The sequence below is a fragment of the Epinephelus lanceolatus genome, chromosome 22, assembly GCF_041903045.1.
Source record: "Epinephelus lanceolatus isolate andai-2023 chromosome 22, ASM4190304v1, whole genome shotgun sequence".
NCBI classification, from domain to species: Eukaryota; Metazoa; Chordata; class Actinopteri; order Perciformes; family Serranidae; genus Epinephelus; species Epinephelus lanceolatus.
This window is the reverse complement of record NC_135755.1, coordinates 10094414-10237808: the sequence shown is the minus strand read 5'-3', so window position 1 is coordinate 10237808 and position 143395 is coordinate 10094414. Positions and strand designations below refer to the sequence as shown.

The window sequence follows — 143395 nt, the reverse complement described above, 5'->3', positions numbered from 1 at the left end:
CACATGCTCTAACAGAGTTGATCAGTATTTAATAAAGCAGATATTTCCATGAGCACTCAGTGAGTTTAATAAGTTCATGTCAGATCCTTGTTGTCTTGTTGTGTTCTGTGTACGTTTCTGAGACTTTTCTGAGCAGCACTCTGGACTCTGCGTGTCCACCATTCAGCTGGATTATCATATTCATATTTCAGATGAGAACAGAGGTGAGAAACATAAAGTGTGTTCATAAAGTCATGTATTTCCCTCTGTGTGATGTGACTCTGAGCTGCAGACCAAGAGTCACAATGTCTTCCTTCCACCTCACAGCTGATTTCGATAAAGATGGCGTCTTCATCAGGAGCAGCTCCACAGGAAACATGACCATCCACAGTGTTTCTCCATCTGATGAAGGACTCTACAAATGTAATTGTGTCTCTGGAGCTGGAGGATCAGCAGACAGCTGGCTGACTGTCAGAGGTGAGGGGGGTTTCACTCAAGTTACATTTGTCTTCAGCTCTTCATGCATAAAACCAGTAGTGCAATGTGACGACAAAACAAAGAAGAAATCCTGACGTTTCAAATTTAAAGTCCAGAGGAGAAAATGTGTGTGATTGTTTTTTAAGTTGAGTCTAGTTAACTTTACAGCTTTTATCTTTGAATGAGGAATATTTAAGTCTGTTATCAGTATTTTAGAAAAGTTTTCCTGGTAACTGTGAAATAAAGTTAAAACACTTTGACATAGATGTCTCATAAATAACACTTTGTACAGTGTAGTATTTCTACTCTCACTCAAGTCAAAGAATCTGAGTACTTCTTTCACCACTGCAGAAAACTTGAGAATGTTTCATAAAATGTAACTCTGTTTTTTTAGTCATGAATATTTACTGTTGTAGAGAAATACCCAAGTTTTCAGGGGATTTAAAGTCGAGTCCAAAAAGCTCCAACTGCTGACGAGCACCAGGAAGTCTCTCAGATTCAGTTTCTCTCTGCAGCGCCTCCTGCAGGCCGTGATCCTCCACCTCCTCTGCTGTGTGTCTCCGCTCTGCTGCCCCACCTGGTGGCTGGAGCTCCTTACCTGCTGTCCACCATCTTACTGGGACTCATTTACAGAGACAGAGCGAGAGGTGAGAACAGCTGCACTAACTAAAGGTCAAACTCAGATTGTTGAATTTACAACACATATATATGCATAATTCAATATTTATGTACAGATTTATAATAATTTGGCGATAAGCGCCACCTCCAGCTGTGGGTGGATGGGGCGTGTTCCACTACTGTTTTGTAGCTACTGTCTGCCGTCTGTGGGCTTCATTCTGTTTCAGATTGCCGTCCGTCTGCCGTAACCAAATCCAAACGCCACTAATAAATAAATAAATAAATAAATAAAAAGAAAAAAATAAGGCTGAGCACGGAAGAACCAGAGAGAATTTTATTCTTTTCAGGTGTTGCAGTACGGCTCAGAGGACAACGCCACCATCATCGTTAGGCCCGTTTCCACCGCAGGAACTTCAGGGTAATTTCATGGGGCCGAACTTTTACGGGGGCTAAACAAGTTTCTGCCTCGGAGTCGGTACTCAGAACGGCCCCGAAAGACTCCTGGCTGGGGCTTGGGGATTACTTGGTGCTGATTGGATATATTCAAGGAGGGATGTGACGTCAACAGAAAGCAACAAAATAGCCGGCATTTTTAAAACTCAGCAGACGAGGATTAGCTCGTTCATATAGCTTCCGCCGTCATGTTAAAAAACTCACTAAATGGCCCGTGAAAAAAATGTTTTTCCAGCGGATGTCTTAGTTACAACATGATTGAGCTAGCAAAGCAGTGTTGTGTTGCTATGTGTGGTATTTATTCAGTTTTGGGAAATCACGATGTCTAGAAAGCATCAGTGGCTGCAGCTGACAGGGACAGCTAACAGCAGCAGCAAAGCTAACATCAGGACATCATCTGTTAAAAGCCTCCCGTTGTTGGATACGACACGAAACTACTCCAGTTAGCTCAATCATGTTGTAACTAAGACATCCACTGGAATTTTTTTTTTTTTTCATGGGCCGTTTAGTGAGTTATTACAGACACCGCTAAGGGCTAACAGCTAACAGCGTCCCTGCATTGCCCTGGTAAATGGTCACACAATGATTACGTCACATCCAGAGCCCGTAACTTTACAGGAACCTTCCTCGTACTCCGCTCTCTCAGTGGAGACACGGCGGTTGAGAGAGCCGAGCGAGAGGACGTTCCTGTAGTAGTTCCTGTCCCCCAAATAGTACCAGGAACTTCTTCAGTGGAAACGGGCCTGTTGTCCCTCTCGGAGCCTGGGGGAAACATCAGAGCTCCACCGTCGTCTACAGCATCAGCACAAACTTCTGTTCAAGTGGGAGATGGACGTAGAGGGGACACACACACACACACACACACACACAAAATCCACTACAGAGCTTTATAGCCAACACCATGAAGTTGACGACACCCAGCGGAGAATCCACAGTAACTTCAGAGCTTCAGAGTTGACTGTAGTATTAATGTGTGTGTCAGCTCGTCAACCGTGCACATAGGATGTAAATTAATATGTTGTGCATACAGAGAGGTTTGTCGCAGTGGTGTTTGTCAATCCGTGTTTAGACAAAACATTTACCATCCCTCCTGTATTTCTGTCACACTGACAGTTCGCTGAGTCCGATTTGAAATGTCCAAAATGTCGACTTGTCAGGAAGAAAGTTTTGTTTTTTGAGTTTTGAGGTCAGAGTGGATTTGATGTGTTTTTACAGAGGTGACAAACGGGGGTTTATTTTGTTAAAAAAAAAAAAAAACGTCACTGAAATGTCACTTTGCTTAATCATATCACATAAAATGCTAAACATTTTTAGCCGTTTGAGTGAAACTTACTGATGTTGAAAATGGCCAATTTTGTGTCGCAAGTAAAGCAGATGAAACACAGATGATAAATAACACATGAAGAAATAAAAGCCAACGTAAAACCTGCCTATAATAACTGCACCTTGTTTGTTGTATTGATTCTGTCTGTTTGTGTTTCTGGAGCTTTGCTGTGAAAGAACATGGAGCCAAACTGCCCTGAATAAATACTAAAGATAAATGAATCATATGGAGCCGATGAAAGAAAAAGAAAAAGCATTTCTGTGCCACACAGTTTATATTAAAGGGACAGTTTGGATCTTTTGAAGTGAGGCTGTATGAGACACGTACCCACAGTCAGTGTATTACCTGCAGTAGATGGCGGTCAACACACCCCCAGTTTGGAGAAGCAGGCAGGAGTACCGACATGGAAGCTCAGCAGTGTCCCGCTGTGGACGAGGGCAGCGGCAAAATATATTTTAGCCACCTAGAAATAAAAACAATATGTGTCTAAACTTTAACCACAAATGTGAATAGTTGCATTGCAGGATGATTTAAAATGTGCTCCTAAAATTTCCAGTCAGAGGTGACAGTGCTCCGACTGGAAAAGAAGTTAGTCTGGAGCATCCTGGTTTGAACCCAGGGTGGGGGGGCCCTTCTGTGTGGAGTTTGCATGTTCTTCCTGTGTCAGCATGGGTTTCCTCCAGGTGCTCCAGCTTCCTCCCACAGTCCAAACACATGCAGGTTAACTGGTGACTCTAAAGTGTCCGTATCAACTGTCCGAAAATTGATGGCTGTTCCAAACAGATGTTTTCTGAGCATTCCACAACATTCCCGGTGTTTTGTCGCCCCCATCCCAACTGTGTACTCTACTGAGGAACAGTAAAGTCAAGAGCAAAGGCCACCACTTTCAGGAGCCATGGAGAGTTTGCTCTGAGGAGGCTGCATTAAATGTGGTTGTACATGCACAATGACAATAAAGATATTCTATCTTATTCTACTCTAAGTTAAATACTTTTTATGTTAATGCACCAAAATAATAATAATCTTAATATAATAGCAGAGTCTCAAGTCTCTGTGTTACTCTCAATAAATGAGTCAAAGGGGGGGAGGTGCCAACAGAGAGGAACAACGAAAGTGAAAGTATAAAGTCAGTGGTGTGTTCAGACTCCATTTTAAACTGCGCAGAGCAGTGAGAGGAAGACAGGTCGTGTGAGACACGGTGAGTGTTGATGTTTATTCATTGTTTAGTGTGTTCTAGGGGAGAGTAGGGTCGGTTGGGTCAGTGCCACATCTTCACAGCTTCATCATCACACTTGCTTTTACCACCACCATCATCTGACGCTGTTTTTACAACCAGGCTTTTCCTGTTAAACACGCAGCTACGGATCTGCGCGCTCCGGTGCTTCGGGCGCGCGCTTGTGTCAACTCTTTGAATGTGCGTCACAGTGAAAAGCTGTAGTTTATAGACACACAGAGAGAAAAGGGGGACTCTGCCGAGGGGGTTGTGGCGCAGTTTTGTTGTAGAGTAAGATATTGAGTGTACAGTCAGCTCTCCCTGCTCTTTGTTAGAGTGAGTTTTGGTTTCCGCCCTCAGATCAGATCAGTGCACGGACACTCTCTAAACTTTAGGCTCGTTGGAGATAAACTGCGCCTCGCCTGGAGAGTTTCCAGCAGCCTTCAGTCTGTACAGGAAGTCACAGGAACACTCACATCCTGTCAGATATGATGGTGATTTATTCAAATATAATCAGACTGATATATCAGTTTGTTCTCAGTCTCCAGTTGTTTTAATTCTGATAGATTGATTTATTAAAATGCTTTACAGGCGATCTGTAGTTTATGTTCATGGTTCAACCTCCATTTATATGAATTCTCCTGTAAATCAGCATCATATCAGTTTGACCTGTCCCCTCAACTACACAGGCTGAATAAACTGTGTCTGACTATAAGCTTCATGTTTGATACAAGACAACAGCTTTCATTAAAGATCAGTCAGATACAGTCAGGGCTTCACATCTGTACACATGTTAGTTTAAGAATGACCACCAGTCTGTGTGATGTTAAATACTTCAATAATTCAAACACACTGTGTATGTGTGTTACAGTTCTGTCAGATTTGGGAAGATGGCTGATTTGGAGGCAGACGGGGACAGATCAGAGTCTCCAGTGTCCAGCTGTCAGCTGTCTTTGAAGAGTGACCGGTCCATGGGTAATCCTCTACACTTCAGGAATGAACCTGGACCCTCAGCCACAAAGTAAGAGACTGTTTCTACTGTAAACTGACCTGAAGACAAAACTGCTTTTATGTATTTATTTATTTTTCATTTTCAAAGGCCTTTTTTATTTTTGGGGGGACTTTTATTTCATATTTCCACATTTATTTCCAGCTCTTTTTGTATCCTCCTTATTAAACTGGTCCAATAGTCATTATTCCACTCGCGATGAAGTGATTGGCTGACACTTGAAGTCCCCCGTGCAAATACTGAGCTTGGGAAAACTGCCTTTAGTGTTTGTGCTGCACATACATGGAACACCTTACAGCAAACGCTACAACTTGATGCACTTGTATCTACAGGCCAGTTTAAAACCATGATTACAAACTACTACACTCTTGAATGTCACTGTTTTTAACTGTTGTGTGGATTGATTGTCTGAGCCGTGTGTGTGATCCTCTCGTTTGTATGTGTATATGTGTGTGTATGTGGTGTCTACGTATGTTATATACACACACCCACACCCACTCAGCAGAAAGAACTCCAGATTCTGATTCCTCCGCAGCTCTGTGAGAATCACTGTCATCACGTCACTGAGTAGCGTTAGTTGTATGATACAGCCACAAAGTGCTGATATGCTGCTCAATAGCAGCAGTATTTTGTTTAGGTCCATCCTCAAATATGTACCAAAAACCATAAATGTACCAACATGGCTACTGACTTTGAAACTGCGATGTTAAATGTGTTGAATGAACTGGAATGTATGTTTTCTTTAAAAGCAGAACAAACGGCTGCACTGAAAGCTTTTATTGAAAAAAGGATGTGTTTGCCGTCCTTCCTGCATAGTCACATCGCAGGACACATGCAATGTTTTCTCTTTTTTTTAGAACTTGTAAACTTTTGTTTTTCTTCAGAAAAGCAGCTCTGAGGACTAGTCCACACTGGCACGGGTATTTTTAAAACCAAACTTTTTTGGCCTCCAGTTTTTAAAAAATCTGCGTCCATACGAGTGGTGTAATAAAAATACCTCCGTCCACATGACGCCACAAATTCCACTATCAAGCGATGTAATAAACATGCCAAAGCAGTAGGTGGCGATATAACTCCTAACTGTAAGGCCATTGTAGCCAATCAGAAGGCAGTAAAATGTCATTACGGAAAAACAACAATCTCTGAACCCCCCCCCCCACACACACACACGCACACACATACACACACACTCAGCAGAGGTGTGACTACAACAACATTTCACTCTGGAGAGTGAAATGTTGTTGTAGTCACCTAAAAGCGTCAGCAGATGGCAGGAGCTCCATTTGAAGCAACGTACGCAAACATAAAAGCCACTGAATCCTCCACAACAAGTTCCTACAGATGTTTCACAATAAAAGCCTATTTAGAAAATGGAGGGATTCTCTCAGCCGAGGTTATAAGGGGCTTTTAATTTGATACAATTTCAGGAAGTGTTGAGTTTGAAATGACGGCGTGATGCATTAACTTTATCGAGGCAACGGGAGCGGATTAAAAGTAAATATATAAAATCACAGAAGGATTAATGAATAATGGACCGTTTATAATGTAGTCTGTTTCAAATGAAGCTGGTAGCCTCTGCAGTTGTGGTGAGTAAAAGACACTGTTTTTTAATTTTCTTACTTTAAGTCATCTGGTGAAAATTCTTGTGTTTTTTTAATATCGCAATATATATTGCAAAAAAACCCCCCGCAATGTCAGTTTTTCCAATATCATGCAGCCCTACTATATATATATACAGTACAGGCCAAAAGTTTGGACACACCTTCTCATTCAATGTGTTTTCTTTATTTTCATGACTATTTACATTGTAGATTCTCACTGAAGGCATCAAAACTATGAATGAACACATGTGGAGTTATGTACTTAACAAAAAAAGGTGAAATAACTGAAAACATGTGGTTGGGACCATCAGTTGTGTTGTGCAGAAGTCAGGTTAATACACAGCCGACAGCCCTATTGGACAACTGTTAAAATTCATATTATGGCAAGAGCCAATCAGCTAACTAAAGAAAAACGAGTGGCCATCATTACTTTAAGAAATGAAGGTCAGTCAGTCCGGAAAATTGCAAAAACTTTAAATGTGTCCCCAAGTGGAGTCGCAAAAACCATCAAGCGCTACAACGAAACTGGCACACATGAGGACCGACCCAGGAAAGGAAGACCAAGAGTCACCTCTGCTTCTGAGGATAAGTTCATCCGAGTCACCAGCCTCAGAAATCGCAAGTTATCAGTAGCTCAGATCAGAGACCAGATGAATGCCACACAGAGTTCTAGCAGCAGACCCATCTCTAGAACAACTGTTAAGAGGAGACTGCGCCAATCAGGCCTTCATGGTCAAATAGCTGCTAGGAAACCACTGCTAAGGAGAGGCAACAAGCAGAAGAGATTTGTTTGGGCCAAGAAACACAAGGAATGGACATTAGACCAGTGGAAATCTGTGCTTTGGTCTGATGAGTCCAAATTTGAGATCTTTGGTTCCAACCGCCGTGTCTTTGTGAGACGCAGAAAAGGTGAACGGATGGATTCCACATGCCTGGTTCCCACTGTGAAGCATGGAGGAGGAGGTGTGATGGTGTGGGGGTGTTTTGCTGGTGACACTGTTGGGGATTTATTCAAAATTAAAGGCATACTGAACCAGCATGGCTACCACAGCATCCTGCAGCGACATGCCATCCCATCCGGTTTGCGTTTAGTTGGACGATCATTTATTTTTCAACAGGACAATGACTCCAAACACACCTCCAGGCTGTGTAAGGGCTATTTGACCAAGAAGGAGAGTGATGGAGTGCTGCGGTAGATGACCTGGCCTCCACAGTCACCGGACCTGAACCCAATCGAGATGGTTTGGGGTGAGCTGGACCGCAGAGTGAAGGCAAAGGGGCCAACAAGTGCTAAACACCTCTGGGAACTCCTTCAAGACTGTTGGAAAACCATTTCAGGTGACTACCTCTTGAAGCTCATGGAGAGAATGCCAAGAGTGTGCAAAGCAGTAATCAGAGCAAAGGGTGGCTATTTTGAAGAAACTAGAATATAAAACATGTTTTCAGTTATTTCACCTTTTTTTGTTAAGTACATAACTCCACATGTGTTCATTCATAGTTTTGATGCCTTCAGTGAGAATCTACAATGTAAATAGTCATGAAAATAAAGAAAACGCATTGAATGAGAAGGTGTGTCCAAACTTTTGGCCTGTACTGTATATATGTGTGTGTGTGTGTTTATATATGTGTATATATAAACTTGTTGTAATGTTTCCTCTGGTCTTTACAAGGACTAATAATATGTGTCAAACATTTGTTGTTTCCACAGACAGAGAGCAGAGTCTCCAGTATCCAGCTGTCTGTCTATGAAGAGTGACCGGTCCATGGGTGAGCCTCCAGACTTCAGTAATGAACCTGGACCCTCAGACACAAAGTAAGAGTCTGTTGAAAAGCATGAGGGAGCTTTTTGCCTTTTGAAAGTCGTCTCACAGTGGAGCACAACATTACTCAGGAGGTTTTCATGAAGCTCCACCATGAGATATTTGAAGTGCCTGTGACTGAGTGTGTGAATAAAGCAAATAATTTGCAGCACAGCTTGCAGGACGAGATCTAAATAATGTGTTCATCTCCACAGAGAGAAGAAGAGGAGTCATGTTTCTGTGGAGGAGCAGCCGTCCTGCTGTAGTTTGTGTCAGGACGTCCTGAAGGATCCAGTCTCTACCAGCTGTGGACACTGGTTCTGCAGACAGTGCATCAGCTCATACTGGGACCAGTCTGCTTCATCAGGAGACTCCTCCTGTCCCCAGTGTGGAAAAAGACGCAGAACAAGAGCTGGACTGCAGACAGCCAGTCAGACCAGCACTGTACAAAGTAAGACTGTACATCTGTGTGCTGATGTCATCATGTCTGAAAACAGGATTCTTCTTGGTTTATTTGTGTTGTAAAGTGTAGACATGAAAGATTTTATAAAACTAATGTATAAAACCTTCATTTTTTCATGTTGCTTGTTTTAATGTCGATCAACAATATAATCTTAAGATTTTAGATTTATTTCTTTAGTCTCTCATGTTTCCTTCTCTTTCAGCAGACAGTGGTCTGCAGGAGGTTTTAGATGAACATAAGATCAGTGTGAGGAGGAGATGTGAACGTGTGACTGAAGGAAGTGATGAAACAGGAAGTGGAACCCTCCTCAACAGGATCTACAATGAGCTCTACATCACAGAGGGACAGAGTGAAGAGGTTAATACCCAACATGAGGTGAAGCAGCTTGAGAGAGCTTCTAAGATGAAGACCCTCCATGAAACTCCAATCAAGTGTCAGCACATCTTTAAAGCCTTACCTGAGCAACAGAAACACATCAGAGTGGTTCTGACAAACGGCGTCGCTGGCGTTGGAAAAACCTTCACAGTGCAGAAGTTCACTCTGGACTGGGCCGAGGGTTTGGAAAACCAAGATGTCAGTGTGGTGATTCTGCTTTCGTTCAGGGAGCTGAACTTGATCAGAGATGAGAAGTTGAGTCTTCTCACTCTGCTCCGTATTTTCCATCCAACATTACAGAAGGTCACAGCAGAGGAGCTCGCTGTCTGTAAAGTTCTGTTCATCTTTGACGGCCTGGACGAAAGCAGACTGGCTCTGGATTTCCACAACAATGAGGTTGTGACTGATGTCACACAGAAGTCATCAGTCAACGTGCTGTTGACAAACCTCATGGAGGGGAAGCTGCTTCCCTCGGCTCTGATCTGGATAACTTCCCGACCTGCAGCAGCCAATCAGATCCCTCCTGCATGTGTTGACAGGGTAACAGAAGTACGAGGCTTCACTGACGCCCAGAAGGAGGAGTACTTCAGGAGGAGAGTCAGTGATGAAGAGCGGTTCAGCAGAATCATCTCACACATGAAGACATCCAGGAGCCTCCACATCATGTGTCTAATCCCAGTCTTCTGCTGGATCACTGCTACAGTTCTGGATCACATGTTGACTACAGAGCAGAGAGGAGAGCTGCCCAAGACCCTGACTGACCTGTACTCACACTTCCTGCTGGTTCAGACAAAGAGGAAGAAGCACAAGTATGATGAGGGACATGAGACCAGTCCACAGGAGCTGACGGAGGCTGACAGGGACGTTCTTCTGAAGCTGGGGAGGCTGGCGTTTGAACATCTGGAGAAAGGAGACATCATGTTCTACCAAGAAGACCTGGAGCGCTGTGGTCTTGATGTCACAGAGGCCTCGGTGTACTCAGGAGTTTGTACAGAGATCTTCAAAAAAGAGTCTGTGATCTTCCGGAAAACAGTCTACTGCTTCGTTCATCTGAGCATTCAGGAGTTTCTGGCTGCAGTCTACCTGTTCCACTGTTTCACCAACAGGAACACAAAGGTACTGGAGGACTTCCTGGGGACAGACCAGGATAATTACAGATCCCTGGATGTCTTCTTAGAGAGAGCCATGAAGAAATCCCTCCAAAGTGAAAATGGCCACCTGGATCTGTTTGTCCGCTTCCTTCATGGCCTCTCTCTGGAGTCCAACCAGAGACTGTTAGGAGGCCTTTTGGGTCGGACGGACAACAGTCCAGAAATCATCCAGAGAGCCATCAACAACCTGAAGGAGATGAACACGTACGATATCTCTCCTGACAGAAGCATCAACATCTTCCACTGTCTGCTGGAGATGAACGACCTCTCAGTACATCAGGAGATCCAAGAGTTCCTGAAGTCAGAGAACAGATCAGAGAAGGAACTCTCAGAGATCCAGTGCTCAGCTCTGGCCTACATGCTGCAGATGTCAGAGGAGGTTCTGGATGAGTTGGACGTTGAAAAATACAACACATCATACGAGGGACGACGGAGACTGATTCCAGCTGTGAGGAACTGCAGAAAGGCTCTGTAAGTCCAGATGTGATTAACATCATAAATCATTGTAGATTAGTAGTTTAATTCTTCAAATATACACACTGTGAAATTCTTATTATTCATAAAATGTTAAAATGATGTGTCTGTTGTATTTTGTCACAGATGTTCTTGAGCTGTTTCAAATGCTGTGAGTGCAAAACATGTAGATGTTTCAGTTGGTTGTGTTTATAGCTGTTGAGTTCATCAACACAGTTCTTCTATTTATTTATAATCATTTAATATTTTACAGTTTTTCACCTTTGTGTGATGGAGGTGAACCTGATAAAACTAATGATGGACTTCAGAGGTTGTTGTTGAGGTTTAATCACAGCAGGATTTCATCACAGTATGGCAGTATTTGATGGTTCTGAGTGAAAGCAGTAAAGTTATTACTCCATAAGAAGGTTCTGTAAGGTGTTTTATAGAATCAGACATGCAGATAATACCTGAGTTTATTCACCACTATGCTTAAAAAATTAAAATAAGATCTGTATCATTTGCCAAAGGAGATTTCTGAAGTCCTAAAAACTGCTTTTATCCAGTTGTTGCTATCTCTTTTTTCATGCCTCGGCGCCGGCGACAGTCGTGGCCAGAAGCACCATGTTTTTGGGTTGTCAGTCTGTCCATGACATCTCAAGAACACCTTGAGAGAAATTCTTTGCATTTGGCACAAACGTCCAGTTGGACTTAAAGCCTCAGTGTGTAAAAATGGTGAGTAACAGTGACATCAGCGGTCAAATTCTAGATTGCAGCGCTCACTCGCTCACCCCTCCCATCGGGTAAGTGACGGTGGCCTCGTAGGACAAAAAGCCTTGCACAGACAGCAGAGATGGCATCATCCACAAGTTTTTCGAGTTTTTCAGGAGTATCTAGCGACGAGGTGAATATTTATTTAGGAATCTAAACCATGTTATGATATGTTATAGCTTACCAGTGAGATATAGGTTATCTGTGAGATATATGTTAGGAGTGTTTTATTTCTAATTGTTTTGGTAACACGAGCAAACATTAGCACAGTAATGTTAAAATAACACGTTTTATGTGATAGTCACAGCACAGTGCAGCAAATATAGGTTGGTACGATTATAATATATGCGTTTCCAGAGTGTTCTCCCACAGGACACAGGGAGAGGAGGAAGAGGAAGAGAAGGAGGGAGAGGAGGAAGACCAAGCGGAGGAAGGGGGCGAGGGGGTAGAGGCGGTGCAGGAACGGCCAGGCGAGGAGGTAGTGTCTCGGTAGTCTGTGCCAATGTAGCCCCCGAATCGAGACGGGGCTAGTGCCAATGTAGCTAACAAAACTAGCCGTCTCCACCGTTTTAGATTCACAGTAACTTACACAGCAAGTAACATCACTCGAACTTAGACGAGAGGGAAAAGTAGTTGCAAACATGAAGCCAAAATGATTTTAAAATATCAGATTGAATTACCTGTCTAGCAGAAAGCAGGCAACCTCCGCATCCCTTGTGAAATCCACCTGGAATAAGCAACGCCGACATTCACTCGCGTTTTGTCCCGTCCTCACTTATCTGATCTTTTTCTAGCGTGGTTTCCCTCTTACGGGGCAAAACATATGTGTGGTCCTCCATTTAAAGTGCGACAGAATCATAAAAGTACAAAGCGGGTTCATGCAGAAGCGCAGATCAGATCAGCATAATAAATTAACAGTAATCCGTATGACACAATGAGAGAGAGAGAGAGAGAGAGATGCAGGACAGACGGTAATGACAGTAGCTTACAGCAACATTAATGAAAGTAATAATATATTTATAGTTCTGTCTACTGTGGTACAATATGTTAAAAGTATATATTAATATCTGGCAGCATACATATGTGACAATAATCATATGTGTATAATAACAGTAGAAGTATGACTAATGACTAATGATGGCAGCAGCAGCAGGAGGCATCTGGCAGGACCACGGCAGCAGCACAACCACACACGTCACACTATCCAGGCACCGCTGCGATATGAGTTAATCTGAGAGACAGTGGAGCACAAAGGCTCCGGAGAAGAAGCCGAGTTAGTGACATCCAGAATGGCCGAGTTAGCAAGATGCAGTAATAGAATACGAGAGAGAGAGAGAGAGAAGGTGAGAAGGTGCCCGGTGTAATACAGGGGCTCCTCCGGCAGACTAGGCCTAAGTCAGCCTAACTAGGGGCTGGTACAGGGCAAGCCTGAGCCAGCCCTAACTATAAGCTTTATCAAAGAGGAAAGTCTTAAGTCTAGTCTTAAATGTGGAGACGGTGTCTGCCTCCCGGACCGTAACAGGAAGATGATTCCACAGGAGAGGAGCCTGATAGCTGAAGGCTCTGGGTCCTGATCTACTTTTGGAGACTTTAGGGACCACAAGTAACCCTGCGTTCTCAGAGCGCAGTGTTCTAGTGGGATAATATGGCACTATGAGCTCTCTAAGATATGACGGAGCTTGACCATTTAGAGCTTTATAAGTTAACAGTAGGATTTTAAATTCAATTCTGGATTTTACAGGGAGCCAGTGCAGAGAAGCTAAAACAGGAGAAATATGATCTTGTTTCTTAGTTCCTGTTAGTACACGTGCTGCTGCATTCTGAATTAGCTGGAGAGTTTTTAAGGACTTAATAGAGCTACCTGATAATAGGGAGTTACAGTAATCCAGCCTTGAGGTAACAAAAGCATGGACCAATTTTTCTGCATCTTTTCAGGATAGGCCTAATTTTCGCAATATTACGCAGATGAAAAAATGCAGTCCGTGAGGTTTGTTTTAAATGAGAATTAAAAGACAAATCTTGATCAAATGTTACTCTGAGGTTTCTTACAGTAGTGGTAGAGTCCAGAGCAATGCCATCTAGAGAAACTATGTCATCAGATAAAGAGTCTCTGAGTTGTTTGGGGCCAAGAACAATAACTTCAGTTTTGTCTGAATTTAACATCAGGAAATTGGTGCTCATCCAATTTTTTATGTCTTTAAGGCAGTTATGGAGTTTAGTTAATTGATTAGTTTCTTCTGGCTTCATCGATAAATACAACTGAGTATCATCCGCATAACAATGGAAATTTATAGAGTGATTTCTAATGATGTTGCCTAAAGGAAGCATACATAGAATAAATAGGATTGGTCCGAGCACAGAACCTTGCGGAACTCCAAAACAAACTTTAGTACGTAAGGATGATTCATTATGAACGTCAACAAACTGAAAACGATCAGATAAATAAGATTTAAACCAGCTTCGTGCAGAACCTTTTAGGCCAATTAAGTGATCTAGTCTTCGCAGTATAATTTGATGGTCAATTGTGTCAAACGCCGCACTAAGATCTAATAAAACAAGTACAGAGACGAGTCCTTTGTCTGAAGCAATCAGAAGGTCATTTGTAATTTTAACTAGTGCTGTCTCAGTGCTATGATGCACTCTAAATCCTGACTGAAATTCCTCAAATAAATTATTATCATGGAGAAAATCACACAGCTGGTTTGCGACTACTTTCTCAAGAATCTTTGACATAAAGGGAAGATTAGATATTGGTCTATAGTTGGCTAACACCTCTGGATCCAGGGTGGGCTTTTTTAGGAGAGGTTTAATTACAGCTACCTTAAAAGACTGTGGTACATAGCCTGTTAATAAAGATATATTGATCGTATCTAATATATGAGTGTTAACTAAAGGGAAGACCTCCTTAAGTAGCCTAGTTGGGATGGGGTCTAAGAGACACGTTGATGATTTAGATGAAGAAATCACTGCGGTCAATTCTTGAAGAGAAATCGTGGAGAAGCAATCTAAATATATATTAGGTCTTACAGCTGTGTTTGAGGGCAGATAGGTACTATCTGAGGACAGGAGGTCATGAATTTTGCCTCTAATAGTTAGAATTTTGTCATTAAAAAAGCTCAAAATCATTACTGCTAAGGGCTAAAGGAATACAAGGCTCAATAGAGCTTTGATTCTCAGTCAGCCTGGCTACAGTGCTGAAAAGAAACCTGGGGTTGTTCTTGTTTTCTTCTATTAAAGCTGAGTAATAGTTTGCTCTGGCATTGCGGAGGCCCCTCTTATAAGTTTTGAGACTGTCTGCCCAGATTAAACGAGATTCTTCCAGTTTGGTTAATCGCCAGTTCCTTTCAAACTTTCGCCATATTTATTTTAACCTACGGGTTTGAGAGTTATACCAAGGAGCGAACTTTCTTTGCTTTGTTAACTTCTTTTTAAGAAGAGCTACAGAGTCGAGTGTTGTTCGCAGCGAGCCTGCAGCGCTATCGACAAAATGATCAATTCGGGAGAGGTTAAAGTCGGTACGGGAAACCTCTGTTACTGATGGACATGGTATTGAATTTAACGATGGAGGAATCATTTCCTTAAATTTTGCGACAGCACTATCTGATAAACATCTAGTATAGTAACTGTTGCTGAGTGGTGTGTAATCGAGTAAAAAGAAATCAAAAGTAATCAAATAATGATCCGATAGCGAGGGATTCTGTGGAAAGACTGTTAGGTTATCAATTTCAATTCCATACGTCAGAACTAGATCGAGGGTATGGTTAAAACAGTGAGTGGGTTCATGTACACCCTGACTGAAGCCAATGGAGTCTACTCACTCTACTCTATTCATCTTGACACAACCAGGTTTCTGTGAGACTGAGTAAATCAATATGATTATCTGATATTAATTCGTTTACTAACACTGCTTTAGACGATAGAGACCTGATATTTAACAGTCCGCATTTAATTCTCCTGTTTTGTCTTTCTGTCATAGAAGAGGTTTTAATTTTTAGGAGGTTGTTATGCACAACTCCTCTTTGTTTAATTTTAGATTTAAATAATTTAGGTGGTCGGGGGACAGACACCGTTTGTATAAAACTACGAAAACTATGGTTGGGTAACTGAACTAGAAGCTCAGAGAGGCGTATAGGACTGCATCTCTGAGTCCTGATCTCAACTCTGGGTTGTCAGGGATTTAAATTACTAATACAATTTGCCAGGTTCCTAGAAATGAGAGAAGCTCCATCCAAAGTGGGATGAATGCCGTCTCTCCTAATAAGACCAGGTTTTCCCCAGAAAGTTTGCCAATTATTAACAAAACCCACATCGTTAGCTGGACACCACCTGGACAGCCAGCGATTAAATGATGACATGCGGCTAAACATGTCATCAGTGGTCAGATTTGGGAGAGGTCCAGAGAAAACTACGGAGTCCGACATCGTTTTTGCATATTCACACACCGAGGCAATATTAATTTTAGTGACCTCCGATTGGCGTAACCGGGTGTCATTGCCGCCGACATGAATAACAATCTTACTGAATCTACGTTTAGCTTTAGCCAGCAGTTTTAAATTTGATTCAATATCGCCCGCTCTGGCCCCAGGAATACATTTGACTATGGCCGCTGGTGTTGCTAACTTCACGTTCCTCAGAATAGAGCTGCCAATAACCAGAGTTTTGTCCTCAGCGGGTGTGTCGCTGAGTGGGGAAAAGCAGTTGGAAACGTGAACAGGCTGGTGGTGAGCCGTGGGCTTTGGCTTGGAGCTGTGCTTCTGGCGAACCGTAACCCAGCCTCCCGGCTGAACGGGAGTTAGCGGAGGACAGCTAGCAGAGGCTAAGGCTATGCTATGTGGCTCTGCACCAGCTACAGGGGGCTGGCTAACTACCGCAGCTACTGAATGGTTTTCCATGGTGCGGAGCCGCGCTTCTAATTCACTAAGCCTCGCCTCCAACGCAGCAAATAAGCTACACTTATTACAATTACCACTGTCGCTAAAGGAGGCAGAGGCATAACTGTACATTTGGCACACTGAGGAAGAAAGAGCAGAGGGAGAAGCCATCACTAACTGTAGAGCTAATGTAGCTACCAAGGCTAGTAACGTGCAAACAACAGCTAAGAGATTAGCGAGAAAGTCGTAGAAAGGAGGAGAGCTATAAGTGCTTAAACAGAACCAGTGTGGGTTAAGACTTGAAGTAGACGTTAAAGCAACTAAAGTGAGAAAGCAGAAAGCAGGCTAGTAGAATTCACCAGAGCAGTACAGAGACGCTGTCACAGAAACACCGGAAATGACACAACTTGCTTACCGCAATACATCAGCACGTCAGACCGTCGACCGTCAGACTTGGCAAAAGCCAAGTCTATCTCAAATTACACATTGTAACTTTAAGAATGAACTGATTAGATTTTGGTGGTAAAGGTCAAGATGACTGTGACCTCACAGAATATGTTTTTGGACATAACTCAAGAATTCTTTCACTAATTATGACAAATCTTCACACTAATGTCTAACAGGATAAAATAATGAAATGATGAGATTTTATATCCTAAAGGTCAAAGGTCACCTTCACTGTGACATCATCATGTTCTGCATAAAACACTTCTCTGGTCATTATTTAATGTTATATCTCAGGAACAGAAGGGGAGACATTTGGTCAGAGACTGAGTTGGTGACACTGATCTTGAAACTGTGCTGATTGTATAGATCTTCTGTGCTGTCGGGTTGAAGATGTGTGTGAAGCGTCTGTGTTTTAGAATAAGTAGCTTCTTTGCAGCAACATCCATATTTGAATCATTGTCTACTGTCATGGACACATGTGAGTCTGGACAGACATGGATGTAAACTGTAACTGTAACTTGACTGGTGAAGCATACGACCACGAGGCAGTAATTCTGGTCATGAATCAGCTTTTAATTAGTTTGAATTCTTTGTGTTCTTTTTTTATTCTTAACTATTTTTTAGTCCATCAAAACAGGATATTTCAAACTGTTTTATCATCGAATCCATAAAGTAAATATAAAGTGTCTCTTTGACAATAACAGATTTTGTAATGTATGTGTCATGTCAGATTTACTTGGTGTGGACTCTCAGAGACTCACTGTGAAGTCGTGGCCTCAGCTCTGAAGTCCAACCCCTCCCATCTGAGAGAGCTGGACCTGAGTGGAAACGACCTGGAGGATTCAGGAGTGAAGCAGCTGTGTGCTGGACTGGAGAGTCCAAACTGTAGACTGGAGACTCTGAGGTCAGTTCACTTGCTTATGTAGGTGTTTGTTGGTTTGTTTTTGGATATATATAATACAAATCCTTGACTGAGGTTATAAAGCTTTCAGTGTTTTCAGAAATGTTGTGTCTTTCCAAATGGCTGAACAGTTGGTTATGAAAGGCAGAGAAATGATGATTAAGAACATTTAGACACCATCAAGTTTGAGATTTATCCAAACAGAATTTAAGATTCCTGAGGTTCTGAGGTTTCTTTGTTTTCATGTTAACGTCACATAATCATTTGAAGTCACAGACCTTTAGACTGCAACAATAAGCAAATAAATAGTCTGCACTGGAAACATCTTGGACTTTAAGGACAGGTTGATATTCTTTCACACTCACGCCCATTAGGACTGCACCATTAATAATCTGGATGCATACGTCTATGTGATGTCATTTCTAAATGACAAGCATTGACTGGCTCCTGTTTCCCTATGCATCCATGTGTTGACTGATGTGCTGTGGAACAATCCCAGTTGCTATGAAGTGTTTCCTCTATCAGTGGGATCCCCCACCCCCCTGAAAGAAAGCAAATATTTTATTGATGTTATTGACCTTGTTTATGTGCACTGCTTTGATTTGAGCTCAGTGTGAGAGTCTTTACTGTGTTTTCCTGTCGCTGGGCTGCGTTTCTCTCCCTCCTCCTCCTCGACCCACACAGGTGATGTTACTTGAGTTAACAGCCTCTGGTTACATCACTGTAAGTGGAATAAAATCTTCCAAACATGTCATTTATTATTGTAATCCACCTAAAAGCAAAGACAGACACATGTGGACTCCAAACTAGTGGAGCTGAAGCTGACAGGCTCCGCCCCCTCCAACAAGCATGTGTTGAGGCTCAACTGGTGTCTGTGCAGCAGCCCAGAGTTTTCAAAATGTCTGTGTGTTCACAAGTTTTGTATCTTTTAACTGAATCTCTGTGGTTTGAAGTTTAGTTTCTCTCCTGCGTTGCTGTTTGTACTTTCAGATATCTGCCTTATTTTACCGTTTCATGTTTGCTGTCAGACGGATAAGTTTCATATGAAGTCACTGCAGATGAAAACCCAATATTTTCTGCTTTGGCTGCTTCACAGTAAAAGCTAAACAAAGCTAAAATAACAAAACAACATGGGACTTTAATTGTGAAGATACATATTTTGTGTGACATTTATGACTGTATGCTGAATGATCTCTCGTGGTCGATAGGAAACTGTGGTCTCATTTTGAAACGGAGCATCTACAGATTAATTCCATACAGGATATCTGATGATCCACTGAAGGTGGTCACAATACGAGATGATTTAGTCCTGTGTTGTTGTTGTTGTTTTTTATCTTAGCCGCCATCTTGCCTGTAAGGAAGTCAGGAGGGACAACTCCAGCGGTCGCAGCTGAGCAGCATGTGTTGTCTAGAGTCACAGCTGTAATGCAGTCGCCTGGCAGAGGTCTGCACTCTACTGAGTGCACTTTGTAGTTGATGTCTGTAATCATTCCCTCTGTCCATAATGTCTGTGAAGCAGTCCCTTTATAACCTGACTCCAGTGTTACCAGATGGAGGACAAAATCCACAGTCTTGTTCTGTGTAAAAGTTCAGTTTAAACTAATATGAGGCTTCAGACGTCTGAGTTACAGTCAGTATTTAGTGTTTGACAGTGTTTTTCTTGTTGAGCTGCAGAGGAGGAACAGTAACTCAAAGAGGGAGTTTGGTGCTAAACAGTCTGTAACTTTGGTCCACACCCTCTTGATTTGGATAACTCAGACTGCTGAAGCTTCATATTAGTTTCATCTGAACTTGTGAAGACATTTCTTACAGTGTAGCTGAGTTAAGAAGAGACCACTTCACACTCAGTATGGACAGGAGGAATATTTACTGCCACCAATAACTCTTTTAATGTGCATGTGGCTGTTGAACAAACTTGAACAAATGTGTCCCTCTCCTTTTCATTCCATATACAAATACAGTATGAAGGTCATGTAAGAAATGAATGAATGAACAGTGTTTTAGTCCAACGTGTGTGATTTGATATTGATCCTCTAAATACAGACTTGACTGAGATCAGCAGCATGTTGTTAATCTGTGTTGATATGAATAGGTGAATGAATGTTGTGGTGACATTTGGATGATGTCTTTAGAAGGCTGACATCATGATGATCCACAATAACACAATGACAAAGTCACTCTATTCAGTTTAGGGCAAAGCTCATTGATCAGGACATAGTAATGCTGAGCTACACATTTAACACCTGAACACATCTGATTGTATTATTAATGGTTTTTATATAATTTTATTCTTCATTCAGACTGGAGGAGTGCAGTTTGTCAGAGATCAGCTGTGTTTCACTGGCCTCAGCTCTGAAGTCCAACCCCTCCCATCTGAGAGAGCTGGACCTGAGAGACAACAAGCTGCAGGATTCAGATGTGAAGCAGCTGTGTGATTTTCTGGAGAGTCCAAACTGTAAACTGGAGACTCTGAGGTCAGACACCATTTTTTACTCCTGTGCTGAGATTATTATGATGTGAAAGTTGTGTTGACACTAAACTGCAGACATCAGGCTGATATTATACTGATCCACAATGATGTCTATTTGTCTTGTTCAGTGGTTTAATCCATTGACTGTGACAGAGCAATGTGGAGCTAAAACCTTAAAGTTAAACTCTGCAGGATCTTCCTTAAAAACAGTGTATGGACTCATATAGAAACAATCTCAATCAATCAATCAATCAATCAATCAATCAATTTTATTCATGAAGCCCAATATCCTAAATAACAATTTGCCTCAGAGGGCTTTACAGCATACGACATCCCTCTGTCCTTTGGACTCTCACAGCGGTTAAGGAAAATCTCTCCAAAAATAGTAGAAACTTCAGGAAGAGTAACTGAGGAGGGATCCCTCTTCCAGGACGGACAGACGAGATCAACATGATAAATGAACAGTAATCCGTATGACACAATGAGACATAAAGAGAGACAGAGACAGAGAGAGATGCAGGTCAGACAGTAATGATAATAGCTTACAACAACATTCATTTAAGTAATAATATTACAATAATAATTACAGCTATTGTGGTACAATATGTTGTAGGTATATATATTAAAATATGATAGTATATGTATGTGACAATAATCATATGTGTATAATGACAGTAGAAGTATGACTAATGATAACAGCAGCAGCAGGAGGCATCAGGCAGGACCACGGCAGCAGCACAACCACACACGTCACACTATCCAGGCACCACTGCGATACGAGGTAACCTGCAAGACAGTGGAGCACAAAGGCTCCGGAGGAGAAGCCGAGTTAGTGAGATGCAGTAGAGCCGAGTTAGTGAGATGCATAACAGGACATGAGAGAGAGAGAGAGAGAGAGAGAGAGAGAGAGAGAGAGAGAGAGGGAGGGAGAGAGGGAGAGATTCAAGTTTAAGTTTATTTATATAGCACATTACACATAACAAGGTTGATTCAAAGTGCTTTACACCACATACCAAGGAAAAACATATAAACAAATAAACAAACAAACAAGTAAACACTATATACAGTTAAAAGCTAAAGAAAAGAAATATGTTTTAAGGTTACTCTTGAAAGTGTCTATAGTGGGGGAGAAACGGATAGGGGGAGGAAGAGAATTCCACAGCTTTGGGGCAGCTATTGAGAAGGCCCTGTCCCATAGCACTTTGTCCTTGTTCTGTGGACAGAGAGTAGTTGTTGGTCAGAAGACCTCAGTGCTCTGGCAGTGTGATAAGGGGATAGGAGTTCGGTGATATAAGGGGGGGCGAGACCATTAAATACCTTAAAAACAAACAACAAAATTTTAAAATTAACCCTATCGGTGACAGGCAACCAGTGTAGGGAGGCAAGAATAGGAGTGATGTGATCTGACTTTTTTGACCTTGTTAGTATTCTTGCTGCTGCATTTTGAACTAATTGAAGACGGGATAAGGATGACTGAGGTATACTAAGATATAGTGAGTTGCAGTAATCAAGACGGGATGATATGAAGGCATGGATGACTTTCTCCAGGTCGGCGGAACTGAGAAATGATTTGAATTTGGAGATGGTGCGGAGCTGCATGAAGCTTAATTTTACTACTTGGTTGAATTGTTTATCAAATTTCAATGCTGGGTCGAATATGATTCCAAGATTTTTTGCATGTGATTTGACAGATGGGGCTAATGGACCAAGATAGGGTGAAATACTGTTTGTTAGATGCTGTGGACCAAATAAAATAACCTCAGTTTTATTTTCATTGAGCTGGAGAAAGTTTGTGGACATCCAGGACTTGATATCTGCAAGACAGTTATTGAGGTCTGTGAGTTTGTTATGGTTGTTAGGCTCTAGGGGGAGGTAGATCTGAATATCGTCTGCATAGCAATGGAAAGAAATATTGTGTTTTTGGATAATTTGGCCTAACGGAAGCAAGTAAATGGAGAAGAGGATTGGACCGAGAATGGAACCTTGGGGAACACCACAGAAAATGGGAGCTGAGGAAGAAGATGAGTCACTGATGGAAACACTGAAGGATCTGTTTGATAAGTATGATGAAAACCAGTTTAAGGCAGAACCAGAGACCCCCACCCATTTGTGTAATCTGTTTATGAGAATGGAGTGATCTACTGTGTCAAAAGCTGCGGTGAGGTCCAGGAGCAGGAGGATGGAGCAGTTATCTGAATCAGCAGCTAGAAGAAGGTCATTTGTTATTTTGAGTAGAGCGGTTTCTGTACTGTGAAGAGGTCTGAAGCCGGATTGGAATTTATCAAAAATGCAGTTTTGAGCCAGGTGGGATAACAGTTGATTAAAGACTATTTTTTCAAGAATTTTTGATAGGAAAGGAAGTTTGGAAATTGGTCTATAATTATTAAGGACTGAAGGATCAAGATTCTGTTTTTTTAAAAGAGGCTGAACTACTGCATGTTTGAAAGATTGGGGAACAAGGCTGGTTTCCAGGGAGCTATTGATAATTGAAAGAATACTGGGACCAATGGTGCTGATGACTTCCTTGAGAAATTTAGTTGGAATGATGTCAACAGAACAGGTGGAGGTCTTCATAGAGGAAATGATATGATGAAGTTCTGGTAGAGATATGGGGTACAAGGAATTTAGGACTGGAGTGTTCTTGGAGGAGATGGATAGGCTGTTTACGGGTGGAGTAATACTGGCTCTGATGTCGGTTACTTTTTTTGTAAAGAAATGTAGAAAATCTTCACATTTAGATACTGAAGCTTCTAAACAGGAGGTGGAAATGGAGGAGGAGACAGAGTTCAGTACATTAAAAAGTACCCTTAGATTGTGAAAATTTTTGTTAATGAGGTCAGAAAAATATTGAGCCCTTGCATTTTTGACTGCCTGCTGGTATTTTTTTAACAGATCCTTCAGAATTTGAAATGAGGTGTGTAATTTGTCCTGCTTCCATCTCCGCTCTGCCTTTCTGCGTGCTCTCCTTATTTCTCTAATATTTCTACTGTTAATCCGTGGTGAGACAGAGGGCTTACACTTTTTGGTTTTTACTGGTGCAACAGAGTCGAGGGTGGATGAGACAGTACTATTGAATGATGACAGCAGTTCCTCTGTGCTTACAAGAGATGGTGCAGACTCGATGTTAGTGATGTTGGGGGCTTCTCTATAAGCTTTTGCAAACCTAGTGGCAGTGGAGGAATTTATTATGCGGGAGCGAAGAAAGGCAGGGCGGACAGGAGGAGCATGGGACAGAACAGAATAAAAAATTATAGACTTATGATCGGATAAAAGAAAATCTTCCATTACAAGGTTTGAGATAGTGAGACCAGAGGAGAGAACTAAATCCAGTGTGTGACCTTTAACATGAGTTGGTCCATTTACAGATTGACTGAGATTAAACGATTCAAGCAAATTCATGAAATCACAGGTCATGGCTTCAGAGGGGCAGCAGGTGTGGATATTGAAGTCTCCAACAACGAGAATATTGTCATATTTTGGAGTAATGTGGGAAAGGAGATCAGAGAATTCTGTAATAAAATAAACATTGGGTTTTGGGGGTCTGTACACTAGTAGGCAAACAACAGGAGGGGAACCATCAATTATAAAAGATATGGATTCAAAAGATGAGAAATGGTCTACTGGCATGGTGGAGCACTTAAGGGCATTTTTGTGGATTACAACAACTCCACCACCTCGTGCATGTAACCTAGGTTGATGAAAATGGGAGTAGCCTATAGGAGTTGCTTCAATGAGAGGGGAGTGGTCATCGGGGGTAAGCCATGACTCAGTGATGAAAAAACAGTCCAAGTTTTGTGAAGGAATAAAATCTTGACAGACAAATGATTTGTTTGACAGTGACCTTACATTGAGCAGACCAAATTTGGAGGGATGGGAAGGTGTGGATGGATTTATGAAATGTGCAATAGTAATTAGATTGTCAAAATTTACTGAAATGACTGGTTTAGAGACTGTTATGAGTCTGTTTGTAGTATGGACCGGAATAGGGAGAGGTTGAACAGTAGTATGGTCAAACCACCTGGGGAAGCTGGCGTGGGTCAGAGGAGTGGCAGACTTTGTTGTCAGAGTGGGAGAAGATGGGCAGTCAGGTGGACAGGTGTGTGAAGCAAATTGTCAGACCTGTGCGTATCTCACAGCATGCTGGAATTTGGAGGCAAGTATGCGACTCCCCAGCATGCTCAGGTGAAGACCGTCACGACCAAACAAAGAGGGGCGCTCCCAGAACAGATCAAAGTTGTGAATAAAACCAATATTGTGTGCTGTGCAAGCGGATTGGAGTCAGGTGTGGAGGTAAAGAATCCTGCTAAAACGAACAGCGCCACGACTCAGTGTGGAGAGTGGACCAGAGATAAAAACAGACTTTCCACAGCTGTTAAGAGCTTTAAACAAATCAATAAAATGACTTTTTGTCCGCTCCAACTGCTGATAGGCGGTGTCGTTCGAGCCGCAGTGAACAGTTATTTTTTTAATTGTGTAGGGAGCTGATTCCAGGATGCCAGGGAGCTTTTCCAGGATGTCGGGGGCCGTGGCTCCAGGGAAGCAGTGCGTGACCGCGTTTGCAAACCGGATGCGTCGGACGATTGAATTACCAACGATTAGGGCAGTGGGGGGGAAAGGGGAGAAGGTGCCTGGTTCTCAGTGGCGGCCACAGCAGCTCCAGGTGCGGCAGTCTGAGAGACCAGGTGTGGATGGGCAGACTCAGCAGGGGAGGGTTGTGGTGAGAGAATGTGATCCAGCCCTGGAGACTGGTGCAACAGAGTCGAGGGTGGATGAGACTGCTCCTCTTGTGGCTGAGAGCGGGGGATGCTAGAGCGCCTGTTCACAGCCTCCCTCAGCAACTTGCGGCGAAAGGAGGAAGACTTCACCAGATGTTTGCTTTTCTGCCCTACGGAGGACCGGACGGCTGACCGGTCGGTACCATCAGCAGGGGGGCAGACGGCCGGTGGAGAGGAGGCAGCAGCACCAGACGCAGGCAGCGAGGAGGACAGGTCGCATGGTGGTGCCTTGGCGGGCAGAATCTTTTCGCCACAAACCACATCCGTCCAGAGCGGCGGGTGTGCAGACCGGCTTGGTGTGGAGCTAAGGACGAGGATAGGCTTGGCTCCTATTTTGGTCCACATAGCAGCCGGGGGTGAGAGCACCATCCCAGCAGCCGCTGCAGGTGGAGTGCCTGGTATATTATAGGGGGTCCCCTGGCAGACTAGGCCTAAGTCAGCCTAACTAGGGGCTGGTACAAGGCAAGCCTGAGCCAGCCCTAACTATAAGCTTTATCAAAGAGGAAAGTCTTAAGTCTAGTCTTAAATGTGGAGACGGTGTCCCGGACCGCAACAGGAAGATGATTCCACAGGAGAGATTGACTGATCTACTTTTGGAGACTTTAGGGACCACGAGTAACCCTGCATTCTCAGAGTGCAGTGTTCTGGTGGGATAATATGGCACTATGAGCTCTCTAAGATATGACGGAGCCTGACCATTTAGAGCTTTATAAGTTAACAGTAGAATTTTAAATTCAATTCTGGATTTTACAGGGAGCCAGTGCAGAGAAGCTAAAACAGGAGAAATATGATCTCGTTTCTTAGTTCCTGTTTGTACATGTGCATTCTGAATTAGCTGGAGAGTTTTTAAAGACTTACTAGAGCTACCTGATAATAGGGAGTTACAGTAATCCAGCCTTGAGGTAACAAAAGCATGGACCAATTTTTCTGCATCTTTTCGGGTCAGGATAGGCCTAATTTTCGCAATATTACGCAGATGAAAAAATGCAGTCTGTGAGGTTTGTTTTAAATGAGAATTAAAAGACAAATCTTGATCAAATATTTCTCCAAGGTTTCTTACGGTAGTGGTAGAGGCCAGAGCAATGCCATCTAGAGAAGCTATGTCATCAGATAAAGAGTCTCTGAGTTGTGTGGGGCCAAGAACAATAACTTAACAATAACTAGTTTTGTCTGAATTTAACATCAGGAAATTGGTGCTCATCCAGGTTTTTATGTCTTTAAGGCAATTATGAAGTTTAGTTAATTGATTAGTTTCTTCTGGCTTCATCGATAAATACAACTGTGTATCATCCGCATAACAATGGAAATTTACAGAGTGATTTGTAATGATATTACCTAAAGGAAGCATATAGAGTAAATAGGATTGGTCCGAGCACAGAACCTTGCGGAACTCCAAAACAAACTTTAGTACGTAAGGATGATTCACTATGAACATGAACAAACTGAAAACGATCAGATAAATAAGATTTAAACCAGCTTAGTGCAGAACCTTTTAGGTCAATTAAGTGTTCCAGTCTCTGTAGCAGAATTTGATGGTCAATTGTGTCAAATGCCACACTAAGATCTAATTGTCATGAAACAGAGAGGACCCACACGTAGAATCACAAGGCAGAGGCAGGAATAAGGCAAAAACTGAAATTTTACTGAGTTTTCCCAGTAGAGAAGAGTACAGTCTATTGCATGAGTCAAAACCAAAAATCAAAGTGATCAGGCAGAGGTACAGAGGCATCAGGCAAAAACACAAACCAGGTAAACAGGCACAGGTCATAAATCCATCAGGCAAAATAAGGAAACAGGCAGGATACGAGGCAGGCATGAGCACTAACAATGATCTGGCAAACAACAGGGGGAAACTGACTGGTATAAATACCGAGGGGATAATGAGAAGATAAGGAACAGGTGTATGGTGGCTGAGCAGGCTGGTCACTGATTGGCAGACAGTCAATGCAGGGGGAGAGCAAATGGGTGTGGACAGAGTACTGGCTGGAAAAGCTGGCAGGGCTGACTGGAGGATGAGCAGAGGGGTGTGAGCAGGAGGAGCAGCAGGAGGGTGGGGCTAAGAAGCTCCAGCAGAGTCCATGACACTAATAAAACAAGTACAGTCCTTTGCTTGTCCTTTGTCTGAAGCAATCAGAAGGTCATTTGTAATTTTAACTAGTGCTGTCTCAGTGCTATGATGCACTCTAAATCCTGACTGAAATTCCTCAAATAAATTATTATCATGGAGAAAATCACACAGCTGGTCTGCCACTACTTTCTCAAGGATCTTTGACAGAAAGGGAAGATTAGATATTGGTCTATAGTTGGCTAACACCTCTGGATCCAGGGTGGGCTTTTTTAGGAGAGGTTTAATTACAGCTACCTTAAAAGACTATGGTACATAGCCTGTTAATAAGGATATATTGATCATATCTAATATATGAGTGTGAACTAAAGGGAAGACCTCCTTAAGTAGCCTAGTTGGGATGGGGTCTAAGAGACACGTTGATGATTTAGATGAAGAAATCACTGCGGTCAATTCTTGAAGAGAAATCGTGGAGAAGCAATCTAAATATATATTAGGTCTTACAGCTGTGTTTGAGGGCAGATAGGTACTATCTGAGGACAGGAGGTCATGAATTTTGCCTCTAATAGTTAGAATTTTGTCATTGAAAAGCTCATAAAATCATTACTGCTAAGGGCTAAAGGAATACAAGGCTCAATAGAGCTTTGACTCTCAGCCTGGCTACAGTGCTGAAAAGAAACCTGGGATTGTTCTTGTTTTCTTCTATTAAAGCTGAGTAATAGTTTGCTCTGGCATTGCGGAGGCCCCTCTTAACCGTTTTGAGACTGTCTGCCCACACTAAACGAGAATCTTCCAGTTTGGTTAATCGCCAATTCCTTTCAAATTTTCGCGATATTTGTTTTAACTTAAGAGTTTGAGAGTTATACCAAGGAGTGAACTTTCTTTGCTTTGTTAACTTCTTTTTAAGAGGTGCTACAGAGTTGAGTGTTGTTCGCAGTGAGCCTTGGGCGCTATCGACAAGATGATCAATTCAGGAGAGGTTAAAGTCGGTACGGCAAACCTCTGTTACTGAAGGACATGGTATTAAATTTAACGACGGAGGAATCGTTTCCTTAAATTTTGCGGCAGCACTATCTGACAAACATCACTTTTGCTGAGTCGCGTGTAATCGAGTAAAAAGAAATCAAAAGTAATCAAATAATGATCTGATAGTGAGGGATTCTGTGGAAAGATTTTTAGTTTATCAATTTCAATTCCATATGTCAGAACTAGATCGAGGGTATGGTTAAAACAATGAGTGGGTTCATGTACACCCTGACTGAAGCCAATGGAGTCTAATAATGAGATAAACGCGGTAGCCAGGGAGTCATTATCAGCGTCAACATGAATGTTAAAATCTCAGACAATAATAATTTTATCTGATTTAAGAACTGAACTGGATAAAAACTCTGAGAATTCAGATACAAATTCAGAATACGGGCCAGGAGCACTTTACACTATAACAAATAAAAGTGGCTGCAAGGTTTTCCAGGTCGGATGTAAAAGACTAAGAACAAAGCTTTCAAATGAATTATAATCTAGTTTAGGTTTAGGGTTGATTAACAGACTAGACTTAAAAATGGCTGCAACTCCCCCTCCTCGGCCGCTGCCTCGAGGAATGTGGGTATTATTATGACTGGGAGGAGTGGATTCATTTAGACTAACATATTCATCTTGACACAACCAGGTTTCAGTGAGACTGAGTAGATCAAAATGATTTTCTGATATTAGCTCGTTTACTAACACTGCTTTCGATGATAAAGACCTGGGCCCGTATTCACAAAGATTCTCAGAGTCCTCTCAGAGAGCTCCTAACTTAGCCCAAAAATTCCTAGCAAGGAATCTTAGCTTAAGAGTGATTCGGGAAGTTTCTGAGAGCAACTCTGAGCAAGGAGGGGACAGAAACTTTTATCTTAGTGAGGAGGTGTGGTTGACCCCATTGCTAGGTATGACGCAGTCTTCTAAAAGCTGTGATTGGTTGTTACAAAAAGAAAAAAAAAAGCGCTCCTAGTAATGAATGGACAGTGAAATCAACCGATCATAGAACTTAGACTGTATTAAGAAATGTGTAATCGTGAAAATAATTTTATGTCATGATGATGAAACTCAGCAAAATTAAATTAATTGTTACACAGCTTCAAAATGTTTCAACGTACCTCATTCACATGCCTATTATTATATTGATTTGCTTATTGTTTTGTTTACTCGCCATGCTGGTAATTTTACTACTTAATCTATTTGATATTAATGGTGGATGCAGACTCAGCTGTCAGCAATTACTGTGATTGCTGGCCTCCTTGTAAAAAGCGGTTTGATTTGGCAGAATGACCAAAACAACGCACGAAATGGAGGAAAAAAAGCCTAACTGGACAGAAGAGCAGTGATCTTATTAAATTACTGTTGTTAAATATACGGAGAATATCTCTCCTTCCTCTCTGTCTTTCCGCCATCTTCTCTATTTAAGACACTCTTAGGCTTCTTAAAAGTCTGTATTTTAAGAAGTCTGTAGTCCGTATTCTTTGTGAATATGGGCCCTGATATTTAACAGTCCGCATTTAATTCTCCTGTTTTGTCTTTCTGTCACAGAAGAGGTTTTAATTTTTATGGGGTTGTTATGCACACCTTTTTGTTTAATTTTAGACTTAGATAATTTAGGTGGTCGGGAGACAGACACCGTTTGTATAAAACTATGGGTGGGTAATTGCACTAGAAGCTCAGAGAAACGTATAGGACTGCGACTCTGAGTCCTGATCTCAATTCTGGGTTGTCAGGGTTTTGAATTACTAATAAACTTTGCCAGGTTTCTAGATATGAGAGCAGCACCATCCAAAGTGGGATGAATGCCGTCTCTCCTAATAAGACCAGGTTTTCCCCAGAAAGTTTGCCAATTATTAACAAAACCCACATCGTTAGCTGGACACCACCTGGACAGCCAGCGATTAAATGATGACATGCGGCTAAACATGTCATCAGTGGTCAGATTTTGGGATTTGGGAGAGGTCCAGAGAAAACTACGGAGTCCGACATAGTTTTAGCGTATTCACTCACCAAGGCAATATTAATTTTAGTGACCTCCGATTGGCGTAACCGGGTGTCATTGCCGCCGACGTGAATAACGATCTTACTATATCTACATTTAGCTTTAGCCAGCAGTTTTACTGCAGCCTAATTATGCATGCTGACAGGGCAGTAGTCACCATATACATTGAGGGGGACACGTCCCCCCCCTCATGCCCAAAATGCCCCCCAATATATAACTGAAACTGAAAAACAAATATTATCTTGGAGGACATCATTGCACTTAGTTGACTATTTTTCTATTATCTTAGATGTAAATATTGCATGTTTCTTTCAGATAAAACACATTTTTGACTTGTGAATGAGTCAATGGAATTTCTTGCAATAATGAAAAAATACTGGCAATCATGTCCGCCTGGCACAAACGACATGTTTTGGACAACTGTGAAGTGACAGAATGTCCCAGCATCATGGTTCTTATATTGCCAGATTCCAGAGAGTCTCCCCTCTTCATATATGGCAGAATATGTCAACTTCCAACTTACTATGGTGAGATACATGTAAAAATGTAAGAGTTTAGTTACACAGATTGTTTTTTCTTCATTGATATAAAAATTAATATAAAATACAGGCACATAGAAGGACATGTTATGGTGGCAAATCTGGTTAGCCCAGATTGTACTGAAAAAAAAACAAGATATAGCATGTGTATGTAGCCTTTATAATAACTGTGATATGAGCTCAAAAGTAAAGGCAGTAAAAATACCCCAAAAAGGCCTAGGGCCCATAGGGTTAGACTTATTGTCAATGGAGAAAGCAACTTCAATCCTGAAAGACAATGAAAACCACCAAGTTGCCCCATGGACTGTCATCAGAGAACACTTGAATAATAGAACAATAACCTGGCCTGAATAAATGTGTGCCATATGATTTTTGAGCTGGACCCGAGCTGACTTAAAGGGCCAGTGTGTAATATTTGGCATGGTTTATTGTCAATCTGAATCTGAATCTGAATATTCTACCCATTAATATGTTTATACAAGTGTATAATCGCTGTCAAATAAAATTCGTTTGGTTTTCGTAGCCTTATAATTATGCTTTTATATATATATGTATAGCAAGGGCCTTGCTTTAGAGAGGTCGCCATCTTGCGCCGCCATGTATGTAAGGCAGCCTGAGTGGACAATCCAGCCAACCAGAGAACGCGTTTCGCGTGTATAAATGAACCAACGAAGACAGCGGAAGGAAGGAAGAAAGAGGAGGAAACAGCAGAGAGTGTTAGTAGTTCGTTGATAGAGAGTAGTGAAAAGTTTTTTTAGTTATAAAGTTTGCGAATGGACCACACTTACCACGCAACAGGAGAGAATGAACCCGAACCGTCATCTGCGAGGAAAAGAAGACGCAACTTCACTCCTTGTGATGCACTCTCTGCGGCGCTTTTCCTCCTGATGATACATCTCCCCAACGATGGTAGCAGTAGCACCTAATCCCATTCTGTGCATTCAGCCTCTCTTCTCGCCCGCTCAGCATCAAACACATGGAGTTCCTCATCTGTATGCTCCGGCTCAAACAGGTATGGCTCTGGGTCTGTGTCTGCTACAAGAAACTCTTCCAAATCGCGTTCAAAGTCGTCCATTGCAGCTACTATAGTCCGGAGATATCGCTAGGCTAAATAAACAGCTGAGCTCTGTTTACCGGCTACGCTGTCAGTCAGTGTGCAGGCTGGAGGTTGGTGGAGCAGAGAGGGGAGGGGGGTCCCCACTCGGTATAGTAAACGAGTATGTGTGTAAAGTTATGAAATGTGTCTGTTACGCTAGAAGAGTCAGAGTTTGGGACGGAGTCTTTTACCCCCTGGGGTGTTACCAGAGTTTCTGGAGTGCTCAAATAAACGGGCCTTTTCCCGAACGCTCCTCTGGTCTCCTGCTCGTGAGGGATTCATTACAATATCGTAACATGGCTTAGATTTCTAAATAAACATTCACCTCGTCGCTAGATAGACCTACTCCTGAAAAACTCGTGCGCAAGGCTTTTTGTCCCTACGAGGCCACCATCATTTACCCGACGGGAGGGGTGAGCGAATGAGCCCTGCAATCTAGAATTTGACCACTGATGTCACTGTTTTCAACCCATTTTACACACTGGCCCTTTAAGGAATAACCTTGAGGGACCTAGGCTACCTAGTGTGATGATGTTAGAGTGGCATGATGACAGTTGATGATGGTTGCAGATTAGTGGTTATTGGAGTGATGCCCCGTCACCATCACCTCCCCCCCAACCCCCAACCCCCCACCCCTTACTTTTTCTTGTCTTTATTTGTATGTTAGATATCATTGAGTTTATATAGTGACTTTGTTGTTGTAAACTGTTGCTGACTGACTGTTGGAGACTGTTGCTGCCATAGACTGTATAAAACTATATCCTGTGTATTTTCATAAACCCTTGACCTTAAAGGTAAATGCAGGAAGTGTGTGTGTGTGTGTGTGTGTGTGTGTGTGTATTAGAGTGTGTTATTAGTTACTGTTAATGTCACTTGTTATGCTTCTGTGCATTGACAGCTCTTCTTTATTCTGTTTCTGCATTATGTGATGTTCCTCTGTCACATATGTGATATATCTGTATTTTCTTTTAAATTTCAAATGTGACACCAAGAACATCACTAAATTTACTTAAGTAATTTGCACCTGTTTCGAAATTTGTCATCACCAATAGCTAAAACAAAAAAGTTTGCAATAGGTTGCCTGCTGCTGAAAATGTCTGGCCCATCAACATTTTCTGGTTTAAAATCCGGCCCAGTTGAATTTGTAATTGAACAGCCCTGCTTTAAACACTTGATTTCAACTTAAATTTACCCTCATGATTCTTTAAATAAGTGATTTGTGTTTGGCTGCACAACATGAGTTAGTGATGATGGAGCCACTGGTGGAGCTGGCAGAGTTTAAGAGGTGAAGTCACTACATCTTTATTGAAGTAGCAGCACGTTGTCAATGATATTTGTGAGAGCTGTTTTTCACTTTTTGTATTTTCCAGTCTTTAACCTGCATCCTGTTGGGATCAGCACAATAACACAATGACAGAGTCACTCTACTCAGTTTAGGGCAAAGCTCATTGATCAGTACATAGTAATGTTGAGCTACACATTTAACACCTGAACACATCTGATTGTATTATTAATGATTTTTATCTACATCATTTATTCTTCATTCAGACTGTGGGGCTGCAGTTTGTCAGAGACCAGCTGTGTTTCACTGGCCTCAGCTCTGAAGTCCAACCCCTCCCATCTGAGAGAGCTGGAGCTGAGCTACAACAAGCTGCAGGATTCAGGAGTGAAGCAGCTGTGTGATTTTCTGGAGAGTCCACACTGTAAACTGGAGACTCTGAGGTCAGACACCATTTTTTACTCCTGTGCTGAGTTTATTATGATGTGAAAGTTGTGTTGACGCTAAACTGCAGACATCAGGCTGATATTATATTGATCCACAACAGGGGCGATCCTAGGATCAGAGGTTTAGGGGTGCTGAGCACCCAGAGAGCTGCCCGGCCAGGCAAGATGAATTTCACTGTTTTGTACATTTTAACGCAATTTCATTCCCATATTTGTGAAAGAAAAGCACAACACTTTTTGGGAAAGTCTGTGACTAAACCATCAAATCTGATAAAGGTTATTTAAATGCTGAGCCACAGCAAAAGAGGAATGGATTGGAATCATGAAATAAACATAACGTAACCATAATTTCTGGGGGAAGACAACTCATTTTGATACAGCAGCTCCTCAACATACACATAAACAGTATGTATGTTTCTGGAGTAAACCAGCCCCCTATAGTGAATACCAAAAATGCCAAAAATGGACCTTGGGCTTATTTTTTGGACTTTTATTTGAAATGAAATGCAAATTGGGGGGGAGGGGGGGGGGGCTGTATTTTTGTTGTTAAAATATTACATTTCAACCAAGTACTGTATGGTTTTGACACTTTTCTAGCTTGTTAAAAAAAGGACATACAGTAAAAAAAAAAAAAAAAAAAAAATTTAGGGGTGTTGGATGGAGCAATCAGATGGAGCAATCAGTTTCTACCCTCTGGGAATAAGCAGGTCATAGTTTCTGGAGGAAAAATTTTATTGGTTCCCAAATTGCCAGAAATTGTTCGCATTTTCAGAATCAGAATCAGCTTTATTGGCCAAGTACGTGTGTACATACAGGTAATTTGACTCCGGTAGACTTGCTCTCAAAGTACCAGAATTGACAAAAGTCCACAATTCTAGGCAAGATTAATCAGTTTCTCCAGAGGAAACACAGCTGATATCTGCAATAACCACATGCCAACCGTGGGGAGCTGTGGAGCAGACCATCGCAGCCAGATGTACTTTTTAGCCGAGTTTAAAGAATTGTTAGCAGAGATTTAACATCCTTATCAAAGAAATTGTCTGAAATATGGTGCAACAAGTAGAATGAAGGAGTAATTGACAACCATTTGACCGTAACCTCCTGAACTACAGAATGAACCCTTTCCAAAAAATTTAGAGACACTGATTTGACAAGACCACATGAAAAAATATACCTTGTGTGTTTTACCTTTAAAACAAAGGTTTGAGCTTTTGGGGAAGATTTCCTGGAGGCAGACAGTTGTATAATAAATCCCATGAAACAAATTAAAATTTTGTTCATGTATCGAAAAAGAAGTGCATTTCAGAAAGATCCTCTTTCAGATTTTAGTCCAGTCAGCAGAGCTAAATGTTACCCCCAGGTCACGCTCACACAACAGCTTCAGGGAATCATACACAGATGAGTCAGAGTGAAACAACAGAGTATAAAACTTTGAAATTACACCCTTGGGAGACCTGGCTGAAACCAATATATCTTCTTACTCAGACAGTTTGAAACGAATCATATTCTTCCTTGAAAGAGATTCTGTAGAATAACGAATTTGGAGATACAATTTCAATCATTCAGTTTTATTTAAAAAGCCCAATATCACAAGTCACAATTCGCCTCACAGGGCTTTACAGCATACGACATCCCTCTGTCCTTAGGACCCTCACAGCGGATAAGGAAAAACTCCCCCCAAAAAAAACCTCACAAAGAGCAACTGAGGAGGGATCCCTTTTCTAAGATGGACAGACGTGCAGTAGATGTTGTACAGAACAGTGCAGCATAATAAATTAACAGTAATACGTATGACACATCATGAACATGATAAAGTCACTGTGGGGAATATTAAAATCTGTTCTAATTTGCTTGATTTTATACAACTTCAGAGAATCCTAAATCAGCAGGCCCACAAAATCGAGTCGGCCATTGGACGACCACCCCGTCAAACCAATGCTCCTGATCTGCACCAGGACATCAGGGTTAAACGTTAGGGGAGACTCAACAGAAATGACAGACGGGATATCTAAGTGTTTTCTCACATCCTTCCACACCAATAATGTGTTGTAAATAATTATGTTGTGATCAAGGGAATTTATTTGGTCAATATTATTGATAAAAGGTAGGGATTTAAGTCTTCTGGGATAACATGCTAGAGACTCAAGACTAAGCCATAAAGCTTCTTGCCTATACGTAAACCAGTCTGACATCATTTTGAGCTGAGCCGACCAATAGCATAATTGTAAGTTAGGGAGAGATTAAATTTTCCCTCATGATTCTTTAAATAAGTGATTTGTGTTTGGCTGCACAACATGAGTTGAAGTATTGACGTAGCAGCACGTTGTCAGTGATATTTATGAGAGCTGTTTTTCACTTTTTGTATTTTCCAGTCTTTAACCTGCATCCTGTTGGGATCAGCCCAATAACACAATGACAAAGTCACTCTACTCAGTTTAGGGCAAAGCTCATTGATCAGGACATAGTAATGTTAAGCTACACATTTAACACCTGAACACATCTGATTGTATTATTAATGATTTTTATCTACATCATTTATTCTTCATTCAGACTGGAGAGCTGCAGTTTGTCAGAGATCAGCTGTGTTTCACTGGCCTCAGCTCTGAAGTCCAACCCCTCCCATCTGAGAGAGCTGGACCTGAGTGACAACAACCTGCAGGATTCAGATGTGAAGCTGCTGTGTGATCTGAAGGAGAGTCCACACTGTAAACTGGAGACTCTGAGGTCAGTAGAGGGTTGGAGTGGGTCCATGCTGGTTTCAGCAGTATTATATTAAACACAGTTAGTATCAGAGCAAAGATCCAGTACTTCCTGTAAACCTCAGACCTTCTCAGTGGCTCAAAGAGGGGAATGGTGACAGTCTTCAGAAGAGGACAGAGAGACAGACAGAGAGAACAGTCAGCCAATCAGATCAGAGAGAGGCTTGTTGAGATCATGTGTTTAAGTTGATGTGAAGACGACTGTTGTTGTGTTCATGTCTACAGGAAGTGAAGCGGGATTACAGCTGACAGCATCACAACATGTATAGAGACAGCTGTCCTTCATCAAACTGTCACACCATCAAATCTGACCTTGATAACAGGGGACCTGTTATGCTTTCCTGTGTGTGTGTGTGTGTGTGTGTGTGTGTTTTATATAGCCTATATTGTTACAATGAAGGATGTTGGTATTAAATGTGGCCAAAATTTCCGATAATGAGGTAAATGTATGTAAAAGTAATCCCTGTGAAGAAAAACCTCAGACTTCAGACTGTTCTGAATACCCTGTGTTCAATGACTTTTTCTACTGAAGCCAAGATTTCTTTATAAGGCATACAACGATGAGGCGGTAATTCTAGTTTGAACATTAAAGCATGTAAACAGGTTCTAGTAGAAACCCAGAATCCAAATATGAAGCTGTTAATGAGCATAATATGTCCTCTTTAAAGTGTTTGTTGTCTTGATCTTTGTCACAGCTCTGAGATCAGTCTGACTGAAGCCTACAAATCACTGGCTCTGATTGTATAGAACCATCATTACATTTAGTAACCATGTGTTCTTTATACAGAGCAGAACCTCTGCTGAAGTCCAGTAATCACAGCTGATGTGTTGCTGCCATGCAGCCATGATGCATTCAGGACTCTCAGCAGTTTATTTACACTGTGTACTTGAGGGAAATCTGCAGAGTAAACCGACTTGATGCCCAAAGTCTCTGCTGCATCACTGACTGACAGCTGGTTTATAACTTCTCTTGTCTTCTTCTCTCATCAGATGGAGGTCAACTCTACTATATCAGTAGAGAGGATCAGCTGTGTCCTAATGATCCAGAGACGTTGAAGCAGCATCAGTTTGTGTGTCTGTGTGAGTCATTGTGTGTCTGTGTGAGTCTGTGTGAGTCTGTGTGTATCTATGTATATATTGTATAATAGTGAGGCGATTCAAATAAATACACATTTCCTAGTCCTGAAGAAGCGGCTAGCACTATCTCTGGATGGTGGAGTGTGAGGTGAGCCCTCATGTTCGTAGTATTCCCACAGTATTTTATTCTCATATGACTGCTCATAAATCATGTGTGTCATATCCAAGTCCTCCTTTCCTTCTGTGTTTAAAAAATCCAAAATAAGTCCAGATGTCTGATTTAAACACAGACGTCACGCTCCTTATTTCTGATTAACTTCCTGCCAAATGCTGCTGACTGAGACCACTGCTGACCTCACCGGGAAAAACCAACATCATCATCTAGTGGAGCGAAAAAGCAACTGACTTTATTATTCTAGCACCAAAAGTTGTATTAAGCTTCTGTGCAGATAGATTTGGTTCATTAGAGACTGCTGTGTTTCACAATATATCTTTAAACGTTACAGTTACAGCAGAAAATGACGACAGAAATCAACAAGTCTGCTGATGTCACAACAGCAATCACTCCCGAGTAAATAACTGGAAATATTTAACAACTGCAGAGATCTGTTTGCACGATGTCGCGGTGATTCGGCCTGTATGGGTACATTTTCTGTTCCAGATCTGAGAACACTACAACAGAATAAAGATCATTTGGGTGTAAAACAAAGGAAACAAATCAAATCAGGCTCCCAGTCATTAGCAGTTTCTCAATACTCAAGTTCAGCAGTTCAGACTTGTGGACTTGGCAAGTCCACGCGAGAGTCCAGACTTCCCCAGAACGGGAGGACGGGAGTACAGTCATTTCTGCTTTTGGAACAGCAGCAAACTTGATGATGTCACCACCTCCGCTCACCTTGGCTGTTGTACTGTGTTGTATACATGCATTTACAATAAAACAATATAAACACAGCCCAGCCCTGCGTTTTTTCATTGTCACTGTAAGAAATTAATATGTATATGTTTTTAAGGTTTCAACATATTTAACTGACACACAAAAACATATAAATAGCCAAAATATTTTCATAAAATGTCTCATAAAACCTTTTCCCTGCAGCTGACCTCTGATCATAATCAAAAGCCAGCTGCAGGGGGAAAAGTTTGTGGAGAGTTGGTGGTTATTGTGATCGTGAGCATTGGCGGGTTGGAAATCAAAAATCAATAACTGACATGGATCGGAGAAGGCGTCTTGGTGCAGTTATTGCAGCAGGATTTCTGTACCTGCAGGCTGAAGAGGAGGCTGCCCAGCTGAGGAGGCAGATCCCAGAAAGACAGCGGAGGATGAGGATGAGACGTGCTATGCTTGCATGTCTCTATTGTTTGATATGTTTGTCCAGTTGTGGACAAAGTACCCAGGAAAAGTAGTAATATCACAACAAAGAACAAAAACTCAGTCACAAGTCAAAGTGCTGCAAATCTGACTTGAGTAAAAGTATCTGGGTATTGTCAGCAAAATGTAGGACTACTTCAAATGAAAAGTTCAAAGTACTCATGATGCAGAGTGACCCAATTTCAAGTGTTGTAATCATCATACACATGAATATGTATTGAATATTAATTGATCCATTTACACATAGGCTACATGTAAGCAGCATTTAAATGTTGTCATGGTAGAACTAATTTTAACACCTGTCACTGGTTTACTAGTCTAATCTATAACAACGCACATCAACTTGTAAATATGAAACTTACAACATATAAAACAAACTATCTGAAAAGTAACTATAGCTATCAAATAAATGTAGCTTGAGTAGAATGTACAGTATTTCCCTCTAAGTATAAAGTAGCACAAAATGGAAATACCCAAAGTACATCAAATTTGTAATTAAGTACAGTAGCTACTTGAGTAAATATACTTAGTTACTGTCCATCACTGCATTTGTCTCATCATTATGCTTTGTGTCTACATTTTTATGGAGACTTGGTACACCTAGAAAAAACAAAAGCAGTTTAACCACTACAGAGATATCAGGGATGAATTTAAAAGGACTACCCAAGAGAGGCTGCTCTCGGTGGGGCAGCCTGAGTGCTCATACACACATGTTTATTATCTATGAGCGCTGACACCGCTGTCATCTAAATTTAAGGAAAAGATTACTCCGTCGTTAAATTCAATACCAAGTCCCTCAGTAACAGAGGTTTCCTGTACCGACTTTGATCATTTTGTCGATAGCGCCGTAGGCTCACTGCGAACAACACTTGACTCTGTAGCTCCTCTTAAAAAGAAGTTAAAAAAGCAAAGAAAGTTCGCTCCTTGGTATAACTCTCAAACCCATAAGTTAAAACAAATATTGCGAAAATTTGAAAGGAATTGGCGATTGACCAAACTGGAAGAATCTTGTTTAATCTGGGCAGACAGTCTCAAAACTTATAAGAGGGGCCTCCGCAATGCCAGAGCAAACTATTACTCAGCATTAATAGAAGAAAACAAGAACAACCCCAGGTTTCTTTTCAGCACTGTAGCCAGGCTGACTGAGAGTCAAAGCTCTATTGAGCCTTGTATTCCTTTAGCCCTTAGCAGTAATGATTTTATGAGCTTTTTTAACGACAAAATTCTAACTATTAGAGGCAAAATTCATGACCTCCTGTCCTCAGATAGTACCTATCTGTCCTCAAACACAGCTGTAAGACCTAATATATATTTAGATTGCTTCTCCCCAATTTCTCGTCAAGAATTGACAGCAGTGATTTCTTCATCTAAATCATCAACGTGTCTCTTAGACCCCATCCCAACTAGGCTACTTAAGGAGGTCTTTCCTTTAGTTAACACTCATATTAGATATGATCAATATATCCTTATTAACAGGCTATGTACCACAGTCTTTTAAGGTAGCTGTAATTAAACCTCTACTAAAAAAGCCCACCCTGGATCCAGAGGTGTTAGCCAACTATAGACCAATATCTAATCTTCCCTTTCTGTCAAAGATCCTTGAGAAAGTAGTGGCAGACCAGCTGTGTGATTTTCTCCATGATAATAATTTATTTGAGGAATTTCAGTCAGGATTTAGAGTGCATCATAGCACTGAGACAGCACTAGTTAAAATTACAAATGACCTTCTGATTGCTTCAGACAAAGGACTTGTCTCTGTACTTGTTTTATTAGATCTTAGTGCGGCGTTTGACACAATTGACCATCAAATTCTACTGCAGAGACTGGATCACTTAATTGGCCTAAAAGGTTCTGCACTAAGCTGGTTTAAATCTTATTTATCTGATCATTTTCAGTTTGTTGACGTTCATAATGAATCATCCTTACGTACCAAAGTTTGTTTTGGAGTTCCGCAAGGTTCTGTGCTCGGACCAATCCTATTTACTCTATATATGCTTCCTTTAGGTAACATCATTAGAAATCACTCTATAAATTTCCATTGTTATGCGGATGATACTCAGTTGTATTTATCGATGAAGCCAGAAGAAAGTAATCAATTAACTAAACTCCATAACTGCCTTAAAGACATAAAAACTTGGATGAGCACCAATTTCCTGATGTTAAATTCAGACAAAACTGAAGTTATTGTTCTTGGCCCCAAACAACTCAGAGACTCTTTATCTGATGACAGTTTCTCTAGATGGCATTGCTCTGGCCTCTAGCACTACTGTAAGAAACCTCGGAGTAATATTTGATCAAGATTTGTCTTTTAATTCTCATTTAAAACAAACCTGACGGACTGCATTTTTTCATCTGCGTAATATTGCAAAAATTAGGCCTATCCTGACCCGAAAAGATGCAGAAAAATTGGTCCACACTTTTGTTACCTCAAGGCTGGATTACTGCAACTCTCTATTATCAGGTAGCTCTAGTAAGTCCTTAAAAACTCTCCAGCTAATTCAGAATGCAGCAGCACGTGTACTAACAGGAACTAAGAAACAAGATCATATTTCTCCTGTTTTAGCTTCTCTGCACTGGCTCCCTGTAAAATCCAGAATTGAATTTAAAATCCTACTGTTAACTTATAAAGCTCTAAATGGTCAGGCTCCGTCATATCTTAGAGAGCTCATAGTGCCATATTATCCCACCAGAACACTGCGCTCTGAGAACGCAGGGTTACTCGTGGTCCCTAAAGTCTCCAAAAGTAGATCAGGAGCTAGAGCCTTCAGCTATCAGGCTCCTCTCCTGTGGAATCATCTTCCTGTTACGGTCCGGGAGGCAGACACCGTCTCCACATTTAAGACTAGACTTAAGACTTTCCTCTTTGATAAAGCTTATAGTTAGGGCTGGCTCAGGCTTGCCCTGTACCAGCCTCTAGTTAGGCTGACTTAGGCCTAGTCTGCCGGAGGACCCCCCTATAATACACCGGGCACCTTCTCTCCTTCTCTCTCTCTCTCTCGTATTCTATTACTGCATCTTGCTAACTCGGCCATTCTGGATGTCACTAACTTGGCTTCTTCTCCGGAGCCTTTGTGCTCCACTGTCTCTCAGATTAACTCATATCGCAGCGGTGCCTGGACAGCGTGACATGTGTGGTTGTGCTGCTGCCGTGGTCCTGCCAGATGCCTCCTGCTGCTGCTGCCAACATTAGTCATTAGTCATACTTCTACTGTTATTATACACATATGACTATTGTCACACATGTATACTGCCAGATATTAATACATACTTTCAACATATTGTACCACAGTAGACAGAACTATAACTATAATATTATTACTTTCAATAATGTTGTTGTAAGCTACTGTCATTACTCTCTCTGTCTCTGTCTCTCTCTCTCTCTCTCTCTCTGTCTCATTGTGTCATACGGATTACTGTTAATTTATTATGCTGATCTGTTCTGTACGACATCTATTGCACGTCTGTCCGTCCTGGAAGAGGGATCCCTCCTCAGTTGCTCTTCCTGAGGTTTCTACCGTTTTTTTTCCCCGTTAAAGGGTTTTTTGGGGGGAGTTTTTCCTTATCTGCTGCGAGGGTCATAAGGACAGAGGGATGTCGTATGCTGTAAAGCCCTGTGAGGCAAATTGTGATTTGTGATATTGGGCTTTATAATTAAAATTGATTGATTGATTGATTGATTGATAGAGGACCTCACATTCAAGTGGGCTCTATATTAATACATCGACCACGGGTTTGAAGTTTAAACTACGCATGAAAACACTACGTTCGGTTCGGTATCGGTAATTACGACTTACAATTGTGCGCCTTTCCCTCACTCGCCATTTCCGATGATTGTTGCTAAATGCATGCTGGGATACCTGGCTGTCTTATGTCCACACAAGTCTGCTCCGATGTATCCCGCGGTAAAAGGGGCATGGCGAGAACACATCCAGTACTTGGGCTGTGACTGATGACGTGTCACAAGTCCACAAGAACACAAGTCCGCACAAGAGCGCATATTGAGAAACGGCTCAAGTCTTGTTTGCTCCACCCGAGTGTTCCCCACCACACCCTTGTTGTCAGCCAATCCCCATTCCCCTCCTTCTGCCGGTGTCCACCTACTCCAGCTGTGTCTCGCTCTTGTGATTAGTTTTCTGTGTATATGTACCTGTGTGTTTCACTTTGTTCCTCGTCAGTTCATCTGTGTTCATCCCCGTGTTCATGGTGTCGTTCCCTGCACCGTTTCCTGCTTCTGGTCTCTTGTGTTCTGTTTTGGGTTTCTTTCCTGAGTTCGTCCCTGTGTTCATCATGTTATCCTGGTTGGTTTTCACTTTAGTTTTTGGTTCCTCTTTCTTTTGGACTTTTAATCACCCTTTTTTTTCTAGTTTCCTGTTTAACCCTTCGATCTGTCTGCTGCTCTGCATTTGGGTCCTTCCTGAGCTGATATATGACAACCAGATGCTTGAGACAGAGCCATGATCTGTTTGGAGACCAATAACAGGTTAAACAAATGCACACATTTAGATATAAAACATCAGTCAGCATCACGTGAGGTGTGCTTTTAATCTGGTGGAAGGATTTTTCAGTCAAAGCTGAAACAACAAAGACGTGATGGATTATAGTGTGACTCCAACGGAACTGACACCAAAGTCTGGCTCATCTTACGCTGTCACTGACATCATGACCTTTGCTTCTTTTGTATTTTCCTTGCTTGGTGCATGTCTACAAACTGTATGATAGTCCTGCCACTGTGAGGTGAACAGAGAATGTTCCTTGATAAACCGGCTGGACCACAAATCTTTATTTTGAAAGACAAGCTGCGAGCCACGACTGCTCCCTGGGCGTGTGTGTGTGTGTCTCGAGGTGCCAAAAGGAGGAAAACCTGAAAGTCCAAAGTCAGTGTGTTCAGACTCCATTTTAAGGTCGACAGAGCAGTCAGAGGAATACAGGTCGTCTGAGACACGGTGAGTGTTGATACTATAAAAATACTGATTACTGTCATTATTGATTAATCAGCTGATTTTTATTCTGATTCATTGTTTAGTCTGTTATAGTGGAGAGCGGGGTCGGACAGTGCCGCCTATTTAGCAAGGTAGAAAGAAACTGTGTCATCCACCATGAGCTGAGGTGTTTAAATTTAGACCTTTTTTTTTTTTTTTTTCAATGTACATTTTTTCAGCCAGTGTCCCACCTGTCCTGGTGAGTCAGAAATTTTGGAAAAAGCACTTCTTGTAGATTTAACTAAACTGTGCCTTTCACGTTTGGGTTGGGCTCTAAAAAACCTGATTGTTAGCAGACGCCTGTATCTGTTCAGAGATCAAATTATTTTCATCACTATTATTTTTATTTTGTGGTTATTTAGTGTCAGTACAAAAGTGTCCCAACTGACCCGGCTCTCTCTTACTATATGTCATAGAAATACCCACCCAATATGTAATCATGTCCTATAAATAAGAAGTTACTGACTTCATCACACTGTGTATGTGTGTTACAGTTCTCTCAGATTTGAGAAGATGGCTGATTTAGAGGCAGACGGGGACAGATCAGAGTCTCCAGTGTCCAGCTGTCAGCTGTCTTTGAAGAGTGACGACAGTAAAGGTCTTCCTCTAGTCTTTAGTAATGAACCTGGACCCTCAGACACAAAGTAAGAGTCTGTTGAAAAACATGAGGGAGCTTTTTGCCTTTTGAAAGTCGTCTCACAGTGGAGCACAACATTACTCAGGAGGTTTTCATGAAGCTCCACCATGAGATATTTGAAGTGCCTGTGACTGAGTGTGTGAATAAAGCAAATAATTTGCAGCACAGTTTGCAGGACGAGATCTAAATAATGTGTTCATCTCCACAGAGGGAAGAAGAGGAGTCATGTTTCTGTGGAGGAGCAGCCGTCCTGCTGTAGTTTGTGTCAGGACGTCCTGAAGGATCCAGTCTCTACCAGCTGTGGACACTGGTTCTGCAGACAGTGCATCAGCTCATACTGGGACCAGTCTGCTTCATCAGGAGACTCCTCCTGTCCCCAGTGTGGAGACAGATCCAGAACAAGAGCTGGACTGCAGACAGCCAGTCAGACCAGCACTGTACAAAGTAAGACTGTACATCTGTCTGCTGATGTCATCATGTCTGAAAACAGGATTCTTCTTGGTTTATTTGTGTTGTAAAGTGTAGACATGAAAGATTTTATAAAACTAATGTATAAAACCTTCATTTTTTCATGTTGCTTGTTTTAATGTCAATCAACAATATAATCTTAAGATTTTAGATTTATTTCTTTAGTCTCTCATGTTTCCTTCTCTTTCAGCAGACAGTGGTCTGCAGGAGGTTTTAGATGAACATAAGATCAGTGTGAGGAGGAGATGTGAACGTGTGACTGAAGGAAGTGATGAAACAGGAAGTGGAACCCTCCTCAACAGGATCTACACTGAGCTCTACATCACAGAGGGACAGAGTGAAGAGGTTAATACCCAACATGAGGTGAAGCAGCTTGAGAGAGCTTCTAAGATGAAGACCCTCCATGAAACTCCAATCAAGTGTCAGCACATCTTTAAAGCCTTACCTGACCAACAGAAACACATCAGAGTGGTTCTGACCAACGGCGTCGCTGGCGTTGGAAAAACCTTCACAGTGCAGAAATTCGCTCTGGACTGGGCCGAGGGTTTGGAAAACCAAGATGTCAGTGTGGTGATTCTGCTTTCGTTCAGGGAGCTGAACTTGATCAGAGATGAGAAGTTGAGTCTTCTCACTCTGCTCCGTGTTTTCCATCCAACATTACAGAAGGTCACAGCAGAGGAGCTCACTGTCTGTAAAGTTCTGTTCATCTTTGACGGCCTGGATGAAAGCAGACTGTCTCTGGATTTCCACAACAATGAGGTTGTGACTGATGTCACGCAGAAGTCATCAGTCAACGTGCTGTTGACAAACCTCATTGAGGGGAAGCTGCTTCCCTTGGCTCTCGTCTGGATAACTTCCCGACCTGCAGCAGCCAATCAGATCCCTCCTGCATGTGTTGACAGGGTAACAGAAGTACGAGGCTTCACTGACGCCCAGAAGGAGGAGTACTTTAGGAGGAGAGTCAGTGATGAAGAGCGGTCCAGACGAATCATCTCACACATGAAGACATCCAGGAGCCTCCACATCATGTGTCTAATCCCAGTCTTTTGCTGGATCACTGCTACAGTTCTGGATCACATGTTGACTACAGAGCAGAGAGGAGAGCTGCCCAAGACCCTGACTGACATGTACTCACACTTCCTGCTGGTTCAGACAAAGAGGAAGAAGCACAAGTATGATGAGGGACATGAGACCAGTCCACAGGAGCTGACGGAGGCTGACAGGGACGTTCTTCTGAAGCTGGGGAGGCTGGCGTTTGAACATCTGGAGAAAGGAGACATCATGTTCTACCAAGAAGACCTGGAGCGCTGTGGTCTTGATGTCACAGAGGCCTCGGTGTACTCAGGAGTTTGTACAGAGATCTTCAAAAGAGAGTCTGTGATCTTCCAGAAAACAGTCTACTGCTTCGTTCATCTGAGCGTTCAGGAGTTTCTGGCTGCAGTCTACCTGTTCCACTGTTTCACCAACAGGAACACAAAGGTACTGGAGGACTTCCTGGGGACAGACCAGGATAATTACAGATCCCTGGATGTCTTCTTACAGAGAGCCATGAAGAAATCTCTCCAAAGTAAAAATGGTCACCTGGATCTGTTTGTCCGCTTCCTTCATGGCCTCTCTCTGGAGTCCAACCAGAGACTGTTAGGAGGCCTTTTGGGTCGGACAGACAACAGTCCAGGAATCATCCAGAGAGCCATCAACAACCTGAAGGAGATGAACATGAACAAGATCTCTCCTGACAGAAGCATCAACATCTTCCACTGTCTGCTGGAGATGAATAACCTCTCAGTACATCAGGAGATCCAAAAGTTCCTGAAGTCAGAGAACAGATCAGAGAAGGAACTCTCAGAGATCCACTGCTCAGCTCTGGCCTACATGCTGCAGATGTCAGAGGAGGTTCTGGATGAGTTGGACGTGAAGAAATACAAGACAACAAGGGAGGGACAACGGAGACTGATTCTAGCTGTGAGGAACTGCAGAAAGGCTCTGTAAGCTAACACAGTTCTTCTATGTATTTATAATCATTTAATATTTTACTGTTTGTCACCTTTGTGTGATGGAGGTGAACCTGATAAAACAAATGATGGACTTCAGAGGTTGTTGTTGAGGTTTAATCACAGCAGCATTTCATCACAGTATGGCAGTATTTGATGGTTCTGAGTGAAAGCAGTAAAGTTATTACTCCATAAGAAGGTTCTGTAAGGTGTTTTATAGAATCAGACATGCAGATAATACCTGAGTTTATTCACCACTATGCTTAAAAAGTTAAAATAAGATCTGTATCATTTGCCAAAGGAGATTTCTGAAGTCCTAAAAACTGCTTTTATCCAGTTGTTGCTATCTCTTTTTTCATGCCTCGGCGCCGGCGACAGTCGTGGCCAGAGGCATCATGTTTTTGGGTTGTCAGTCTGTCCACGACATCTCAAGAACACCTTGAGAGAAATTCTTTACATTTGGCACAAACGTCCAGTTGGACTTAAGAATGAACTGATTAGATTTTGGTGGTCAAAGGTCAAGATCACTGTGACCTCACAGAATATGTTTTTGGCCATAACTCAAGAATTCATTCACTAATTATGACAAAACTTCACACTAATGTCTAACAGGATAAAATAATGAAGTGATGAGATTTTATACCCTAAAGGTCAAAGGTCACCTTCACTGTGACATCATCATGTTTTGTGGAAACATGTTTCTGGTCATTATTTAATGTCATATCTCAGGAACAGAAGGGGAGACATTTGGTCAGAGACTGAGTTGGTGACACTGATCTTGAAACTGTGCTGATTGTATAGATCTTCTGTGCTGTCGGGTTGAAGATGTGTGTGAAGCGTCTGTGTTTTAGAATAATTTGCTTCCTTGCAGCAACATTCATATTTGAGTCATTGTCTACTGTCATGGACACATGTGAGTCTGGACAGACGTGGATGTAAACTGTAAGTGTAACTTGACTGGTGAAGCATACGACCACGAGGCAGTAATTCTGGTCATGAATCAGCTTTTAATTAGTTTGAATTCTTTGTGTTCTTTTTTTATTCTTAACTATTTTCAGTCCATCAAAACAGGATATTTCAAACTGTTTTATCATCAAATCCATAAAGTAAATATAAAGTGTCTCTTTGACAATAACAGATTTTGTAATATATGTGTCATGTCAGATTTACTAGGTGTGGACTCTCGGAGACTCACTGTGAAGTCGTGGCCTCGGCTCTGAAGTCCAACCCCTCCCATCTGAGAGAGGTGGACCTGAGTCACAACCAGTACCTGCAGGATTCAGGAGTGAAGCGGCTGTGTGCTGGACTGGAGAGTCCAAACTGTAGACTGGAGACTCTGAGGTCAGTTCACTTGCTTATGTAGGTGTTTGTTTGTTTGTTTTTGGATATATATAATATAAATCCTTGCTCCTGTTTCCCTATGCATCCATGTGTTGACTGATGTGCTGTAGAACAATCCCAGTTGCTATCAAGTGTTTCCTCTATCAGTGGGATCCCCCATCCCTCTGAAAGAAAGCAAATATTTTATTGATGTTATTTACCTTGTTTATGTGCACTGCTTTGATTTGAGCTCAGTGTGAGAGTCTTTACTGTGTTTTCCTGTCGCTGGGCTGCGTTTCTCTCCCTCCTCCTCCTCGACCCACACAGGTGACGTTACTTAACAGCCTCTGGTTACATCACTGTAAGTGGAATAAAATCTTCCAAACGTGTCATTTATTATTGTAATCCACCTAAAAGCAAAGATAGACACATGTGGACTCCAAACTAGTGGAGCTGAAGCTGACAGGCTCCGCCCCCTCCAACAAGCATGTGTTGAGGCTCAACTGGTGTGTGTGCAGCAGCCCAGAGTTTTCAAAGTGTCTGTGTGTTCATGACTCATTATCTATTGCCCAAACCTTCAACCAGTATTTCTCAACTGTCTGTTCCTCACTACTACCTGTATCCTATCTGTCTAAGTGCACTTCTAGCAATATTTCAGCATGTTCCAGTTCTTTTTCATTTAGGAAAATCTCTCCATTAGAGGTCCAGAACACCATCAGTGAATTGAAAATGAACAGTAGCATAGGACTTGATGGTCTAGAGAACAGGTTCATCAAACTAGCTTTACATGTTATAATATATCCACTTGCTGATTTATTCAACCTTTCACTGTCCACCTGTGAGTTACCAGCTGTCTGGAAATGGGCTCGCGTCACTCCACTTCATAAAGGTGGCGATATACTTGACACCAATAATTACAGGCTAATTTCAATCATTTGTTCCATCGCTAAAGTATTTGAAAAGTTAATTTATAATCAACTCTCCCATTATCTCACTATCAATAATATATTATCACCATTCCAGTCTGGCTTCAGGTCTAATTACTCAACAACAACTGCCCTCCTAAAGTTTACGAATGATGTGTTCTCTGCTGCAGATAATGGTGAGCTCACTGGTGCGATATTCATTGATTTAACTAAAGCCTTTGATTTTGTTGATCGTTATTTGCTGTTAGACAAACTTTATTATCTAATATAGGCCTTTTTCTTAATGCAATTCAGTGGTTTAGCTCATACCTTCACAACAGAAAACAGTGTGTTGTCTTGAATGGATTTCAGTCGGATCTGCTTATTCAGCAACGTGGTGTTCCCCAGGGGTCAACTCTCAGCCCACTGTTATTTTCTATATATGTAAATGATCTACCATCAAGTTTTGCTACATGCCGTGTTCAACTTTATGCCAATGACACCATCATATATACATCCCGGCCTGACATACCACAGATTCAATCCTCTCTTCAATCTGATTTCACCTCAGTACAGGAATGGTTATTTTGTAATAAACTTCTTCTCAATAAATCAAAATCCTACATCATGATATTTGGTACCAAGCAAAAATTGAAATCCAAACCTGGCTGTTGTGTTATAAACTGCAATGATGGCTAATCATTGCATAAAGTTGACAGTTTTAAATATCTCGGTGTATGGCTAGATTCTGAACTTACTTTTAATCTTCATATAAATCATGTTCTACGGAGAGTCAACTTTGGTATTAATATGTTATATCGCTCCCGTAACTGTTTTACATTCAATGTCCGCAAGAAACTTGCCACTCAACTGACACTTCCAATCATGGATTATTGTGATGTCGTATATCAAAATGCTCACAAATCTGATCTTGCTTCACTTAACACAACCTATAATAGACTCTGCAGATTTGTCCTAGGTTGCTCTTACTTCACCCATCACTGCACAATGTATAATAGACTCGACTGGCCATCATTGAATGTGAGAAGACATATGCACTGGTTACATCTTATATAAAAATGTATTTATTTTAATTATCCACCTTATTTACAGCAGTTTCTTATACCGTATACATCAAATTATCATATCAGACATTCTACCCATCTCTGTTTTTCTGTTCCTAGAGTCAATAAATCATTCGGCACAAGATCATTTATGTTTAAAGCGCCAACAGATTGGAATAATTTACCAGCTAACATCAGATCTATTTCATCGTTTGTTATTTACAAGAGTCATTTGTCTTCTCATTTTAAGGTGGCCTGTTCTTGTTTTCAGTGAAACTGTGTGACCTCTCTGATTTGGTGATTTAATCATATACATTATTTGCTGTTGTTTCAGTGTTGGCCATTGTGGCCTTCTTATGGTTGTATTGTCCTAATGTTGTCATGATGTTAACTGTGGTTTGTCTTCTGTTTTGTTTTTGTTTTTGGTTTTTTTTTGTTGTATTGTTTGTTTTTGTCTATTGGTTTCTGTTTTTGTGTATTGTTGAGTCCATGTTTGTTATATGTCTGGACCCCCTCGAAAACGAGATGATGCATCTCAAGGGGTTTATCCAAATAAATAAGTTTCTTGTTGAGCTGCAGAGGAGGAACAGTAACTCAAAGAGGGAGTTTGGTGCTAAACAGTCTGTAACTTTGGTCCACACCCTCTTGATTTGGATAACTCAGACTGCTGAAGCTTCATATTAGTTTCATCTGAACTTATGAAGACATTTCTTACAGTGTAGCTGAGTTAAGAAGAGACCACTTCACACTCAGTATGGACAGGAGGAATATTTACTGCCACCAATAACTCTTTTAATGTGCATGTGGCTGTTGAACAAACTTGAACAAATGTGTCCCTCTCCTTTTTATTCCATATACAAATACAGTATGAAGGTCATGTAAGAAATGAATGAATGAATGAACAGTGTTTTAGTCCGACATGTCTGATTTGATATTGATCCTCTAAATACAGACTTGACTGAGATCAGCAGCATGTTGTTAATCTGTGTTGATATGAATAGGTGAATGAATGTTGTGGTGACATTTGGATGATGTCTGTAGAAGGCTGACATCATGATGATCCACAAAAACACAATGACAAAGTCACTCTACTCAGTTTAGGGCAAAGCTCATTGATCAGGACATAGTAATGTTAAGCTACACATTTAACACCTGAACACATCTGATTGTTTTATTAATGATTTTTATCCACATCATTTATTCTTCATTCAGACTGAGGGGCTGCTGGTTGGCAGAGGTCGACTGTGTTTCACTGGCCTCAGCTCTGAAGTCCAACCCCTCCCATCTGAGAGAGCTGGACCTGAGTGACAACAAGCTGCAGGATTCAGGAGTGAAGCAGCTGTGTGCTGGACTGGGGAGTCCACACTGTAAACTGGAGACTCTGAGGTCAGACACCATTTTTTACTCCTGTGCTGAGATTATTATGATGTGAAAGTTGTGTTGACACTAAACTACAGATATGAGAGGCCTGTTGTTCGAAACCTAGATAAGGGATTAAGCTGGGATATGTTGGTTATCCCGGCTTAATTTAGCATTGATTCAGTTGTTCGAAAGCAGAGGCACATATGTTGCCATGGAGATTTATTCTGTGCACTTAGCCTGGTCCCGACCAGGCTAAACAACCAGGCTTAGTTTAGCCTGGTGCCTTATCTGTCCAGTCAGCTGTCACTGCAATCCGAAATCAATGTGTTTTACCGTCATTTCATGTCCTTACGTACAAATTTGCCTCATTTTTGAACAAAATACATTAAGCCTACAATAATAAAAAAAAAACATTTAACAAAACATTTTGCTTGTCATAGCCCAAACATACTTTGATATGCACATATCCTTACCAATAAAAGGATTAATTGTTGGAATAACCATACAAGTAGGTGTATTTGGCATTAACACAATTAGTGGTTATTAGGTTTCATAACTGTATGACCTTCCCAAATTATATTCCCAGTTAACTGGACCAATAACTCCAGTATACTTTACATCAATGAATGAAAACATGAAGATGAAACGACAATATTCTTTGACTTCATTTTATTTAATCAACAATACCAAAATCAGTCAGTGTCTGCTTTGAGCTGTGGAGAGAAAGAGAGAAATAATATTGATTAATACATTGCATCACAGTCAATGTATTCCAAGTCCAGTTTCCTTAAGGTCTTTCTTTTAATTTGTCTGTCAAGCTCCATGTCCTGCAGCTTTCTCTTTTCACACTGGAGCTTGACATCTGCCAGTGCTATCTGCTTCCTCAGATGACTTGCTTTTATCTTAAGCGATTTATACTTTTTATAAAAACAAAACATGAAAATACAATCCTGATATAAACAGCTATTTAATGAAACTGCAAAAAGCAGCTATTTTAACAAAACACCTTATAAAGACAGCTATTTTAACAAAAAAAAACCCTTATTAAGGCAACTGTTTAACTAAAAACATGCTATAAAAAAGTATGACAAATAATGTGATCAGTCACTGTCTGATTGGAGCTGGGGAGAGAAAGAGAGAAATAACACTGATTAATACATTGCGTCATGCTTACAATGTGCATTAAAATCACTTAACTCTTTCTCTAGTTTCTTAATTTCTAAGTCCAGTTTCCTTAAGGTTTTTCTTTTAATTTGTCAATTTGTCTTACACTGCAAGACAATCCAAAGTCAGACAGTCCACATAACACCACTGGTTGATTAATGAATGAATAAAACGATTGATTCCATGTACAGTATACTGGAATAATGTACCTTGTATGAAGAGGGCGGTCCGCAATTGTTTGCCACGCACTCTCTCTGCTTTATTATCGCTGCAGTGTTTCCTTTCTTCATGATTATATGTTTTACCTCTTCATAAGTGTCCATGATGAGACGCTGCTCATTGGGTGAGAAGTAAGCCGCACGTGCCCTCTCCATTGCTGCATCGGTGAATCTGTGGTCGACCTCGGGGTCTATTTAAGAAAGCCGTGGACGCGCACTCACCTGAATAAGTTACACCTGGCTTAACAAAGCCGCGCCTCCTCAGCCTGGCTTGGCGTTCGAACAACCAATTAAGCCAGGATGGACTTAGGGGAATTTTTCCAGCCTCGCTTTCTCACTTATCCTGGATTGGTTAATCTACTTTCGAACAACAGGCCCCAGGCTGATCAGGGGTGGAAGTAACGAATTACAAATACTCACGTTATTGTAATTAAGTAGATTTTTTTGGGTACTTGTACTTTTATGAGTATTTTTTTCAAGTGTGTAATTTTACTCATACTTGAGTACAATTTACACCATGTAATCTGCTTCGCTACTTTTAAAATCATAAGTCGCTACTGAGTACGCCCACAATTTGAATTAATATTCAAACCTTTCATCTGCATCTTTGTAGCCAATAGGGCTGTCTGATCGCGACCACGCCAATTAATCTATGACGTAAGGAAAGGACAACTCCACTGCAGCAGACACAGGTGCTCCAAATTCAGGCTAACGTTTAGCATGGAAAACAGGGCACAAGCAAGGGGTCCCTTGTTCTCTTACTTCAAGATACCTGAATGAAAATGTTTTCGTATGATAAGCGTTACCCCTTTACAGACACATCCACTTCACTCTAATCCCTTGCAGTTTTGTGCAAAACCCACGCGGTTATTTTGCGTTCCGTATTTATGTCATTTCACCTATTCTGTTTTATTATTCCTGCATACTGGGGTCCTTAAACAGTATGACAGTTGGATAAATTGGGGCTGACTGGAAAGGTGTGACTCTTGTGGAGTCAGTGAGCCCCATGTATTCATGTGTGCACCATGTGTTTACACTCTTGCCTCATAATAGGCATATCATTGCAGTAATTTCACTGTATAAGGTGAGCTGTTTTTGATATTTTATACAGGTGAATCGAATCGAATGCCTGCTATTGAAAACGCAATAAAACATCCATTGGTTAAAAGTAATTAATACTCTGAGTAGTTTTTGAGAAGAGTACTTTGTACTTTTACTTAAGTATTGTTTAAACACCAGTTCTTTTACTTGTAATTGAGTACAATTTAAGCAATGTAACAGTACTTGTACTTGAGTACAAATTTCCAGTACTCTTTCCACCTCTGAGGCTGATTATACTGATCCACAGTGAAGTCTATTTGTCTTGTTCAGTGGTTTAATCCATTGACTGTGGCAGAGCAATGTGGAGCAACTGAGGAGGGATCCCTCTTCCAGGACGGACAGACGTGTAATAGATGTCGTACAGAACAGATCAACATGATAAATGAACAGTAATCCATATGACACAATGAGACATAAAGAGAGACAGAGACAGAGAGAGATGCAGGACAGGCAGTAATGATAATAGCTTACAACAATATTCATTTAAGTAATAACATTACAATAATAATTACAGCTATTGTGATACAATATGTTGTAGGTATATATTAATGTATGACAGTATATGTATGTGACAATAATCATATGTGTACAATAACAGTAGAAGTATGACTAATGATAACAGCAGCAGCAGGAGGCATCAGGCAGGACCACGGCAGCAGCACAACCACACACGTCACACCATCCAGGCACCGCTGTGATACGAGGTAACCTGCAAGACAGTGGAGCACAAAGGCTCCGGAGGAGAAGCCGAGTTAGTGACATGCAGTAGAGCCGAGTTAGTGAGATGCATAACAGGACATGAGTGTTAGCAAAGGAAAGAGAGAGAGAGAGAGAGGAGGAAGGTGCTCGGTGATCAGCAGGCCCACAAAATCAAGTCAGCCATTGGACAACCACCCCCTCAAACCAATACTCCTGATCTGCACCAGGACATCAGGGTTAAACGTTAGGGGAGACTCAACAGAAATGACAGACGGGATATCTAAGTGTTTTCTCACATCCTTCCACACCAGTAATGTGTTGTAAATGATTATGTTCTGATCAAGAGAATTTATTTGGTCTATATTATTGATAAAAGGTAGGGATTTAAGTCTTCTGGGATAACATGCTGGAGACTCAAGACTAAGCCACAAAGCTTCTTGCCTATACGTAAAGCAGTCTGACATCATTTTGAGCTGAGCCGACCAATAGTATAATTGTAAGTTAGGGAGAGATAAACCTCCTAATTCCTTCGGTTTAGTAAGTTTGGAGAACTTAACCCTTTGGTGTTTGTTGTTCCAAACATAATGAGAAATACCAGAATTCAGTGACTTAAAAAACGCCGGCATCAGATAACATGGAAGATTTTGGAATAAGTAGTTTAATCAGGGAAGGATGTTCATTTTAATGACATTGATCTGTCAGAGGAACGATGTCAGCAAGGAGGTCCATGTCTTCAAATCCATCTTAATTTTTTGAGTTAATGGAGAGTAATTTGTCTCAAATAAGTTATTCAAATCAAGAGTGATGAAAACACCCAGATATCTGTGACCCTCATCCGTTATTTGACATTGTTGTCATCCGTTAGTTGACAACAAGTACGCTTGTTACTATAAATAAGTGCAATAAAACCTTCAGCAGTAAAAAGCCAGTGCTTTATCAATACACTTGTTCAGCATGTAGAAAGCCATATTTCAATCTGCTCTGTCCCTCATTCACCGCCGCTATGGTTTACAATCATGGTTTACACAAGCACAGTTGAATTTGTAATTGAACAGCCCTGCTTTAAACACTTGATTTCAACTTAAATTTACCCTGATGATTCTTTAAATAAGTGATTTGTGTTTGGCTGCACAACATGAGTTAGTGATGATGGAGCCACTGGTGGAGCTGGCAGAGTTTAAGAGGTGAAGTCACTACATCTTTATTGAAGTAGCAGCACGTTGTCAATGATATTTATGAGAGCTGTTTTTCACTTTTTGTATTTTCCAGTCTTTAACCTGCATCCTGTTGGGATCAGCACAATAACACAATGACAAAGTCACTCTACTCAGTTTAGGGCAAAGTTCATTGATCAGGACATAGTAATGTTGAGCTACACATTTAACACCTGAACACATCTGATTGTTTTATTAATGATTTTTATCTACATCATTTATTCTTCATTCAGACTGAGGGGCTGCAGTTTGTCAAAGATCAGCTGTGTTTCACTGGCCTCAGCTCTGAAGTCCAACCCCTCCCATCTGAGAGAGTTGGACCTGAGCTACAACAAGCTGCAGGATTCAGATGTGAAGCTGCTGTGTCATCTGAAGGAGAGTCCACACTGTAAACTGGAGACTCTGAGGTCAGTAGAGGGTTGGAGTGGGTCCATGCTGGTTTCAGCAGTATTATATTAAACACAGTTAGTATCAGAGCAAAGACCCAGTACTTCCTGTAAACCTCAGACCTTCTCAGTGGCTCAAAGAGGGGAATGGTGACAGTCTTCAGGAGAGGACAGAGAGACAGACAGAGAGAACAGTCAGCCAATCAGATCAGAGAGAAGCTTGTTGAGATCATGTGTTTAAGTTGATGTGAAGACGACTGTTGTTGTGTTCATGTCTACGGGAAGTGAAGATGGATTACAGCTGTGTGTGTGTGTGTGTGTGTGTGTGTGTGTGTGTGTGTGTGTGCGCGTGTTATATAGCCTATAGTGTTACAATGAAGGATGTTGGTATTTGTTCTTCATTCAGTCATTTGTTCTAACAGACTCAGTAAATCCATCATTAAAGTGAATCCCTCTGTTTGTGCAACCATGATGCGTTCAGGACTCTCAGCAGTTTATTTACACTGTGTACTTGAGTGAAATCTGCAGAGTAAACAGACTTGATGCCCAAAGTCTCTGCAGGTCTGTGAGCTTCCAGCTCAGTGTGTTCACTCCAACACGTTAACATGAGAGCTGGAAGGAAGCCGACTACGCTACACAGCCGCTCCACTCTGCTCTGAACAGGAAGTCCCTACTGGTCTTTATACTGGATGTGCTGCATCACTGACTGACAGCTGGTTTATAACTTCTCTTGTCGTCTTCTCTCATCAGATGGAGGCTATGAGAGGATCAGCGGTGTCCTGAGGATCCAGAGACGTTTAAGCAGCAGCATCAGTGTGTGTGTGTGTGTGTGTTGTTGTAGTTACTTTCAGTCACCAGTAGATGGAGATAATTTTATGCCCCTTAAACATTAACTGACATTTCAGTCCAAAAGGAAGAACTTCATATTGTTTGGTTTCATTCCACAAACACATTTTCCAGGCCTGGGTCTCTTTTAGCATCTTGCAGTCATTTAAGTGTCTTTGTAGCCACGTTGTGTCTCTTTGCAGGTGAAGGCCAGGAGAGCCCCTGACACTGTCCAATAGATGATGGTATATGTATAAATAATGGATATATAGTTAAAAATAAAGTGAATTTTGATACGTTTGCTCCAGTGTTTGGTTACTGTGAAGTGCAGATTGTCAGCTTTGTGTCTCAAAACATTACTTACAGGCTATTGTTCTTTCTTCTTTTATGCTTGTTGTAATCCCTCTTTGACCTTGCTTGGCTTATGGACATTATGTCTAAAAATAGACAATATCATGAGGCTGTATGTAGTTTGACTTCCTTTTTTTTATTACGAGCAGCCTTTTATTTCCCATCCCCGGCCTCCGTGTTTGCTGGAAATGAATGTTTTGGTCTGGTGACAGAGCAACCATTTGATTTCTGGCTCAGTTAGGATGATTTCAGGATATGGCCTACTGTGCAGGATTTTCCTAAAAACAGTAGACTCATACAGATGTAATCCCTTAGTCATACTCATCACTTTTGATGCATAGGAAATGTGGGATGGTGTATGTCCCCGGAGCGACTGCTCTCTGTCTGTATTTTCTGTGTATTTTCTGGGTATGGGATGTTGATGGAGGTGTAACCCCACAGTGTTTTGGTGAAGTTAGGGCTCCATAAAAAGGTAGTGATCAGATACTTGCACACACCAACACACACACACACACACACACACACACGTTCTCAGTTTCCTTTCTGAAACTTGAATGCATCATCTTACAGCGGACAAACCACATGCTACCACCCCCTGTAAAACTTCTGAATGAAATGGTGTCCGTCTTCCTCGGGCTGCTTTGTGAACCATGACACCAGTTTCAGACACTGAATTTATTGTTTTTCCCATCACTGTATCGATGTCGAAGAATTTTGTTTAGATGTTTTTGCATTTTTGCTTGTGTCTTTGTAATTGCTTCATGTCTCTTTGTACCCATATTGTGTCTCTTTGTGGTTATTCTGAGTCTGTTTGTTGTTACTTTACATGTCTTTGTAGTCATTTTGTGTCTCTTTGTTGGCATTTTGTGTCTCTTTGTAACAACATTGTGTCTCTTTGTAGCCACATTGTGTCTCTTTGTAGCCACGTTGTGTCTCTTTGTTAGCATTTTGTGTCTCTTTGTAGCCATGTTGTGTCTCCTTGTTAGCATTTTGTGTCTCTTTGTAGCCACGTTGTGTCTCTTTGTTGGCATTTTGCGTCTTTGTAGCCACATTGTGTCTCTTTGTTGGCATTTTGTGTCTCTTTGTAGCCACGTTGTGTCTCTTTGTTGGCATTTTGCATCTTTGTAGCCACATTGTGTCTCTTTGTAGCCACGTTGTGTCTCTTTGTTGGCATTTTGCGTCTTTGTAGCCACGTTGTGTCTCTTTGTAGCCACGTTGTGTCTCTTTGTTGGCATTTTGTGTCTCTTTGTAGCCACGTTGTGTCTCTTTGTTGGCATTTTGCGTCTTTGTAGCCACATTGTGTCTCTTTACATTGTGCCTCTTTGTTGGCATTTTGTGTCTCTTTGTAGCCATTTGTGTCTCTTTGTGGCCATGTTGTGTCTCTTTGTTGACATTTTGTGTCTCTTTGTAGCCATTTGTGTCTCTTTGTTGGCATTTTGTGTCTCTTTGTAGCCATTTGTGTCTCTTTGTAGCCACGTTGTGTCTCTTTGTTGGCATTTTGCATCTTTGTAGCCACATTGTGTCTATTTACATTGTGTCTCTTTGTAGCCATTTTGTGTCTCTTTGTTGGCATTTTGTGTCTCTTTGTTGACATTGTGTGTCTCTTTGTAGTCATGTGTGACTTTGTCATCATTTTTAGTCTCTTTGTGGCCATGTTGTGTCTCTTTTGTCATCATTTTTAGTCTCTTTGTAGCCATGTTGTGTCTCTTTTGTCATCATTTTTTGTGTCCTTGTGGTATTTTTTTGTGTCTTTGTAGTCATGTTGTGTCACTTTGTAGTCATTTGTAGTTTCTTTGTGGTCATTTTGTGTGTAGTCATTTTTGAAATCTTTCTTAATGGACATTATTAATCTTGTTGTAGCCATTTTTTTGTTGTTTTGTTGCCATATTGTGTTTTTTTGGGCCTTCCTAGTTTTTTTGTGGATTGTCTCTTTGTAATTGTTTTAGGCCTCTTTGTCTTCATGCTGTCTCTCTTTGTAGTCACATTGTGTCTCTTTGTAGTCATTTTGTGTCTCTTTGTAGCCACGTTGTGTCTCTTTCTAGTCATTTTGTGTCTCTTTGTAGCCATGTTGTGTCTCTTTCTAGTCATTTTGTGTCTCTTTGTGGTCACTCTGAGTCAGTTTGTTGTTACTTTATGTCTTTGTAGTTGCTTTATTTCTCTTTGTAGTCATTTTGTGTCTCTTTGTAATTGCTTTAGGCCTCTTTGTATTCATGCTGTGTCTCTTTGTAGTCACGTGTCTCTTTGTGGTCATTTTGTGTCTCTTTGTAGCCACGTTGTGTCTCTTTGTGGTCACTCTGAGTCTGTTTGTTCTTACTTTACATGTCTTTGTAGTTAGTCTCTTTGTAGCCATGTTGTGTCTCTTTTGTCATCATTTTTTTGTCCTTGTGGTATTTTTTGTGTCTTTGTTGTCATGTGTCTCTTTGTAGTCATTTTTAGTTTCTTTGTGGTCATTTTGTGTGTAATCATTTTTGTAATCTTTTAGTAGTCATGTTGTGTGTCTTTGTCCTCATTTTTATTCTCTTAATGGACATTATTAATCTCCTTGTAGCCATTTTGTGTCTCTTTGTAGCCATTTTTTTTGTTGTTTTGTTGCCATATTGTGTTTTTTTTGGTTCTTCTTATTTTCTTTGTGGATTTTTTGTCTCTTTGTCGTCATTTTTAATCTCTTTGTAATTGCTTTATGCCTCTTTGTATTCATGCTGTGTCTCTTTGTAGTCATGTTGTGTGTCTTTGTCCTCATTTTTATTCTCTTAATGGATATTATTAATCTTGTTGTAGCCATTTTTTTGTTGTTGTTTTGTTGCCATATTGTGTTTTTTTGGTTCTTATTGTCTTTGTGGATTTTTTTGTCTCTTTGTAGTCATTTTTAATCTCTTCGTAATTTCTTTATGCCTCTTTGTATTCATGCTGTGTCTCTTTGTAGCCATGTTGTGTCTCTTTGTAGTCGCGTTGTGTCTCTTTGTAGTCATTTTGTGTCTCTTCGTAATTTCTTTATGCCTCTTTGTATTCATGCTGTGTCTCTTTGTAGCCATGTTGTGTCTCTTTGTAGTCGCGTTGTGTCTCTTTGTAGTCATGTTGTGTGTCTTTGTCCTCATTTTTATTCTCTTAATGGATATTATTAATCTCATTGTAGCCATTTTTTGTTGTTGTTTTGTTGCCATATTGTGTTTTTTTGGTTCTTATTGTCTTTGTGGATTTTTTTTGTCTCTTTGTAGTCATTTTTAATCTCTTCGTAATTTCTTTATGCCTCTTTGTATTCATGCTGTGTCTCTTTGTAGCCATGTTGTGTCTCTTTGTAGTCGCGTTGTGTCTCTTTGTAGTCATTTTGTGTCTCTTTGTAGCCATTTTTTTGTTGTTGTTTTGTTGCCATATTGTGTTTTTTGTGGTCCTTCTTAGTTTCTTCGTGGATGTTTTGTCACTTTGTAGACATTTTTTATCTCTTTGTAATCGCTTTATGTCTCTTTGTATTCATGCTGTGTCTCTTTGTAGTCATTTTGAGTCTCTTCCTGGTGCGTTCATGTCCATTTGAGTATCATTTTGCAGGTGAAGGCCAGGAGAGCCCCTAACACTGTCCAGTAGACGGTGGTATTTGTATAAATAATGGGTATATATTTAAAAATAAAGTGAATTTTGACACGTTTGCGCCAGTGTTTGGTTACTGTGAAGTGCAGATTGTCAGCTTTGTGTCTCAAAACATTTCTTACAGGCTATTGTTCTTTCTTCTTTTATGCTTGTTGTAATCCCTCTTTGACCTTGCTTGGCTTATGGACATTATGTCTCAAAATATTAATAATATGATGAAAGTCTGACTTCCTTTTTTTTTATTACGAGCAGCTTCTTATTTTGCATGTTACTGAGCCAGCCTCCATGTTAGCTGGAAATGAAAGTTTTGGTGTTTGGAAATGTCCCAACTGTTCAATTTTAGCTGAGTAATAATGATTTCAAGATATAGCCCTACTCTGCATGATTTTCCTTCAGACTCACACAGAGGTGTTCCCTCTCAGTCATCACGTATGACTCACTATAAGTGTGTGGGAGTGTATTTTACTGCAGAGAGTCTGCTCTCTGCCTGGATTTTTTCATTTTCTGTGCTCAGGACATTAATGGGCGTGTACCCCCACCGTACTCAGGTGATGCCAGGGCTTGATAAAAAGGTAGTGACCATATGTCAGACTGAAATCAGCAGGTCTCCAAACAGGAGAGTGAATCTGGGGTTGGCTTGTACTTTCACTTTCGGTTACCACAAACAATAACCCCCCCCAAAACTCACACAAACGCAGACGCACACAGACACGCACACCCCCTTGGGTTCCGCCCTTATAGTCAGATGGTATTCATAGTCTACCCTACCTCGTCCAGTTGTCTTGAACACGTCGTGTCCTCCTGTAAAACTTCAGAATGAGCTGTTGATCATCAGTCTGCCTCGGGCTGCTCCTTGAGCCATGAAACCACTGTCGGACACTGAATTACTAGCTTTCCAAACCGCTTATAGATTTACAAGAGCTCTGTGTCGGTGTTTTTGCGTCTTTGCCATGCCTGGACGTCTTTTCCTGGTCGCCGCCATGCTGTCTTGTTGCGCGGGTAAGGTTACAAGTTTGTATCTGTAGTTTATGAATTATTAATTCTACCTTGCTACGGATTATAAATGCCTGTGTTAGATACAAACGCAAGTCTCCGTTTAGTGTAACTGAATAATGGCGTCGTTTGGGGATAAATGAGTTTTTCCTCCTCCTCTCCTGTATTATCCACTCATTTCTTCTCCTCCGCTCCTCATTCTCTTCTCCCCTTTATTTTAGTCAGTAATTCCTGAAATGCCCCTCTAAATATAATGTTAACAATCTTAAACGATTCCAGAGAGCAGACGCTTGCAGCTACTGCTTTTTACGCACCGCAGATCCAAACTATGTGCCATTTTTGTTTGAATTAGTCATCGCAGACGCGATATGGGAGACACTGGGAGACATACATTTTATTTCAGTTTGAGTTTTGGCGTAAAAAGACACTTGATAGTGGGAAAGCAATTCGGCGTCTGTCAGAGACGGTGTGATTTTTACGCCTGACTAGTTTTCTTGTTGTTCCGCTTAATCAGAGGTGGGTAGTAACTAGTTACATTTACTCAGTTACATTTACTTGAGTAACTTTTTGGATAAAATGTACTTTTTCACTTTTTCATTTTAATGCAAAATACTTTTTACTTTTACTTGAGTTATATTGTTTTAAAGCAACAATACTCTTACTTGAGTACAATATTTGGCTACTCTACCCACCTGAGTACATGATTACATATATATATGTACAGTATATATAAGAATATATTTGTGTTTCTTGTGCCTTGATTTATGTTTATGTTTGTAAAGATTTAATTTATTTTTGTTTTAGTTAAAGGGGTATCATTTAAAATACATGAATTTGCAGATTATTATTTTTGATTGATTGATTACATTAATGTTCTTATTTTACAAATAAATCAGACGTTACTCAACAGTTACTCAGTACTTGAGCAGTTTTTTCACCAAATATTCTTTTACTCTTACTCAAGTAATTATTTGGATGACTACTTTTTACTTTTACTTGAGTAATATTGTTCTAAGTATCAGTATTCTTACTTGAGTACAATATTTGGCTACTCTACCCACCTCTGCGCTTAATGTTGGGTTATTGCCTAAATTAGTCTGGCTGCACCACAGAGAAATATCACGCTGTTACAAGTAAAAATCCTACATTTTAATATTTACTGAAGTAAAAAGGTAAAAAAAACCAAAGTATTGGCACCAAAAAGGGGAGACTGGGGACTGTTGCAACACTTTTTGCATTCCTGTCCGTCACTCTGAGACTATTTGGACAACATCAACCAAAGTTTCATGTTTTAAACCTTCATCTGCCTGATACTTACTGAAACATGATCACTCAGAAGAAGACGGAAGGAGATGTTGCAACTGACCTCAATTGTGGGAACAGTTGCAACAGTGAAAAGTACATTTCACTTATTAACTTCTGCTTTTTTGAGGGCTGCCCCCCCCCCAGCCCGTTTTGCCTACGTACCTGCCACGTGTCTTATGATTAGTATGTGGGACAGTCCATTTCTGTGAGGGTGGTGTGCCCGTAATTTTGAACTCTGGTGGCTGAGGAGAGCAATTGGCACGTGACCTGTAACCTCTCACGAGAAGTTTTAATCATTCACGTTTGCTGATCAATGTTCTTTCTTACCGTCATTGTCTCTGTTTTCAGTCTTTGTCCATTGTGTCCAGTTTTAAAATTTAGGAGAAGAGATGATACGTCATGTTTGTAGTCGACTAATGAAGATGAGTTTACATATCACCTTGGGTTCGTCCTTCACCTTCTCATTTATAAGTGTGTAGGCCTATCGTCCGTGGGACAGATGTAAAGTTCTGGGTAGCCCTGCACTAACATGATCGAACTCCAAGGTTCTTGCAGCAGGTTTGATACTGTCCGATAGGGGAGCACCCAAAGGTGGAATTAGTTTTGTCACGCGCTGGCGTCCAATGACAACAATTTCTGTTTTGTGTGAGTTCAGCTGAAGAAACTTTTTTTGACAACCTTCTTTTTTAACATCAGTAAGGCAGTCATTAAGTGAATGCTTTATATTCAAATGACTGACGGATATTTATCAAAAGTCTCATTTTGTAAATGTTTTGTGAAAGCACTGATACTAAACCCTACAATATTGTCGCAGTATTGATGTGTAGGTGGTCAAATATTTTCTCCAAATTGCCCAACTCTAAATTAGAGTTAATACAATTTAAGCCTGTTGGAATCATGAACATCTGAACCAAATGTCATTGCAATCATCCAGTAGTTGCTGTGATATTTCACTCAAAATGTCAACCTTGAGAAGAAAGGTCAGAGGATCATCTGTTGTTTCATTTCAGTCTGGACCAAATTTGTGAACTGATTTACTGACGTCCCTAAGAAAAAAACATTAAAAAACAAAAGTTACACAATCTTGGAGATGTGAAAAGGTCAACTGACGCACATTTGGATCATTTACAGAAATCTAAACAACAAAGAGGAATTGAAAGTTTGCCCTCAGACATGACACGACATGACGCAGCAAAACATTTACTCCAGCAGCCAAACTGTAATGAGACTGTGCAGTATGTCCTGAGTTTTAAGATTTACTGCCAAGGGAAAGATTAGACCTATATTAAATGAATTTTTTTGGCCACTTGGGAGCAGAACAGACAAGCTGCAAACATTAACACTTACACATCAGGCTTTTTAGCTGCTAAATACAGTTCATCAGTTAGATGCTAACTTTGTTTGTATGTCTCTGCACCAGTGTTAGCATGGCTGGAGGCATTATGGGTTCATGTAGTCTCTCCATCCCATTCTTGTGAATGCGATATCTCAATAACATTTTTAAGGGATTTTCTTCAAATTTGGCACAAACGTCCGCTTGGACTCAACGACGATCTGATTAGAATTTGGTGGTCAAAGGTCACTGTGACCTTGCGTCCATCTAATTGTTGTGAATGCAATATCTCAAGAATGCTTGGAGGAATTTTCTTCAAATTTGGCACAAACATCCACTTGGACTCAGCTCAGCTCAGAATTTGGTGGTGACAGGTCAAAGCTTACTGTGACCTTGTGTCTATCTAATTCTTGTGAATGCGGTATAACTCAAGAGGGCCCCTAGGGAATTTCCTTAAGTTTGGCACAGAAAAAAAGATAATAACACGCACATCCCAAATAAATCATAAACTTCTAACATCCTGTTGGGTAGGGAGGGTAGAGAGCGAGTTAGACTGGGCCGTCTCCAAAAAACTCCTTCAGTCTCAAGTTATGGAAGAATTTTTGCATGTCAACCATCGTGTGGAATTCATTACATTGTGTTGTGGGCACAAATGAAAGGCCTTTGTTGAGAGCGGATATGCATGTGTGTGAAATGGGCTTACTGGAGAGGTTGTGAACGATTATTTCTTCTGCCTCTGGCGGGTCAGGTATGGTTCTCTTGGTGGGAGATTTTTTGCCGCACCTGCATTTCTTCTTGTGTGGGATCCGTTGTTGGTTTCTAAAAAAACATGTGACCCATCCGAGGTGAAGTCGGAGTCCAGCGAAGACGAGCTATGTGAAGCAAAGTCGCTCCGCTGCCTTCACGTTTTTCTAATATATCACAAACTAAATGTCTGACCTCTACAAGACCCAAAAGAACAGACAATGGAGTCATATGTGCCATTCAGTACTCACCTGTATCCAAAGACATTGAAAAGACTATTAAAAAACACTGGCACATAGTGGAAACGGACCCTATGCTCAAGAACTGTCTTTCAAAACCCCCTCGAATAGTACACAAACAACCCCCATATATATATATATATATATATATATATATATATATATATATATATATATATATATATATATATATATATATATATATATATACATATATATATATCTTGGATAATATGCCTCTATTTGTTATGCAAGTATGGACCTTTTGGGCTATTTTGTATTCACTGGTTTTGTACTATATGATGTGTACTTTAATATTTATGTAGGGTGACGTTTTTACATATATGTGTACTCTAGATATGTGTGTACTTAAGGTCACTCTTCATGTTTATGCTGGACTACTGTATTTATATTAATACATCTTTGTCTGTATTTTTTCATTTTTTTAAATGTCTGGTTTGCACACAGCTGTGATTCATCTCACTGATTACGGTGGATATTTAAAGATGGCGTTTCTGTTTGTATCCTATTACAAGTCTGAGGAAGAGCCTGCGTTGCTCGAAACGTCACTTGACTGAAAATTAAATGGGAGCTCTGCGCTCAGCTCTGAGCTCTGTGCGGAATATTTTTTCCTTTTTTAAGTTTGGCACAAACATCCACTTGGACTCAGCAATGAACTGATTAGAATTTGGTGGTTAGAGGTCAAGGTCACAGTGACCTTGTGTCCGTCTCATTCTTGTGAATACTATATCTTAAGAGGGTCTTGAGGGAATTTACTTAAATTTGGCTCAAACATCCACTTGGACTCAGCGATGAACTGATTAGAACTTGGTGGTAGAGGGTCAAAGGTCACTGTGACCTTGCGCCCGTCTCATTCTTGTGAATGCAATTTTCTTCAAATTTAGCACAAATGTCACTGTGATCGCACAAAATATGTTTTTGGCCCAAATTCAAGAGTTTGTATGCTAATTATGACAAAATTTCACACAATTGTCTAATAGGACAAAATGATAAAGTAATGGCATTTTAGATCCATAAGGTCAAAGGTCACTGTGACATCATAATGCTCTGCAAAGACGCTCTTTTGGCCAAAATTCAACATCATTACTCAGGAACAGAAGGGGAGATATTACTTTACACTAATCTTGGTGTTAAAATGTGCATTTGCGAGGTGTCATGTATTGATACAATATCGCTATATATGCTGTATTCATTTTTTCCCCCACCCTTAGTAAGTCTAGCATTTGTTGTGTTTTTTCATGCCGTTTGTTGCTGAATTTAACCGACACCATGTTTTTTGTTTTTAATTCCTAGGAGACGTCCAGAAGGTGAGTGCACCAGTGAAGATCCTGACCTTTACTGGCCAAACGGTCATCCTGCCCTGCCACATCAATGTCAGTAATGGTGACTTCCCAACAGTGGAGTGGTTCCACATAAGTGCGGATCAAAAGATCGCCCTCGTGTACCGGCAGGGCTGTGAGACCTTTGCGGAGAAGGACCCGGCCTTCCACTTCAGGACAAACCTCTTCATGAATGAGCTGAAAAATGGGAACATCTCGTTGAGGCTTTCCAACGTGCAGCTCTCTGATGCAGGAACATTCATATGCAAGATGATCTGGAGTGCGCCCCAGGAGATCGTTAGAATAGAGCTTGTTGTTGGTATGTCTAAAACCTTTATTTATGTAGGAAAAGCTGTGGTGGTGCATTACAGTCTCCTCAAAGATTTCGGAAAATTTACTGACTCAGTTTCTTGCCCAGAGTTAGATGAGAAGATACCACTCTATTCTCACATAGCCAGACCTACAGTATCTCAGGCAGGAGAAAGGTCTGGCTGACTACATCATTATCCTATAAGGTTAATTTGATCAAATATAAAACTTTAAATATCTCTCTCTCACAAAGACCAGACAATACTGCTCCCTGATGTCTTGTCCATGTTGATAATGAATCTGATTTTGACAGAAATGGTGGATGCATAATTCATAGCACACTTTGTGTAATTCTTGTTTGTTTGTTTTTTTTGTAGCTGCAGTTTCGGAGCCAAAACTCTCAATGGTTTTAGATGCAGGTGATGACGTGACTCTGCAGTGTGAGGCGAGCTGCTTGTCCCCGCAGCCTGAGATAACATTTGTTGATGCTCAGGGACAGAGCATCATTGCTGAAGACCCACAGATTGATGAAGATTCCAGAACGCGGTGTTTCACAGCTACAAGGAGAGCGACTGTGCGGACTGCCAACAGGTTCAGTTTCAGTTTAATGCTCAGATTTATGCTACAATTTCAGCTGCTGCCTTTTGCCAGTAGAAAACTCTACATGTGTTGGTTAAAATCCAAACTAAAGTCTTTCATTACAGGGTCACCTGCAGAGTTCACCTGCCTGAAATAAACGAGACGAGGCACAAAGAGATTCATGTACCAGGTACGCTGGAGCCTTAACAATCCACTTGCATCTGAAACCTAAATTTACATTTAAAGGGATAGCCCAGATTTTTTGAAGTGGGGTTGTATGAGGTACTTAGGAGTGTGGTACTGACAGTAAATATCAGTACGCCCCCAGTTTGGAGAAGCAGGCAGGAGGACACGGAGGCTAAGCAACTGCTGTGGATGGGTGTCAGCAACAAACCCTGAAACAAATCAACATCAGTTTAAATGTAGGCTATATTTAGAATATTTTCTCCACTTTACCTTTCAGTCAGACAGCCTGTTCCAACGAGGAAACTGTTAACGGCTTCAGTTCCTCATCTATACTCTCGTTAGACTCCATTGACAAATAGTCCACTGCTTCAACTTTAAAAATTAAGGTAACAATTTGCATGTATCTTTTTAAGTAGTTCCAACTCTGGCATTATTAAGAGAGTCTTATATAGCCTGACAAACTCAGTTAGGTCAGTACAACCAACATGCTTTGCTTTGACCTTGAAAAACCAACCTTGTAGTTATCCAAAAGTCGTGTTGATATTTAGTGGTCAAACTATTATATTTAAGATATTCACATTTATATTGGCGGTACGGTGGTGCAGTGGTTAGCATTGTCATGTCACAGCCAAATGGTTCCTGGTTTGAATTCAGGGTGGGGGGTTCGAGTTTGCATGTTCTCCCTGTGTCAGTGTGGGTTTCCTCCAGCTACTCCAGCTTCCTCCCACAGTCCAAAGACATGCAGGTTAATTGGTGACTCTAAATTGTCCGTAGGTGTGAATGTGAGTGTGAATGGTTGTCTGTCTCTGAGTCAGTCCTGTGATAGTCTGGTGACCCGGGTTGTCTATCTGTCCCAATTGCGTGAGAGTGATATGTCAGGAATGCCTTGAGGGAATTTCTTCAAATTTGGCACAAACATCCACTCTGAGTCAAAGTTGAACTGATTAGAATTTGGTGGTCAAAGGTCAAGGTCACTGTGACCCTGTCTGTTGCATCCTTGTGAATGTGATGTCTCAACAACACCTTGAGGGAATTTCCTTAAATTTGGCACAAACGTCCACTTGGATTTAAAGATGAACTGATGAATTTTGGTCTGTGACCACCAAAATTATAAGATATGTCAGGAATGCCTTGAGGCAATTTCTTTAAATTTGGCACAAACATCCACTCTGAGTCAGAGATGAACTGATTAGAATTTGGTGGTCAAAGGTCAAGGTCACTGTGACCTAATCTGTTGAATTATTGTGAATGCAATATCTCAAGAACACCTTGAAGGAATTTTCTCAAATTTGGCACAAACGTCTGCTTGGACTCAACAATGAACTGATTAGAATTTGATGCAGCTCTACATCTGAAGCAATGTCGACTGTTATGGCTCCATACGAGTCTGGACAGACATGGATATAAAGTGCAACTTGTCGAGGCATACAATTGCAAAGTGATATTTCCAGTTTTTCCTGTCATAGTTGGGTGGTTGCTTTCCCCAGTAGGGCTCAAAAGGGTGACGTAGCAGAAGTGGAAAAAAAGCAAACAGGCAGCACCACACAGAGGTGGGACACAGTGAGGCTTGTAAAGTTTACATACCTCTGAAATGACGACGGCCTTCTCTTTAAGGCGTAAAATTCGGAGGTCCTGCACCCACCCAAAGTTTGCTTGCCCATGAGTCCTTAAAGATTTGGCATTCCTAAATTCGTCATCGGTATAATAGCTTATCCCGCTGACGAGATAGAGGACAAGCTCAGCTTCAGTCAACGGCGGCAGGGCTTTTAAATCCCGAGTCCAGTCTCCATGCTCATACGGATCCACTCCACCTATTTTCTGGATTTTGTCAAGGTACCGAGCCTTTGGAACAGGGTCCAGCTTGTCTTGGTACCATCTGACACACTTTTCCTTTGCCCGGTCCATTTAAATCTCTCGCTTCACGTCTCTCTCCCGGCGCAACGCAATGTAAACAAAACAATTTGCCCGTAAAAATGGCGCTGGTTACACACAATGCATTGCGAAGTCATGTGCCCTTTTGAGCCCGATACAATACCTTTTCTCCAATTTTGGCGCCATTTACCAAAAGGTAATGCCTCATCAGATAAGACAGAAAAATAAAACTAAGATGCATTTATTATTTATTTAATGACTTGTACATTAAGTGTGACTGTTGATAGTTAAAATTAATGGCACTAAAAAAGCAGTACCTAATAATCTGACTTTTCAAATTATTTAGGTGGTCGCTTTGTGAAGTATATAGTATATCTAAAATATTATTTCTGTGTAATCTTGATTATCATTTCAGATGGCTGCTTCAAGAGAACAGAGAGAGAGGGCACCTCCTGCACTGCATTAATTATCATCGCTGTTCTACTAACCACAGTTGTAACTGGATCAATCTCATGTGCATTAACTTCCCTCCTGTGGAAGAAATATGGCGACTCTGGTAAGTCAATAACACTTTTTGGTTAGGAGGAGATGGAAGCTAATTTTTCTGTCTGCAGCTGCTACATCCCAAACTCACCGGCAGCTTCCCCAGCTGGATATCTCCAAGACACAGATGTATGTGAAATACTTACGACTACTACCACATCAACTGATTGTTGTGATTCCATTAGATTGAATCAAATTCACCCCAAAATTTTGCCATGTTAGCTCCTGGTGATTAACCAGCTGCAGCTGATTGACAAGAAAAGCCTTGACAGTATAGAGAAGTGGTGATACAGAGCTTTAATTGTAAAATAAACAACACAGGAAGTATTGAGTTTAATTCAAACAGCATTTGTAGATTGATACAGCGTACCAGCAAATTTCTGTTATTATTATTATTATTATTATTATATCTGAGAATTTATAGTAACAATAGTAATAAAACCTAAGAGGTCAGTAATGAAGTGCTAAAGAGACCTTTTTCTTTTGACAGTGGGGAGAAGGAAAATGCGGTTATCACAATCATCACAACAGAGTTCAACACGCAGCAATGCAGATGGTCACAACACAAGAAACCAGGCTGATCCCACTGGAAATGCCACCACTGAGCATCTGAGAAGAATCAGTGAACTGGAGTCGTCTCTTCGTGACAAAGAGGAAATCATCCGCCAACTAACTGAAGAACTCAAGGACCTTAGATCTAAGCGGGGTCCTGTTGTGTGCCAGCATGACCAACCTACGATTGACAAAAATCCTTCCAAATCCTCACCAGACGTCTCAAAACCCACTAACCTACTCCCAGACCAGTTTCCCCACAACAACAATCCAAAACCAGCAGCCTTAATCAGTAGCGAAAATCCAAAATCTGTGAATTTACCCCAGAACAAAGATTCAAAACCTGGCGTCGCAATGCGAATTCCAGCATCCGGCCTACCGATCCAAAGAGGCAGTCACAGACACAGCAGTCCTGCCCTTTTGACACATGGCAGTGCTACGTTGCCAAGTGCTTCTTCAGCCTTGCCTTCAGAGGAAACGCATGTTGTCCGTTCGATGAGTATGTCTGAGTCTCGGCCTCGTCAAAACAGTTCCAAGATCCAGCGAAGATACACCACCTCAGCCATGTCTTATAACCGCTTTAAGGTTCTGGCAAATTTGCCAGAAGATGATTCAGAGCCGTTGCTGTGAATGAGAACAAAGAAAAACTGTGATCCGTTGTTTTTGCAAGCGTAAAAAGACCTGCTAGTGTGTATAGACGGGTGTAGACATTTAAAACAAACAGTCTCTGCACACTTAAAGTGATTGAGGTTTCTGGTCTTCAAACCTTGTGTGATCCTAGATTGAGATCTAAGTTTCAAGTTCCACATCAACGACATAATGAAACTAGAAAAGCACTCAGAGTGCAGACCTCCGCCAAGTAGGTGATATTCCCCCCCCGCATCAGATTTTGCAGCCTGCATCACAATTAGGTTATTTGCATCACTATCATTATTCGGTTATATATGCCTTCACCATGGAGACACTGTGGTGTATTTATTTCGTTTTTATTTTGTACCAACACAGAATATAATGTTTTTTTGTATTTTTCACTTTCTTTTTTTCCAACACAGAACGTTAATTTCAACTTTGGAATTACAACAATATTTAGCAGAACAAGACGTGCTTTCCGGCCACCAGATGGCGCTATTTTCATCGTCTTTTTAGAAATTGGAATTGCTGCTGAGGCTGTCAGACGATAGACTTTTTTATTATTTTATCCACTTTGCTTCCTTGTCCCATTATCCACCTTTCCTTAAAATTTCATCAAAATCTGTTCATAACTTTTTGAGTTATTTTGCAGACAAACAGACCAACACCAGCGAAAACATAACCTCCTTGTCAAAGGTAAAGATTATTTTTCTACCTGAGAAACAGCTTAAGTACGACCATTTATAAATCAGAAAGATGCTAATTCATGCCTTTATTTCAATCTGACTCGATTACTGTGATGCACCTTTTACTGGGCTTCCAAAAAAAATACTGAGGGACTTCAGCTCATTCAAACCTCTGCAGCTGGCTATGAACCAGAACCAAGAGGAGAGAGCACATCAGTCTAGGTTAAGCTGCTCTGCACAGACTTCCTGTAACATTTATAAGTCTGTCATTCAGAGTCCTTAATGAGCTAGGACCGAGCTACATTGCTAACTTCCTTGTTAACTATTTGCCTTCAAGAACACTGCGATGATCCAACCAAACTGCCAGTGTAAATGTTGGGATTGCATGTTTCTGCAAACCAACGATACTTTTACATTACATTAGCCTTCTTTACATTTTCACAATTCTGTGGTTAACGTGATTATGTTTAGGCATAAAGACCACTTGGTGCTGATAGGAAAAGATCACGTTGTGGCTTGAAACACCCACATTTGGTCACATTAACGCCACTGGAAATGCGGTGACAACTTGCCAAAAAAGCCCATGTTTGGCGGTGCAATCACAAATGTCGCTGGAAATGCACAGGGGTTAAAGTTCTCCGGCACAGCGCTGGATTTCTGCTGTGGTGATGCTTCTGTCTGGCACGGGCAGAAGTGCTCTGCAGTGTGAGCATTTCACTCGCATTTGCCCCTAAAAATATATATATATATGTGTGTGTGCGAACCGGGAAAATGATTTAGGCGCCCAGTGTGCGAGTAAACACAACCTACTGTTTACCATAATAGGCATCGGACGTTTTTTCATCGATAAACGATCAAATAAATGTATTTTAAAACTCCCTCCTTACACAGCACAAGTGATAGCCAATCAACACTGACGCCTGTGCATGCTTTCACATCATGTCACATTGAGACACAGAGCACAGACGGAGCGGGAGAGGCTCTGGTAAGCCATCAGTAATTTTGAAGGTAAGGTAACAGAAACCAGACGGAAACGAAAGCTACAATAAAAATCCAATATGCTGAAGTCACCACCACAACATTATATGATCCATTTCAATGATGACCAGAGGCAAAATTTCAATGTAACTGCCTGTTTAATTCACATCAAGCATGATACAATTTTGCAAACAGCCTAAATGATTTAGCTTCTAAAAATAAGTAGCACCAAGGCAAAAAAGAGATGTAGGAGCTATAAGTCAAAACATCTGGTAACCACTGAAAGTTTAATCTTGCGGCAGTGCCTTGCTAAAAAACACCCATGTCTAGTAGCACAAAAGTGCAACGATGGCTCACCAAAAACACCTTCATTTGGTGGCACAAACACACAGAAAATGCAACCCTGGCCCACCAAAAAAAAAGAGGCCCCAAATGCTACTGGAAATGTAGCAATGATGCTTACACAACAACCACGTTCAGTGACATAGTCATAGCTGGAAAAGCAGCAGTGGACCAATAGAAAACACCCACATCCAGTGGCACAAACGGAACTGGAAACACAGTGACATTTGATGGCACAAATGTTCGGTGTCACAAACACTAAAAAACACACATGAACGCAGCTGGAAAAGCAGCAACAACCTGTAAAAAAAACAAAATGGGGAAAAAAAAAAAAATCCAGATTGTTGTTCATGGGTCTCAAACTGTGGTCTGCAGCATGGCATCATGTCATCTGGTTTTGGTGACGCACCAACCCCTCCACCTCCCAATGACAAAGCCAGCACATGAAAATGGAATTAGAACTACGTCACTTTGGAAACACTGACATGAAATTTATTAAACATACCAATAAATAGTTAAGTATTTTTTAAAGTCGACTAAAAACTTACCTCTTCACTTTGGCCTTAGATCAGATGTGACTTTCCTGAAACAGGCCAGAAACTTTGCTTCGCACTTATTTTAAAATATTTTATTTGTGTTCTATTGTTTTCACTTTTTGATATTATTGTTGTTACTGTGTGTGTGTGTGTGTGTGTGTGTGTGTTACGTTGCATGTAAAACCTTTATTTCAAAAATCCTGTTAACCTTTCATACATGTGTTACAGTACTTAGGATGTGATGTGATGTGATGGGTGGGTTGTTTACAGAGGTTCCTTCTGTTATTTTAGGTTGCTTTGTAGTTTTAAATAGTATTAGTAGTTTGTCTGGATAAGCTTTAATACTTTCACTATAATATATATATCTATATCTTTGCACATTGTTGAAGCTTTTGTATATCCTCTACAAAATAAAAATTGTGTCCTCCCTGGTGGATGACCCATGACATTGCCTTCTTTTAATTTTCTTGTGTTGGTTCATAACACATATTTCATACGTGACTATCTCACGACCCCTAGAGGGCATTTTCATCCAAACTGTAACACAAGATGTCCACCTCTGAATTTAGAAGCCTGAGTTGAAAATGAAACCTCCTCTGGAATCTATAATATTTCTAGTCATTAAAGAAATTAAATATTGCATGATATAATAATACAGGATTAAAAAATACTGAAAGGAACTGACAGCAGACCCAAGTCGTTGCTGTCTGCCTGTTGTTGCTTTGTCTCTTTGTAGTCATTCTGAATCTCTGTCTCTCCCAGTAGAGTTGCTTTGCGTCTTTTGTAGTTACTTTGCATCTCCTTGAACTAATTTTGTGTCTCTTTCTGGTTTTATGGTCCTCTTTGTATTTGCTTTCAACTCTTTGTTGTGTCTCTTTTTGGTCATTTTAAATCTCTTTGTGGTCATTTTGTGGCCCTTGTGGTCATTTTAAATTTCTGTCAGGTCATTTTGTGCCTCCTTGAGGTCATTTTGTGGCCCTTTGTGGCCATTTTGTGCCTCTTTGTGGTCATTTTGTCTCTCTTTATGGTCATTTTGTGCCTCTTTGTGGTTAATGTGTGTCCCTGTGTGGTCATTTTAAATTTCTTTGTGGTCATTTTGTGTCCCTTTGTGGTCATTTTGTGTCCCTTGTGGTCATTTTGTGTCCCTTTGTGGTCATTTTGTGTCCCTTTGTGGTCATTTTAAATTTCTGTGGGGTCATTTTGTGTCTCGTTGTGGTCATTTTGTGTCCCTTTGTGGTCATTTTGTGTCCCTTGTAGTCATTTTGTGTCCCTTGTGGTCATTTTAAATTTCTTTGAGGTCATTTTGTGTCTCTTTGTGGTCATTTTAAATTTTTTTGAGGTCATTTTGTGTCTCTTTGTGGTTATTTTAAATTTCTTTGGGGTCATTTTTTGTCTGTGGCTCCTTGTTGTGTTTTTGCATCTCTTTGTAGTCGATCTGTTTAAACAAGAACGCTCTCAGAGAGCTCCTAACTTAGCCAAAAAGTTTCCAGCTAGGATCCTAGCTTAGGAGTGCTTTAGGAAAGATCTCAGAACAACTCTGAGTGAGGAAGGGACTGAAACTTTTACCTTAGTGAGGTGATGTAATTGGTTTCCCTTTTGTCAGCCTGCAAGATGGTGACACCCAGTGGAAACAAAATAAACTGTGTCACACTGCAACACTGAAAGTTTTGGAACTTGGTGTGATCGCTCTGCTGATGGGAGAGGCAGGCCCAAGTCATCACTGCTGAGCTGTTGCATTTTTCCAGTTGTCAAATGACGCTTTGTGAATAACTTTTATCTTTAGCAGGATCTAAGAGTCTAGGCCTGTCTCAACCTTCCATCAGCAGAGTGATCACACTAGCACTGACAACACTTTCACAGTCAGCACTGCAGTTCATCTCATTTCCACTGGGTGTCCTCACCTTGCAGGCTCAGAAGTGCGTGTCTGTGACAACCAATCACATCTATTAAAAGAATGCATCATACCTAGCAACAGTGTCCGCCACACCTCCTCACTAAGGTAAAAGTTTATGTCTCTTCCTTGCTCAGAGTTGCTCTGAGAATTTTTCTAAATCACTCCTAAGCTAAAGTGTTGCGCACATTTATTCCTGACCTCCCTTACATTTTTCCAAATGTAGGAAATCAATGGCAACCAGTTTGAATGGGTACGTAGTAATGAAGTTGGTGAGGGGAGCTCTAGTTGGCTGGTTGGGGTGTTTGTTGTAACTATGCGCTCGTGTTATGTAATGCTCAACATCCCTCTACATGTGAGGCCAATAAAAGCGGTCTCGGATGAGGGTCAGTACTCTCTCTACTTTCAGGTGGCCCATTTCTTGATGCAGTGCCTTATAAACCATAGGCAGGAGTAGCGTTGACTGGCTGGCGGTCTTCCTGTAGCTCAACTCAGCTCACATCCCAGCAACATTAGCTGCTTCCTCTGCAAGCGGCTTTGCAACCTGCCTCCACGCCAGCTCCTCCTTTTCATGCTGTGTCTGACTTATCAATGTCATTTCTGTTTGTCTTTGATGCTGCTCTCCCTGCATTGGGATTTCCATGTAGGCGCATGGAAGGGCAGAGAGGTGTGCTCTCTCAGCTTTATGCTTTCCATGTAGGTACGTAGAAGAGGCTTTCTGCATAGGCCTGAGGAAAGGCAGAGGGGCCCCAGAACAGAGCCATACCGCCAAATATAATACTGCAAATGGAAATAAAGTTTTCTTTGACTAAAGTGTTCCTGACTGAACTGGATTATTTTTATTAGGGTTATACCCTTTGAACAACCAGGCCCTGGGTTGTTGCCTGCTGCCTCTAAAACTGAAGTGTCTGGTGTGTCTCTGACATCAAAATCACTGACAAAGCGGTGGTATTTGACAAGTTGGGAGTGCGTACGGGCTGTTTTTTCATATACGATCACATTCTATGCATATGGATTCCTGTATTGTAATTATGCTGCTTATTTAGTGCACACATCTTTTGCACGTCTGTCTGTCCTGAGAGAGGGAGCCCTCTTCAGATGCTCGTTTTGAGGTTTCCTCCAGTTTATTCCCTGTTAAAGACTTGTTTTAGGGGGGTTTTTTCTTATCTGCTGCGAGGGTGTAGGGACAGAGGGTGTCTCATGCCGTACAGGTTGTGAAGCCCGCTGAGGCAAATTGGAATTTGTGATATTGGGCTATATAATAAAAATATACTTGACTTAACTTGACAGTTACGTTTCTCAATATAACACAATTATGGCTACAAGCTAGTCGTACGTATGTCGTTTCTAAAAGACAGTGTCAGTTGCATTGCCAGTGCCGTAGAAGAACCTTCACCTCTGTCTGTCTGTGCAGCATGTTTCACTTGTCTTAAAAACAATTCTCTGAATTCATGTTGGATCGGAGTTCTAAGCATATACTTTCATTTCTCTTAAATAGAAATGCTACGGTTCAGATTTTCTGTGCCGCCCTGCAGCTGCAGTGGAGTCTTCCACTTTTGATGGTTATTCTGAGAAGGATTATTAGTCTTAACTGTGAAATGCAAGGTCATAGTTTCCACTTGAAATGGGGAAATGGGGGAACATGCCCCAGACACTCTTTAAAATCTGATTTTTATCCCATTCACTTTATTGTGTTTGTTGATTTTCCCACCAAAGGCTCTCGAATCATTCTAACTATGTAGCTGCTCAAATCCCCAGGTATTACGAGAGGAAAATGTCGAAACGCTCAGTCATGACTGTGCGCTCAAAGCAGTGAGCGTAACGATCAGCCAGTGCTGTGAAGATTTTTTCACCTCAAAAAAGGAACAAGAAATTTCTGTGAAAGCTGCTTATCAGAAATTCATAAGACAGAGACATATTTAGTCCTCCCTGAAGAAAAGGCGGCTCTTTAAGGGATCATGTTTGTTGAGCTGGTTTCAGTTTTAGTAAATCAGAAATTTTAAAGTTACTTAAAGGTCCAGTGTGTAGGATTTAGGGGTATAGACTGGCAATATGGAATATAATATAAAAAGTTTGTTGTCTTCAGCGTATAAGCACCTGAAATTAAGAATCGTGTTTTCCTTACCTTAGAATGAGCTGTTTATATCTACTCAGGGAGCAGGTACACAGCCATGTTTCTACAGTAGCCCAAAATGGACAAACCAAACACTGGCTCCAGATGGGGCCGTTTGCATTTTTGTGATTTTGCAATTTCACTTCGGCCTCTGTAGTTAGACGTCCATTAGAAAAACACTGCTTTACTCAAACGGCAGTATACTTTACTATCTATATAACCTCTTCATCTGCACTGACACCTCTCCTGTGGCCTCTACTCTGTGCAGATTTTTCTAGACTTTGTCCAAACTCAACTTTTAAAGCTGATTGTCCACTTTATTTTATGTCCAGTGCTGCCATGGCTGTTTATAATGCCATTAGCTCAAATGTTTCAGTTTTCTTGTTCTGTCATTTTCATGTTTTTTTGTGTTATTGTTGTTTGTGTTGTTTTTATTTAACACATCTTTAAGTGTCTTTGAAAGTGCTTCATTAAAGGTCAGTCACACTCGGTGCTAATGAGTGTACTCTAGGTCAGGCTAGAAAAGGGCTATTTAAGAGTAAACATATTAATGATGATATGAACACTCCCACTTTCCTGCAGAAAATAAAAATCAGACTTCCTCCTCAGACGCAGTTGATATTTGAGGAAGACAGTTGTGTGTCCACTGCAGTGTGAACTGAAGGACGTCAACTCAGCTGATATTCAGGACACCTGAGGGCGGTAAGCTTTTTCTTTGATTTCCTTCCTGCTGTTTATGCTTTATTTTATTCTTTATATTTATAATTTTAGTGAATATTTGAAGAAATACTAAACAACACAGCTGACAAGTTTATGATTTTGCACTTCTAACAAGCTTCTTTAAACATGCTGATGTAATTCTCTGCTAACCCAGTGAATTAAGCTGTATTAATAAGCGTATCCTAAATGCAAATTTTAACAGACAAAAATAAAATCTGTTTTTACAAAATCTTATGTGAATGTAATGTAAAATATTTGGACACATACGAAGTACTTTGATACTACAATACTGTTAAAAGGCAGATAGATGTTAGCGTGTCAAGATTGAGCACTAGATCAAAACAAATCAAGTAATTTGGAAAAGGAAATAAAAACTTTAATATACACTCTTAAACAGAATGCACTGGTTTAACTTTAAATAGTAAAGGTAACTATTTGCATACATCTTTTTCAGTATTTCCAACTCTGGCAGTATTGACTCAGTCCTATGAGTCTGTTATAATCTGACAAACTCAATTTAAGTACAACCAACACGTTTTGCTTTGGCCTCAAAAAGCTTAATTAATCGGGGCGTTGGTGGCTTAGTGGTAGAGCAGGCGCCCCATGTACAAGGCTGTTGCCGCAGCGGCCCGGGTTCGACTCCAGCCTGTGGCCCTTTGCTGCATGTCACTCCCTCTCTCTCTCTCTTTCACACATGTCTGTCCTGTCCATTAAAGGCTAAAAATGCCCAAAAAAAAAATTCTAAAAAAAAAAAAAAAAGCTTAATTAATTTGGAGCAAATTCATGTTTATCCAAAAGCTGTGGTGATATTTTATGGTCAAACTATTTCATTTAAGATGTTTTAACTTATTTTAATTCAATCCCACTCCAAAATGTCAAAAATGTTTTTGGTTTGGATCAACTTCTTTAAGTAATTGTCAACTGTTTAAAACACTTTCATGTAAAAAATATATTTTTGTGTCGAAAAAGGTATTTATTTTAGGTGTTGTCCACTTAACCCTGTCCGTTGGTATTTGGTTTGTTAAACAGAGAATGTGTTCATGGCTTCTTTATTAATTTCTACCTTGACACGGAGAATTTATACATAGTGTGAACAACCCTGTTTTAAAGTCTGGGATCTCTCCATCTGATGAAAAAGCTCCCTGGTAGAGTGGAGAAAAAGTCTTCAACATAAATATTTGACTTGACATGCAACTGTCAACCTTTGACTGTGTTGCAAACAGAACAAAATCAACTGTAGTTGTACGTGCAGCCTAACTTAACTGTATTGCTGATCATTTGTTTTGTTCTCTCCTCCCAGTGATACAGTGTTGGACAGAGACATTACTGAAGATGTGTTGCCTCCTGCCCCTCGCTGCTCTCCTCCTCCTTTCCATCGTTCCTTCAGTAACTGAAGTGGTGCACTCGATGTCAGACTGTGCAGAGTTTCTCCTGGAGCAAACTCCACCAGATGTGCCAGGAGTCTTGGAGGGAGGGATAATCCTGGACCAGAACAGATACAAAGTCATTTGCCAGACTCTGACTAACGTGAGAACATTTGTGACGGTTTACGACACGCAGAATAGGATTCCAGTGTTTTCTGCTAACAAGTACAGAGGAGAAGACGGGGGTAAGAGACCCGATACTCCTTGGAAAATAGAACCACAGGTACTGCTTTTATATAAACAGCTGACATACAGTATATTGTTCTGCCACTGCATGTTCCATAGTTGCAAAACAACATATGTAGCCTACTACTGTAAATCTAGTTATGCTGCAAAAATCACACTGCCCACAGCATCTCCTGTAATCTCCTCAGATGCTCCTCGTGAGGTTTCTACCATTTTTATGCCCCTGCGTCAGTGATAGCCGTAGCCGGAGGCATTATGTTTTTGTGTTGTTCATCTGTTGGTCCGTCCCATTCTTGTGAAATGCCTTGAGGGTATCCTTCAAATATGGCACAAATGTCCACTGGGACTCATCAATCAACTGATTAGATTTTGGTGGTCAAAGGTCAAGGTTACTGTGACCTGGGTGGTCTCATTCTTGTGTACATGTTATCTTGAGAAGGGCCTTTAAGAATATCCTAAACTTTGGCACAAATGTCTACTTGAACTTAAGAATGAACTGATTAGATATTGGTGATTAAAGTTCAAGATTACTGTGACCTGGTTTGTTTCATTTGTGTGGGCACGTTATCTCACGAAGGGCCCGGAGAGAATATCCTAAAATTTGGCACAAATATCTGCTTGAACTTTAGGATAAACTGATTAAATTTTGTGGTTGAAAATCAAGGATATTGGCACCTGGTCCATCTCATTCTCGTGAAGGCGATGTCTCAAGAACACCTTGAGGGAATTTCCTCAAAATTGGCACAAACGTCCACTTGGACACAACAATGAACTGATTTTGGGGGTCAAAGGTCAAGGTCACAATGAACTTGCGTCTTTAATCTACTTTACAACTACCCTGACTGCATCAGTAACTTACTGTTTCATTTGTTACAGCTTGAAAACATACGCCGCAACAAGAACATGGTCAGAGTATCCAGAAACAAGATCTACAACAAGCAGGCCGGGGATATTGATTACAGAAACAACGGAGTGTACGACAGAGGACATTTATTTCCATGCTCTTATGGAGCAACTGAAAATAACAAGAACGCAACCTTTACCCTGACCAACATTGTTCCACAAGAAAAGTCATTCAACCAAGGAAGCTGGCAGAGAATGGAGAGCTGCATCAAATGTGTTCTGGATAAATACTGCATCAACAACAATAATATTACAGAAGGCTTTCTGGTAATTGGAGCACAGCCTGGCAACAACAAGCTAAAGGACAGGGTTAATATTCCTTCCATGCTGTGGTCAGCATTCTGCTGCTACAGTCATAGTGAGAATAAATGGCTAGCAAGTGCGCACTGGGGTGAAAACATCAAAGATAGCTCTAAATATCTGCAGACTAAGACCTTGGCAGAGCTCTATAATAAACTGAGTACACCTAGCTCAGTATTTGAAGTGTTTCCTGGAAAACAATGTCCTCTCCACACAACTGTCACTCAGTTTTACCCAAAACTTAACAAAGATTGCCATTGCCCACCACTTATTTCAACTACTTCTGCCTCCCCCACAACCACTGCTACCTCTCCAGTTTTAACATCTGCGCCTCTCACTACTACATCTGCCCCACCTAGTACCACAGCTGACCTACTGTCTACCACATTTACTTCTCTCAGTACCACATCTGTCCCACCTTCTACCACTCCAAGTACATCTGGCCCTCCCACTACCACCTCCAATCCTTTTACTACCACATCTGTCCCTCCCAGTACCACATCTGTCCCACCTTCTACCACTCCAAGTACATCTGGCCCTCCCAGTACCACATCTGACCCTTTTACTACCACATCAGACATGGACGGCGTGGACAGGGGAGTCCTTTTATGTAAGTAACATGTAGGTTTTATGTGTTTTGTTTGTTGTTTTTATTTAATTTCCTGTGGCTAGTTTTTATTCTTTCTGACATATATATTTTTTCTCCCAGCGGCCTGTAAGACATACTATGAGACTGTCCGGAGGAACTTCAGGTACACTAAACCAGACCTTGCTGACCAGGCAGCAGCCATTAAGAATTCAGCCCACAGCAGACAGAGAAGGAAGAGGGTAAGATTTATAAGAATTTTACTATATTGTCATTGCACAGAGGACTTGTGTGTGTATGTGTGTGACACATACACACACAAGTCCATTTGAGGGACCAGTCCAAAAAATGTATATGGGTCAATGACAAATAAAGCTTCTTAACAGGTATTTTTAAAAAGTCTTTTCAAAATTGATGAAATGCATTTTATGTATAAAATTATTTTGCACATAAACATTAACACATAAACATTTAAATACAGAAAAATAATCATACAAATATGTAAATAAATGCATTAATCAAAAACTGGATAGAAGCAACTGGATTAGGCTGCAATGCAATAGACTGATAGGGTTGACTGTAATGTAACTGAAAATATATTCAAACTGAACAGGTTTTATAGTATATGGCATATATAGTCATATATGCCATGAATTGATTTAATTGTTTTAAAAGGAAATATTGCACTCAGACACAAAAATATGCATGTCATGTCATTGACCCATATATCAGCAGAAATGTCTATTGTTATTGTGTCTACAGAGCAGTACTAATAGCACTACTTGTGTTTACAGCTGCTTGAAGCGAGAAGGAGTGTCTTGGCCACCACAGAGGAAGTGGACTTCTGGAGGGGCATCACCATAGACATGATGTCTGATGAAGAGGATCACTCCGTTGACGGGGAAGTTGGATGGATTGTCAGGCTTCCATCCTTCAGGAGCCACAAGCTCTCCGACCTATGTGGAAGACTTCAGGAGAGACTGGAGATGAACCCCAAATATGTGGCAACACACCACAAAAGACTTCATATTGACTTCAGATAGACTGGCACCGACCCAATATGACTCCGATGCAGCAAAGCGACATTTGATGAGGCCTGAAGCATAGCCCTCGACCTGCGGGCCGAACGCTCCTCTGCTGTTGTCAACATGGGCCCAGTGTGTGACCCAGACCAGGGAACCACTGGTTGTTGAAAGTGTTGAGACTGAGTGTTTTCTGTTTTTTTGTCATGTTTTTTTAATAAACCATTAATTTTTTTCAACATGTTCCTGGCAAATGTGTTTTTTCTCAGTTAATATTGGTTGCAGTGTAGTTTTCAGCAACATCATTATTAGCCTGCTATTATTACTATTATAATTATTTATATAATACAAATATAGTGTGTGTGTGTGTGTGTGTGTGTATATAATTAATAAATAAATAAATAAATAAATAAATAAATAAATAAATATATATATATATTTATTTATTAGTATTATAATTAGTATAACTATTATTATTATTATTATTATGGTAGTAGTATTAAATGGGAGGGGCATACAACACATGTATTATAATGACCCACATGTGTCCAGTAGCAACAGATTTACTGTCCAATCACAAGTGATCTTTCCTTTCAAATGTCTGTGGTGTCATCCAATGGGTGTCTGTGTAAGGCCAGCCAGGCCAGACAGCAGTAACATTCAAATGCTAATTACAGCCATTCATGAAGGTGTGACCCCCACATCCTCATCATTCCCCCCACCCCCGGTGTTCCTTTCCGGCAGTTTAAGGCACAGGCAAACTTCTCTGTAAACTGGTGTGAATTGCCGGGAATCATGGAACTCGGCAGGAGTTTACAGGGTCGATAATCTGTTTTTTCATGCAGTGACTTTCTACCACATCCACTCCTCTTACCACATCTGCCCTTCATACTACTACATCATTCACAATATCTACCACATCTGTCTCTTCCAGTACTACGCCTGCTCCTCTTACAACCACATCTGCTGTTTTTACTACTACAGCTGGCACTCCTACATCTGACCCTTTCACTACTACATCTGGCCTTCCTAGTACCACATCTGGCCCTCCCAGTACCTCATCTGCTTTTCATAGTACCTCATCTGGCTTCTTTACTACCACACCAGGAACTTCTACATCTGTTCCCCATACTACCACATCTGGCCCACTTTTTACCACATCCACCCCTCTTACAACCACATCTGGCCCTCCAAGTACCACATCTGCCCTTCATACTTCCACATCACTCCCAGTATCTACCACATCTGTCCCTCTCAGTACTACGTCTGCCCCTCTTACAACCACATCTGGCCTTTTTACTACGACAGCTGGCACTCCTACATCTGGCCCTACCAGTACCACATCTGCTCCTCATACTACCACATCTGGCCCTCCAAGTACCTCATCTGACCCTCATACTACCACATCAGTCCCAATTTCTACCACATCTGGCTTTCCGAGTACCACATCTGACCCACTTTCTACCACATCTGACCCACTTTCTACCACATCTGACCCTTATACTACCACATCTGCCCCTTATACTACCACATCTGCCCCTTCCAGTACCACATCCACCCCTCTTACAACCACATCTGGCCCTCCAAGTACCACATCTGCCCTTCATACTACCACATCACTCCCAACATCTACCACATCTGCCCCTCCCAGTACTACGTCTGGCCTTTTTACTACTACAGCTGGCACTCCTACATCTGACCCTTTCACTACCACATCTGACCCTCATACTACCACATCACTCCCAACATCTACCACATCTGCCCCTCCCAGTACTACGTCTGGCCTTTTTACTACTACAGCTGGCACTCCTACATCTGACCCTTTCACTACCACATCTGACCCTCATACTATCACATCAGTCCCAATTTCTACCACATCTGACCCACCTTCTACCACATCTGCCCCTTCCAGTACCACATCCACCCCTCTTACAACCACATCTGGCCCTCCAAGTACCACATCTGCCCTTCATACTACCACATCACTCCCAACATCTACCACATCTGTCCCTCTCAGTACTACGCCTGCCCCTCGTACAACCACATCTGGCCTTTTTACTACGACAGCTGGCACTCCTACATCTGGCCCTCCCAGTACCACATCTGCTCCTCATACTACAACATCAGTCCCAATTTCTACCACATCTGTCTTTCCGAGTACCACATCTGACCCACTTTCTACCACATCTGACCCTTATACTACCACATCTGCCCCTTATACTACCACATCTGGCCCACTTTCTACCACATCTGCCCCTTATACTACCACATCTGGCCCACTTTCTACCACATCTGCCCCTTATACTACCACATCTGCCCCTTATACTACCACATCTGGCCCACTTTCTACCACATCTGACCCACTTTCTACCACATCTGCCCCTTATACTACCACATCTGGCCCACTTTCTACCACATCCACCCCTCTTACAACCACATCTGGCCCTCCAAGTACCACATCTGCCCTTCATACTACCACATCACTCCCAATATCTACCACATCTGTCTATCCCAGTACTACGTCTGCCCCTCTTACAACCACATCTGGCCTTTTTACTACTACAGCTGGCACTCCTACATCTGGCCCTCCCAGTACCACATCTGCTCCTCATACTACCACATCTAGCCTCTTTACTACCACACCAGGAACCTCTACATCAGCCCCTGTTACCACCACATCTTCCCCTCCCAGTACAACATCTGTCCCTCCCACAACTACAACTGGCCACGTTACTACGACAACCAGTACTCCCTCAACTACTGCTGATACCACTTTGGGCACCACTGTACCTACAACTACAGAAACACCAACAACTTCTATTGTACTAACAACCACTCTCCCCATGACCACAACATCTGTTGTAGCAACTACCCCTACCACTTATCCAACCACAACTTTTCCCACAACTACTGCACCCCAAACTACTTCCATTCCAACTACAGTTCCTACAACAACCACTAAAACTACAACTGCTACAACAACTACTTCCACCACTAGTACCACTACCACAACTACAAAGAAGAAACATGAGGATGAAAACAAAAACAGAGTGGAGCAGGGAGGAAATGAAGGAGGAGCAGCAGCAGCAGCAGGAGGTGTAGTACCATCATTAGCTATCACAGGCAGTGGCTTGTCTCTCGGGGGTCTAGGAGCTGGTTTAACAGGATTATTTACTGGACTTGGAAATGCATTTTCAGGAACAGTGGCAGGGACATTTTTGGCAACTCTGGGAAATTTGGTTACAAATGTCTCCAACATCAATCTACTTTCTTCTGACATTGCTTCTGTAACTACTCACTGTAACACTCCTCATTTAAACAATGAGCATCCTGTTGCCACTTCTGTTCCTAAAATTACCAAAACTCTTAAGTCTGTGATAACTCCTGCAATTCCATCTGAGGTTACTGCTACTGTTCCAGCCGTTACTGTTTCTGCTGCTGCGACCAACTACCCAGGTCCTCCAGACAGTATGTCTGTTGAACCAACAAGTCCTCACAAAACTACTACCATTCCAAGAAAGGCCATTACTATTCATCCAGCAACTACTACCCAACAATCATCTGCCATTGCCAAGCTTCCAACAAGTAAAATGCCCCAAACAACATCCATATATGCACCCTCTGCTGTCGCTGTTACATCAACCCCTTCTGTCAGTGCAGCCACAGCTACGACTCAGACAGCTATTATTTCTAAGGAAAGCACATCTACTAAACCTTCCTCAGCTACTGCTGCAGTTTCTTCTACGCCGCAAACAGCCACCACCACTCTCAGTAACATCTCTGTCACTTCAGACTCAACTGATCCTCAACTTACACTAGCACCAAGTACTACTGACCTTGCAACAATGACAACTGAGCCATTAATTTCTCCAACATCTCAGAGTAGTTTGTCTGTTTCTTCAAGCAGCAAGGTTACCACTTTTCCTTTCACAGATTCTCTGAATCGAACGAGCACAGCTGCTTTTCAAACCACGAATGCTTCTCACCCGACATTCAGTGTTTCTCAGTCACCCTCCACCACTTCAGTAGCTCGTCTCATCATCTCCACTCACAGTCAACCATCCCCTTCAGCTCCTTTTCAAACCTCAGTTCCTCCAGCTATGTTTAAGCCCCCTCTTCCGCCTTCTAATTCCTCCATTCTGTGTCCTCCTTTTACACAATTCGCTATTTCTCAGTATTACCAGAATGTCCTTGCCTACTACCAAGTGTTACACCAGTACCACAGTAACAACTAGCAAGTGTTTTACGCTGAAGTATTTATACTTGGCATTAAATCTCAATCATGCAGTGATGGTAGGCTACTAACGCTTGGATTAAAATGTGTTATCTCCTCTTATAAAATGAATCTAAGCATGAATATAATTCCAAATAATAAGAGAAAACACTCCTGAGATTATCTTGCACTTCAATGTCATCTCTTTGGTAATGAAAATAGTTATGTGCACAGCAAATATTCATCATACTGTTTAAACTCTTGAGTAGAGTCTGAGTTTTACCTTCCAAAACCTTTCTTTTGAAGATGTTATATGCTGATTTTTTTAAAATATATTTTATGGTACATGCTTTGTAGCTTTGTAGTAACTAGCTCCAGCTAGTTGACATGATTAATTTGATGATTTAACATTTATTTGCCTCTTTAATGTGTTTTTAATGCATTTATTTGCCTTATGTACTGCATTTTTAATTGTCTCTGTGTTGGAAAGATGCTTTGCAAATAAACTCTCCTTACCTCCACCTAAATGCACAGTATTTTTCAATATTACAATGGAAAAACTGCACAAACACAGATCACAAAACACTTTCTGGGTCCCAGCCACTAATGGTGCCCATGGACGCCAGCAAAAATAATCATGTTCATCCTAAATTTAGGCAATGATAACCAAATTTTATTTTGAAACAAAACAATCAAGTATGGTGTGCCTCAGGGGTGGGTCCTGGGACCAGTTTTATTCCCCTTGGGCACATCATTTAGAGACATGGTTTCTCTTCATTTTTATGCTGATGATGCACAAATAAACCTGATCGTTAGATCCACACGTTATTCAACAAATTCTGCCTTTTGCTGGTCCCCTATCAGATAATATCAATCCTGTTGCAAGTATATTGACAGTAATTCAAGTTTTGGGCAACACGTCACAAAGCTTGTGCAATCATGTTTATATCATCTTAGAAATATTTCAAAAATGCGATCCATTTTTACTTTTAAAGACATTTTTACACACCTTCATCTCTTCACACCTGTATCACTGGAACAGGCTCTTTTCTTGCCTGAATAATCTATTAATGGACTCCAGACTGTTCAGAAGTCAGCTGCCAAGAGGCGTGATCACATGACTCCAGTTTCAGCCTCTTTACACTGGCTCCCAGTATGTTTTAGAATAGATTTGAAGATTTTACTGATTACTTTAAAGACTCTTCATGGTTTCTCTCCCAGCTATATCTCAGGCTTCTTAGTACCGTACACGCCAGGACGTACTTTGAGGTCTAAAGGCAGAGATCATTTGTCTGTTCCAGAGGCTGAAAACTAAAGGGGACAGAATGTTTGCTGTCAGGGCCCCAACGCTCTGGAACAGCCAGCCAGAGAAAATCAGTTCGGCCAAGTCAGTGATCTCCTTTAAGTCCCTTTTAAAACTTACTTTTATCGGAGAGCCTTTCCTTATTTTGCCTGAGTTTTAAGTTCATTTAGACTGTTTTTTATTTCCTCAGTTTTATATTCGTAAGTCGCTTAATGAATAAAGGTTATTATTATTATTATTATTATTATTATTATTATTGTTATTATTATTATCATCATCATCTTATTTTAAAAAAAACATTGCACAGTACTTATTTTTGCTTTAGTAACGTGTTTTTTGTCTGGTATGCAACTGTTGCAAAAAATACAATGGCCTGAGAAATTTGCCAATCTTAATGAACTATTAGCTGATGAGTGAACTTCTTTGCTTTGCCAGGACCTGCACATAAATCAGGATGCCAGAAAAGACAGAGCTGGAAAGGGCTTTAAACCCACTTCATAATATAATGACCAGCTTCTTCAGTCAGTTCAGGAAACTGCTCACAGCCAGGCTAAAGAGGCAAACGATAGCCAGAAGGCTAATGTTACAGCTAACATTACTAGCCAGGAGGTAGCTAGCGTCAGTGAGGGAGCCACCAGGCCCATCATCACTTGTGAGAAATTTGAGGAGCGGGCGCCAGTTTACTGTTCTTTACATCACTGTGAGGTTACATTATGCCAGTTTTTAGACAAATGTCATTAAAAAGTTATGGTTGATTATGTTTTGTTAATTGTATGAATAATTTGTCCCTTTATGTGTTACATATTTTGGCAAATCATTTGCAGTACCTCATTACAATAACATAATAATAATAAACTTTATTTATATTGCACTTTTCAAAGCAAAGTTACAAAGTGCTTTGGTGAAGATTCTCAGTCATCCAGGTCATGGTAATGCTATATCTTAGGCAACTGGACTTGCTTGCGTTTCTTGAAGACGTTTCGCCTCTCATTGAAGAAGCATCTTGCTTTGGTTGAGCTGGGATGAAAACACTTCAGGATAGTAATGAGGCAAGTAAAATCGGACAATCAAAATAATCAAAAAATGAATTGGAATATAATTGCCAGCAACAATATAATTAAAAATATTAATGAAACAACAATAATAATGAAACATGTATGTTTGAAATAAGAAAAATATGATATAAATAAGGAAATAAGACGTTGTTAAAAATGGTGTCACTGATTCTGTAAGTCTCAGGTCTTCAGTCAGATCAGGGTCAGACAGTTGTGTCTGTGAAATGAAAGTGCTTTAGATCAAAATGTCCACCAGGTGGGGTGATGGTCTCCCTTTTGCAGACAACTCTTAACGTCTGTCCAGATGCTGTGGAAGCTCAGAGCGCTGTGAACGGATTCGTCTAACAGAGTCTGCTGCCTGTGTTTGCCCTGTTAAATCATCACCTCTTTACAATAAGTAAACCCCACTGTAGGGGCATTTTACAGAAATATACTTTTAAAGAGCACATTTAATTTTCTGGTTTTTGATTATTTATTTATTTTTTTCAATTAAGAAATTAATACTTTCTCAATGTTCTGTTTATTTGTGAAGAATACAATACAGTAGTAAAGCTTTATTTATTTTGATCCCCATTAGTCCCTACCAAGGTGGCAGCTACTCATCCTGGGGTCCACACAAGCAAACATGACATCATAGTGTAAAACAAATACATATTTAAAAATCGACAGCAAAAAGAAAAAAAATACAACAAGAAAACAGGAAAACTACAAAACAATAATCAAAAACAAACAAAACCAATAGATTAACCACAGTAGAACTACAAATGGCACTAATTACAACAAAGACAACAAGTATCCTCACTAGGGCTGGGTATCGGTACTCAATACCTTTTAGATATCGACCGAAATAATCCAATACCAAGTAGTATCAAAACTGCTCCATTCAAATGAGTACTTCATTCGATCCTTTTTGTACACAGATATAGAAAAATTCTGTGATGATTTTCAAGTCAGGGAGCACGTTGTGAGTTGTGTTGTGTCGAGATGCATCCAAAACAGTCCAAAGTATGGCTCAACTACATGCCGGAGGCTTCTGACAAAGGCAAGTGCTTAAAATGTGGAAAAATTATTTTGGGAAAAAACAGGTGACACATGTAGCATAGCATGATGAAAAAGCATCTAATCAAACAAGGAGAGAACTTGAGGGTGGATAGCTGCACTGTGTTCAAGCTGCGTCTCGAGAGCATACACCGTCCAGTACACAAGCACAGCGATCGACTACATCAGGTAGCCTAATGGTTAGCTACTAACATTACTCATCTAGGTATCGAATGCAGTACTCATTTGGTATTGGTATCACTTTAAGTGTACTGGTATTGGTACTGGTATCGTAATTTTTCAAACGATACCCAGCCCTAATCCTCACTGTATCGAAACTGTCAGACAAATATAAATAACACTAAAAATAATAAGAACTAGTCCATACCCATTGGTAGCTTTGTCACCTTCTACCTATGCCAATCCTCAATGCCTATGTGCAGTTTCACATAGCTTGACCACGTCAGTGAGTAGAAAAACGTGGGACAGACAGAATGACTGACTGACAGAATGACACACTGACAGTTTCCGTGATTATGTACAGCATACCATACCATGACTTAGTCATACCAAAAATTAGAAGAAGAAACCAACATTGGTCCACAGGGGGAGCCACAGCGATCGGTCGCATTTTAGCCATTTTGAAGCATTTTTCTGTTGTTATAGCGCCACCCAGTTGCCAATTAGAGTTACATTTCTCCAGTCACCTTGAGGCGTCCTGTTCTACATATCTGCCATCTGCCATCTCTGCACTCAGTTACCTCCCCCAATAACCTTGTATGAACAATCTATCAATCTAGCAAGTTTAGTAAAAATCCATATGGCGGTTAGGCCTAGATAAGAAATTAGCTCTCTAGCGCCCCCATTTTGTTTGATGGGATCAATAATGGAGGGGTCCCCTCAGATTATGTGTGGTCATATGCCTACAAGGTCTAGGTCCAGTTGTTTTGCTGCACACCTGAGTGTGATTGCTGTGTTCACACCTGCCCAAACAAACCGCACTTAGGAGGCAAATGAACTTGAATTTGCTTGAACCGAACCAAACAGGGCAGGTGTGAAAGCACCGTAAAAGTGGACTTTTAAAATACACCTAAACATTTTAGTCCGACTGAAATTGTACTAAATCGAATTTCTCAAATCCAGACTAACACACTCAGATAATCTGATTAGGAGTCAAATTCCTCCTGCATGTATTCAGTCAAGCAAACCCAAAGTGGTTGACCTGGAAGTCTAATAGCATTAAATCGTAACAGAAGACGAAGCCAGTAACAACACTGTGAAATCTACATCTAGAGCTGTGCATTTTTGGACAGACGAGGAGACACAGTTCATCCTGTGTCAGCTGGAAGAGTTAAATATTTTGACAGACATGGATGGGAGTAAAACACAGAATGGCTGGTGACCTGTTCAAAAACGAGTTTGAACAGCTGGACGACATTCGATTGTTTGGTCTGTGTCCTAAGAATTCAACTGGAGAAAGGTCCTGTAGGAGCCAAAATTATGTTAACAAACTGTAACCTCTTTCTGGTCTCTGAGTTGACCCCATCTAGTGGCTGTGGATGGATGGGGATAAAGCAAGGGGAGGCTGCCTCGAGGGTGTGACATCCTCAAGGCCTGATGCAGAGACTGACCTTGCTTCAGTTTTTATAGAGTCCTTAGTTTATCTTTGAATCCTTATTTAGACTTAAATTTACATCTTCTGAGCATTGAAGCACTGAAGTTTTTGGATGCGTCGAGTCAGACATATCTTTGCTCAGCCACCACAGTGGTTATAGGACCAAGAATAACCACTACAGTCCAACAAGCTGAAAGAGGGAGCAGAGCTGGACTTCGGTCCATAAATCAATTCCCCTCCTGTGCTTGTATACTGGGACAAGGACAGTAGACCAATTAAATGGCCAAATTGAGCTGTAACTGTAACTCAGTTTACCTCAGTCATGTTAACCGGCCAGTGGAGGCCGCAACTTTTCTGCCACCCAGCTTTGTTCCCCTTGGTTGTACAATGTACTAATACACCAGGAGCATTTCAGGATTGGAGCATTTTGCGTGCCTGCTTTTGTGGACATGCAGATTTTCTTGATTTGATTATTTTCCTTATTATTTGGGCTTCTACACTGAGTAAGTGAGTAGCTATCAGTCTGGGCAACCACTTGGTTGCCTGATGGAGATCTGTGCTCCACTGACACACCAATCACAGCATGCACTGAGCAAGAAGTGAGACACGGGACAGGTTAACGCTGTTATGTTGAAGACAAACACTCTTAGTCACATGTACAGGCAGCCTGTGTTCAGACTGTGGGAGGACACTGGATGCATTTTGGAGACCGTGCAGAGTAACTCTCTGACATTTTATGAGATGAGAATAAAAACCTTCCTGATGAGGGTAAAGGGAAAGAATGTGGCTCTCTACAAGTGTGTTGTAGTGTATTGTATTGTATTGGTGTTTACTACCCACATGGGCCCCACATGCAAATGTGTCCTGGGATGAGAGAACACTGGAGAAACACATGAGGATAGATTACATTTACCTTGCATTTAATTTTTGACTAATAATTATCAAGTAAATAAACAAAAGGGAGAAAAATATTGATATAAAAATAACTTTTCTGCAGTCATTAAAACTCAAGCTCAAACACACTAAGCGCTAACAAGACAATACACAAATATTAAACAATGAAATATCGAATTAAAAGGTTGATACTGTGCCCTTAAGACACCCCCCCCCCTCTTTCCTCTTTCCGTCAGCTTGATCTGTGAGACTCAAACCAAAGGAAGCGATTCTGCAGCCCTCATGGAACATGACCAGACCACACTGTGTTTTTAACTTAAACCTTCTCTTGTACAAAGTGCACCTCTCATCCTGACTCAAGATCACATCCCAAACTGTGCCGATCATGGACTGAATAACTTCCAGTAGCTCGCACCGTCCTCAGGTGAGTTTGTTTGCTGCACCACACACAACTTATTGAAGAAAATAACAGTTTATGCTCAACTATAATTATTACCAGTGTTTATAATTTAATTTTCGCTGTTAGAGGGCAAGAAAAATAAATATAGATTAATTACAGTATCATAATGTTACGAGACGACGACATAGCACGGCTATTCCCCCCTGTAGGCGGAGTTTCAGTAAGGTCATTAGGGAAATATGTCGAGACAACATCCCGCACAGCTGTATTGAAGTTAGTCGTCAGTCTGTCTGAGTTACGGTCACACACTTTTAAATGGACATGGAGGAGCTCAGTAACAGTGTTTCACTGTCGCCTATAATCCTCACTCTCATCGTCCTTTGCCTGCTTTGTGGATTCACACCTGTTAAAGGTAAGCTCTCCTATCAGCCGTTGGCATCGTTTTGTTACCATAACAACGACTACAAACTACTATTCTAACTAACTAACTAACTATACTAATCTCCTGAGTGTACGCATCTAAACAGCTGCATATGACAATGAACTTTGCTTTTGTCATGTTCTAATCTGACATATGTAGCTATGTGTAGTTTTTCTTTGTGACAGTGCTCAGACTTGATCTGCTGAATTAATCTTGATCATTGATTAGGAAATCATCCATATGCTCTAATACTGTCTACAACAGGTCAATAAACTGAAGTAATAACAAAATAATACATACATATGCACTGCACTGCAGTTTGCATTAGATACTGGAAGAGAAACTCTAAAAGACTGACATTGCATATCATACAGTCCAGTACCCATCTTTCTTCTACTGGATCCCCCCAGGGATGTGTTCTTTCTCCTCTTTTATTTTGTTTATACACAAATGAATGTCAGAGTGATCACTCATGAAGATTCGTCTCTAGGTATGCGGATGAGTATTTGTAAGCCTTCTTAATGGATCAGAATATGATCATGACTTAGTGCTGGAAGAATTTGTTTTGTTTTTTTTGGTGTGGCCACTCCTTCCTCCACATTAATGTGTGTAAGACCAGTGAGATGTTTATTGATTTTCAGAGGAGACCCTGTCACCTGCTCCTTGTTGGATCAAGGGGGAGCTGGTGGCAGCAATGCAGCAGTACAAGTGCGACCATGTAGAGACGGAAATGACGTCATATAAACAATATAAGTCATCACGTTATAAAGTGAAATGTTTCATCATATAACACAATAAATAGTATAATGTTATTATATGAAGCGTCCGTCGCGGGAAAATAATATAACTTTAGTTCATGAAGAGATCAGACAGAGCCCTCTCCTCTCCTCTTATATGCTTTACTCACAAGTGTGTGAATTGACCTGGATATGAAGCGTCTGTAGCGCCAAATAATATAACAAAGAGCTAAGACAAAAAAAGAAAAATAAATCAGCAGCAGCGGTCATATTTCAGCAGCGGAGCACCACCTGCTAGTTGCATATAGGGGAACTCTGATTTGTTCTGTTTTGGAATACACAGTATTCTTCCAAATTAGTGTTAGTGTATTTTAATACTCAGAATTTCGCTTTGACAAGCTCTCTCTTTCTTGACCATACACCTGTTTGTATCCCTGAGAATAATGCCCAACAACATTGCTCAAAAAGTTGCTGTGTGTGTCATCAGTCTAACAGCTGTGTTGGTGAGTCAAAATGAGTGAGGGCTGCACAACATTAGACAAAACTGACAATGCGACAACGATTTTGTATACTGCGATATGTATTGCAATATACAGTGTATTGCAAAAACTTGAATAGCTCTATTTGGAAAGAAGTGATCATTTGGGATTTGGAAAGGCTGTATTTGCATGAAATATACATTTTACAATCAAACTGTCCTGGAAACTGAGAACTTCACAACCTTAAGTATTAACCAGCAAAATAAGCAGGCATATTGCCTTTGACTAATGTTATATTGATGATATGATGAACTTATAGTGCGAGTCTCACAATGTGACTATTGCACAAGAGCACATTGCGATGGTGATGCTCTAATGATATTGTGCAGCCCTAAATTGAATTGAATTCTATGGTTCATCATAGAAAAATAACCAGTTTTGGATTGGATTTATGACCTCTGGACCATTTTTGCACTGCATGGGAGTGACCCCCATCAAGTTGTTGGAAGTAACTAAGTAACTTCTACTTTAAGTACATTTGAAACTAACTACTTTTTACTTTTACTTGAGTAAATTTTTAGATGGGTAGCTTTACTTGTATACTTAAGTAGAATTTCATCAAAGTAAGGATACTTTTACTTGAGTAGAATTTTTCAGTACTTTTTCCACCTCTGGTATTAAAATCCCCTACTTATATAAATAATAGCATGATGATATAGAACAATTAAATAGCTTAGACTGTTTGATTAATGAATAGTCTTGGACACAGGGAGGGTCAGGCAGAGGATCAAACTCTGGGGTCATATTCACAAACATTCTGAGAACACTCTCAGAGCTCCTGACTTAGCCTAAAAACCTGTAGTGAGGAGTCCTAGCTTAGGAGTGATTTAGGAAAGTACTCTTAGAAAGGAAGGGACAGAAACTTTTGTCTTAGTGAGGAAGTGTGGTTGATCACATTGAACACAAATGTCCCTGCACAATCTAATCTGTAGCATTTCATTTACTCACTGTCTAATAACTAACTGATGAAAATAAGTGGTTTCAAGACAAATTGTGCATTTCTGAAGCTTGCTGTGTGGAACCACTGTTGAACACTTATTGTCTCTGGAAGCTGGGCATGAATAATTTATCCTCTGTTTCTCAGGTGAATCTGAGGTGATTGGTTAACTTCCACCAATCGTGGCTGCTCCAGGTGATGGCGTCGTTCTCCTCGTATGTCAAGAGGTCAGCGCTGCTCCACAGATGGTGAGTTAAGTCTTTCTAACAAGTATGACGAGTTAATGTTAATGTTAATGTTTGAGTTAGCGCTTCAATTCTGAGAAATAAAAAGCTTTTTTTGTTAGTTTTGGTTGGCTCAAAGCCATGCTGCCTGTGATCCTCCAAGTTTGTCTTGTAGGTAGAAGTGGCGCATTGAGCTACTATTTTGTCTGTTGTGGAAATGCTTCATTCTACTTTGGCCACAACCTGAATCCAGCACAACACTTTGTGAAGCCAGTTCACTCCCAGTCTCAATAAACATATGAACCAATGCCTCCTCATGACAGATTTGACCACACTGACAAAGATTAAAACTAGACGTGTCCAGTGTATTATTTTAGATTTGTAAGTACACAATATTCTTTCAGTTAGTTCTTTTTTCTAAAGGCTAGTTTTTATTTTTATTTCAGTTGACTGAAATGTTTTCTTACACTCTGTTCTAGTTTTTAGTCTAGTTTCCATTATGATAACCTTGGCCGTTAGGCATGATGTCATTCTGCAGTTTCATTTAGCCGCTCGTTAGCATCTGCCCTTTTTAAGACACGTAAAAGCTTCAAAATTCACGAGGGTGGTTTTTACTGACCCAATTTATGTCGTACAGCAAAACCTGAAAATTTCTCAAGCTTGTGTTAACCACAGACCTTATTTCAGGCATCTAACCCAATAAACATTGACTTCAAGACGAGGGCACCAGAAGTGCTAAAATGCTGACTCACTTCTGTTTTTTTGGACTCATTCCTGCTGCACTTTATAACTAAGAAGTTAAAGATAATGTACACTCACTGAATAAAGATTAGGAAAATAAAATGCGCATTTCTTGATAGACATGCTATCAAAACCTTGATTTAATGATGTACATTAAACGTCCTGATATACGTTATACATACATGATGTATGGAAACTGCCCAAGTGTTATACCTACATTCTAAGTTTTATTTTGAAAAAGACCAAATGCATGTACTGAGCAGAAACTGTACGTTTACTGTGAAAATGAAAGCGTTTTTTGAAAAGTCACAATGTGTGTAACAAGTGTAAATTGATACGCTGTAACAACCTGACACAGGAGAGAATCTAGCGTGTCATATTTGCCGTTTAGGTCCACTGACAAAGTTTCAGTATTTGATGCTGAGATGAGAACGTGTTGCAACAAGAAGCTGTGTCTCACAAACTGCAGTAATAAACCCAGTCGAGATGGAACACTGAATGCTTTACCTCCATGTCCAAAGAATGCTGTTAAAATCCAAAAATACCAACGTCCCATATGGCTTAATTGGAAAATGCAACATTTGGAAAAAGGTCTAATTCAGAATATCCAAACAGAATATGCTGTTTACATGTTTACATCAAAGTCCAAATATTCTCATACTGGGAATAATAGTGGAATATTAGTGTGCATGTAAACTGACCTATTGTTTCTGACACATAATCAAGGCTTGGTGCTGTCTTGTCTCTCTCACCCCTGTATTGATCATGATGAATCACATTCCTCTTCAGCTCTGTCTCCTCTCGCAGGGAGAAGATGATGTACAGGATCCTGCTGCTCATCAACCTGACCTCCTGTGTCTGTGGTTAGTTTACACCTTCTGTTATTACTCAGAAAAAGAAAAGACAAAATACACTTTAAAGCACGTTTTCCTTGTTATTTCTTTGACATTATAAAATATGTCAGTGAGAACATCTGTAAACTATTGAAGGTCCAGTGTGTTGGATTACCAAATCCAGATTACCAGTACTTTCAGTGGGATGCTGGGTGCGCCAAAATTCACACAAAATAGAACATCCTTAATTAATTATATTATGTTTGACATAAACAGCTATTTTGTAGAATATTTAATTAGCCATAAATTCATCATTTTATCCACAACCATGTGTACCTCACCTACACTGTCATGGGATGGATGCAATAATTCAAGTTGAAAATATTAAAACATTTATCAAATATTGAGGAGAACAACAGGTAGAACAGCAAGCGTGGGGTAATAGTAAGTGTTTTTATTTCAAAATTGGAAAAAAGCGTTACACACTTTCTGCACTGTTTGTCTTGATGCCTTTACGCCACTGGGCCTGACTTGTAACTGAGAAAGAATCTAAAAAATGACCAGCAGATGGCAGCAAACATCAAGAACATATGCATAGATTTGAGTTTTTAATGATTGAACTTTTATCGACTGTGATCACCTTTAACATTTTTAATTCATAACCTTTTTCTAAATTAATGTCTTGACTTTACCACACAGCTCACAGTTTATTATATATTTCATGTCTTTATGACTTTGATGAATACAAAACTCATGTCCTAAATATATATCTTGCATTTATGATGCACTTGGGCAATGCATCATGAACAAACTTACGAAATAAGTTTATGAAAATATATCATAACGTAAATATACTACTTAATACATATTGTAAAAATAGTGGTGTAAAAAAGCAATTTATCATTCTCTTAACTCTGTTTATCCTTTCTAATTTTTCGTGTTTGACTGCTCTGTCTCCTCAACAGGAACATTTGTAGTCAGTGTGACGCAGACCTCCTATCAGGCAGAGGAGAACCACAACATCACACTGGAGTGGATGTTCACCACCAAACCTGGCAGCTCCCTCCACTCCCTTTATATCTACTGTGAACTGTTAACTGATCTCAGATCATCAGGTCTGTTTCATCTACATGAAGGTGTTGAGGTCCTAACAGATGAACAGTTTACAGGACGAGTCCAGTGTGACAAAGACGTCCTCAGAGAGGGACGACTCAGACTTCATGTGTCCAGACTCAGGACTGATGACTCAGGACTGTACATGTGTGAAGTGGACACACGTTATGGCAGCAGCACTGCTACATGTTGGCTCACTGTCACTGGTAAGTTGATTCAGTAGAATTCAGTAAATGAAACTATACAAAGAGTCTAAGAATCTTAGTTTAGCATTTTAGCACGCTAATAAGCACTAAATAGAAACTTTGCCTGAGCTGAATTACCCAGTTTTCAGGCATTTGGTCATAAACCAAAGAAATCAATAATTATTTTGACCTGATGATGGCACAGAAAGAAAAGTCAAAGGATCAACAGAGTTAAAGGATAACAGAGGCCTGATTTCAAGTATTCCTCCAAACACTTTCTTCAGTCACTCAACAGAAGCATTGTGGATCTTTTGGGAGAATTTCTGCACACATTTTGTAGCAAGCAAAATTGCAAATGTTTTGGAATTTTAAATCTGCTTCTAAAGTATTGACAGAAAATCATGCTGCTTTGCAGAGGAAATCTAAATCCTGCAAGAGAATCTTTTGGCTTTGTACAAGGATTCATTTGAAGTCAGTTAGACTCATAATAACCACCGAGGTATGAGCATTTCAGTTTCAGTTTCCTCCTTTTCCTCTACTCATATAAAACCAGGGACAACAGCAACATTTAACAAAGGTAACATTATAAAATTTGGCTCCATTACAGCTCACAAGGTTCACTGACAAAACCAACTGTCTCATACTAAACACGTTTTTTTGCTAACGTTATTAGCACCAGCCTATGGCATTTTACATTGTATAAATTAGCCTAGCGGCTAGCAGGGATTTCCCCTGCTCATATAAAGCCAGGATAAATCACACACAAGACTTAAATTAAAGTAAATAAAAGCTTTGTTTCCACTGAGGGAAATGGTTTCAGCTTACAGAAATAGACAGGACATCTGCGTTGCTGTGATGTGTAGTTACATTTCTGGGGAGGTGCAGATGGCGCTGATTCGACACATAAGTATAATCCATGTAATTACATGTGCGTTTCTGTAAACATTTCCACTCCTTCCATGACAAACTAAAGTGGAAGCTGTTGAAGAAGCAGGTTAAGTCGTCCCCTGCCTTTCAAACCATTTACAAATCAAATGTTTAGTCACTGTCTTAGCAATATGCTTCCACCACTATTGTTTTAAGATAGAAATCTAATACAGCGTCTTTTGTACTGAAGCTGCTGGTGTTGAATGTACTTCAAATATGACCATAGTCAATATTTATTGTTATTTCAGAGAGCTGTATTCTGTATTCTTTTGGTTACAATGCTAAGAAGGAAGGTGAGGAGTTTCTATGTAGAAAGGACGATCATGAAATTATTCTATTCTTCTTTTATCGAGTCCGTTCCTTCCTTTAACATCATCTGTTGGTTTGGTAATCTGAGCCTTAAAATCAAGAACAGGTTGGAAAAAGTGGTCAAGCTGTGTTGTAAGATCACTGGTGTTACTTTAAATGACCTCCAGCATCTGTATGAAGAGAGGGTCACCTCTGAAGCTCGGTCTGTTGTCTCAGACTCTCAACACCCCCTCCATGTTGAGTTTTGGATGCTTCCATCAGGGCAGAGGTTCTGCCTCCCTAAATGCAGCACTAAGCGTTACAGATCCTCCTTTGTCCCGTATGTTATTGCTGATCTTAACAAGCATGTCCATGATTAACCCCTGACGGTGTGTCATACTGGATTCTGTATCCTTACATCATACTGTCTGATTTGTTGTACTCATGACTACTGTCTCTATCTCAAAGTGCCCCTCAGTAAGTTTACCTTACCTTGACCTATATACAGCACTACATAGCATGTGATGGAGAAGTTTCAGCTTCTGTTCCTCTTTATTGTTTATGTGGCCTGTGGTGTCTGGAACAAAATCACACGACTGTATCATCATGTATTTAATGTAAAGTCAGTTTGATGTATCAGCATTTTGTCTTCTCTATACAATACAAAAAAATTATACATATATATGTATAAGGTCAGAAGCTTAAATATTTTAAAGTTCAGTTATTTTATATTTGTCAACAATAAGAAACTACTGTCGTCTCCTTTAAATGTAGAGCTGTAAGTCACTGCGAAACTTCTGTTTTTCCAGAGCCAAAGTCAGCTCAGACAACAGAAAGACCACTGCAACCCATCAGTCTACAAACGTCTGATCCAACGGAAGACAAAGACGTTAAAAGTGAGAAGTGAGAGTTCTCAGCATCAACATGTTGTTTTTAAATTTCTTTACTGTTGTTTTTCAGTCAGGCTTCATGTTTAAAGTTATAAGATTTTCAAAATGTCTCTAATGGTGTGTATTTTTTCAGCAATAGCCAGTCAAATTCTGTATTTGTAGTAGTTTTTGTTGTTAGTGGCGGGGTCCACCATTCCTGCACTGGACTCAAATTGTACTCATACACAGCTGGCTCACAGGGAACGATGTCTGCATGTGATCCAATGTGATTTTACCTCATTGATACTTTATTTCCTACTGCTGCTGCTTCACATTAAAAGAGTTCAACTGGTGAAACATGAGGTGGCTTTTATTGTGAAGCAGTCACAGGAAACTTAATATATCTGTCTTTAAGTTTAGCACCGGCAGCGATCACTGATAATCTACAACACAAGACAGTCGTTTCTGGCATTTTGTGTTTCAGGGCTGAAATCTGATGGGTTATAACTAAAGCTTTAGAGTTTGTCAGACCTGACACTGAGTCACATTCATGTTGTGTGTTTGTTGTTTTCTAACATCAGCTCTTATCATCTCTTTTTGTTTGCTCCTGTCAGGTGGGCTGTCCAGTCGGAGCAGAGTGATCCTAATTGTGCTTTTCTGCATCTTGCTGGCGATCATAGTTGTGGAGTCACAGGATATTTGATACACAAGTATCGAAAACGGGAGGTACGTCAGAGCCTTTCATTTTTGAGTTTATGTGTTTCAATGATGCTAACATGCTGACAGCTGACTAATTATTAATTTTCTTTGCTCTCCAGCGTATGAAAGGACCTGTAGTCTAAGTGGTTTACATTGGTGGTTCATAGAGATGAGAACACTACCCACCTACCTCGCCTGGATTTTCCCCTGTTAATTTGAGGAGTCAGACCCGTCCAGCCACAGCTGGACACAGTGGACCTGCAGCAGGGAGGCTTTTATAGTATGAAGGGAAGCAATCTACTACTAGAAAATCCTGTATGTTTCTCTGATTTGGGCTCAAAGTTTCACCCCTGTGCTGATGACAGAAACAGCAGTAGCTCAGTTGGGTTGGGAACTGGAAAGTCGCTGGTTATAGTTGCTGTCTGGACCGAATATGGAGCATGGACTGGTAGTGGAAATTCAATGGAACTTTTAACTTTACAGGCAATCATAAACGCCATGAGAAGATGAAGGGTGTGGGCACATCCACATTCACAGGAATGGTGGGATGGTGTTGTTCCTGGCTTCGATGACGACATGTTCATATGGAACTTTCGGGTGTCGCGGGAGTCCATCAGTTACATCTGCTGTCGTCTAGGCCCTGTCCTGCACCACGAACTACCGTCTGCCCATGCCTGTGAATAAACGGATTGCCATCACCCTGTGGAGACTGGCCACCAACAATGAGTACAGGAGTGTGAGTCACCTTTTTGGCGTTGGTATTTCTACAGTTTGCCGTTGTGTGCAGGACTTCTGTTAAGCAGTCATAAAGGTGCTGCTTCCTGACCATATCAAGACCCCTGATACCAGAAAATTGATGGAGATGGCTACATATTTTGACAACAGGTGGAGGGCACCTCAATGCGTTGGAGCAATAGACGGCAGCCATATCCCTATATTAGCACCTGAATTGTTCCCACACATCTTTTTATAATAGAAAGGGATGGCACTCCATTATACTACAGGGTGTTGTTGATGGCAAGGGTCTGTTCTGGGATGTGTGTGTAGGCTTTCCTGGTAGTGTACATGATGCACGCGTGCTGAGACAGTCCCATTTCTGGGAAATTGTGGGAGATGGACAGCTTTTCACACAACACACTGTCAATATTGCTGGACGTGACATAGGACACTACATAATTGGAGACCCTGCATACCCACTGAAATGCTGGCTGATGAAGCCATATTTGGATACCGGCCGACTGACCCAGGAAAAACACAACTACAATGCATATTTTTCTTTGCCACTCCATATGCATCCAGCTCTATATTTAGTTAGTTATTGTGTACTGTTTTTTGATGTTGAGAGAGAAGTGGCATTTATGTTAGCAAAGTTCTTTATTGACAGAATGTCCCTTTTACACTGCCTTTGTTTCAGAATAATTGAAAATAAAAACTGACAGCAAAGGTCTGATAAAAAAAAGTGATTGCAATTGTTTAATTTTGTCCTTGATTCGGGTTGCTGACACCCTCTATGGCAGAGACCATCCTCTGCACCAGCTCCAGCAGAGTAGTGGTGCTCTGCTCCTTGTGTGTCATCATCCTCTCCTCTCTCGCCTCGGCCCTCTCATGTGATTCAACCAGGTATGCAAGAAGAGCATCCTGGTTGTCATCTCTCCTTTTTCCTGGGTAACAGAAAACACGTATTAAGTAATACTGAAATCATTTTCCCAGGTGGCACCTGAGGTCAGGAGGACAGGACACATACCAGCCATGATGACATAATAATATTATTCTGACTAAGCCCAAGCTCGTCTACTCGTTTAAGCATCAATATGTACCTGAACTATATGTTAGTTTAAATGTAACCAGGGGTGATTTACATTGAAATACAAAGCAATCTTCATAAATCATCATCATCATCATCATCATCATCATCATCATCATCATGGGGTCTATCCCCAAATACTTACTTCCTCTTTTCTTTGCTTGCCTCTGGTCAGGGATTTCTCTCTCCTCAGAAGCAGCACTTGTGGTATCATGTCTGCTGGTGGAGGGGGCTCACTGGTGGTGGTGGTGGTGGTGGTGTCGGATAATTCTGAAGGTGATATTAAATCAGATGAGTCGTCAGGCTTGATTATAGCCTACGGTTTCCCAAAATACACATTATATGCAGAAGACGGAGCACATGTTGTAAGATTTTAAGATGTCAACACAAGCTTACAGAAATGTAGCCCACCTAGTGTATTAATTCATTAATCTGCTCTTTTTGTAGATGCTACTGCCACTGCTGTTTCGTTCTTGGTGATTTTGGTTTGTTCTTGTTGATTTTGGTTCGTTCTTGGTGATTTTGGTTTGTTCTTGGTGATTTTGGTTAATTCTTGGTGATTTTATTTCGTTCTTGGTGATTTTGGTTCGTTCTTGGTGTTTTTTGTTCATTCTTGTTGATTTTATTTCGTTCTTGGTGATTTTGGTTCGTTCTTGGTGATTGTGGTTCGTTCTTGGTGATTTTTGTTCATTCTTGGTGATTTTATTTCGTTCTTGGTGATTTTGGTTTGTTCTTGTTGATTTTGGTTCGTTCTTGTTGATTTTGGTTCGTTCTTGGTGATTGTGGTTTGTTCTTGTTGATTTTGGTTCGTTCTTGGTGATTGTGGTTTGTTCTTGGTGATTTTGGTTCATTCTTGGTGATTGTGGTTTGTTCTTGGTGATTTTGGTTTGTTCTTGTTGATTTTGGTTCGTTCTTGTTGATTTTGGTTCGTTCTTGGTGATTGTGGTTTGTTCTTGTTGATTTTGGTTCGTTCTTGGTGATTGTGGTTTGTTCTTGGTGATTTTGGTTTGTTCTTGTTGATTTTGGTTCGTTCTTGGTGATTTTGGTTTGTTCTTGTTGATTTTGGTTCGTTCTTGGTGATTGTGGTTCGTTCTTGGTGATTGTGGTTCGTTCTTGGTGATTGTGGTTTGTTCTTGGTGATTTTGGTTCGTTCCTGTTGATTTTGGTTCGTTCTTGGTGATTTTGGTTTGTTCTTGTTGATTTTGGTTCATTCTTGTTGATTTTGGTTCGTTCTTGGTGATTGTGGTTTGTTCTTGGTGATTTTGGTTTGTTCTTGTTGATTTTGGTTCGTTCTTGTTGATTTTTCTGAGAAGGCAGGGTTACTCGTGGTCCCTAAAGTCTCCAAAAGTAGATCAGGAGTCAGGGGCTGGCTCAGGCTTGCCCTGTACCAGCCCCTAGTTAGGCTGACTTAGGCCTAGTCTGCCGGAGGACCCCCCTATAATACACCGGGCACCTTCTCTCCTTCTCTCTCTCTCTCTCGTATTCTATTACTGCATCTTGCTAACTCGGCCATTCTGGATGTCACTAACTTGGCTTCTTCTCCGGAGCCTTTGTGCTCCACTGTCTCTCAGATTAACTCATATCGCAGCGGTGCCTGGACAGCGTGACGTGTGGGGTTGTGCTGCTGCCGTGGTCCTGCCAGATGTGTCCTGCTGCTGCTGCCATCATTAGTCATTAGTCATACTTCTACTGTTATTATACACATATGACTATTGTCACACATGTATACTGTCAGATATTAATACATACTTTCAACATATTGTACCACAGTAGCCAGAACTATAACTATAATATTATTACTTTCAATAATGTTGTTGTAAGCTACTGTCATTACCTGCATCTCTCTCTCTCTCTTTCTCTCTCTCTCTCTCTCTCTCTCTCTCTCTGTCTCATTGTGTCATGTGGATTACTGTTAATTTATTATGCTGATCTGTTCTGTACGACATCTATTGCACGTCTGTCCGTCCTGGAAGAGGGAACCCTCCTCAGTTGCTCTTCCTGAGGTTTCTACCATTTTTTTCCCCGTTAAAGGTTTTTTTTGGGGAGTTTTTCCTTATCTGCTGCGAGGGTCATAAGGACAGAGGGATGTCGTATGCTGTAAAGCCCTGTGAGGCAAATTGTGATTTGTGATATTGGGCTTTATAAATAAAATTGATTGATTGATTGAATTGATTTGGTTCGTTCTTGTTGATTTTGGTTTGTTCTTGGTGATTTTGGTTTGTTCTTGTTGATTCTGGTTTGTTTTTGGTGATTTGGGTTCGTTCTTGTTTTTTTTGGTTCGTTCTTGTTGATTTTGGTTTGTTCTTGTTGATTTTGGTTCATTCTTGGTGGATTTGGTTCATTCTTGTTGATTGTGGTTCGTTCTTGTTGGTTTTGGTTTGTTCTTGTTGATTTTGGTTAGTTCTTGGTGGATTTGGTTTGTTCTTGTTTTTTTTGGTTCGTTCTTGTTGATTTTGGTTTGTTCTTGGTGATTTTGGTTCGTTCTTGTTGTTTTTGGTTCGCTCTTGGTGATTTTGGTTTGTTCTTGTTGATTTTGGTTCGTTCTTGGTGGATTTGGTTTGTTCTTGTTGTTTTTGGTTCGTTCTTGTTGATTTTGGTTTGTTCTTGGTCATTTTGGTTCATTCTTGGTGAGTTTTGTTTGTTCATTTTGTTTCTTTTTGTCCGGGTTATGCTGCTAAAGCCCTGAGCTTAATTTAGAAACTTTGCCAGATTAATGTGAAACTCTTGTTTCCCCCAAGAGGTTAATGATAATGATAATGATAATGATGTGTAGAGCACAGCTGCATAGGTGAGTATTCTATCCCACTCCGATTTCTCATCCCTTCTTTACGGCCTGCGGTCTGTGCCGGCCATCTTTTAGCACTTCATTGTTTTAATGTAGTTTTCTGCTTTCCAGCCGTAATGCAGTTAAAAAATGATCCTGTTTTGGTAATCCTTTTTCTTTCTTCCATGGATCACGTAATCCAGCTCCCTTTTGTCCCGGTTGTTCAAAAAAGAACTGGATAGGATCACTTTGATCCACGCACAGACTTTTAAGGATTACCAAATCAGGATTACCATTACTGCAGAGTGCTCCAAAATTCACACAAAATAAAAGATCCTTAATTATAGACTATTTAATTAGCCAAAAATTCATTATTTTATCCATAACCATGTTTACCTCACCTACATTGTCATGGTACAGATGTTGTTCGTGTGTGTTTCTGCTCATGTGTCCAGACTCAGGACTAATGACTCGGGCCTGTATGTATGTGAGGTGTCAACAAATTATGGTGATAGCACTGCTACATGTCGGCTCACTGTCACTGGTAAGTTGATTCAGTAGAATTCAGTAAATTAAACTATACAAAGAGTCTAAGGATCTTAGTTTAGCATTTTAGCACGCTAATAAGCACTAAACAGAAACTTTGCCTGAGCTGAATTACCCAGTTTTGCAGGCATTTGGTCATAAACAAAAAATATATATATTATGAACTGAAAGGAAAGTCAGAGGATGAGGCCTGATTTCAAATATCCCTCCAAACACTTTCTTCAGTCACTCAACAGAAGCATTGTGGTTCTTTTGGGAGAATTTCTGCACACAGTTTGTAGCAAGCAAAACTTCATATCTTTAATATGCACATTGCAGCTTTGGTGAAGTAAAAAATTATGGCGTTGCACTTTTATGATGTCTGCCAGTGATGCCAAATAGGATTATACTGAGGCTATCTTTTGATGGAAAAGTCTCAATCTGCTGTGGTTAATTTGTTTTACTGAAAAGTTTCCACTTCAGGAAGTCTTTGACTCTTTATCTTTTACCACAACTGCTGAAACAGTGAGCCTACAACCAGGGAGTCGGGAGAGGATCGGCCTCTTGGCAGCAGCTCTACTGCTTGTCTGTGTTGGACTTGCCTTAAGATGCCCCACGGGGGACCCAAACCAAACCAACCATTTCATCAGGATAAGAAGAGTTGCTGTTGACCTCGTTAAAATTCTGGGAGAGGACGTGGTGGTAGTGGATAAAAACAACCACTCTAAAGTTGACATTGACAACAGACCTCCTGAGGAAACTGTCATGTAACAATACAGTCTTTTTGCTGCAATGTGCAGGAGCAGTGGCGTCAGAGCCAGAAACCAAAGCAAACTGAACCAACTGACCAGACCAGCACTAATGTGTTTAACTCCTTAACCGTTGAGCCAGTCATCACAAAACTAGGGCACCTCCACATCAGTACCTGAATCACAACCTGAAGTTTTATTCAAATCGACCACTAGGGGGCACTTCAAACACAAAAACAGACACAGATGTGTCCACAATTCAGTTTGCATCATCTAGGATCATGTCTCAGTCGATGCACAAAGTTTGGAAATGATTGCTGAAAGAGGCACATATATATATCTATTTGTAGATAGAAAGTTTTACCTTCCAACGCTCTTCTTTTGTAGCTGTTATGTAATGAGGTTTTTTTTTAAATTATTTTTAATTTTATGATCCCTTGTAAAGATTCAGCTAGTGGACATGGTTAATTTGATGATTGAATTAATTCTATTTGCCTCTTCAGTGTGGTTTTTGTTTTTGCCTTATGTACTGCATTTTTTATTTTGTCTCTGTGTCAGAAAGATGCTATGCAAAAAAACTTGCCTTGCCTGCAACTACACGCACAGTATTTTTCAAAATTACAAGAGAAAAATGCACAAAACCGGCACATAAACACAGTTTAAAGCCAGTGAAGTTAATACATGACCCCTATCAAGGTGTCAACGTGTACCATCAGGCTTTGTATTCAGAGAGCACTGTCACGTTCTTGTCTTTTATGTGGTGGGGCTACCGCTTGGTTTATATTTGGATCAGAGATTAAAAGTTATGATATGATAAACATGACATGCCCTCCCTGCGAGTGTCATGGAAGGGCTGGAGCCAATCACAGCATGTGCTGAGCAAGAAGTGAGACAGCCTCAGGACGGGTTTACGCATGTTATGTTGAGGATAAACACTCTTAGTCACGTACAGGCAGACTGTGTTCAGACTGTAGGAGGAAACTGGATGCAGAATAAGTCTCAGTAGCATCTGCTACTAAAAAAAGCCCCAGAAAACAGCTGACTATTGATCAGATGAGAATGAAAACCTCCCTGATGATGGTAAAGGGAAAAAATTAGGCTCTCTACAAGGATGCTACTACTGTATTTCCTTGGTGTTGATGCCAGGAGAGTCACAAGATACTATGGATGAGAACTTGTATTTCTGGTTGTTTCCCATCTGGCATCCATGTGTCTCACATGAGAGATGAGTCAGGCACTTTTTACGTCATTATCAGGTAAGAATTGTTTTGATGGTTTGCAAGACATTTCGGTTAAAACTGGCTAAATTTGGTTGAAAAGACAAAGTTCTTTAGAAGTCTAGTTAAAGGAAAGGGTCAACATTTTGGTTAATGCATTTATTAGGGTTTTTTTTTTTTGCTTATATTTGGATGAGGTTTGCAATTTAATGTCTGTACATCTTTGGATAGAGGCAAACAACTGTTTTTGCTCTGTTTCCTGTATTTACGCTAAGCTACATTTGCAGCTTTTGGCTGTGACTTTATGTTCAAGAGGCAACAGATAGCATATTTTCCTAAATATATCATTATGAAAATAATGTGGGTTGCACAGGGTAGTGGCCACAGTAAAATCAGAGTATCAGCATGTACATAGGTTACTTAGTGGCTTTGCAATAAGCTTCTGCCACCGGTGCCGACATTTCGCGGCAAAAACCTGCTTTACGGCAGGAAACACGTCATGTATTGCAAAATTGGTCGGTCAGCCAATCAGGGACTGGAGCGTGTCCTTATGAGGAGTTGGGCATGAGATAATTGAGTCACGAGCACAATGGCAGCTAAAAAGAATTCATTCACGTTCCCTCCAGCTGCTCCCAGGTCCATGTCGGAACGAGACCCAGACCTTCGTCCTGATAAGGGATAGAACCTGACCTACCACCCTACAGACGTTATGTAACTTACTAAAACAAGCTACATCCATAGAAGTACGCTAGCTAGCAATAACGATAGCTTGCTACTGTTAGCTAACTAGTAGCTAAGTTACTTGTGTGACTGACCGAAGTAATTACTACTCAGACTTATAATAACGCTAACTTATAACTTAGGGCAGCATATAACAGACTTATAATAGCTTTTGAAAACCAAAATGTGAGAAATTTGAACTTAACTCTTGAGTGGACATTGTCAAGCAGCGATCTTTGATCCCCACGGTCAATTTGGTCATTGCGACAGTGCGATGCAACACCACTAGGTGGCGCCAAGCTAAATAAAACAAATCCTATCCGTTACCTGTTTCGCAAACAATCTCGTCACATATAGACGTTTGGTCAAGGTACCCTGGGTGTGTTGGTTGTTGACATTCTGGGATGCCGTGTCAAGTTCTGCCTGTGACATGCATTGTCTTCTTTCAAAATACACTTCTGTTTTCATAGGAAATGTAAAGTTTTCATAGTTTCTTTCAAAATAAAAGCACTACGTTAGTACAACACCGCAAATTGACGTTTGTTTTCTTCCAACAACAAAAACATGACGTTAGGTTTCAGAAAAAAGAAAAGGGTTTGGACACGAACACAACATTCCTGGGTGAAAGCCTGTGTTTGTTGGACCCATCCACCCACCTACCCTATGCAGACTTTTGCAGCCTTAACTTTTGTTCTTGCCCCTTCGCGTTTCCCTGACTGCCAAGTGCCTTTAAATTATAATGGAGACCGGCCATGTATCATGCCGATGTGGAAGGACGGCTTTTTTCGTCAGTGTCTGACGCCACAAGACACTGCCCAAGTGCTGCATTTTGACAACTTTGGGGTGAGACCGCCTTGTTTTTAGGTGTTGAAATTAAGAGTTTTAGACGTTATTACACACTTGTGACTATCAAAAGTCCTCCCAATGTCTCCATATGCGGACTATTAACTGTTCCAAGACAATTCTTAGCTGTTTTTTATACTTAACAGGTACGACTTATCTCAAACAGAGAAATCAAAAATGCATACCAAACAAAAGCTTGGGTGTCAGAAGGTTAAATCTTTCTGTTGTTTCATTGACATGTCAAACACATGTTAATGTGAAGCAGATCTGAACTATCCAATAAAATACAGTTATGTAAATGCATTTAAAAAAGAATGATATGTGATCAAAATCAGTAGTAGTAAGTAGTAAGGTTCTTCTCATTAGGTATCAAAGTCCACGTATGAGCAGGCTGACGTATGTGTAAGGTCATAGTGGGAAAATAACAGGCAGGCAATGAGGAAGTGGAGTAAATCATTATTGAAAGGAATGAAGGCATACCTGTTTAAAGAGCCTATTCATAGTAAGATAATAAATAATAGATACTGTGCAGTTCTAAAAATAGGATTACAAATAAGACAGGTGAAACCGTACACCCATGCTTCGAGACTACTTCCTGAGCAAATCACAGCGGAGTTTCAAGATAATTTACATCTGCTGACAGATGAACAGAAAAACTCCCTCTGTCGTGTTTCAGTTTTTATTCTTGTCCAGCCAGTTGAATTCACAAAAATTCTAAATTCAACTTTTTGCCTTAATTTTGCGAGAGAAAGAAACAGGGTGAACGCAAGGCTGAAACAAAGGCAGAGCTTTCAATTTCGTTGTACAACTAGATCCCACCTCCAACTCCTCAGATGCGAGTGAAGCTTGGTCAGTGGCCCTCAGCGATACTGAAGAACCGAGACACCCTTTAGTGGCGTTATGAGACGCTCTGGGTGGTGGCATTTCCCGACACTCTGAGCAGCTGTTGTAGATCACGAGTCAAGTCTGCATAAAATGATTAGGAGGGGAGGTTGAGGAAACTCCAGAGGCAGCAACAGTTTCAGTTTACAAGCAATACAAGAACCAGGGAATATCAGTGATAATTCAAAAGCTATTGAATAAGCGATTGCTTATTTGAGAATGTAGGACTCCACTGCTTGTTTGGTTGTTACTGTTAAGCTTTACCTCAGTGAGTTTGGGACTTTCTGTAAGTTGGTTTGTGTACATGGAAAGCTGCCTGCTGCATTGGTTGCAATGGCAACGGTGCATATGAAAATGGCTTTAATTCTATTTCTACCTCACAAATGATGTATGCCTGGTGACATGTGTAAGGTGTGTTATGTGACCACATTATGTTACTAAAAAACTTACTTTTTAAAGCCAAACCAAAACCTAACCACATACTTTTGTTGCTTAAAGTACACCTAAAAACAAAGCGGAAAACGAGCAGAAATTGACACACCTTCCCTAAGCACCCAAAACTGACGCTGGAGGGGTACCTCAGCCCATTCTCCTTCCTAACTCTTCATATACTGCTGTTTTGTCAGTGGACGATTGTGTTAGACATAGACCCACAGAGGCACTCCTTGTGGCGGATGATAAGCATCCGACAACAGCAGTTTCTACAACCCGGTCTCGAGTATTGGCGCTTGGGCAGTGACTTTCGGCATCAGACACTGATGACAAAAGCCATCCTTTTACGGTGAAATGATTCACAGCAGGGCAGTGTCAGAGGGACACGCAGCGGGACAACAACCTAAGTTAAGGGAGCGGGAGTCTGAACAGGTTGGGTGGAAGTGGCGGTGGATGGATCCGGCTTTCACCCGGGAGCTAAACCATGATGTTATTTTACGAATCTAAGCAGAGTTTTGTTGCCTAACTCTAAAGAAATTTACCTAGAAATTAAATGTTTTACCAACGTTGTAAGTGTATTGAGAGTGTAACGAGACGAAACCTTCCCTGAGTGTCCAAAACTGATGCTGAAGGGGTACCTCAGCCCATTCTGACTCTCAACTCATCAGTGATGACAGCATCAGCCACTGATGCACAGTGGCACCTTTCACGGTGATATAATTTGCACTGGGTGCAGGTTTAGACACAGCAGGCAACAGCCTGACTCATCGAATACCGCCGTTTTGTTGGTAGACGATTGCATCAGACATTGACACATGGGGGGATTTTTTGTAATGGTATGATACGCACCAGGCGGGAACTACTGTGATATAAAGAGCAATAAAGTCCATCTAGGGAGTGTGGGAGGGGTGGTGGACAGGTCAAACAAACTCTGAACCTCACCTGCTTGCTTGCTGTTCATCTCTTGTGTGAATTTGAAGCCAAACCATGATGTTAATTTATAAATCTAACCAGAGTTTTGTTGTCTAAACCTAAGGAAATTAACTTAAAATAAAGTGTTTTACCTACATTGTTAGCGTATCGAAAGTGTCACAAGAGGAAGCTGTACTTTTTCTGTGAAAACTGAAGTTTATTTTGAAGAGACACACTGCATGTAAGGAGCAGAAGTTGACACGCCTTCCCTGAGCGTCCAAAACTGACGCTGGAGGGGGACCTAGAGCGTCACAGTTTGTCATGTGACGATTTGAGAGTGAGAATGTGTTGTATTTTCAAAGGTTTTAAACATGTCTGTGTGTATTTATGCAAATGTTTGTCTACGTTTGCGTAAGTGCATAGACTGTATTTCTGACTGTATTAAGTTGATCAGGTGTAGTTTATTAGTACAATTGTTAAAAAATGGGACAGACTAATACAAAACAAAACCTGTGGAGGTGAGACAGAGTAGACAAATAAAAATAAAGTATAAAAGGAAAGCAATGTTGGGAAAAAGAAGACTGTAATCCATCGTATTTTCTACAAACATGCACTGAATATTTCTTCAGTTTCATACATGAAAATAATAATAATATTTATATTTACTGAGTGCTTTTCATGTTACTTAAAGACACTTTACATTAGTTATAAACGATCATAAAATAGAATACAGTAAAATACACATAATAGCATTCAGACATGAGTTCCAGAGGGAGGGGGCAGCTATGGAGAAGGCTCTGTCACCCCCGGTGTGGTGCTCTGCCCTGAGTGGTGGAGTCAGGAGGTCGGCATCAGAGGAGCGGAGGCTGCAGGAAGTAGTGTGGCGGTGGAGCAGGTCAGTGAGGTGGGACGGGGCCTGGTTATGGAGGGCTTTGTGAGTGAGGAGAAGGACTTTGACTTGGATGTGATGTAGGACAGGGAGCCAGTGGAGGATCAGGAGGACAGGGGTGATGTGATCAGGCAGCAGAGCTCTGGATGTACTTGTTTATAGTTTATTTAGGACTTAGGATAATGTATCATAAAGATGCTGTTACAGTCAATTCTAGATGTGATGAAGGCGTGGATGAGGGTTTCAGCAGTAGAGGTGGAGCGATGCGCGGAGACGAGCTTTGATTTTTAGGTGGAAGAAGGCAGTACTGGTGATTTGATTGACATGCTTTTCGAAGGAGAGGTTGTTGGAAGTGTGGGTAGGGATGCATTTCAACACTGTTTCCTCTCAGGTGGGTCCTATTTTGATTGTTGAGTAGAGGGTTGCATCTGTTTCTGAGGAGGACACACACATGGAAACTACTGAACTATCAGCAAGCAAGGTACAGTACTGTATGTGGTGGGGTGGACAGTTCTTATACAAAGAATAAAAAGCAAGCACTGGATTGGGGCTAACTTTAACTGCTTTAGATAGGACTTATCTTTTGTTTACTGTACTTCAGTGATGACTCATTGTGTCACATGTTACACAAAAGTAGGTGGGAGGGCGTGATCTCTGTTCACATACAAAGCATTCACACATGGCCTGGTTGGGTATTTCACAACAGTGAACAACACAGCGAGAGATGACTCATCAGTCTGAGTACAGTGTTGGCTCAAGAGTCACATAATAGTAAAAGTGAAACCTGACATGTTTCCTGTCTTTTGTCTGTAGTTCAGAGTCTCAGTTGCTGGTGGTTATTTTAGCACAGTGGTCTATATAAACAATGTGTGTGTATCTATGTGTGTGTGTGTGTGTGTGTGTGTGTGTGTTACCTCTGTCCCTCTTTGGTTGACCTTCCTTTGTGATGGTGACATCAGTGTACGACACATCATCAGGGTCGATTTGACCTGCAACACAACACTCCTCACTGTTACACCCATGCTGAGTTTAGACATTTAAGTTCTCATTGTTTAAGGCAAATTAAAATAAACCAGAAAAGGGAAATGAAAACACTGTAGGGAAGATATTTAGCTTGATGTTTGGGGCTTTTGGATGACAGTATGAAGATAAACAAAGAAATGCAAACATTGAAATAGAGCTGTAGTAGCATGAAGAAGTTTGGGTCAAAATTTCGTTAACTGTAAATAGTGGTCAGGCCAGGGCCAGGGCTACCATGTTTAGCAGGCGGACACTAGGACCCAGGCAATTGGGAAGTCAAGTGGAGCTGTTATGAGGCTCATGGAGCACAGGTGTGTGAGCCTCACTCCTCTGCACATGCTTGCCTGGTGAGCTGAACAAACCTTGTGTTTTAAATAGAATTAATTTGTTGTAAAGTTAATGCACGGTTGCAAATTGGGTATTGGTTTTGATGTAAATATTGAATGTGTTGTATTCTTTTATTGCAAAAAAATGACAGAATTATAACAGTCCAGGAGTGGTGGTAGTGGCAGTGGAAAGGTATGAGTGTCTTATTTATATATTTATATTTTCAAATGATAAATTTTGGGCGGGGCAACACAATGGTTTGAGTTGAAGTTGTGAGAAAGAATAGTATCAGTAACATTGTTAACACAGTAGATAGATAGATAGATAGATAGATAGATACTTTATTGATCCCGAAGGAAATCCACTTGCAGCTGCTCCATGACACACACATTCCAATAAAAATAATACTTAAAATATAAAATAAAGGAAAGATAAAATACAAGAATAACTAGATAAGTACTCAGAGTGCAGACCTCCACCAAGTAGGTGATATTCCCTCCCCCTCTGCATCAGATTTTGCAGCCTGCATCACAATTAGATTATTTGCATCACTATCATTATTCGGTTATATATGCCTTCACCATGGAGACACTGTGGTGTATTTATTTCGTTTTTATTTTGTACCAACACAGAATATAATATGTCTTTTTGTATTTTTCACTTTCTTTTTTTCCAACATAGAACATTAATTTCAACTTTAGAATTACAACAATATTTAGCAGAACAAGACGTGCTTTCCGGCCACCAGAATTTTCACCATCTTTTTAGAAATTGGAATTGCTGCTGAGGCTGTCAGACGATAGACTTTTTTATTATTTTATCCACTTTGCTTCAACTGATCACCACCAAAATTATATCATCTGTTCCTTGTCCCATTATCCACCTTTCCTGAAAATGTCATCAAAATCTGTTCATAACTTTTTGAGTTATTTTGCAGACAAACAGACCAACACCGGCGAAAACATAACCTCCTTGGCGGAGGTAATAAAAGTGTAGGCATAAAATACATTATGTGTTGTAAAGTGGCAGAAGTGGCTTAAAGTGGCTAAAAATGAGTCTACTGGGATACGAAGTTAGTTAGTGCAGGTGCTGTTGTACAGTCTGACTGCTCTGGGGACAAAGGACTTAAGGCCAATTTCCACCAGATGCGTGTTGGTTGCGTCTCCGCTCCGGCACGGCAGCAGAGCCGATAGGATTCCATTCTTGTCAATGTGTGTGTTTCCACCGGCTGTGGCTGTGCTGCGTTCCAGCTCCGTCTCAGCTCCGGCACTCCGGAGCACTCCGCAACAGATACGCAGGACTTCTATTTTTGCCGGACGCCGGAGCACAACGCAGCAATTCAGCACAGAGCAGATCGTGCGGGGCAGGAAGTCGTGCACAGAAACACAATAAAACATCCGGTTAATTTTCAAAATAAAGTACATAGTGTTCACGGCGGATCATATTTCCCTGCACTACACCTTAAAAACGTCATAATGGACAGAGGCAGGCCTGAAGTCAACAGGTCAGAGGTTTTCAGACATCATTTCACCCCGTGAACACCATGGACGAGGAGATGTTAATCATGGAGGTGCACCCAGATGTCTTTCGGCGGAGCTGCACCGCACAGCAAACGCAGCCGGTGGGTATTGACGGATGGCGGAGCACCCAGCGGATAACCAGCGCTGCTGTTCTGCAACGGACACGCATCCAGTGGAAATCTGACATTTATTCTGTCCGTGGAGCAGTTCAGTGAGCGCAGTCTGCCACTGAACGTGCTCCTTTGAGAGCTGATGGCAGTGTGCAGAGGGTGGCTGTCATTGTCCGCAATAGCCAGCAGTCTGTCCATGGTTCTCCTCTCTGCCACTGCCACCACAGACTCCTGTTCCATGCCCACCACAGAGCTGGTATGCCTGATGAGTTTGTCCAGTCTCAGGCTGACCCTCAAACATCTGCAGTAGCTTCCTGCAGATGTTAAAGGAAGCCAGCCCTTTCCTGTAGAGGTGGTCTGTGTTTACAGACCAATCCAATTTGCTGTCCAGCTGCAGGCCAAGGTACTTGTAGGAGCTGACTACCTCCACCTCCGCCCCCTCGATGGAAACTGGCTTCAGGTGGGGACTTGTCCTCCTGTAGTCAACTACCATTCCTTGGTTTTGGCGGTGTTAATCTGCAGCTGGTTCAGTCGACACCATTTCACGAAGTCCTCCACAGTGTTCCTGTACTCCTCCTCAGTGCCTCCCCTGATACACCCCACAATGGCAGTGTCATCCGAAACCTTCTGCATATGACATGTGTCCGAGTTGTACTGGAAGTCGGCAGTGTACAGGGTGAAGAGGAGGGGGGAGAGTACAGTCCCCTGCGGTGCTCCTTTACTGCTGGTCACAGTCCCCAATCCCAAATGGATCCCTTACAGCCTCATTGACTCAAGCCCTTACAGACCAAGGACCAATTCCATTTCTTCCCCTTAGCCCTTGTCTTGGCCTTCCCATTGGTTTTTTTCACGTTCACGTGAGGGGAAGTGGTGTCCCAATTCTCCGTCAGGTTAGCTCTTAACCTAATTGGTCCTAGGTCTGTAAAGGCTTAGGGCTTGAGTCAACAAGTCTGTAAGGGATCCATTTGGGATTGGGGGAGTGTCTGATGTGCAGCCTCTCAGCCTGACAAACTGCGGCCTGTCAGTGAGGTAGTCTGTGATCCAAGACATGATGGAGGGGTCAACACACATTGTGGACAGTTTTTCCTGCAGGAGAAGGGGTTGGATTGTTTTGAATGCGCTGGAAAAGTCGAAGAAGAGGATCCTCAGTGAGCCATTTCCTTTGTCCAGGAAGGACTACGCTCTGTGGAGGAGAAACAAGACAGTGTCCTCGACCCCGGTATTGGAACGAGGCATGTTGTTTGCATCTGTCTGGAAAACGCGAGGTCAGGCGCTGGGTGCTACTCTTGCGCCTTTTTTGTGCCAGCTCTCAAGAGCAAAGCAGCAGGTTGTGCCCGAGGTTGCAACCTTTACCTGAAACCCTGAGTGCAGAGCTGATCTTCCCCTAGGAGCTGTTTATAAGTGTGTAGGCCTGTCGTCTGTGGGACAGATGTAAAGCTCTGGGTAGCCCTGCACTAACATGATCAACTTTTCCGTATTTATCAGACTGAATATTTACAGAAGAAGGGAAAGATAAGATAAAATGAAAGCACCCGGCGCTCATGCTTTTCTCTCAACCTGTTGACTTTTGTTTCAGTTTTCTAAAATGAAATGATTTATCCACCAACGTCTTAAAGTTGTCAACCAGACTTGTGAACTAGTCAGTCTTTCCGATCAACAAAGAAGCAATGTGTGACACCAGAAACCAGAAGTGCATAATTCCACCTCCCACTGATGTCAGGAACACAAAACCTTTTTGTCGCTCTTCTAAGCATAAAAGAAATATTTCATGGCCCTTTATGTAGTGTGCGCATTCCGCTGTTAACATCACAGTCAGGCCTGCGTAGGTGGTGACGTTCACAGTTGTGCCTGTTTTGTCTGTTCATTTTTAGAAACAATTCATTCACTGAAGCTCTGGAATTTAAAAAGCAACTCAAGCTTTTAATAATAAAAGACGTGAAAGATGCCGTCAGTAATCTTCAAACCTTTGTCTTTATCTCTGTCCAAGCTGCTGTGTAAATATTCTAATTCCGTACCTTCGTAACTTGAATATTTGTCCACTTTAAGGTTCGGTCTGCTCCCCTCTTTGACACAGGTAACCCTGAAACACTGGTGTATAAAATGTCATTTTGTTTACGTGAAAACAGGCTGACCTTTGTGGCTCCTCCAGAGGCACAGCAGCATCACAGAGACAAGCAAGAGGCAGACGCCCACCACAGGAAGTAGAATGCGCACCAGAGGGGACTGAAAAGATTCAGGACGCCCAGCTTAAACACAACAGATGAGAAAAAACACAGTTTGACCTTGATGCAAAAAAACGCATTGATCATGTTTGTCAATCTTCTCATCTAACTCCTGATATTCAGCTTATTTTAAGGGCTATAACAACATGGCTGGAGCTCGTCTCACCTGTGACAACCAGCCGGCTGTCTGGTGATTCTCCAGCTCCAGAGATGCCACACTTGTAGAGACCTTCATCAGACTTTGAAACACTGTTGATGGTCATGTTTCCTGTTGAGCTGCTGCCAATGAGGAGGCCATCTTTATAAAATCCAGCCGTCATATTGGAGGAGGAGGTTGTCTTATTTATGCAGCGTAGAGTCACAGCTTGTCTCTCCTGTACAGGGAGGACAGGACCCTCCAGGATCACAGAGCCACCTGAGCGACACAGCAGCAGAAAGGTCAGGAAAAAGTTTAGAGGTCATTTTCTGGTGAAGTCTGGTGAACTAGACATGCTGGGTGTGTAACTGAGGGTTTGCATGTTGGATATTTAGCTGTTGGTAGTTTCATAAAGCTACAGAAGTCTCAAAATAATGAGCCAGTAAACTTTCTCTTCATTTCAAGATAGGCCTACTACGTCATTATTTTTGACATTCTACGTCACTGTTTTGATTTATTAAGTCATTATTTTTAAATACTGACTTATTATTTACGGATAAAAAAAAATTGTTTTGATATGTGCCTTCTATGTCTTTATTTTGAGATACTAAGTCATTATTTTCATATATACTAACTTATTATTTCAAGAAAAGTCATCATTTTGAGATAGGCTTACTGTGTCATTATATTTTGAAAGACTAACAGTATAATATATATATATATATATATATATATATATATATTTAAAACTCTTATTTTCTATTATGTCATTTTGGGGGAGTTTCTCCTTATTTTGAGATACTTAGGCCCAATCCCAATCCCTGGCATGTTATCGTAATGTGACCCAGCCAACATTTGTATGTGGGGCCCATATGAGTAGTAAATGAGCTGAAAAATGGGCCCTTTATGGGGCTGTCCAAGGGTTCCATAATGGCCCCATGCCAGCTGCCCAAAAGGGTGGTTTTACCCAAGTGGGACCAGGATAAGATGCCCATTACGGGCCCATACCTACTTGGTACCCAGGTAGCTGTAGCATAACCCATGTGGGGCCCACTTGAGTAAACCCACCTATATTGGTATTGGAACAGGCCCTAAGTCATTAATCTGAGAGTTTCTCATTATTTTAATGTTTTAAGATATAAAGTCATGATTTTAGACAGTTTCTTGTAATTTTGAGATACTAAGTCATTATTTTGAGATAGGCAAACATTTTGTTTTTATTTTGAGATACCAACTCATTGTTTTAAACTTAAATTGTTTTTAACTTAATATTTCAAGAAAACTAAGCCATTATTTTGAGAAAGCTTCTCAGTATTTTGAGATACTAAGTCATTACATTGAGTTTCTTGGGTTTCAACTCATTGTTTTAAAAGTAATAACTTAATATTTTAAGAAAAATAAGTCGTCATTTTGATAAAGGCTTACTATGTCATTATTTAGGCTATAAACTCATTATTTTGAAAGACTAACTTAATATATATATATATTTTTTTTTTAAAAAAAGTCTTTTATTTTATATGGACCTACTATGTAATTTTTTGGAAGTTTCTCCTTATTTTGAGATACTAACTAATTATTTTGAGAAAATTTCTTATTAGTTTGAGATACTAAGTCACATTGTTACATTGAGAGTTACATTGAGAGTTTCTTGTTTTTTTACTAAGTCATTATTTTGAAAAAGTTTCTTGTTATTTTGAGATACTAAGTCATTACATTGAGTTTCTTGTTTTTTTAGATACTAAGACATTATTCTGAGAAAGTTCCTCAGTATTTTGAGATATTAGGTCATTATTTTAAGAGAGTTTCTTCTAATTTAAGATACTATCTCATGTTTTTGGATACTGAGTTTTATTATTTTTAATACATTTTTCATTATTTTAAGTCTGTAACTCAATATTTCAAGATATAGGTCATTATTTTGAAATACTAAGTTCAACAAAGTTTCTCATTCTAATGACAAACAGGGATCTTTTTCTAACACAAGACGAAGTTTGTATTTCGTCTTCTACTGGTGGAAATGGGTGTCCATATAAACCCACCAGTCACAGTGATGTTGACGACATTGCTGCACTCTCCAGCTCCGGACTCACACCAGTACACTCCATTGTCCAATATGTAAACGTCATCAATGAAGCACTGGGATCCATTTCTTCTTCCCCACGTTATGGAACACTCTTCGTTTGTATGCCTGGATGTGTTTCTCTTAACTCTCCAGTCAGAGGAGTTTCCAGGCTCCTCACAGCTCAGGCTAACAGGCTCATTCAGAAAGAAATGGGATCTGTCAGGAACGACTCTCAGAGAAGCTGAACGTAACATAGAGATGGTGACAAAATGAGATTTGCATTGTAAATGTGTTCACAGTGCAACTAACAGAAGTCTGTCTCACAGAGGCGAACAATAAACCAAAGCGCGGCCTGTCACCTTGACTGCATTTTGTTGCTTCCTTGTTTCATACCGGATGTGATTTGAAAAATAACTGAGTGAATTTAAGCTCCTCTCTGCAGCTTATTGGCAAAATAGCTGGAGAATGGTTGCATCTATTGTGGGGGTTGATTAGAAGCTGTAAATTAATTGTGTTGAGTTTATTTGCGATTGATGATGCCAAAGGGCTGTTTGCCACCTATCTATAATAGATACCCAAAGTTGACACCATGTGCCACCTCACAGCTTTGCAACTGCGCCATGTAGCATACAGTAGATGTAGTCAAAGCTTCACATATCACCCACATATGAAAATAGGTAGTGTCATCCTGACATCACAAACGGGGCTTTATATTTTAAAATAAGAATGCAAAATAGATTTAGTAAAACCTTGCAAATCAAAAACAGACCCCAATATTACAGATGCCAACACGCACACATGTCACATATTTGTCTCGTAATAATGCACATAAACATTATATAGTACTCACCGATAATGGTGCACAGTGCTGTGATCTCCATGCTGCTTGGCTGTTGGTCGACTGACAGACTGAGTGGCAGCCTGAGGGGCTGAGACACATCCTTGAGCTGACCACAAATGTCACATGTTTTACTTTCTTTAACCTGGTGACCTACAATTTGTTTTTTAAATAGCAAATGTGAAGGGATGTGAAGGGATGTGAAGGGGATGCATTGCACAACATTTGAAGTCAGTTTGACTCATAATAACCACTGAGTTATGAGCACTTGCGTTTTCCAGTTGCTGGTGCATCCCCCTCACTACTTGAAACATCCACTCAAGATTTATACTTGTGTGTCAGCTCTATGCAGAGCCCACACACATGGCCTGTGGTATTGTAAACATTTATACCTGTGCGGTGGTGTGTCTGTGTCACTCTGCAGGTACACCTCCAAAACACTAGTAGGCAGCAGAGTTCCTGTGAAAAACACACATTAAACACAAATTAAACACAAATTAAACACACATTAAACACAAATTAAACACACATTAAACACACATTAAACACAAATTAAACACACAAACACAAATTAAACACACATTAAACACAAATTAAACACACATTAAACACACATTAAACAGAAATTAAACACACATTAAACACAAATTAAACACACTTTAAACAGAAATTAAACACACATTAAACACACATTAAACACAAATTAAACACACATTAAACACAAATTTAACACAAATTAAACACACATTAAACACACATTAAACACAAATTAAACACACATTAAACACACATCAGGACTTCCAGGAAAGTTGAAGTTGTGGTGTTTGTAATTTGGGCTATATCCTAGGTTAATGTGGCCATTGTCAGTTTACGAAATTCCAATATCCATTGTGGAGAGAACTGAAAGGTCGGTTAGCTCCTATATTAGGAAGTGGTTGGGTACTCCTAGGTACCTAAGTAGTGTTACATTGTATGGAAAAGGGATACTTCAGCTGCCAGTATCTCAGGCAAACCGGTATGGAATACAGCAGGTCTCAAAGATAAAAGAAAGCTGGTTGTGGAACAGATACGCAGACAGGAGGAGATAGTAAGGGGTGCAAAGGTAGTGACCCAGGCTAAACAGGGACAGTGGTTGAATTGGGAAAGTGTAGAGAAGAGGAAGCTTAGTTGGAGGGACCTGTGGAGTATGGAGGAGAATCGTATTAGATTCCTGGTAGGGGCTACATACGATGTGTTACCAACCCCCCAGAACCTAAAGCTGTGGGTAAATGAGGACCCATCATGCCCATTGTGTTCACGTACTGCAACCTTAAAGCATATTTTGTCAGGCTGTAAAGTTAGCTTGTCACAAGGCCGATATACATGGCGACATAACCAGGTGTTGAAATGTTTAGCTGCAGGCATCGAAGGGAAACGAAGACAGGTGAATTCAGAAGGTGTTAAGGATAGGAGTTTAGTAATTCAGTTTGTCCGTGAGGGGGAGAAACACAGAAGAGATAAGTTAGTGAGGAGGCAAGGGTGTGGCCGCCTAGAAGGTGCTCGTGATTGGGAAATGCAAGTAGATTTAGGGGGAAAGCTTGTTGTTCCCCAGGAAATAGTTTGTACCAGGCAGAGGCCTGACTTAGTGTTGTGGTCAGTGAGTCAAAGGATAGTTTATTTCATTGAGCTGACAGTTCCTTGGGAAGACTCAGTGGAAGAAGCCTATGAAAGAAAAAAGCTTAGATATGCAGACTTAGGAGCAGAAGCTGAGCAGCGAGGATGGAAGACTAGGATTTGTCCAGTGGAAGTGGGGTGTAGGGGATTCATAGCAAGATCAGCTGTCTCGCTCCTGGGGGAACTTGGAGTGCGGGGACAGAGTTTGAGGAAGACAGTGAAGGAAATGTCAGATGAAGCAATTAGGTGTAGCCAATGGATCTGGAAGTGTAGAAATAATGTCAGCTGGGGGCCAGCAGGGGGAACTACTAAGCAGGGTACATAACTCCTTGAGATCAGGTGGAGAGATCCACTTCCTGTCAGGGGGAAGTCCAGGAAGAGGAAGGTTATTTAAGTGTGGGTGTGGTCTATTTGAATCCCTTTTGTTTGAGGCCATGCGGCAAGGTGAGTGTGTTTGCTGATCCTGTAAGTTTATTTATCTCCTTTAACTTTAGCTTATATTGTAGTTATGCTATGTAGCATGTGAAATAGAGTATGGTGAATGTGCTAGGAAATGTAGTATCAGCATTGCTTCTACCTGGAGCTCGCATGTACGGAGCCTGGTTTGGTTGAAGGTGGCAGTGCTGTTTGGGCTGAGAAAGCCATGTGTAAGTAAGGTAAAGGAGGTTATTGGGTTGGTAGGGGAGCAGTGAGAGCTGGCATTAAGGGAGTGTCTCTGGGATGCCAGAGATCACTGTCTAGCCTCCTGGAGGTGTCGTGGGACCAACTAGACGAAACACTGGTGAAAGGAGGTTCCCACCCGATGACCCCAAAGACATGTTAGTTATCACTGCTCACTGGTCTGTATAGTTAAGCCTTGCCATAACAGCTTATCATAGGGCTTAGGAGGTTATTCACTGAGTGCTGATCCTTTCTCTAGAGCACAAACTTCTTGTGTTTATTTGAATTCATTAAACATGGCTTAATAGAGACAGCTTCAAACACAAGTACACAAATCAGCTTCACTATAACTCGCAGCATTCACAGACAAACTTTATCTTAAACTTTAACTTTATCTGGACACATTTTCCCCACAAATATAACATGCTAATGTTATTAGTACAAGCCTATGGCATTTTACATTGTATAAATTAGCCTAGTGGCTATCAGACTTTTCCTCTTCTCATATGAAGCCAGGGACAACAGCAACATTGAAAAAAGGTAATGTCACATAATTTGGCTCCATTACAACTCAACAGGTTCACTGACAAAACAACTGTCTTATACTAAACACGTTTTCCAAACAAATACAACATGCTAACGTTATTAGCACAAGCCTATGGCATTTTACATTGTATAAATTAACCTAGCAACTGGCACAGATTTCCTCTGCTCATATGAAGACAGGATAAATCACACACACAACTTAAAATGCTATTTTTGTGGAGGCTTTATTGTCTTCACAATTTATTGTTTCTTATCTGTGAAATTAAAGTAAATAAAAGTTTTGTTTCCACTGAGGGAAATGGTTTCAGCTTACAAACATAGACAAGAGGTCTGTGTGGCCACAATGTGTAGTTACATTTCTGGGGAGGTGCACGTCAGGCTACAGCGTAGGCTCTATGTCGGTGCAGACAGCATTGTTGCGACGCAGAAGTATGACTTCCTAAGCCCTAAGCAGAGGACTTTTATTTTGATGAAATATGAAATTAAAGACATTTCAGCACGTTCTCATCCCAAGACTTTCATGGCTACATATTACATGCTATCCTTCTGCGTTTGCCGTTGACATTCCGTGACCAACGCCGAGATGTCAACAACAGCTCATGGTTGGGTTTAGAAAAAACAGCATTGTTTTGTCATTGGAAACAAACACCAGGCCCTTGGGTAAAAGTCCGGGGTTGTTGGTTTGGTTTGTCTGTTCTGGGCTACTATAAAAACAATTAAAGTTTAGAAAAATCATATTACTTTATATTTAATTTTTCTTTATATTGAATCTTTATAATTAATATTTCTTTATATTGAATCTTTATATTTAATGTTTCTTTATATTGAATCTTTATATTTAATGTTTAAGCCACAAATTCAATTAATTCAAACTATTGTGTTTGGAAAATAGGCCTACCATAATATAAGGTTTATTCTTTTATTTAAATTTATTATTTAAAAGATATATTTTGTATTGTTGTTTATAGGGACTTGCGCTGAGCTTTCTGAGTCATCACCAAAACTCAGATTAGAATTTTGAGGAGTCATAACATCTTGTGATCATCATGTGAGAGAAAGGTGAAGAAGCACGTGAGGGTACTAATTAAATCCACCTTCTGATTTGGATCATTTCATGAAAAGCGAATGTAATTTTTGACTCTTATAATTACCAAGTAGGTAAATAAAGAAAATAATAACTTGTTTGCAGTCATTTAAACTCTTAAAAACAAGACAATACACAAATATTAAACAATTAAATATCGAATTAAAAGGTTGATACTGTGCCCTTAAGACACCCCCCCCCCCTTTTTCTCTTTCCGTCAGCTTGATCTGTGAGACTCAAACCAAAGGAAGCGATTCTGCAGCCCTCATGGAACATGACCAGACCACACTGTGTTTTTAACTTAAACCTTCTCTTGTACAAAGTGCACCTCTCATCCTGACTCAAGATCACATCCCAAACTGTGCCGATCATGGACTGAATAACTTCCAGTAGCTCGCACCGTCCTCACGTCAGTTTGTTTGCTGCACCACACACAACTTATTGAAGAAAAAACAGTTTATGCTCAACTATAATTATTACCAGTGTTTATAATTTAATTTTCGCTGTTAGAGGGCAAGAAAAATAAATATAGATTAATTACAGTATCATAATGTCACGAGATGACGACTTATCACGGGTATTCCCCCCTGTAGGCGGAGTTTCAGTAAGGTCATTAGGGAAATATGTCGAGACTAGACGAAACATCCCGCACAGCTGTATTGAAGTTAGTCATCAGTCTGTCTGAGTTACGGTCACACACTTTTAAATGGACATGGAGGAGCTCAGTAACAGTGTTTCACTGTCGCCTATAATCCTCACTCTCATCGTCCTTTGCCTGCTGTGTGGATTCACACCTGTTAAAGGTAAGCTCTCCTATTCGCCGTTGGCATTGTTTTGTTACCATAACAACGACTACAAACTACTATTCTAACTAACTATACTAATCTCCTGAGTGTACGCATCTAAACAGCTGCATATGACAATGAACTTTGCTTTTATAATCTGACATATGTAGTTATGTTTAGTTTTTCTTTGTAACAGTGATCAGACTTGATCTGCTGAATTAATCATGATCATTGATTAGGAAATCATCCATATGCTTTTCTAGTAGGCTACATACTGTCTACAACACATCAATAAACCAAAGGGTCCTGAGGACAGAGGGATGTCGTATGCTGTAAAGCCCTCTGAGGCAAAATGTGATTTGTGATATTGGGCTTTATGAATAAAATTGATTGATTGATTGATTGATTGATTGATAAACTGATGTCATACAAATTACAAATTTCTGTATGTATATATATATATACAGTACAGGCCAAAAGTTTGGACACACCTTCTCATTCAATGCGTTTTCTTTATTTTCATGACTATTTACATTGTAGATTCTCACTGAAGGCATCAAAACTATGAATGAACACATGTGGAGTTATGTACTTAACAAAAAAAGGTGAAATAACTGAAAACATGTTTTATATTTTAGTTTCTTCAAAATAGCCACCCCTTTGCTCTGATTACTGCTTTGCACACTCTTGGCATTCTCTCCATGAGCTTCAAGAGGTAGTCACCTGAAATGGTTTTCCAACAGTCTTGAAGGAGTTCCCAGAGGTGTTTAGCACTTGTTGGCCCCTTTGCCTTCACTCTGCGGTCCAGCTCACCCCAAACCATCTCGATTGGGTTCAGGTCCGGTGACTGTGGAGGCCAGGTCATCTGCCGCAGCACTCCATCACTCTCCTTCTTGGTCAAATAGCCCTTACACAGCCTGGAGGTGTGTTTGGGGTCATTGTCCTGTTGAAAAATAAATGATCGTCCAACTAAACGCAAACCGGATGGGATGGCATGTCGCTGCAGGATGCTGTGGTAGCCATGCTGGTTCAGTGTGCCTTCAATTTTGAATAAATCCCCAACAGTGTCACCAGCAAAACACCCCCACACCATCACACCTCCTCCTCCATGCTTCACAGTGGGAACCAGGCATGTGGAATCCATCCGTTCACCTTTTCTGCGTCTCACAAAGACACGGCGGTTGGAACCAAAGATCTCAAATTTTGACTCATCAGACCAAAGCACAGATTTCCACTGGTCTAATGTCCATTCCTTGTGTTTCTTGGCCCAAACAAATCTCTTCTGCTTGTTGCCTCTCCTTAGCAGTGGTTTCCTAGCAGCTATTTGACCATGAAGGCCTGATGCGCGCAGTCTCCTCTTAACAGTTGTTCTAGAGATGGGTCTGCTGCTAGAACTCTGTGTGGCATTCATCTGGTCTCTGATCTGAGCTGCTGTTAACTTGCCATTTCTGAGGCTGGTGACTCGGATGAACTTATCCTCAGAAGCAGAGGTGACTCTTGGTCTTCCTTTCCTGGGTCGGTCCTCATGTGTGCCAGTTTCGTTGTAGCGCTTGATGGTTTTTGCGACTCCACTTGGGGACACATTTAAAGTTTTTGCAATTTTCCGGACTGACTGACCTTCATTTCTTAAAGTAATGATGGCCACTTGTTTTTCTTTAGTTAGCTGATTGGTTCTTGCCATAATATGAATTTTAACAGTTGTCCAATAGGGCTGTCGGCTGTGTATTAACCTGACTTCTGCACAACACAACTGATGGTCCCAACCCCATTGATAAAGCAAGAAATTCCACTAATTAACCCTGATAAGGCACACCTGTGAAGTGGAAACCATTTCAGGTGACTACCTCTTGAAGCTCATGGAGAGAATGCCAAGAGTGTGCAAAGCAGTAATCAGAGCAAAGGGTGGCTATTTTGAAGAAACTAGAATATAAAACATGTTTTCAGTTATTTCACCTTTTTTTGTTAAGTACATAACTCCACATGTGTTCATTCATAGTTTTGATGCCTTCAGTGAGAATCTACAATGTAAATAGTCATGAAAATAAAGAAAACGCAATGAATGAGAAGGTGTGTCCAAACTTTTGGCCTGTACTGTATATGTGTGTGTGTGTGTGTGTGTGTGTGTGTTCTATATATGTGTGTGTGTGTGTGTGTGTTCTGTTATAATATGTAGTCCAGTAGGCTACGACACATTTAACTATGAGCTCAGCAGTAAAAACATATGGTTTAACACCAAGGTGCTAATAAGGCACACCTCGTTTTAATGGGTTCAGTGCTTTTTCTATTTTATACCATTTTTTTTAAATAAACTCCATCGGTTTTCAGTGAAAAGTCTATTTTCTTATTTCTCCTTATAAGGCCCACGTGGACAAACCATTCTACATTGATGTGGGGTCTCTGGGTCCAGCGATGTGAAAGCTATTAAAGAAAATAGACTTTTTTTTCACTGAAAACCAAATTAATTTTTTTGAAATTCCTTTAAAACAGGAGTGAGTGTTTGGGTGTGTGTGGGCAGCTGGGGGTATTACACCTTTCTACTGTATGTTGCTCACTGTTTTCTGCCTATGAGAGGGAGGTGGAAATCACTGTTGAACCCAAAATGAATATGGGAATATCTACTGAATATCCAACGCCAAACTAACTTCACCTCGGTTAATTTAACTAACATCTCTCTGACAGTGTCAAAGCAGACTTTGTGGCACTGCTGGTTTGCATTAGATACTGGAAGAGAAACTCGACATTTGCATATCATACAGTCCAGTACCCATCTATCTTCTACTGGATCCCCCCAGGGATGTGTTCTTTCTCAAATACACAAATGAATGTCAGAGTGATCACTCATCAAGATTCGTCTCTAGGTATGAGGATGAGTATTTGTAAGCCTTCTTCATGGATCAGAATATGATCATGACTCAGTGCTGGAAGAATTTGTTTTGTTTTTTTGGTGTGGCCACTCTTTCCTCCACATTAATGTGTCTAAGACCAGTGAGATGTTTATTGATTTTCAGAGGAGGCCCTGTCGTCCTGCTCTTTGCTGGATAAAGGGGGAGCCGGTGGCAGCAGTACAAGTATCTGGGCATCATCTTAGGCCCTGTTTCCACTGAGCAGTGCGGTTCAGTTCAGTTTGTCACGTTTTTTTTTCTGTTTCCACTGTGAAAACTTTTGATTGGGGGGCGTCGGTGGCTTAGTGGTAGAGTAGGCGCTCCATGTACAAGGCTGTTGCCGCAGCGGCCTGGGTTCGAGTCCAGCCTGTGGCCCTTTGCTGCATGTCATCCCCTCTCTTTCTCCCTCTTTCACACTTAACCGTCCTGTCCATTAAAGGCAAAAAATATCTTTAAAAAAAAACAAAAAAAAACTTGTGGATGGTACCAAAGGAACTGTTCTGTACCGTCCCCATTTTTGGTCCCCCCTCGGTTGGGGTACCTAGCACACAGATCTGGTACTAAAAGGTGGAGCTGTGAACACTGCAGTCTGATTGGTCAGTAGAGAGTGGTTTTTACTTTTAGTAATGAGTGGATCTTCAAGTATTTATAGGTATTAATTATGACCGGGGTATGTGAACTCTATATATTCTTATCCTCACTCTGAGAAAATGGAAAGCATCATGGAGCGTTGTTCCTGTGGGCTACAGCAACACTAAACCCCTGAGCTTGCCTGAGAAGGACTAAATGCACAATTTTATTTTTAAATATCCCATGGAGAGAGACTCTCACTGCAGCCTGTTTTATTTTGTTCTGAAAATGTCGGCGTGCAGCCGCGTTCCGTGGACGATAAACAAGGTGCACCTGTGTCAAACCAACGCCTATTCTTTTAAGGAAGGTGAGGAATTTCTATGTAGAAAGGACGATCATGAAATTGTTCTATTCTTCTTTTATCGAGTCTGTTCCTTCCTTTAACATCATCTGTTGGTTTGGTAATCTGAGCCTTAAAATCAAGAACAGGTTGGAAAAAGTGGTCAAGCTGTGTTGTAAGATCACTGGTGTTGCTTTAAATGACCTCCAGCATCTGTATGAAGAGAGGGTCACCTCTGAAGCTCGGTCTGTTGTCTCAGACTCTCAACACCCCCTCCATGTTGAGTTTTGGATGCTTCCATCAGGGCAGAGGTTCTGCCTCCCTAAATGCAGCACTAAGTGTTACAGATCCTCCTTTGTCCCGTATGTTATTGCTGATCTTAACAAGCATGTCCATGATTCACCCCTGACGGTGTGTCATACTGGATTCTGTATGCTTACATCATACTGTCTGTTATGTTGTACTCATGACTACTGTCTCTATCTCAAAGTGCCTCTCAGTAAGTTTACCTTACCTTGACCTATATATAGCACTACATAGCATGTGATGGAGAAGTTTCAACTTCTGTTCCTCTTTATTGTTTATGTTTTTAGATTTAAAGTGTGTCCTAAGCTGATCAGCTGTCAAAAGCCATTTAAAGCTGGTTCAAGCCTGTGGTGTCTGGAACAAAATCACACGCTCTCTTTAAACCCATGACATCATATGGGTTGTGGGTTACCTTTGGTTTAGTCTTTAACCCGGTCATCATGTTCTGGGTCACACATCTGGTTTAAGGTCAGTTTCAAGAGAACTGAGCCAAAAGGCGAAGCTTTCGATTTACTGGTCCATCTACATCCCAAACCCTCACCTGTGGTCATGAACTTCAGGTAGTGACCGAAAGAATGAGATCGTGGATGCAAGCGGCTGAAATTGGTTTCCTCAGAAGGATGGCTGGGCTCAGCCTTAGAGATAGAGTGAGGAGCTCGGACATCCGGAGGGAGGTCGGAGTAGAGCTGCTGCTTTGCCTTTGCGTCAAAAGGGGTCAGTTGAGGTGGTTCGGGCATCTGATCTGGATCCTGAGCACCTCCTGTTAGAGGTGTTTCGGGCACGTCCCACTGGTAGGAGGCCCCGGGGCAGACCCAGAACACACTGGAGGGATTACATATCTCATCTGGCCTGGGGACACCTTGGGGTTCCCCAGGAGGAGCTGGAAAGTGTTGCTGGGGAGAGGGACGTCTGGGGTGCTTTGCTTGGCCTGCTGCCCTCGCGACTCGTCCCTGGATTAGCAAATGACAATAGACAGATTACAGATAATTTAGTCTTTTTTGTGTCTTCTTACATCGGTGGCTGCTGCTTCAGAATTGTCCATGTTTCTGGATGGTTCTGGTAATCCATGGTTTCTGGTTGTGGAATGATTTAACTGTTGGGTTAAATCTTCCCGCTGTTAGAGTTTGCAGTGATGCATTGGGCAGGCCTGGGAGAGTATTCTGGCGTACATACAACAGTACAACAGAAGGGTCTCTGACTAGCAAGGGAGAGTGCTATTTTTATAGTATGGCAGAGTGCTTTCAACAAACAAGTCTTTCCATTACATCAACTCTTGCACTCCCTCATGTATGATTTGTCAAGAGCAGGTCTTGTCTGGAACATCACCTACACACGAACAGGTTACTGATAGACAATCTCCAAATTAGGGAATGATATCAACACACAGAATGACACCTCGATTATCATATCAAACATCCTCTTTCGATAAGTGCTAGGAAACAGTCACCATGAGGACACTACATACACACTAATACAAATGATTGTTTAAAGTGCGACAGCTGATATCATACTTCTACTTGTTTTCTTCAGTACACTTCTCATTTTTCTTGCAAAATCAAAACATTTTCAGCAGATGTGGTTAACTGCTTAGTCATTCTGACTATGATCTGAACTATGATCTCCTTCATCATTCACTACTCTTCATCAACATTTGATACACTGTCCATACATGGACCTAGACAGATGGCTAGACTGTTGTATGGTTGCCAAACATGGGCAGCACCGCACTGCAGTCGCCTCTAATAAGGTGCAGGAACTGGACAGCACCTCACACTCCCACCATCACACCAGTCCTTACTCAGCGTAAAGCACATGTCCCCTCCTTCTTTTGCCAGAGTCCTCTGCTGTCAGATCGCCAAATAGAAAAACAGTGACCTGGTTGAATGGCGCTGTCCAGGAAATTTTGTTGAATCAAAGGATATTACAGTTCCTGATATCCTGTTGAAAAACTGATGCAGCATGGAGGTCATCCAGTTTATCTCTAATGCCTGTGCGATAGCTAGCAGGATGCTATTTCAGCTCCGTGTCCCTTTGTCCTCCATCTTTCCTCCATGTTTGGTGAGTGGATTTCCTCATCCCGATGAGTGACTCGCAGTCACACGCCACCACCGCCCAATGACAACAACAAAAATCACCACAGAGTCACAAGAGCCTTAATTTAGCACAAAATTAGCAGAGCTGACAGAGAGGCGACTGGAAACATCCGCCCCTACTTCATCAGGAATGGAAATACTTGTTAAAAGTGGTGTTCCAAACAAAGCGTGTATTTGTTGCTTTGTGGCACTGCTGTTGTAAAGTTATTGTCTCTGGAAGCTGGGTATGGATTTATAGAAAGTTTTGGAATTACTTGGAAGTAATAGTGGAGATAAATCTACAAGGTACTCTAATCAACATACAACAAAGCAGATTCCAAAAGGTTTTAAATGTATCCTCTGTTTCTCAGGTCAGTCGAAGGTGATTGGTCCATCTCAACCAGTCGTGGTTGCTCCAGGGGATGACATCATCCTACCATGTCACGTGGAGCCTCCCGTCAACGTGGCACGACTGACGGTTGAGTGGTCGAGGCCCGACCTCCAGCCTGACCCCAACGATCGACTGAGCCGGGTCGAGTATGTGCATCTGTACCGCGACACCCGCGAGGTCCCGGACATGAAGATCTCCTCGTACATGGACAGGACAGCGCTGTTCGCAGATGGCCTGAGACAAGGCAACATATCGCTCAAGATCATTAATGTGACGCTTGCAGACGCAGGAAGATTCAAATGTTTCATCCCGAAGTTAAAGAGCCAAACGCAGTATTCAATTGTCCATCTTGTTGTTGGTGAGTTAATCTGTTGAAATGTTGTTTATGGTCCAAATTAAAGCTGCAACAACAGATGAGTTAAAGTCAGTTTAACACATCAACATTTTGTCTTGTCTATACAGTGCCAAATATAATACAAGATCAGAACCTTGAATATGTTTGCTAGCAATAAGTAACTACTGTCGTCTCCTTTAAATGTAGAGCTGTAAGTCACTGTGGATTTTCTGTTTTTCCAGAGCCAAAGTCAGCTAAGACAACAGAAACACCACTGCAATCCATCAGTCTACAAACGCCTGATCCAACGGAAGACAAAGATGTTAAAAGTGAGAAAATTATTACAACTTTGTGTGAGGAGAGAAAAGTCTTTAATTTCCAACTTTTTAATGTTATCAGCATAAACATGTTGTTTTTAAGTTTCTTTACCCTTGTTATAAGATTTTCAAAATGTCTCTAATGATGTGGGTTTTTTCAGCAATAGCCAGTCAAATTCTGTTTTTATCTTAGTTAGTGGCGGGGTCCGCCATTCCTGCACTGGACTCAAATTGTACTCATGCACAGTTGGCTCACAGGGAACGATGTCTGCATGTTATACAATGTGATTTTACCTCATTGATACTTAATTTCCTAACTGCTGCTGCTTCACATTAAAAGAGTTCAACTGGTGAAACATGAGGTGGCTTTTATTGTGAAGCAGTCACAGGAAACTTAATATATCTGTCTTTAAGTTTAGCACCGGCAGTGATCACTGATAAAAAATGCATCTACAACACAAGATAGTCGTTTTTGGCATTTTGTGTTTCAGGGCTGAAATCTGATGGATTATAACTAAAGCTTTAGAGTTTATCAGACCTGACACTGAGTCACATTCATGTTGTGTGTGTGTTGTTTTCTAACATCAGCTCTTATCATCTCTTGTTGTTTGCTCCTGTCAGGTGGGCTGTCCAGTCAGAGTAGAGTGATCCTAATTGTGGTTTTCTGCATCTTGCTGACGATCCTCGTTGTTGGAGGAGTCACAGGATATTTGATACACAAGTATCGAAAACGGGAGGTACGTCAGAGCCTTTAATTTTTGAGGTTTATGTATTTCAATGATGCTAACATGCTGACAGCTGACTAATTATTCATTTTCTTTCCCCTCCAGCGTATGAAAGGACCTGTAGTCTAAGTGGTTTCCCTAAGACTACATTGGTGGTTCATAGAGATGAGAACACTACACACCTATCTAGCCTGGACTTTTCCCCGTTATTTTGAGGAGTCAGATCCGTCCAGACACAGTTTATATATAATGTTCCTTTAAAGAGGTTCTATAGTATGTTGCACTGATGCCCTTTTTTAGCATCAGCTGTGTTAGCACTGACACTGGATTGCTTCTGTAAAACGTTGATGTAATTTGAATTTTGTCTCCAGATAGCTTTGCATGTGACGGTTGGACACACAGAAACATTTCATCTCTCTTTGCATGACTTTGCATTGCAAAATGCACACCTACAGCTAGAACTACAACTAAAACTAGAAGGCCTGTATTGTCATTGCATAGGAATACAACAAAATTAGTTGTGACACTCAAGTGATGCATTCCAACAAAGAACACGAAACAAAAGACACAGGACATCTGAGCCAAAAGCTGCTGCACAAGTGTGTGCCGCAGTATAGTTATCTATGTTATACTTGAGTCCAAAAAACGTAGTTGGTAGAATAAATGTTAGCATTGTGTGTTTCTGCAAACCACTGGTACGTAACATTTGTACGTTTAGTATGTAGTGGATAGGTTGAAACTTCACTTTTCTTTATGTTTCAACAATGAGGTGGTTAACTCGTGGTTATATTTAACCACTTGGTTATGGTTAGGAAAAGATCATGTTTTGGCTTAAAATATCTAATTTTGTCATCACAACTAGTGCTGGAAATGCACTGATTTTTTGCCAAAAAACACCCAGTTTTGGTGCCACAATCAAAATTAAAAATGCCCCCATGTCTCACTAAAAAACGTGGTTTTTGGTGCCACAATCGGGGCTGGAAATGCCAAGATGTCTCGTTAAAAAAACATGGCTCTGGTGTCACAGTCGCAGCTGGAAATAACCAGTTGTCTTGTTAAAAAATACCAGGTTTAAGTGCTGCAATAGCAGCTGGAAATGCTCTGATGTCTCATTAAAACGTAGCTTTGTTGCCTCAGTTGTGGCTGGAAATGCTGGCAAAGTCCCCCTAAGAAACACCTGGTTTGGTGTCAATCACAGCTGGAAATGCCCTGATGTCTCGTTAAAAAACATGGTGTTGGTGCCACAATTGTGGCTGGAAATGCTCTGATGTCTCATTAAAACGTAGCTTTGTTGCCTCAGTTGTGGCTGGAAATGCCAGCAAAGTCCCCCCTAAGAGACACCTGGTTTGGTGCTGCAAAATACCATAATGTTTTGCTAAAAAAACAAATGTTCTTGTTTTTTTGTTGGTCTCGAGCGGTGGTTGGTAGCCATCTCACCTAGGCAGCACTCCATCCATCACCCCCTACACCTCCCAATGACAAAGTTGGCACATATACTCAGTCACTTTAGAAAAGCTGACATGATAAGTAAGAAACTTACAAACGTGTCTGTGGTTTGCAGAAATGTACAATGCCAACATTTTCCTCCGGTGAGTGAGCCGAGCTTAAATGCACTTTAAACTCTGGAGCTCTCTGTGAGCTGTGAAGAGACGCAGGTCACTGGGAGGTTATGCAGCAGCCATCAAGTACAACATAAATGATGTAAATAGTTATTTTAAGCCGGTTCTTTCTTATGATGTTTAGTCTGTTTTTCTACATCTACAGCTCATAGACACAGAAGAGTTCTAGGCCCTGATTTTTCATCTAGATACCAAAAAGTAGAACCTCTAAGAACTTTTTTGGACACATCACAGTGGTGTTAAGCTCAAGGTGATTTATAGGCGGATAGTGCCTGAAAAAATAGAATTCAGTGGCACATTTTTGGCGTTATTTTTCTGAGTCATTATTTGGTTTAAATGTTTACTGCTGGGAGATTTAGGTCAGTTTTTTTTTATATGGACTGAACATGTGCATACTTTATAGATATATTTCACCTCAGCCCAGAAGCATGAGACCATATATTGGGAAAGCACCTGCAGTTACCTGGTAATGAGTCAGAGGTAATTTTACTTTTATGTGGAAGATGCTGTTCATCAGGGGAATTTTCTGTGCTTTTTAAATCCCCTCTCTTGTTTTTATTTCATTTAATTGTCTTGTGATTTAGATTTATGTACATGTGTTTTGTATGTGTGTGGCGCGGAGGGGCTTCAACTTATATTTCATTGTGCGATTCTTTGTTGTCAAATGGGAAAAAAATTACAGTGTAACTGTGACCATAAAAATGCCTTCAGTATTCTGTTGATGTTATTTGCTATATTCTATTTTAAATGTTCCAATAAAATCTGGTCTTTATATTGGTAAGCGCTGCTCTTGTTGTGATATCACTGATTGAACTACCTCTTATTAAATTTGCACTTTAAATCCGTTTTTTAGTGTGTGTGTGTTTTTTCTTGTTGTCTCTGCTGTGCTGTGTGTGCAGAAATCATCAACACAGTTGTAGCATTTGTTTGACGATTTAGATGTTCAAAGCCAGGTTACCTGTTGTGTTACAGTGCAAGTGCACTTTTTCTGTTATTTGTTCATCTCGTATATTTTTAGTACATACTGGACTCTCGGTTTAGCCTTGAGGCATTCAGCCAATCACGTGGCAGCAGCTCATTGCATTTAAGCATGTAGACATGGTGAAGACGACCTGCTGAAGTTCAAATTGAGCATCAGAATGAGGAAGAAAGGTGATTTAAGTGACTTTGAACGTGGCATGATTGTTTGTCTGAGTATTTACTGGGATTTTCACCACAACCATCTCTAGGGTTTACAGAGGATGGTCCCAAAAAGAGAAAATATCAAGTGAGCCAAAATGTCTTGTTGATGCCAGAGGTCAGAGGTCAGAGGAGAATGGCCAGACTGGTTCTGATGGCTACTTCCAGCAGGATAACGCACCGTGTCACAAAGCTCACATCATCCCAAACATGACAATGAGTTCACTGTACTCCAATGGCCTCCACAGTCACCAGATCTCAGTCCAATAGAGCACCTTTGGGATGTGGTGGAACGGGAGAAGCCATGAAGAATTAAGGCAGGTCTGAAGGCAAAATGAGGTCCAACCTGGTACTAGCAAGGTGCACCTACACGTTTATGTTTTGTGGTCCTTGTTTTCACAGGCTGTTTATTTCTGTGTAAGTACACTGAAAGCAACAAAAGACCACCTTGTATGTGAACACATACTTGGCCAGTTATGATTAGTTGCCAAATACAGCGTGCGAATGATTACAGGGTGTTTACATCATTTGTGCTGTGACTAACGCATCAGTGATGACTCCCACAGCTGTCAGCCACATGGGATGATAATGAACGGACTGTGTCACCAGCTGCTTATATGAGAACTGGTGTCTGACCAGGGGCAGACTGGGAATCTAAAATAGCCCTGGACTGTTTGACTCGGGCTGCCCCGTCTTCACCACTTCAGTTGCTGCACTTCACAAATGGTTGAACAGGTATCATGTCTGGACTCACTGGACTGTGCTCTCTCCTCTCCCTTCTCTCTGCGGACAGTACCTTCAGACTCATTAGGTCATGAGGATTTACTGGCTACACCACCAGATGAATAATAAGTAACTTCAGCTTTTCAGAACCATCTTTCACTTTTTCAGTTTGTTGGTCCATCTTGCCTCACTACTATCTCTCCAAACGTCACTTCTTGAGGGTACGGTCACGCGGCGAAATTAAAATTGGTGAATGTTCGCTTCCCATTCACAGGCTGTTTATTTCTGTGTAAGTACACTGAAAGCAACAAAAGACCACCTTGTATGTGAATACATACTTGGCCAGTTATGATTAGTTGCCAAATACAGCGTGCGAATGATTACAGGGTGTTTACATCATTTGTGCTGTGACTAACGCATCAGTGATGACTCCCACAGCTGTCAGCCACATGGGATGATAATGAACGGACTGTGTCACCAGCTGCTTATATGAGAACTGGTGTCTGACCAGGGGCAGACCGGGAATCTAAAATAGCCCTGGACTGTTTGACTCGGGCTGCCCCGTCTTCACCACTTCAGTTGCTGCACTTCACAAATAGTTGAACAAGTATCATGTCTGGACTCACTGGACTGTGCTCTCTCCTCTCCCTTCTCTCTGCGGACAGTACCTTCAGACTCATTAGGTCATGAGGATTTACTGGCTACACCACCAGATGAATAATAAGTAACTTCAGCTTTTCAGCACCATCTTTCACTTTTTCAGTTTGTTGGTCCATCTTGTCTCACTACTATCTCTCCAAACGTCACTTCTTGAGGGTACGGTCACGCGGCAAAATTAAAATTGGTGAATGTTCGCTTCCCATTCACTTTCATTCTACCCGAGAGGTGACAACTAAGGGCTTGTGTCCACATAATGTTTTTCTCTGGGCAACAGCGCAGTGTTAGTTTCGTTGGTGAAAACTGTGACGAAATTTTTTCGTCAACGTCCTTTTTTCCCATGACGAAAATGAGACGATGACGAGCTAAAATAGATCTTGATAATAAAAACTGAGACGAAATCTATGTTTCATTTTGCTGATGAGACAAGACGTGATGAAAATGTTAGTGGTGGACTATCAGACATTGATTATCTTCAAATGTCGCATGAGCGTCAGGCAGGTAAACTCCAGTAAATAGTCTGCACCAGCAAAAACACTCACACCGGAGCAGCGTCCACAGTTGGTGCGAGTTGTAAGCTGTAATTCAGCAGTAAATAATCAGCCGTGTGTGTCTGACTGTGGATGGTGGAGCTGCTGAATGGATTTGTGGAGTTTGTAGCGGTGGCTGTTAGCAGTTAGCGCCACTTGGTAGCTGCTGAATGGCAGCGGAGCAAGCAGCTACCAGCTGCCGGACTTCACATCTGATCCCTGAAGGACTCCACTCAGTTCAGGCTGCCTCAGGATGGTTTATGGTTTGATCTTGTTTGACAGGAGGCTCAGTTATCTGTGAGTGTAGCTGTGCTGTAAGTAAACAGTTTGAACTCAGATCAGTTTTCTCTGCCAGAGATGAAATTTTAGTTTTAATCACCAACTCTGTGAGACACGAGTTTAAACCTCTAGACTAACATGTTGCAGAGAGTTGTTTCTGAGAGCATAAACAGAGATGTTGAGCTTTTCGAATAAATTATCAGTGAGCGTGTGCTCGTAAATCCGCCCTTAAACCTCTTGAACACTGCTGGAGAAATGAAAGTTTGTAGAAAAATTTGTCTAAATGAAATTTTCGTTGACTAAAACATGGATAAAAATGACTAAAATGTGACTAAAACTAAAGAGTTTTCGCACAGAGAGAGAAAACCTAAGGGCTACATCTTAACCTCATGAGAAGGCCATGTTGTGTGGTGAAGACTGCAGTAAAACCATTGTTAGTGAGCGGCACCCGAACGCCTCGCCATCCTCCCTTATGCAGAGCTGCAGAACTTAATTCTTAACTTAATTCAGCTGACTATCATCACTCTTTGCTGCCTGCCATCTTCACCATGACGCACTGAGAGAGCTGCTCCCCTCCACAGACACACTAACACACACTCACAGATTAGTTGTATGTAGGTCTACCTGAGGTGCAGTATTTTTGTCTGCATGTGGCCATTTTAACTTCATGTCATGTTGATTAACGAGTGACGAGTGCATAAATAGGTAGGAACATGCCTCAGGCTGAAAAACAAAAATAAAATCTGAAAGTGAAAGAGACTTGTTGGAATGTTTTTTATTTCTCCATATTTATTAAGTTAAAAAACAAAGCATGTTGTTTTTCTCTGTTTGTGCTCCTCTGTTAAAAACATTTATCTATTAAAGGAAGCAGGTGGCAGAAAAACAAACACTTCCTGCTCAAAGGCATTGGCTCAAAGGCTGTTTTATCCAGAGCTGATGGAAACTTTGAGTTTATTTTGAGTTATCAGTGTCTGTTGCTTGTATGTAGGCATCAGTGGAAACTTCCAGGTCCCAACAGTCCCACAGGTTTCATTTTCATTTTCATTTCCTGCCAAAACTCAGCTCAGTCTGTTGACAAGGTTATGCTGAGGAGAGAGAGCAAAAGTTGCCAAATATAATTCAATCAGGAGAAACTTGTATTTTATAGTAGAAAGAATATTTAGCATGTGCACGTAAGAATGAGTCTTTGGCGATTAGACCCCTTTCGAGATGGTATGATTAAGGAGAGTGATGAATAGGGAACGCCGCCGGTGGTGGTAGAGGTGGTGAAGATGGAGAAGCGCTGATGATCTGGATGAGTAGAGGAATGGACCTTTGTTGAGCTCGTCCTGGAGTCTGGATACGATGGCTGGAGGTGAACAGGGTGGCTAAAATGACAGCTGACAAAAATAAAAATGATAAAGCTCTTAATGGTCTGAGTCCTAGTATTTCTCAGATAACTATGGTCCGTGTCTGTGGAGAAGCCTTCCTGAAGACCTGAGGAACACAGAGTGTTGCTTTTTTTAAAATGCAAACTCAAGACCTACCTTTTTAGACTGGCTTTTAATTGAACTGTCTTTAATCTAATTTTATTTAATTTTATTTCTATTTTTATTTTTATGTATTTTATTTTTTACTGTTGTATTTACGATTATTGTGTATTTATTTATTTATTTTTATTTATGTGACTGATCTGCAGTCATTTTATTTAAAAGCTTGTGTCAGGTTTGATTGACACGTTACACATCCTGTTGTTCATGTACAAAGAAATACCCCTGCAGGTGAGACTTTTCCATCCATATATCTAATTTTAGTAACGACGAGGCAGTGTGTAGGTTTGGTGTTAACATAGATCTACACCTCAGTAGTCAAAAATAGCTACATCCTCTAACGCCAACATCAACTCTTGAATTCCCTCCTTCTGTAACTTTTCGCCATAGATTTTAAAAAAAATAGCTCAATGAATGATACCTGTCTGTAAAACTGAAGATGTTACCAATCCATTTGAGGAGGACAGACAGTTATATCATATTTCAGCTGTGAAGTCCGGTGGCTGGTGGCCGCTTGCTCCGCTGCCATTCATTGGCTAACAAGTGGAGCTAACTGCTAACAGCCACTGCTACAAACTCCACAAATCCATTCAGCAGCTCCACCATCCACCATGTTTTTAGTAAAATTGCCCAAAACCTCTGTTTTTTTTTTTTTTGGTAACATTTGGGTGATGAGGACAACACATCTTATCACTGATTCAGTGTAAACATATTTATTGCACAGTTTATTTCACACTTTGATATAATTTAACATGCACATTTTCGTTTGCTGTTTTTCAGTAGGAATTAAGACTCCATGTTCATTTCTGTTCAACAGTCAACAGTTCATGCAATATAAAGCTGTCCTTGTTTCTGTACTGTCACAACAGCCCCCTCCCTTTCACATCCCACAGGATATTTAAATCATTTTGCAGCACTAGATTCATCTGAAAGGCCAACAGATGGAAAATGTCTTTTTAGCTTCGCCCACAAAGATTTCTATTTATTTCAAAACTACTTGACACTTTTATACTCATGTTATACTTTAGTGTCCTGTGCTGCAAACCTTTCAGTGCTGTGTGCAAAACGTTAACGTACAGCCCTGCTATTCATTTTATATCATTCTTCATTTCCATGTCGTGCAGCTGTATATTTTCAAACTGTGAAATAATCCCTGTCTTTGCATTTTATTCTGATCACAGACTGTTTCTATAGAAGTGCATGTGACATCTCAAACATCTGAACATGTAGCTCATTTTGTAGAAAATACCGAGATATATATCGTGTATCACCAGTCATTGTGTAAATACTGAGATATGAGTCTTTATCTTTATTGCCCAGCCCTAATTAAAGCCAGCTGAAGGTCATGGCATTTTCCTCGCCTCATGTATTGCAGGGTCAACGTCCTGTTTGACTCTTGTCCCACCTAGATGATGTCACACCTATGAGGACATGCGGTTTTGACTCTGTGGTTTCACAGCTATGGCCCGGCCAAACAGTTTTTTTTTTCCACTCATCAAGTGAGACAATACACCCTACATTCCCGTTTGACCTCATGTCCCAGTCACCCTTAATTCACCCATGCAAATTGTTCTTACATGACGGTAAAGTTCAACACCAGCTCCTGAATCTGTCAGGCTTCACGTCATGTTCATTTTCATGTGCATTTTAAAATGATTAAAACATTTTTTTTAAATTTGGATTGTTTGTCATAGCTTATATTTTACTGATGGAATAGGTTTTTGGAGCAAAATAAGGTCTTAAATTGTGCCATTACAACTCACACTGAGTGATGACAAACACACACACAGTCTTATGATGGTGATGATACCTTCAATCTGCTGATAAACCTTCT

General features: G+C 40.9%; 9 protein-coding genes and 1 long non-coding RNA gene across 17 annotated transcripts in view; 8 read left to right on the top strand and 2 right to left on the bottom strand.

Annotated features, from left to right (window-relative positions):
• The window catches only part of LOC117272784 (NACHT, LRR and PYD domains-containing protein 14-like), a 103327-nt gene extending 64946 nt beyond the window's left edge, over nucleotides 1–38381 (top strand). For 4 of the 5 annotated variants that reach the window (XM_078164159.1, XM_078164158.1, XM_078164157.1 and 1 more), the window contains 3 exons: nucleotides 33418–33591; nucleotides 36145–36318; nucleotides 37344–38381. In XM_078164159.1, coding sequence (XP_078020285.1) covers nucleotides 33418–33591; nucleotides 36145–36318; nucleotides 37344–37371 — 376 coding nt within the window. In that variant the 3' untranslated portion in view covers nucleotides 37372–38381. The remainder of the gene's footprint in view (nucleotides 1–33417; nucleotides 33592–36144; nucleotides 36319–37343) is intronic. The other variant, XM_078164162.1, reaches the window with a different exon arrangement.
• On the top strand, nucleotides 3960–10937 carry LOC144459700 (NLR family CARD domain-containing protein 3-like). The gene is made up of 5 exons (XM_078164166.1): nucleotides 3960–4049; nucleotides 4936–5085; nucleotides 8383–8487; nucleotides 8689–8924; nucleotides 9139–10937. Exons 2-5 carry the CDS (start codon nucleotides 4955–4957, stop codon nucleotides 10935–10937), a joined length of 2271 nt encoding a protein of 756 aa, XP_078020292.1. The 5' UTR covers nucleotides 3960–4049; nucleotides 4936–4954.
• A 5236-nt stretch (nucleotides 38382–43617) lies between the features above and the next one.
• LOC144459701 (protein NLRC3-like) lies at nucleotides 43618–46872 on the top strand. Its single transcript, XM_078164167.1, has 4 exons — nucleotides 43618–43742; nucleotides 44273–44422; nucleotides 44624–44859; nucleotides 45074–46872. Exons 2-4 carry the CDS (start codon nucleotides 44292–44294, stop codon nucleotides 46870–46872), a joined length of 2166 nt encoding a protein of 721 aa, XP_078020293.1. The 5' UTR covers nucleotides 43618–43742; nucleotides 44273–44291.
• A 14937-nt stretch (nucleotides 46873–61809) lies between these two features.
• LOC117272745 (uncharacterized) lies at nucleotides 61810–74678 on the top strand. Its single transcript, XM_033651788.2, has 6 exons — nucleotides 61810–62064; nucleotides 66994–67338; nucleotides 67706–67919; nucleotides 68033–68097; nucleotides 70381–70521; nucleotides 70999–74678. Exons 1-6 carry the CDS (start codon nucleotides 61926–61928, stop codon nucleotides 71688–71690), a joined length of 1596 nt encoding a protein of 531 aa, XP_033507679.2. The 5' UTR covers nucleotides 61810–61925; the 3' UTR covers nucleotides 71691–74678.
• A 4151-nt stretch (nucleotides 74679–78829) lies between these two features.
• Nucleotides 78830–83616, top strand: LOC144459837 (uncharacterized). Its single transcript, XM_078164558.1, has 5 exons — nucleotides 78830–78938; nucleotides 80257–80603; nucleotides 81443–82379; nucleotides 82479–82597; nucleotides 83150–83616. Exons 2-5 carry the CDS (start codon nucleotides 80289–80291, stop codon nucleotides 83396–83398), a joined length of 1620 nt encoding a protein of 539 aa, XP_078020684.1. The 5' UTR covers nucleotides 78830–78938; nucleotides 80257–80288; the 3' UTR covers nucleotides 83399–83616.
• Nucleotides 83617–84060: 444 nt separating this feature from the next.
• On the top strand, nucleotides 84061–88176 carry LOC144459938 (uncharacterized). The gene is made up of 3 exons (XM_078164773.1): nucleotides 84061–84066; nucleotides 84453–84754; nucleotides 84924–88176. The coding sequence occupies exons 1-3, from the start codon at nucleotides 84061–84063 to the stop codon at nucleotides 87610–87612; spliced, it is 2997 nt and encodes a 998-aa protein (XP_078020899.1). The 3' UTR covers nucleotides 87613–88176.
• Nucleotides 88177–93745: 5569 nt separating this feature from the next.
• On the top strand, nucleotides 93746–103867 carry LOC117272802 (uncharacterized). 4 transcript variants are annotated; one of them, XM_078164155.1, is made up of 7 exons: nucleotides 93746–93919; nucleotides 96677–96777; nucleotides 98302–98357; nucleotides 99293–99646; nucleotides 101650–101736; nucleotides 102324–102435; nucleotides 102528–103867. In XM_078164155.1, exons 2-6 carry the CDS (start codon nucleotides 96728–96730, stop codon nucleotides 102410–102412), a joined length of 636 nt encoding a protein of 211 aa, XP_078020281.1. In that variant the 5' UTR covers nucleotides 93746–93919; nucleotides 96677–96727; the 3' UTR covers nucleotides 102413–102435; nucleotides 102528–103867. The 4 variants fall into 4 exon arrangements, with proteins under 4 accessions (XP_078020281.1, XP_078020279.1, XP_078020282.1 ...); XM_078164153.1 differs by having other exon boundaries at nucleotides 98284–98357; XM_078164156.1 differs by lacking the exon at nucleotides 93746–93919 and adding an exon at nucleotides 93930–94307.
• A 90-nt stretch (nucleotides 103868–103957) lies between these two features.
• LOC144459699 (uncharacterized) lies at nucleotides 103958–112055 on the bottom strand. The gene is made up of 3 exons (XR_013488522.1): nucleotides 111850–112055; nucleotides 104358–104482; nucleotides 103958–104069 (listed from the first exon to the last, which is right to left on the bottom strand). It is a non-coding gene; the product is annotated as an uncharacterized LOC144459699 (long non-coding RNA).
• Nucleotides 112056–113244: 1189 nt separating this feature from the next.
• Nucleotides 113245–122481, bottom strand: LOC144459698 (uncharacterized). The gene is made up of 6 exons (XM_078164151.1): nucleotides 122393–122481; nucleotides 121520–121783; nucleotides 119511–119759; nucleotides 119255–119368; nucleotides 115060–115134; nucleotides 113245–114579 (listed from the first exon to the last, which is right to left on the bottom strand). The coding sequence occupies exons 1-6, from the start codon at nucleotides 122421–122423 to the stop codon at nucleotides 114533–114535; spliced, it is 780 nt and encodes a 259-aa protein (XP_078020277.1). The 5' UTR covers nucleotides 122424–122481; the 3' UTR covers nucleotides 113245–114532.
• Nucleotides 122482–126872: 4391 nt separating this feature from the next.
• On the top strand, nucleotides 126873–135843 carry LOC144458278 (myelin-oligodendrocyte glycoprotein-like). Its single transcript, XM_078164152.1, has 5 exons — nucleotides 126873–127126; nucleotides 133650–134027; nucleotides 134246–134332; nucleotides 134942–135057; nucleotides 135151–135843. The coding sequence occupies exons 1-5, from the start codon at nucleotides 127030–127032 to the stop codon at nucleotides 135172–135174; spliced, it is 702 nt and encodes a 233-aa protein (XP_078020278.1). The 5' UTR covers nucleotides 126873–127029; the 3' UTR covers nucleotides 135175–135843.
• The last annotated feature ends 7552 nt before the right edge of the window (nucleotides 135844–143395 follow it).

Coding starts and splice junctions, on each gene's coding strand:
- LOC117272745 (XM_033651788.2), top strand. CDS start 61,926: ATGAAACCACTGTCGGACACTGAATTACTAGCTTTCCAAACCGCTTAT. Junction 62,065..66,993: donor CATGCTGTCTTGTTGCGCGG/GTAAGGTTACAA, acceptor TTTAATTCCTAG/GAGACGTCCAGAAGGTGAGT. Junction 70,522..70,998: donor GAAGAAATATGGCGACTCTG/GTAAGTCAATAA, acceptor TTCTTTTGACAG/TGGGGAGAAGGAAAATGCGG.
- LOC144459698 (XM_078164151.1), bottom strand. CDS start 122,423: ATGGAGATCACAGCACTGTGCACCATTATCG. Junction 119,760..121,519: donor CGTCAACATCACTGTGACTG/GTGGGTTTATAT, acceptor TGTGTCGCTCAG/GTGGCTCTGTGATCCTGGAG. Junction 115,135..119,254: donor CCTCTGGAGGAGCCACAAAG/GTCAGCCTGTTT, acceptor GTTGTGTTGCAG/GTCAAATCGACCCTGATGAT.
- LOC144459701 (XM_078164167.1), top strand. CDS start 44,292: ATGGCTGATTTAGAGGCAGACGGGGACAGATCAGAGTCTCCAGTGTCC. Junction 44,423..44,623: donor CCTGGACCCTCAGACACAAA/GTAAGAGTCTGT, acceptor TCATCTCCACAG/AGGGAAGAAGAGGAGTCATG. Junction 44,860..45,073: donor TCAGACCAGCACTGTACAAA/GTAAGACTGTAC, acceptor CTTCTCTTTCAG/CAGACAGTGGTCTGCAGGAG.
- LOC144459700 (XM_078164166.1), top strand. CDS start 4,955: ATGGCTGATTTGGAGGCAGACGGGGACAGATCAGAGTCTCCAGTGTCC. Junction 5,086..8,382: donor CCTGGACCCTCAGCCACAAA/GTAAGAGACTGT, acceptor TTGTTTCCACAG/ACAGAGAGCAGAGTCTCCAG. Junction 8,488..8,688: donor CCTGGACCCTCAGACACAAA/GTAAGAGTCTGT, acceptor TCATCTCCACAG/AGAGAAGAAGAGGAGTCATG.
- LOC144459837 (XM_078164558.1), top strand. CDS start 80,289: ATGTGTTGCCTCCTGCCCCTCGCTGCTCTCCTCCTCCTTTCCATCGTT. Junction 80,604..81,442: donor CTTGGAAAATAGAACCACAG/GTACTGCTTTTA, acceptor CATTTGTTACAG/CTTGAAAACATACGCCGCAA. Junction 82,380..82,478: donor GGACAGGGGAGTCCTTTTAT/GTAAGTAACATG, acceptor TTTTTCTCCCAG/CGGCCTGTAAGACATACTAT.
- LOC144458278 (XM_078164152.1), top strand. CDS start 127,030: ATGGACATGGAGGAGCTCAGTAACAGTGTTTCACTGTCGCCTATAATC. Junction 134,028..134,245: donor AATTGTCCATCTTGTTGTTG/GTGAGTTAATCT, acceptor CTGTTTTTCCAG/AGCCAAAGTCAGCTAAGACA. Junction 134,333..134,941: donor GGAAGACAAAGATGTTAAAA/GTGAGAAAATTA, acceptor TGCTCCTGTCAG/GTGGGCTGTCCAGTCAGAGT.
- LOC117272802 (XM_078164153.1), top strand. CDS start 96,728: ATGGCGTCGTTCTCCTCGTATGTCAAGAGGTCAGCGCTGCTCCACAGA. Junction 96,778..98,283: donor TCAGCGCTGCTCCACAGATG/GTGAGTTAAGTC, acceptor ATTCCTCTTCAG/CTCTGTCTCCTCTCGCAGGG. Junction 101,737..102,323: donor GGAAGACAAAGACGTTAAAA/GTGAGAAGTGAG, acceptor TGCTCCTGTCAG/GTGGGCTGTCCAGTCGGAGC.
- LOC144459938 (XM_078164773.1), top strand. Junction 84,755..84,923: donor TACCACATCTGGCCCTCCAA/GTACCTCATCTG, acceptor TGCCCCTTCCAG/TACCACATCCACCCCTCTTA.